Raw genomic sequence first — 120,020 nt, forward strand, 5'->3', positions numbered from 1 at the left:
TTCACCCCCCTAAATATATGGTCTTGGCGTATGCGGAGGGCCAATGGCTCTATGGCTATTGCAAAGAGAAGAGGAGATAGTGGGCATCCTTGCCTAGTCCCCCTGCCCCCTGCTCAAATCAAATAAAGCCGTACCCCCCCCCCCCCGTTAACTAATAAATTCGCCCTAGGATGTTTGTAGAATATAGATATCCATTTGGAGAAATCAGGCCCGCACCCAAATTTTGTTAGAACCGCATGTAAGTATTTCCATTCTACCGAGTCAAAGGCCTTTGCCGTGTCAAGAGATGCCAACGCCCATAGCTTATTCAGCTGCCTCCCTACTTGTGTAACCGCCTGAACCCTTCGAATATTCCCAGATGTGGACCTCCCCAGAATGAAGCCAGATTGGTCCTCATGTATGATTGATGTTATAATATGGTTAAGTCTGTTCGCTAAAATTTTTGTTAAGATCTTCTAGTCTAGATTGAGCAGGGAGATAGGTCTGTAAGATCCACACTCCAGAGCATCCTTTTCCAGCTTCAGCAAAATAATAATGGTAGCTTCATATAAGGAAGTAGGCAATTCCCCCATTTCAAAGGCTGCCTTATACATCTGGAGCAACTCAGGACCAATGATATCCAGATATCGGGAGTACACTTCCAACGGGATCCCGTCCGGCCCTGGAGCCTTCCCTCTATTAAGATCCTTCACTGCCGTCTGTAATTCCTCCATGTCTATATCCCCATCCAGATAATCCCTATGTTCCCCCGATATCTGCGGAAATTCTATCCCCTCCAGATATTCCTTCAGTGACTCCTCCGAGTAATCACATTGGGATGTATATAAATCCGTATAGAATCTACGGAATCGATCTCCAATCCGCTCAGCATCATGGATAGGTTGACGCCCTTCATCTAAAATTTCCAGAATAGCTGGAGAGGATTTATTAGAATGTACTATGTGTGACAATAACCTACCAGACTTATTACCTAATTCAAAGGCATTTTGTTTAAGGAAGAATAACTTCCTGTCCCCCTTCTCCTTTAGATGTATCTGATACAGCCTGCCCGCCTGCTGCCATTGCAATCTGTTCTCCTCGGTCAGCTCCTCTATAAATGTCTGTTCCCTGTCCTTCCAGTTTCCCGCCAATCTATCTTCCTCCATCCTGGATGTTTTTTTAATAAAGGAGATAGTGGACCGTAAACAGCCCCTCAAGTATGCCTTAAATGTATCCCACTTCAATAAGGCAAGAGTCTCTTCGCCGTGAATTTCAAAAAATTGGGATAACTGATCAGGAATTCGGTCATTCGTCCCTATCAGCGACAACCAGAATGGATGGACCCTCCAATTGAGTTTGCTAGCCTGTCTATCATATAAACGAAACGTCACTTGTAATGGTGCATGGTCCGATACATTAGGAGGGGCATATTCAACCTCCGTCACCCTAGGTCCCAGTGAAGCTGATCCAAACACATAGTCTATTCTAGAAAATGCCCCCCTTGCAGGAGTAAAACATGAAAATTCACGAGATTGAGGATGTCTCAGTCTCCACATCTCCACCCACCCCATCTCGTCTGTCATGCGTTGCAGATTGGAGGTTGAGGTCAATTCCTCAGCCCCTCCCCTAGGTACAAATTTATCAAGGGACGGATTCAACAGGAGATTAAAATCTCCCATGCATATTACCTTAGCGTCAGGGTAGCTGGAAACAAAGTGAACTGCTGACTATTATGGACAAATTTGCTGGGGGTGCATTATATATCCCTATTATCACAAATGGGACACAGTTAAAGGGAATGTGTTGCCAGCAAAACATGTTTGTTTTTTTTAGTTAAACAATTAGTGTGTAGGTGATTAAACATTGTTCTAATTTTTTTTACGAGTCAGGAAATATTATAAATTGGATTCAATTTATATTTCCCAGCACTGGTCACTAGATGGAGCAATTCCCAAAATTGCAGCATTGCATGTGGTAAAGCAACCACATTGCTTTATGCTGCAAAATTGGGGAAAAATCCCTCGCTCTAGTGAGCTCTCAGAATCCCCCCTCCTTTATCTTGGCTAGTGCCGGGAGAAACGAGGGGTTTGAACGGTCTAACCTCCTACACTGTGTGTCGCCATTTTTTGAGCTAACACACAGTGTAGAAGGTTAACATACACTAGTAAACACACACTGAAACACGAACATACATAGAAATCACTTACCTGCTCCAGTCGTCGCCGCCGCTCCCTCCGGTCCGTCCGCTCCCGCTGCTCCATGTGCACAAGTCCGGAAGCCGCGACCGGAAGTAGTAATCTTACTGCCCGGCCGCGACTTCCGGTCCACAGGAAAATGGCGCCGGACGGCGCGCATTTCAAATCGGACTGTGTGGGAGCGGCGCATGCGCCGTTCCCACACACGGCGTACACCATAGTGGATGGAATGGGCCCTGTTCGCAGTCCCTATGGGACTGGAGCTGCCGTATTCCATGTCTGTATGTGTCGTTAATCGACACATACAGAAATGGAAAAAAAAATGGCAGCCCCCATAGGGAAGAAAAAGTGAAAAAAATAGAAAAAAAGTAACACACAAACACACAAATAAATATAAACGTTTTTAATAAAACCCTAACATAAAACTGATATAAAAAAAAAAAAGTTGGTGACACTGTTCCTTTAATATATGCATGTGTAAATAAGTATCTCCCCTCTGCATCTCGCACCGTCTGCGTGTCGTTCCACCTTACCGATGAACTAAAATTGAGACCCCGCGAGAATACATTGTGTGCCACGAGTGTTCTGCCCATTGAACCCATGGTTTTTTAAGACGATGTGCTGTATCAGCCACTATATGCGTCTCCTGGAGGCATAGAATATGCGGCCCATATTCTCTCACATGTTGAAACACCGCTATTCTCTTACAGGGATTGCCCATGCCTCTAATATTCCAGGACATAACTTTCAATTCAGCCATGTACGCCTACCTGCACATGTCTGACCAGGATTCTCCCCCTTATCCCCGGTGTATAATGGAATCTGTATGTCTTTAGCATATAGCTCGTATATCGCCGAATAAATCTAGCAAGCATTATAACTTTCATCCAACAAAACATAACTTCCCCCTTTGGGGACTTCCATGAGATGGTTCCCCACCCACGGGTAAACTTATCAGCAACCTTTAAAGGCTTAACTGTAACTGTTATTACATGGCTAACTTTTTCGGGGTATCTGTGCATACAATAAAGATGTTACTTTTAAACTACACAGAAATACAGCAACTATATTAGCCCAAGTTTCCCCCGCTATTCCCCATCAGACCTCTTCATACTTCATCTGGAAACACCGGACAGTCCATAGGATAAAAGGATAAATCGGCCGCCCCCTCTCATGGCTTCAGGAATTCAAATCAGAGTGTCTTGGCTCAGTTACCAATCTGCCAGTCCGTTCACCAAGAAGAAAAGCCGTACTGCATTCCTGGACCTCCGGTATCTCGGCCAGCCTGACGAGTTGCACGTGGCTATTTCCAATCCAGACGGTCGCCTGGTCTCATGGATAGCCATTCCTCCGCTTCTCTCAGATCTCCAAAGAAAACCGCCTTTCCTCCATCAGTAATACGTAGGCGAGCTGGATAAGCCATGGAATATGATATATTCAGATCCCGCATCTTCCGCTTCACTGCAATAAATGTGGCAAGCTTTTTTTGTAACTCCACCGAAAAATCTGGAAACATCACTTTGGAGTTCTCGTACTGAATATTAGGATGTAAACGAGCCATCTGCAGCATCTGATCCCGATCCTTCCAGTTGAGTAAACGAGCTAATAAGGGTCTTGGTTGCATGCCTGGCTGCGGCGGTCGTGCCGGTACTCTGTGTGCGCGTTCCACCGCAAATGCTGCTGAGAATTGCGCCTCAGGAAAGGTATTACGGAACCATCTCTCAATAAAGGTGCCAGGTGTCGCTCCCTCTACACGTTCCGGTAGGCCGATAATGCGGACATTATTCCTGCGGGAGCGGTTTTCCAGATCATCACATTTCTGCTGCCACATCTCCACTTTAGCCTCCACCGCCGACAATCCTGCAGGAATGCGTATATTAGTATCTTCAATGGCAGAGATCCTTTGCTCTGTGTCTTTCACCCGCTCCCTTAACTTCTGCACATCATGGCGTACCAGCCCCAGATCCACCCTCACTTCCTCTATCTTCCCTGTCAGCGATGTCGTGGATACAGTCATGGTCTGCAGAAGTTGTTCATATACCTGCTGCAGAGTCATCTCCGCCGCAGGCTCCGTCTCCTCATGTTGCACCATGCTAGTGCTCTGACCTCGTGGTAGCCAGGATCTCTGTGCCTGGGACGCTGCGGCGCCATTTTGAGAACTGTCCCAGGCAAAGTCCTTCAGTTTCTCCGCTGCCGATGTACCTTTTGCGGGACCCATCGGTGCCTCCTCGTGAGCCTGTCAAGAGGTCTGTCGGTCTCAGGATTCTGTCAGGATCACAGGTATAACGGGTTACCGGCCGGAGCTCTCTCAGTGCGACCGCTCATGTTGCTTGCTGGCCACGCCCCCACAATGAACATTTTTATTGCTGAACTTCAAGACAATTAGAATAGACCCAGAGGTGACAGAGTGAATATACGTTTGAAAGCAAACTTTTTGTATCTTGTGAGCCACGGTCAACCTCGACTGATGGTCAGGGGCCACATTTGACTCAAGAAAACATGAAGTTTAAATTTGCAGATAAATATTTCATTGTATACTTATCACTAAGCACTTTGGCAAGCCCAAGGAGCTTCATTCATTCATCTCTCGTCAAACAAAGACGTGACGTAAGCGGTACTGCATATTTTCTACAACATTTTAGAATGTCCAAATTTTTATGCAGGGTTAGGATATTTCTGCAATATTATCAATGTGGATGTTGGATTATAGGCAGTTTATATGATCAGGACTATGGTGAGCGACATTGCGCAAGTCATAAACTACATGTTGGAACCATTGTTTTTTGGGGTCTTCCTACTGAGTCAGCACTCCAGTGACTATACATACATTCAGAAATTCTTTGGTATAACACAAAAAATGATTCATTCACAAAACAAAGTAAAATTCCATTAAGCTTTAATTTAGTTAAGCCAAAAAACAAAAAGACAGGAACACAGATTTTGATTTATACAAAAAAACAAGTAAAAGTCTAGCAGGCAATATATCAAAGCCCAAACAAATACTGCCCAATTATAGCAGCTTACGAAATATTATTGCATAGATATTTGACAGGGGGGGGGGGGGCCATGACCGCAAATGCTCGAAATACTGTATCTGTTCTGATATTTTCCCGCGTATTGGTCACACTGTGGCCCAGGTTGTAGTCAAGTATTACCTTAACATTTAACTTCATCTTCAAAATTATTATTTTTTTTTACAGAATACGTAAGGGGCATATTATGAACCCAAGTGTTGTTTCCTCTCAATACAGCCTACTAGTTGGCATAGTAGCCCTAGTATACAGCAAAGCGCTGGAGAAGACTAGGCACTGATCCTACACTATTACAATAAAGAACAATTTGGTAGCCAAGGTTTAAAAGAGGAGAAAGTATTTGAAACCTTCATGGCTAGTTTCTGATCTAAGCAGCATTTACACCTCTTCATAAAGCGAAGGCAGCACACGCAATTTCAGATTGCTTTTACACAAACATTTACAGTAAAAGTTGGCATGTACATCTCATCTATCACAGTGGTGTCGGCAAATTGTTAGGCTAAATCAAAATTTATGGGAACACTAATTCATAAAAAACTTAGACCACAGGGAAGCTACAAGATAGACAATATTAGTAGGAACATTAAACTCCTCGTCCAACATAACCCCTACAAACTGTACAGAACGCTCTGCTACCACATGTCCGAGATAATAGACCTCAGGTAAATCAAGCAGGTACGCAGGGGTCATACGGAAGGACCTATAGTATGTTTTAAGTTGTAATATTATGATTGGTGAATGGTCTGAGCCATAGGTCATGTTTTTAATATCGAACAGGGAGCAACAAAATGTATCAGACTTAGTTTTGGTATGAAAACAAGGTAATAGTGCAAATTTTGCTTATTGACAAACTGCTTCGAAGGCCTGCCTTACTAAAATAATTGCTCAGGCAACGTAGACATAGGTAGTGGTCAGATTAACGACATAATGACAAGAAAAGTGACAACCCAAGTCATATTCCTAATTTATAACTTTTTCAAAAGCCTGAGAAAAAAGGTGTTTATAATCTAGGAATTCCTTCAAGACATACTAGTCCACTCACTCACATTTATCAGAATTGTCCGACTATAGTCTGGAGAACAGACCGGTTCATACATTATCACTTCAGCTCATGTAAATCCAATCATTTCCTTTGCTGTATGGGGAAAAAAATAAAAAATAAATCCTCAATCCCAGTTGATGACTATGGGTTCAAAATTCCAGAGGTCCGGATGGCCCATGTGCATGAGGTTGCTGAAAGGGGAAGTGCTCCATTGGAAGGCTGGAACCTGGTCCCATGTCGGACCATTAACAGCCACAATTGTATAATGCTTGGCTAATTCATAGCTTGTGACCTGTTAAAGGAGAATAGAGAATGTTCACTGAACTCAAATCACAGACTAATATTTTAAATAAACATAGGATTAAATTCTAGAAATATACTGTTAGAACTTCACCCACCTTCATATCAGTGCCACCATGCTGTCTCTGACGCATGGCTCCAAATGGGTATGTTCCATTGGCTGGGTTAAGATCAGATCGAGCAGAGATCGCATTCTCTCCATTTTGCTTTGGATCACAACTTTCACAACGTGAAAGGGGATCATGAAGAAAATCATTATACCTGAAAAATTCAGAGAAAACCATGTTCTCATAGAAGTGCTACAGAGGGCACATCATAATAGCAGTCAGATTCTAAGATACCATATATGTTATGTGCACTTCTCACCTCATAAGCTTGACCATAGATTGTAGGTCCTGCACAAACGTATTATTCCGGCGAAATATTTGAGCACGAGGCGTTTTTGAATAACTGAACCAATCTCCATATTTTTTCATAAGGTCCACTTGCCCACTTGCATTAAAAATCTCTTCAAAGTACCTAGAAGAAGGGGGGACACATGAACAAGTGTGCCTCGACCCCTCAGACCTACTTTAGGTCTCCATTCCCACAGTGATGGAAACGTCAGACATATTTGCACTCTGTACCAACCATATCTTGCAAGCACTTACGGGATGTTGTAGCTTGCCCAATATCCAGTTTGATAAAGATCATCAGATTTATCTCCAGAAATCACAATACCCCTAGAAGTAATGGATGAAAAATGGATCAATGCTGACTAGCTGCACATTGCTAACTTCTACAAAAAAAAATAATAATTCTGCTTGAATTTGATTTTAGGTAACTATCTCCTGAACAGATATTAAATTTAAAAAGATAGAGCAAAACAACTCCATCCCATACTGCTCCCCTTAAAAGGGGTTGTACAGATTTAAAAAAACAACTGCCTTCTTCCAAAAACAGCCGGACCAAGGACACTTGTCCTTGGTTGTGTCTTGTATAACCGCTCCGCTGAAGTGAGTGGAGCAGAGCTGCAATACCACACACAACCTGTGGACAGATGTGGCATTGTTGGAAGAAAGCAGCCATGTGTTTCTAATCGACTGCCGAGGGGTTAGGACTGTCTGAAGGAATGGGCCGAAGCATGCCTGGACTTTTGCATCCAGAGCAGTTGGGATGACTTACCGCACAAGACGACAAAGCGGCTATCATACTCAATTTCTTAAACTTATTTAGAGGGCAAAGAAGCCGCTTATACATATAGAAGACTTGTTTATTAATCACCTTCAAGATGGCAATAACAGGACTAAATCATAGGAAGTATGTATGGAACTTACGGCAGCTGTTCTAGGACCGTGAGAAGTCCACTGGGTATCTCTGTGCTTCCAACAATGAATTTATTGTAATCCACAACCATCCACTGATTATTGTACCTAAGGGGAGATCATAGAACCGTACAAGAAATGAGACTGATGACCCCGGTCTCAAAGAAAATAGAGTTACTGGCGGTTCAGTGTCTGGGACCGCATCATACCGTAACTTCAGCTTGATCAGTATCCAATTTATCAAGAAAATAAAATGTACAGTACTCTGGTCCCTAACAGAAATTGAATTCCATAGCCTCATGCTTTGTCTGGCACACTAGTGAAATAGATGAGGTTATTATACACATTCACTACTTACGTTCCACTATTAAACTTTGTGAAGACGTCGGCCCATTCTTTCCCTCCTGTGGCCAATCTATTTGCTACAATGTTTCTTAGCCACTCCAGGACAGAATTTTGTGGCTGGATGTATTTCCAGAGATCAGGATTGCTGTTCCCAATGGTGGTCTCCAAAGAAACCTGCAAAATGCCAAATTATTTTCCACATTTCAAGACTATGGAGTTCACAATGAAAGTAGATTTAAAAAAAAACAAATACTATTTAGTTATAACACATGATGACAAAATACAAGGAGCGCTGTGTTAGGCATCAAAATAATAAACTGGTTCTCTTTTAGTGACAATCGCAAACTAAAGCTTCAAAAATCAAAAGAGACACACGTCGGCTAGCGTTTGTTGCACAGCAAGACACGTCATCGGAAAGACTAGATGGGAGAGAATGCATGAGGGTCTATGGTGCAGAGAAGAGCTAAAGTCTCCAGCAAGGTTCAGAAGGACGCACGCACCCACACGCGTAACTAGTGCCAGCAACGTCAAGCAGAATTTACATGGTTAAAACAGCTACATTTTAACAGTAAGTAAATGACAAAGTTGTTTTAGATCAGGTATACTGTTAGATTAACATCAGCTGTTTGAAAACGTATTGTCCATTTACCTGGAAGAGATTTCATAATGTTGCTACATAAATTCACATTCTACAAATTGGCATGGTGTACTCACTAGCCCACTGCTAAGTATGTAGAAGTCATCACCAGAGAAGATGGTCCCTGGGTAAGATGAAAAGGTCTGAACCGAGCCTGGCACCACCGAGCCTCCTGCAGCGAAAAAGAGAAGTCATGGAAAAATGGGCTTTAAATAAGGCACTTTTAGGCAAAACGCCACTTTTTCACGCCATTGTTGAAAGATTTTTGTTAGCAAAAAAAAACATGGGGCAGATGTTTGGTGGAATAATGGCGGTTTGGTGGAGAAGGAAATATTGAACATAGTAAAAACCATCTCATTTTTGTGGCGTTTTTTTAAAAATAAAAAAATATCTATCTATAATGTTCGCTCAAAGGTTGGTTTGTTTTTTCCCCGTTTCAAAGAGCACATGCGTCAATGTGTATTGCGGTTTTCTTATGCCATTTCTTTGTGGCATTTTTTCATAATCATCTGTTGCAAAGAAAAATCTTTAAATCACTTGATTTGCAATGTGAAAAACCAAGTGGCAGAACATACGGTTTTGCAAAAAACAAAATAAAAATAAAAAAGTGTGAGAATGAAGCCTCAAACAGAATTCAAATCCTAGAGAAAAACATGGCAGATACCGCACCAGTTCGGGTATATTCCCTTTGTGGCAGATATTTCTGGAACTGTCCCATTCATCTCAACGAAGCTTGGAAAACTCCATGCAAAAGCTGCAGAAAATACCCCTCCCTTCAGATGCATGGAATGGATTTTCTCATTCTCTGACATTAATTAATGCAACATAATCTGCGGACAGTAGACTGCATTTACGGGCCGTGCTCCCATTATAAAGCATTGCAGCATGGTCCGTAAAAAGCAAAAGATAAGACATGTCCTAACTTTTGCGGTAGGTTTCTACGGCACAGACACCTTCCTGTAAATATGCGGGACGGTGGCCTCCGACAATAGAAGTGAATGGGTCCTTAATTGCAGACGATTTTTAAACTCGTGTGCATGGGGCCTTACTAACGAACAGCCAAGCATATTCATCATACAGTAAAATTGGTTGAAAATTTCCCCGCTCACCATTGGGGTTAGCACGAAAAGGAAGTGTGTACTTCTTGGTGATGCGTAACATGGATTGGTAAGTGTTCCAGGTAACATGAGACACCAGGAGATCCTTATTGCCAGGAAGAAGCTTGATGAGAGCAGAGCAGGACCCAGAGCCCAGCTCTTTAGCACCATCTGACTTATTCAGAGCAGCTTCCAGATCTTCTAAGTCACCACCAAGCTGGAAGAGCCTGTGACAAAAGTAAAATGGACAAAAAAACAGAGCTGGCTAAGCCGACATCATACAGAATTTAACAAAACATTTCATAGTCTCTCAAGTAGACAACATAACATATATGTGGGCTCAAGCGTATGCAAGAGGGGGTCAGCCTCCCTTTAGTACCTCCAGATGAAGACCTGCTTCCAATCCCCAACAGTATTTTAGCATGGTATATTGTATTATTTAAATTCCATATTTTGTTCACTGTATTATAGTATTTATGTACATTTTAGCAGATATTGTTTTGTGAAAGATTTATCAACAATGTATCAGTGCATTAGGCCCTGTTCACATCTGCATCGCGGGTTTCAGTTCTGCTCCGTCAGAGGAGCAGAACAAGGGAAAACTGGAGGCGCCGGTTCTGTTGCATCACCGATACCACCAGCATATTAATGGCTTAACCGGAAAAAGCGCAGCATGCTGCCTATGGTTTACCGAATTTTCGGCCAGATCTGCAACGGCGCCTCCAATGCAGATGTGAACGAGACCTTAGTCGTGCGATTTCTATGAGGGCACAGGCGGTGTCCAGCAAGTACATGCATATTTGTTTGTACAGTCATCTATTCCCATGAACCCCCCACTAACCAAAATTCAGCGTACATCCTGTATGTGAGATTTAATAGCATTCCCAAAACAAGAAAGGTTAACGTTCTACTTCATGTTATTTTGTATTGGGCCGATTCCAAAAATCACAATCTTAAAACTTACAGGAATCCAAAAGGACTAAGCGTGAACTTTTTCTGGGGAAAGGAGATGCGTCCACTATAGCTGTCTTCCAGACCCTTCAGTTGTAGCAGTACAAGACGAACCTGCAAACGGTCAAACATGTTTATTAAACCAAAACGTATGTACCAAAATACAAAGATGTTACATTATCTTAAGGCGCGTGTACACGAAGGGTGTGTGTCGTGTGGCCGGGAATTGTGCGATCACAAACTGCCAGAGTGGCAATGCAAGTACATGTGCAGAACATGGCATTTGTGTGTTCCACCTGTACTTGCCGTGCGGCCAAAAAAATAGTCAATTCGTGGGTTAAACCGCGTGCGGTTGTTGGCTACAGATGACAATTATAATTATGGAAGAGATGCCTACTACTAGATCTATCAGAATTGGATGTCAGACTCTGGTGCAGGTTGGTTTGAGGACACATTTGCATGTATCATTGTGTAGTTTGTACACTTTGTAATTTACCACAATATCCAGGTGTTACATTGTAGTGACTGGGATCAAGAAAAAGCCAGTTTCCTACTTGCATTAAAAACTAAGCTTTTTTTAAATTGGTTTTGCTGCAGCTTTTACCTATTGATTCTGCATTGCAGGAGAACCACAGAATTAAAAAAATTATATATATATATATATATTTTTTTTTTTAACCATGTGGTACCGCAACAAGTTCTGCCAACATTTCCCTGGAACAGTCTATTTGCATTGAATTAAAATGCTGTATTATACTACAACTCGTGAATATAGCGTAAAGCTGGGCATATACATGACATAGTTTGTAATCACTCACATCTGTCCTGTCCCCAGGGGGGCTCATAAGATAACTTTGCCACCCCCGGACTACATCCCTTATCTTACCTGGTGCCAGTAATCCTGATCTTGGTCTGTCTCCATCTGTTCCTGCATCCAGGCTAGATTAGCCTCTAGATAGTTCCTCAGCCTTTCACAGTATGGAGTTTGGTATTTATATGGGCCACAATAACCAACCATTGTGTTCATCCAATGCATGTAGATAAGCTGCAAAGCCATTTAAAAAAAAAAAAAAAAAAAAAAAAAAAAAAATGTAATTTACAGTCTTGTGTGTGAATCCAGCCTAATATCCATCTCTCAAAATCCCTGGATGCCTCTCCCAGAATTCAACAGACTCAGGTCATTAGTATTCCTCTCATATCATACAAGCTATGGCAGTGCTGCAGGAATCCCCCTGGGAGGGGAGGATCAGATGTGATCTCTGGTTTATCTGTCGTACTAATACTGCTGACACGGCATGTTACAAATGCCACGCATCATCACAGTACAAGTGCCCTCATCTGCTCACACTCAGAGTGGAGGAGGGGTGTATGTAATGTACGGATGCACCAGCGTTGAAGGTTTCAGAGTGTGTGTATATATACACACACACACACACACACACACACACACTTTGGCAATATGACAAGTTTTGAGTGGTCAAAGATTTGTTGATGTTGATCTTCAAGCACATACAAAATCTGCAATGTGGTTTTGTAGAGAGATGGATTAAAAAAAAACAAAAAAAAAAACACATGTATCTTCATTGTTCTTACAAGAGTTCTCAATTTGTAGTAATAGAAAATATAAACTCAAAAACAAACGTGCGCATTGTTCCAGACCTGCATCATTTCTTGCCTTTGCGGCTGTTTCAGGAGAGCACAACAACCTTGTTCTTTCTGTCAGGTTAGAAAGATGTCCATAGGCAGAGGCTTGGTTTCATAGGCCGCACTTCACTGTCTGGTGCTGGCACTACCGTATATTAGTATAAGGCCTTATGGAGTGTCTCCCTACCATAGAGCCATGGGCACTCTGTGTGCCAGCACAATGTATTACTGAGCTCCCCCTAGAAGCCATGCTTCTAGTGGAGAACCCTTCTGTAATAGCGTCCGCACGTTACAATTTATTTTCTATCGGATTAATACAGAACTGTGGCAAGTTCCAGCGCATGCAGTAGAAGCGTTACTCCTAGGGAAGAATACGCTGGCGCATGGAGGCACCACATGGCAGCACACAGAGGGGCTGCGGTTCTGAAATACAAAGCCAGACGCTTACAGCGTGCGTAAAGCCAACGTATTAGGATATCAGACTTATCCCAGAAATAGCAGTCTGTACAGCTGAAGGCCTTACACACATACAGACATTGTTATCATAGTGCACCATTGTCCTACTCCAGGACTGTGCACAGCCACAACATTTACCCGCTGCGTCACCGCTGCTTCAGCCACCCCCGCCGCATAGGCCTGGATGCTATCATTATACTCTGCATTGGTCTGTAGCTCAAGAATTGCCCACCTAGGGAGAAAGAAAAGCAAATCATCTTAGTAGTGTAGCATTGTGGTGATGTAGCAGAGCTGAACAGGCTGCATTTCTCTTATTGCACTGTGGTAACGCCCTATGCAAAGATACAGTAACTTGCAGTCCTATGCAAAACGACACATCTGGAGACTTTTAGATATTATAGTAAGTTATACTTCCCTTTCAGAACACAAAAATTCTCACTTCCTTAAATCTCCATTTTCTAGGCAAACACGACCTACTTCTCCGGGTTTATCTTCCTCAAAGCTGTGAATGCAGAGCCCACCCAGTGCCCCCACCCCCTATTAGCCGGGCAATAACAAGATTTATGATGGAGTATCTGAAACAAATGACGACCTAGAACTGACGCCACCTAGTGCCGTGAGGTGGAAGTGTGCAGTGCCCACCTGCATTCTGTCTGAGACTTGTGCCTGCAGGTCTACTGGGAAACCCCTAGTGCCACATTACCAGGGACCACACACACGATGCCAATCTACTAAGGCTGTCGGAGTTCTCTTCTGCAGCCGACATTGTTAGGCAGACCAGGTGACTACTCGAATGCCCACTCACCCGTTCTCCAGGATGGTGTCTTTGAGCACTGCCCATGCCACCGCCTCAGCCCTCCTTTCCGGCACAGTGCTGAGGGTACCGGTGGTCGCATCTAGGATGACGGACACCTCGGAACTCTGCGCCCACCCCACAGAGGGAGCCAAGACTGCGAGCAGCAGCAGACACCAGGCGGCCATCTCTGTGCGCACGTGACGGAACTCCAGAGTCATGTGAAGTAGTCTCTCAGCTGACACCTGCGGGGAGGAGCCCCACGTTAACCTCTTGATGACCGTGACTATTTTCATATATCTAGATGCGGGTGCAGGGATTGTGGCTTTGCTATTACCATACTATAAAGCTTGGCGGCTTCAACAAGATCTATTAAACTGATTATCGGCTGTAAATTCTGCTCTACCTGTAATGGTACTGGCGCTAAGCCACGCCCCTTTCATCCCGTACGCGCTATGGGTGGGGCTTGATCGAGTCAAGAATGGGTTCGGTCAGCTGATCAGGCAGTTCAGGCTGCAGCGTAAACAGGGGTCAGTTACCGCAGCTGTGCAGTCCTGAGACATGAGCTCCGGGGTGACACATTGATCCGGAATCGTACAGGTAACGTGCTGCCTGCCTCGTCACAAGCGTCTTCTTTTCTATGGGTGTATTCACACAGGCAGGAGTGGATTAAAATAAGAGGAGTTGTAGTATTTGTCCTTCATCCTTTCTCTCTTTTTATGATCCATTGGCTTCAAAAACTTCATAAAGAAAAATCTGAGATAAACCTGAACGTGTGAATACACCCTAAGAAGACTTGGGTATTACAGGTGCACAGGGCCGCCATCAGGAATTTCAGGGCCCCCTACAGCTAAATTTTTTGGGCCCCCCTACCGTGGCACCGCCTGTTAACGGTACTCCGTCCAGCACTATATCATGGTACCCAGGGCGGCCATCAGGGGGGGTATTAGGGGTACTGATGTGAGAGGCCCGGCCAAACCTAATTGAAAGGGGGGCCCGGCAAACTGCCGCGACTTGCCTTTGGTAGAAAAAAAAACAGGCCCCTGCAATGGGGCCCGTTTTTTTCACCAAAAGAATGTTGTGAGCTGCGGGCCCCCCTTTCAATTAGGTTTGGCCGGGCCTCTCACATCAGCACCCATAATACCCCCCCTGATGGCGGCCCTGGGTAGCATGGGGGTCGTCATGGGGCCGTCAAACACCGCCGCCCGTGCGACCGATCGCGCGCACCCGCAAACTCCTGCGCATGGGCACCCGCGACCGCCTGGAACCGCGCACCGAATTTTGAGGCAGATATTGACCTGCCCACACTATCTTGCCGCGTTTTTTGCCCACGGCGATTGATGACAGCAGACAAAAAACGCAGGGAAAAATGCATTTTCTGCCTCCCATTGATTTCGATGGGAGGTCAGAGGCAGAACCGCGGCAAGAAAGGACGTGCTGCTTTTTCTTTTTTCCGCGACTGGCTCCCATTGATTTCAGATTAAATCAATGGGAGGCGGTTTTGGAAGTTTTTTGGTGCTGATTCTGACGCAGTGTCCGAGTCAATATCAAGGCCCAAAAACTCTGTGAACTGGGCCTTATTGTTAGGGCTTATTCAGACGAACGTGTAATACGTCCGTGCAACGCGCGTGATTTTCACACGGACCTATGTTACTCTATGGGGCCATGCAGACTGTCAGTGATTTTCACGCAGCGTGTGTCCGTGTGTCCGCTGCGTAAAACTCACGACATGTCCTATATTTGTGCATTGTTCGCGCATCACGCACCCATTGAAGTCAATGGGTGGGTGAAAATCCCGCCCAGCACTTCCGCAGCAGTATAAACTATGAATGAAAACAGAAAAGCACCACGTGCTACAAACAGAGTGTCATAATGATGGCGCGAAAATCACGCAGCCGCGCATCATACGCAGCTGACACACGGAGCTATTATGGAACTTTTGCATGCGCAAAACGCCACGTTTTTTGCGCGTGCAAAAAGCACATGCTCGTGTGAATCCGGCCTTAGGGTAGGAACACACTAGGCATGAACACTGCAGATTTTATGCAACACATTTTATTGTGGAAAATCCGCAGCGTATCACAGTCGCAGCAGAGTGGATGAGATATGAACAAATCTCATCCACACTCTGCAAAAAAAATTGACCTGCAGTGTGGCTTTTGGCTTTTTAAGCCGCAGCGTGTCAATGTATTCTGTGGAATCGCTGCTCCTCTGTTGTGGAAATGCTGCGGTTCTGCCGCAAAAATCACACATGAGAAAAAATAAAAAGGCACTTTTTTAAATTTATAAAAAAGTTTAGACTTGCCCCGGCCGTAGTCCTGGTGACGCGATCCTCTAGTCTTAGCGCAGCTCAGCCTTCTGTCATGACGTTTCATACCATGTGACTGCTGCAGTGGTCACATGGTCTACAGCGTCATCCCAGGAGGCGGATCTACGTTCAGAAGAGAGAGATGCGTCACCAGGACTACGGCCGGGGGAAGTCTAAACTTTTTTTTCCCTGCAGGATTCCCGCAGCGGACACGCCTCACGAAACCTGCACCACTACTTGGTGCGGTTTTGCTTGCAGAATTCCCTGCGGCTCCCGCGATAAGCTGTGGAGTTTTTCTCAGCATATCCGCCTAGTGTGTCCCTTATGATGTCGCTCCTGGAGCTGCTGCCGGTCTCTAAATAGGCAGTTGGTCCAGTAGAATTTGGAATTATTTTTTTTTGTGAACCAGCTTAAAAAAATACAAAACTTTTGTGTTAGGGCCTGTTCACATCACTGTTCGCTTCCGCTCCGGGGTTCCATCTGAGGTTTCCGTCGGGTGAACCCCGCAACGGAAAGTGAAAGTGACAGCACAGCTTCCGTCACAATTAGCGCAGTCGACTGCACTATTGATTCCGTCCGAAAACCAGCCGGAATGGTGACGAACGGAAACCATTAGCGATGTTTCCGTCACCATTGAGATCAATGGTGACTGAAACGGAAGCTGTGCTGTCACTTTCACTTTCCGTTGCGGTGTTCACCCGACAGAAACCTCAGATGGAACCCCGGAGCGGAAGCGAACGGTGATGTGAACAGGCCCTAACACAAAAGTTTTGTATTTTTTTAAGCTGGTTCACAAAAAAAAATAATTCCAAATTCTACTGGACCAACTGCCTATTTAGAGACCGGCAGCAGCTCCAGGAGCTGCGCTAAGAATAGAAGATCGCGTCACCAGGACTACGGCCGGGGTAAGTATAAACTTTTTTATCAATTTAAAAAAGTGCCTTTTTTTTTTCTCTTTTGTGATTTTTGCGGCAGAACCGCAACATTTCCGCACCAGACGAGTGGCGATTCTGCAGCATAAATTGACATGCTGCGGCCTAAAAAGCCACACTGCAGGTCAATTTTTTTTGCAGCGTGTGGATGAGATTTGTTCAAATCTCATCCACTCGGCTGTGACTGTGATACGCTGCGGATTTTCCACAATAAAATGTGTTGCATAAAATCCGCAGTGTTCATGCCTAGTGTGTTCCTACCCTAAGGCCGGATTTACACGAGCGTGTGATTTTTGCGTGCGCAAAAAACGTGGCGTTTTGCGCATGCAAAAGGTCCATAACAGCTCCGTGTGGCAGCAGCGTATGATGCGTGGCTGCGTGATTTTCGCGCAGCCGCCATCATTATGACACTCTGTTTGTATGCTTGTAGCACGTGGTGCTTTTCTGTTTTCATTCATAGTTTATACGGCTGCGGGAGTGCTTCCATGTGCTGGGCGTGACTTTCACGCACCCATTGACTTCAATGGGTGCGTGATACGCGAACAATGCACAAATATTGGACATGTCGTGAGTTTTACGCAGCGGACACACGGACACACGCTGCGTGAAAATCACTGACAGTCTGCACGGCCCCATAGACTAACATAGGTCCGTGCGAGGCGCGTGAAAATCACGGGCATTGCACGGACGTATTACACGTTCGTCTGAATAAGCCCTAACAATAAGGCCCAGTTCACAGAGTTTTTGGGCCTTGATATTGACTCGGACACTGCGTCAGAATCAGCACCAAAAAACTTCCAAAACCGCCTCCCATTGATTTAATCTGAAATCAATGGGAGCCAGTCGCGGAAAAAAGAAAAAGCAGCACGTCCTTTCTTGCCGCGGTTCCGCCTCTGACCTCCCATCGAAATCAATGGGAGGCAGAAAATGCATTTTTCGCTGCGTTTTTTGTCTGCTGTCCTCAATCGCCGAGGGCAAAAAACGCAGCAAAAAACGCGGCAAGATAGTGTGGGCAGGTCAAAATCTGCCTCAAAATTCTTTAAGGAATTTTGAGGCAGATTTTTTTGGCCTGCAAAAATACTCTGTGTGAACAGGGCCATACATAAACAGCACTTTCAGACACTTTACTCACTGTGTCAGAAGAGCTGCTCCCTCTCCAGTCCTCGTCAGGCGATGTCTTCGGTCCAGATGTCGTCCTTCACCTCCAGGCTCCAGAAAATTGCGGGGATCGAAGAACTCCTGCCGTCGCGCAAGAACTGGACTCCTCCCCCTCTCCTTACGCAGCTACGCTCTGGAGGAGGAGAAGAAGGAGGAGGCGGAGTCGGACGAGGAGGCGCTGGACGAGGAGGCCGAGGAGGAGGACGAGGAGGCGGAGGAGGAGGACGAGGAGTCGGAGGCGGGCCAGCAGGTAATTAGACTGTGCGCCGCTGTTCTTGCCAGTTGATTGGTCGCTGTACTTTTGGTGCGTGCGCACCGCATCCCTCTCGGCGGCGGGCACGAGCGGGTTGCTTTCCAGCCTTCCCCAGGTCGTTCGCGCGTGAGCGCGCGTTTGCGGTAACGAGCGCGCCGGCGCGCGCTTGCGGTCGTTCGCGCGCGCGGTGTTTCGCGGCAGTGTTAGATGAGAGGGGGGCCCGCAGCTCACAGCGGTGTTTGATGAGAGGGGGGCCCGCAGCTCACGACATTGCTTTGGTGAAAAGAACAGGCCCCATTGCAGGGGCCTGTTTTTTTCTAACAAAGGCAAGTCGCGGCAGTTGCCGGGCCCCCCTTTCAATTAAGTTTGGCCGGGCCCCCTACAGTAGTACCCCTAATACCCCCCTGATGGCGGCCCTGCAGGTGCACAGTGATCCTATTTCCCGGTACCTCGCACAACAAGAAGACTATTTCCCCCTAAAATGCAAACCCTGTGGCCCTCTAGATCCTTGCGTTGTCTTCTACTTTAGATTGTTTTAAAAAGTTTTTTTATGTAGCTATAAAAGTTGTGAAAACTAATATATGGCCACCATAGCAGCGCCCTGATAGGCCGTCTGCCTAGTAATATGGCGACATATCCCCCCGCTACCAAAGCACTGCAGCTGGGCGACAAAAACTGTGGGTGTTCTAATGGGGCAACTATTGCGCTGGGACTATGGAAGGCGCTAATTGTTGCCGTGGTGTTTTTTTACTTCAGGACAGGCACAAAATATTGTGAAGAAAATTAAAGGTACAAGTATTGAACAATTGTAGATTTATCTTGACTTTTACTCCTTGTATTAGGCTGAGTTCACACATGGATTTTTTTAACGCAATTTTTGATGCAGTTTTTTTTTTTATAACAAAAGCCAGGAGTGGATGGGGAAAAGAAACAAAAATGTTTACTCTACCCTTCTAAAATATATATTAGTATTTTATTTTCGGAATCCACTCCTGGCCTTGGCTTTAAAAACTGTGCCAAAAACTGCGTTCTAACTGCATGTGTGAATCCAGCCTCACTCTTCGAGGCTCTGAAGTAATGGTGGTCGTAGTGTTTGTCACCCAATTTTCATAGAAATGGATAACTAGGAAGTGGTTAGATAGAAATCTTAACTACTTGTCAGAAGAGGGCAACTCCAGTTAGGTTGTATGTAGAGTAAGATGCTGGTCAGAGTGCTTATGTACCGTTTGTGGATTAGGTCTAAGGGTATGTTCACACCGCAAACGTAAAATGAGCTGTTTTCAAGGTAAAACAGCCTCAGATTTTCAGCCGTTTTTTATGCATCAAGCGGTTTTTACGGCTGTTTTTGGAGCTGTTTTTCTATTTAAAAAAAAATGAAAAACGGCTCAAGAAGTGACATGCACTTCTTTTTTACGGGGGGGTTTTTTTACGTGCTGTTTTTACAAACGGCCGCGTAAAAAAACACCCCGTGGGAACGAAATGCCCTTTTTCTGATTGAAATCAATGGCCAGATGTTTGGAGGTGTTCGGCCCCCGTATTTTCAGCCGTTTTTCGGGGCGTTTATGTTCACACACAAATTCAAAAACGTCTCAAAATACGGAACGGTTTTCAAGGGAAAACTGCTCCTGATTTTCAGACATCTTTTTATGCCACTCGAGATTTTCACTGCATTTTTTTCTTCGGCCGTTTTTGGAGCTGTTTTCAATAGTCTGTGAAAAACATCTCCAAAAACGTCCCAAGGAGTGACCTGCACTTCTTTTTTGCGGCCGTTTTTTTACGCGGCCGTTTTTTCAAAATGTCTGCGTAAAAAACGGCCTGTCAGAACAGAACGCCGTTTTTCCCATTGCAATCAATGGGCAGATGTTTGGAGGCGTTCTGCTTCCGATTTTTCGGCCGTTTACGACCCGAAAATAGGCTGTGTGAACATACCCTAAGGCCATGTTCAGACGTGGCAGAATTTTTCCGCTGCAAATGTTGGTGCAGATTTGGGGCAATTACGCAACGAATCTGCAGCAACATTTTCATATTTGACAAGTAATTCAGACGTTGCAGATATCACAGCGGACTTGCCACAGATTTCAGTTTTTGCATTGCAAAGGCTAAAATCCGCAGTGAAATTCCGCTTCTTCTCCGCAACGTCATGAGTATTCTGCGGAGGGAAAATTCTGCACCGCAGCCTGATTTCCGCAGTTATTTTCTGCAACGTCTGAACTAAGTTTCCTAAAAATGTATAGAAACAAATGTAAAAAATGTCCGCTGCAGAATTCCACAGCAATTCCGCCACGTGTGAATGTGCCCTAAGGCTGGGTTCACACAACCTATTTTCAGGTGTAATAGAGGCGTTTTACGCCTCGAATTACGTCTGAAAAAACGGCTCAAATACGTCGGCAAACATCTGCCCATTACTTTCAATGGGCTTTACGATGTTCTGTGCCGACGACCTGTCATTTTATGCGTCGCTGTCAAAAGATGACGCGTAAAATCACAGCCTCGTCAAAAGAAGTGCAGGACACTTCTTGGGCCGTTTTTGGAGCCGTTTTCAGACTCTATTGAAAACCGCTCCAAAAACGGCCGTAAAAAACGCTGTGAAAACGGCGCGAAAAACGTGAGTTGCTCAAAAAACGTCTGAAAATCAGGAGCTGTTTTCCTTTGAAAACCGTTCCATATTTTCAGACGTTTTTGGCTCAGAGTGTGAACATAGCCTCAGAGTCATCACTTGGTGAAACCTTCTTATAAGATGCATGCTTCCTGGTTTTGATAATTGTAATTTAATTTTTTTTAAAAATATATTTTTTATTTTTTAGTGTTCCATTTATTAGGAGCCCCCAAGCATCTGACAGTCGTAAGTCTATGTCTATTTGTATAATTCATACGATCCAGTAGCACATTGCGCCCCTCGTTCACAAATGCATCTGTACAATATGTTGAGCTCTCTGTTTTGGGGGGTTGCGTTGAATGTGCGTGGCATATCACCTACATGTGCGGCAATGGTTGTTATACATGGAAAGGCCTCCCGCACACGACCGAGCTTTTGTGTCCACCATTTATCCACATTTTTGCAGATCCATTTATTTCTATGGCCTCATTCACACGACCGTGGTTTTCATGGATCCATCCTGGGGCTGCAAATCCTGGCCGCAAAAACTCAGGACAAGTCATTTTACGGTCTAGATTTGCGACCTCAATTTTTTTTATTTTTTTTGTGAATCCTAATGACACATGGATGCACAACAAAAGTTTTTTTGCGGTCAAAAGGACCGCAAATGATCTGTAGTTTTGCGGCCCCCAAAACCACTATGGTCATGTGCGTTAGGCCAAAGTAAAAAAAAGAAAGGTAACCAAAGTATTTAATAATAGTTTTCTGAACTATGAAGAGGTTTTCCTGTCCTATGTAAATAAGGCCTAATTATTCTATAATAAAATGTCAGCCTATTTAGGTTTCCATCTGGGCTCTAGGTTTTTTACGGCAAGTCTGCGTAGCTCTTCTTGGCATCAGAAATGCCGGGTTCCCACGTAGTGTAAACGCTGCAGAATGTCCGCAACAGAATTCTGCCTTGAAAATCCGCAGCATTTACAGTTGCAGCAAACGTTAATAAATTTACCTGTGGGCCGGAATTTAACCCCTTCAGGACACAGCCTGTTTTGATGATTTTTTTCAACTCTGACGTGTCGCTTTATGTGGTAATAACTTCGGAATTCTTTTACCTATCCAAGCCATTCTGAGATTGTTTTCTTGTGACATATTGTACTTTATGTTAGTGAAAAACTTTGGTCATTATTAGCATTTTTCTAAATGTAAATGTATCTACTTGTAAAACAGATCGTAATACCACACAAAATAGTTACTAGTTAACATCCCCATATGTCTACTTTATGTTTGCATCGTTTTTTTTCACGTCCTTTTATTTTTCTAGGACGTTACAAGGCTTAGAACTTTAGCAGCAATTTCCCACATTTTCAAGAAAATTTCAAAAGCCTATTTTTTCAGGGACCAGTTCAGTTCTGAAGGGGCTTTGAGGGTCTTATATATTAGAAAGTCCCCATAAATCACCCCATTTTGAAAACTTCACCCCTCAAAGTATTCAAAACCACATTCAGAAAGTATTTTAACCCTTTAGGTGTTTCACAGGAGTGAAATTTACTAATTTATTTTTTTTTTGCTGAAATTCATTTGTAATAGTTTTTTTTTTTTCTGTACCACAGAAGGTTTTACCCGAGAAATGCAACTCAATATTTATTGCCCAGATTCTGCAGTTTTTAGAAATATCCCACATGTGGCCCTAGTGCGGTAATGGACTGAAGCACCGGCCTAAGACGCAAAGGAGCACCTAGTGGATTTTGGGGCCTCCTTTTTTTAGGAATATATTTTAGGCACCATGTCAGGTTTGAAGAGGTCTTGTGGTGCCAAAACAGTGGAAACCCCCCAAAAGTGACCCCATTTTGGAAATTACACCCCTCAAGGCATTTTTCTAGGGGTATAGTTAGCATTTTGACCCCACAGTTTTCTTGCAGAACTTAATGGAATTAGTCTGTGAAGATGAAAATCACCTTTTTTTTAATTATTATTTTCTGCGAAAACATTTTTACAAGGAATAAAGAAGAAATAACACCCCAGCATTTGTAAAGCAATTTCTCCCGATTACAGCAATACCCCATATGTGGTCATAAACTGATGTTTGTACCCACGACAGGGCTCAGAAGGGAAGGAGAGTCATTTGGATTTTGGAGCGCAGATTTTGCTGGATTGGTTTTCAGTGCCATGTCGCATTTGCAACGCCCTGCAGGGACGTAAACAGTGGAAACACCCTAAAAGTGACCCCATTTTGGAAACTATACCACTCAAGGAATTATTTTTAGGGGTATAGTTAGCATTTTGACCACAAAGGTTTTTTGTAGAATTTAGTGGAATTAGGCCATGAAAATATCAACATTTTTGTCCACTAAAATGTTGATTTTTTTCAATTTTCCCAAGGGATAAAAGAGGAAGAGCGCCCCAACATTTGTAAAGCAATTTCTCCCGATTACGGCAATACCCCATATGTGGTCATACATGTTTTTTTTTTTTTATTAGAAATTAATTAACACTTTCAGGACTGATCCTTTTTTGCTTTTTCATTTTCGTTTTTCACTCTCCACCTTCCAAGAGACATAACTTTTTTATTTTTCCATGAATAGAGCAGTGTGGGGGCTTATTGTTTGCGGGAAGAGTTGTAGTTTCTATTGACACCATTTAAAGTACCATAAAATACTGGGAAACTGAAAAAAAAAATATTTGCGGGTTGAAATTGGAAAAAACTGATTCCTCCTGTTTTTGGGGTTTGGTTTTTACGTCTTTCACCGTGCGGTAAAAACGACATTTTGTATTTTACAACTTTTACCAAGAAAAGACTATTTGTTAAAAAAAAAAAATTGTTTTGTATCATCACATTCTGAGGGGCATAACTTTTTTTATTTTTTTGGTCGATTTGAGTGGTGTGAGGGCTTAAGTTTGGCGGGACGAGCTGCAGCTTTTATTGGTATCATGTTATGGTACATACATCTTCTTGATCACTTTTTATAATATATATATTTTTTTTTTTAGAGCTAAGGTGACCAAAAAAACGATTTTTGGCGTTTTTAATTCTTTCTTACGGCGTTCACTGTGTGCAATAAATTACGTTTTACTTTATTCTGCTGGTCAGTACGATTACGGCGATACCATATTGTATATAGCTTTTTTTGTTTTGCAGCGTTTGAACAATAAAATGACGTTTCTATAAAATAAATTTTCTGGTACTATTTTGATCACTTTTTATTCTACATCTTGGGAGGGGTGGTGACCAAAAAATATAGATTCTGGCATAGTTTTTCGTTTACTTTGCGGCGTTCACCGTGTGGGAAAAAAGAACATTATAGTTTCATAGTTTGGGTCGTTACGACCGCGGTGATACCAAATATGTGCACTTTTTTTTTTAACGTTTTCATTTTTTTCCTATAATAAATTACTTATTATTGGGGAAAAAAAACGTATTTTCTACATTTTTATTTTTTTTCTAAAACATTTTTATGAACTTTTTTTTTTTTTTTTTACTTTTTACACTTTCATTTTTTCTACCTGCAGCTTTGATCGCTGCTAGAATAGCAATGTATTCCAAACTGTCAGTGTGACGTCACAGCCACTCTGACAGTAAGGGTATGTTCACACGGCCTATTTACGGACGTAATTCAGGCGTTTTACGCCTGAAAAGACGGCTCTATTACGTCTGCAAACATCTGGCCATTGATTTCAATGGGTTTTACGATGTTCTGTTCAGACGAGGTGTATTTTTACGCTTCGCTGTCAAAAGACGGTGCGTAAAAAGACGCCCGCCTCAAAGAAGTGCATGTCACTTCTTGGGATGTAATTGGAGCCGTTTTTCATTGACTCCATTGAAAAACCGCTCCAATTACGTCCGTAATGGACGCCGCGAAAAACGTGTGCACTTGCAAAAACGTCTGAAATTCAGGAGCTGTTTTAGCCTGAAAAAAGCTCCGTAATTTCAGACGTAATTTTGTTAAGATGTGTGAACATACCCGAAGTCTACGAGGACCAGCCAGAGGCTGGTCCTCATAGGCTTCCATACATGGCAGACCCGGAGGCCGTTGCCTGGCCTCCGAGACGCCATCACAAGCATCAGCAACCCCCACAATTGCATGGGGGCTGCCGATGTGCTACAAACCCCCTAAATGCGGCGATCGCAATCGATCGCCGCATTTAAGGTGTTAATTGCCAAAATCAGTGGCGATGAGCCGACAGTGTGCATCGGAAACGACACAGTTGTTTCCGGTGCACACTGTCGCTGACCGTGTGCACCGGAAACAACTCAGTAACTATACGTCCTCGTGCGGGAAGTAACCTCCCGCGACGACGTATAGTTACTGACTTGTGCGGATAGGGGTTAATTCTGCAGCATGTCCATTTATGCTGTGTTTTCATTGCTTTTCTGTTGTGAGTTTTCCCCATTGTATTCAATGGGGATGAAAAACTCGCAACAAAAAGTGATTCCACCGCAAAAAACGCAATTCAAAATAAAATAAAAAATGCAAAATTATATATATATATATATATATATATATATATATATATATATATATATATATATATATTACCTAGAATTCCCTGCTTCTTCCTCCAGTCTAACCTCCTGGGATGTTTCATTGCATGTGACTGCTACAGCATGATGACGGTCGGGGTAAGTATAAACGGCGTCTCCTTTTTTTTTTTTCTTCTACGCTGCTTTTCACAGCGGAAGTTCCTGCGTTTTTTACACAGCGTATCCGACCCGTGGGAACCAGGCCTAAGGGGCAGATTCACTGAAAATCTGTTCAATACTGTACATCTGAAGAGCATGTGCATAGGTATTTCCAAGCCCTATTCAGACTAATGGGAGAGTTGGAGAAACTTCTGCCACGTGAATATGCCCTAATAGATCGATGGGGTCTGCCAGGATTGGCCTGGATCTGTTTGAAAACTGAACAGAAGCCATGACTCTAGGGCTGGGTGAATATGACCTAAATCAAAATCACGATTAATTGAACACGTGAGCTCTATTACGATTAAAGTACTATTATTTAGACCACGCCCCTTTCACATGCCACGTCCCCTATATGCATGCTATGCCATTGAATTAATATTTATCCCCGGAGCCTGCTGTATACTACTGTATATAATATACCCCCTGTCACTGCCCCCACCTAGTATATTGCCCCCATAGTGCTCCCCACATAGTATAATGCCCCCATAGCTGTCCTCCACACAGCATAATGCCCCCATAGCTGTCCTCTACACAGTATAATGCCTCATAACTTCCCTCCACACAGTATAATGCCCCCATAGCTGTCCTCTACACAGTATAATGCCCCATATCTGCCTCTACACAGTATAATGTCCCTATAACTGCCCCCACACAGTATAACGCCCACATAGCTGTGGAGGAGATCCCTCTGCTCCTCCGGTCTGTGTGGCTCGACGCAAGCAAGCGCGATGACGCCGCGTCCAGCGATACATAGTGAATGGTAGAGCAAGGACCTTCTGACCCCCTGCTCTGATATTGGATTCCATTATATACAGTTTAAACTAGGGAAAAGAACAAAATGTGCAAGATGACGTTGGTTAAGGGTATGTGCACACACACTAATTACGTCCGTAATTGACGGACGTATTTCGGCCGCAAGTCCCGGACCGAACACAGTGCAAGGAGCCGGGCTCCTAGCATCATACTTATGTACGACGCTAGGAATCCCTGCCTTGCTGCAGGACAACTGTCCCGTAGTATAATCATGTTTACAGTACGGGACAGTTGTCCTGCAGCGAGGCAGGGACTTCTAGCGTCGTACATAAGTATGATGCTAGGAGCCCGGCTCTCTGCACTGTGTTCGGTCCGGGACTTGCGGCCGAAATACGTCCGTCAATTACGGACGTAATTAGTGTGTGTGCACATACCCTAATTGTGCTGAATTTCGGTTTACTTTTTCTCCCAATTAATTGCCCAGCCCTAATGTAAACAGGGCCTTCATTTCACACCATTTTTAAGATCGAATAAATAAGGACATAGATTTAACAGAGGCACAAATCTCCCCCCTGTTCTACGATGTATCCGTGTGGGTCAGGGGTGGCAAACCTTTTTGACAGAGCACCAGTTCACGATCTGTAGATTTCTGCGTGTTTTTTCACAGTTTGGGTAGGAACACATTCGACTGATATGCTGCAAAAAATCCCAGGAGACCGCGGCAGCCTGTGATTGGCTGCGGCGACGGTCACATGGGATGAAGCGTCATCCCAGGAGGCCGGCACTCTGTTATCCAGGCCTGCCTCCTGGTATGATGTTTCATCCCGTATGACCACCGCTATAGCCTGTAGCGCCAAAATCGCTTTGAATCTGCCGCAACAACTGCAATTTGTTGCGAGATTTACCCGCAACAAATAAGCAGAGTTTACGCAAATACAATTGACATGCTGCGTAGTAAAATTCCGCACAGCATGAATTGACGTGCTGCGGCTTAAAAACCGTACCGCAGGTCAATTTATGAATGTATTTATTTGTTTTTGAGTTTTTTTGCCAGATTTTTTTCCGCTGTGTGCGGCTGAGCTTTGCTCAAATCTCACCCACACTGCTGCTACTGTATTACGCTGCAGATTTTCTGCGATTAAATCCATCACTGAAGATCCGCAAATTATTCGCATAGTGTGTTCCTACCCTTCAAATGTCTATAGGTTGTGGTACCAGCACCCGAACTTCAGTGTAGCTAAATCAGAGATAACCGGAAATAATCCCAAATTTTCAACAAGGTTTTATAAAGGCATACAACCCGCTGCTACTGTGGTCAAAGTAGGACCATGTCAACCCAGGTTACTCTGTTGGGGTGACCTCTGTTAAGGGTGCGCTGACGGGTGGCATGCTTGCATTGGATTTCCACTGCTGAAAACGTTACAATGTATGCCTATGGGAGAAATACTCCACAACACAAGAACTAGAGAAATTGGAGAATATATTTTTCCCATAGGCATACATTGTAGTTTTCTGCAATGTGAAAGTGAGCGCACCCTAAAAATGGTTTTTATTTTTTTACAATACAATTTTCCCAGACTTTCTTTCAAAACTGCAAAAAAAATAAAAACTGCATCAAAAATATGAATGTGAATCCACCCTAAATGACCAGCACAAAATCTCTCATAAGTGGACATAGGACACAATTGACATGTTGGCCATGCACTTCCAGATCCTTCTTCTGGATTGAAATGGTGTTTAGCAGAATAAATTCAGTTAAAGAGGCTCTGTCACCAGATTTTGCAGCCCCTATCTGCTATTGCAGCAGATCAGCGCTGCAATGTAGATTACAGTAACGTTTTTATTTTTTAAAAACAAGCATTTTTGGCCAAGTTATGACCATTTTTGTATTTATGCAAATGAGGCTTGCAAAAGTACAACTGGGCGTGTTTAAAGTAAAAGTCCAAGTGGGCGTGTATTATGTGCGTACATCGGGGCGTTTTTACTTCTTTTACTAGCTGGGCGTTAGGAATGGGAGTGTATGATGCTGACGAATCAGCATCATCCACTTCTGTTCGTTAACACCCAGCTTCTGGCAGTGCAGACACAGCGTGTTCTCGAGAGATCACGCTGTGACGTCACTCACTTCCTGCCCCAGGTCCTGCATCGTGTCGGCCACATCGGCACCAGAGGCTACAGTTGATTCTGCAGCTGCATCAGCGTTTGCAGGTAAGTAGCTACATCGACTTACCTGCAAACGCTGATGCTGCTGCAGAATCAACTGTAGCCTCTGGTGCCGATGTGTCCTCGCTCGTCTGACACGATGCAGGACCTGTGAGTGACGTCACAGCGTGATCTCTCGAGAACACGCTGTGTCTGCACTGCCAGAAGCTGGGCGTTGTGAAGAGAAGTGGATGATACTTCTCTTCAGAACGCCCAGATAGTAAAAGAAGTAAACACGCCCCGATGTACGCACATAATACACGCCCACTTGGACTTTTGCAAGCCTCATTTACATAAATACAAAAATGGTCATAACTTGGCCAAAAATGCTCGTTTTTTAAAAATAAAAACGTTACTGTAATCTACATTGCAGCGCCTATCTGCTGCAATAGCAGATAGGGGTTGCAAAATCTGGTGACAGAGCCTCTTTAAATGTTCTATTTACTACTCAATATTCTAAAGATAATGGTGTACTTGCTGTAGCCAGGTAGGAATTTCTAACTAGTTTTCTGACTGCATTTTCCATGTCCAATATTGATACTCTCAAATACAAGGTATTATCAGAAGGCATAGGGCATGAAATCCTTAGGAGGAGCTAGGTGGCACGACACAAAGTTTAAAAAAGTTCCATAAGGGGTCAGCCCTTTTTAATATACACCTTTACTAACTATTTATTTCTGCTGACGTGCCATAGCAGTTAATGACCCATTTCTTATGTGTGATCTAAAATACCTATCCGGATATGTCCTTCTTTGGATTACGAGGCGATATATAACCTACGATATAGTACGTTGGCGGTGTATAAACCTCCTTGGCCTGTTTTGTAACCGCCAAATTAATAGATTCAGTAACTTGGTTGTTCCATTTCTAATTGAAATAAATAGCAGGTAATGTTTTTTTTTTTATTGAAATGTCTTCTACTAGAGTAAGGCCCCAATCACACGAACGTGAATCTCGTCCGTGTGCTGGGCGTTGAAACAACGCACAGCACACAGACCCTTTGATTTCAATGGGGCCGTTCACACGTGCGTGAAACTCACTGCATGTCCTATATTGGTACGTTATCACGCACCTACGCGCCCATTGAAGTCAATGGGTGCGCGAAAATCACGCACCGCACACGGATGCACATGCGTGTGCCGTGCGTGATTAGCGCATCAATTCAGTCAAACTATAAAAAAAGATGTGCTTTGCGAGTGCGTGAATAACGCATGTCCCTCGCAAAGCACACTGATGCATAGGCAACACACACTGACCCGATTCACTTGCGGTTTTCACGCGCGTGAATCTGATACGCTCGTGTGAATGAGGCCTTAGGGTATGTTCACACGTTTAACAAAATACAGCTGAAAATATGGAGCTGTTTTCAAGGGAAATCCGCTCCTGATTTTCAGCCGTACTTTAATCAAACTAGCGTTTTTTACGGCTGTTATTGGAGCTGTTTTTCTATTGAGTTAATGATTAAACGGCTCCAAGAAACGGCATGATACGTGACATGCACTTCTTTTTACAAGGCGTTTTTTTACGCAGCAGTTTTTAAAAACGGCTGCATAAAAAACGCCCCGGGGGAACGGAACGCCGTTTTTCCCACTGAAATCAATGGGCAGATGTTTGCAGGCGTTCAGCCCCGTATTTTCAGCAGTTTTTCATGGCGTTTACGGCCTGAAAAACATCCGAAAATAGCCTGTGTGAACATACCCTAAATGTTGCTGCATTATGTAACGCAACTACTACATACCTCAACATGATCACACGCACACAGGTGACTGTCTTCAGCTCTGTTCTATAGGTCCATGTATGGGAAATCCTGCTGTAGTGTCGTATAGATCAAGTTAAACAGAGGTTTCAATGTGCATGGGCCTTTTGTCATTAAAACCCTCTTTGTTACCCACCTTTGCTGTTTAAAAGCACAATCCTGTGACAAAGTGTTGCCGTTCCAGGGTTTTGCAGGTAAAGAATTGCGTTGGCTATATTAGGCGTAGGTTGAGTGATCTTTTTATGTCTGGAATGTCCATTACGTATGCTCTCCTAGACACTTATACTAGAGTGGCTACTGCTATTCAGGAACCAGCCATTCGTATGAACACTTATTACTGGTTGATTGATTTAGAAACATCTTGGGTAACCGTGTCGCTTTGTTGGCAAAACTAACCTGGCTATTGACAACTGCAAAAACACAAAGTTCTGTGCCCTTGAAACTAAACACATTCACACTAGATCCTCAAAAAAGGCACAAAAGTGATTTATAGAATAGGGCCAAAACGACCCATAAATCTCCTGATTACTTAGAAACATAAATGATAGGAGACTGATCCGTATCTTATAAAAGTGTAAAACATGCTTTTAATGAAGGTGTAATTCTAGACTGACTATGCAGCACTGTAAGGGCTTATTCAGACGAACGTATAATAGGCCCGTGCAACGCGCGTGATTTTCACGTGCCTCGCACGGACCTATGTTAGTCTATGGGGCCGTGCAGACTGTCCGTGAGTTTCACGCAGCGTGTATCCGCTGCGTAAAACTCACGACATGTCCTATATTTGTGCGTTGTTCGCACATCACGCACCCATTGCAGTCAATGGGTGCGTGAAAATCACGCACAGCACACAGAAGCACTTCCGTGTGAAGCGCATGATTCGCGCAACAGCAGTAAAAACTGACTGAAACCCGAAAAGCACCAGGTGCTTTTCTGTTTACAAACATACAGAGTGTCATAATGATGGCGGCTGCGTAAAAATCACGCATCATACGCGGCTGACACACAGAGCTGTTAAGTACCTTTTGTGCGCGCAAGACGCCGCGCAAAACTCACATGCTCGTGTAAATCCGGCCTAAGGCTGTTATATAGGGGCAAGAAAAAGTAAGTGAACCCTTTAGAATTACCTGGATTTCCGCGTTAATTACAAATAATATGTGGCCTTATTGTTACCCAAGTCACAATTATATACAAACACAATCTGAATTAATAACACACAAACCTTTTGTACTGTTGCCGTCTTCAAAATTAATTTTGTTTCATTTTTCCACAAAACAATAATAAAATACATACAATGCAAAAATAAAGAAATTGTTCCTAGAATGACCTAGAATTTACAGAGTTAGGCGGGATTCACACGACCGGGTCGTTCCCGAGCCCGGGTGTCGGCCGGTAAAATCGGCCATTTTGCCCGGCCGGTTTGCATTAAGTTTTGCATCCGGGCCGGGCAGATCCGGACAGTGACATCAGCGGCAGCTCCTGAAGGGGAATCCCCATGTGTTCGGGGATTCCGCTTCAGGAGTTTCCCCTGATGTCACTGCCCAGATATGGACAGAGACACCAAGCGCTCTGTCCAGGAGCGGAATCCCCGAAAACACGGGGATTCCGCTCCTTCAAGGAGCTAAAATGGAGCTAGCACATAGCAGAGCGGGGAGATACCTCGCTCTGCTATAGTGGCGTCGCTACAGTAGTAGCAGCCGCAGCAGCTGCTGCTACTAGTGGCGCCATCGAAGGTGTCGCCGGGCCAGGGTGCTTTTCAAGCAGGGGAAGGGAGCCAGCGCAGCACTCCCTTCCACCTGCTGTACACCCCGGCCCTGCCACACAGTGTACAGCGATGCCATTCGTCAGAATGGCATCAACTCCTCCTCCTCACATGCACACATGTGAGGAGGCGGAAATAGAGCGCAAGCGCCGGGAAACCCGGCCATCACTCGGAACACATTCCGGTGATGGCCGTGTATTACCCGGCCCCATAGACTTCTATGGGAGCCGGGCGGCCGGGTGCCCGCGCGAAGATAGAGCATGTCCTATTTTTTGACGGCCGGATTTCCCGGCCGTCAAAAAATCGGTCGTGTGAATAGCCCCATTAGGGGTCTATTATTCCTAATGCAGCCGGGTGCCGGCCGATTTATGAACGACCGGCACCCGGCCGGAAAAACCTGTCGTGTGAATGAGGCCTTACATATCCCATACAGAGTAGTCAAATATTTGTCCATTAGACAATACTCCTATTTATACATTCCAGAGCCATACAAAGAGTCAAATCTTAACCGTTATAATGTTACTTCAAAGAAAGAAGTACAAAAGTACTACAACAAAAGAAACCAAGTGAACGTGTCTACCCAATTTACCCGACATGACTACCGTAAATGTAATATCCTGCGGTTATATGGATGTTGAGATTCCGCCTATACATCATATTACTGAAATCAGTCATATATTCCTCCTCTTTATACTTTAATCAGTCACATTAGATCATAAAAGAATATCCAACGAAGGTTGCAATACTCTCCCTTGAGTCACTGAAGCTCTATATTGGGTCCATTGTTCCCAGGAAGAACTAAGTTTAGACAGGGTTTGAGATCGCAGAGCATGAATACGTTCCATCACATAGCTGGTTTCCACTAAATTAATAAGCTCAGAAGTAGAAATGTTAACATTCGGTTTCCAAACCCTAGCGATAAGTAGCCGTGCTGCAAGAATAATATGACTGGTCACTACTCGGAAATTTTTTGAAATCCCTTCCATATTTAAAAAACATAGTGCCATTGCAGGCTCTGGAGGAATCACACAAGATGAGATCGTAGAAGCAAGGCTAAATACCGGAGACCAGAATGATCGAATACCTGGACAGTACCACCACATATGAATATAAGAACCCTTACACCCACATCCCCTCCAGCACACCTCCGAATATGCTGAGCTAGATTTAGCAATTTGCGATGGAGTCAAATACCGCCTCAACAATAATTTTTGAGAAGCTTCCCAGTGCTTAACTCCTTTAGATACCTTCCTAGTTCACACAAACTCCCTACCCCAATCCTCCAAAGAGAAAGTGGACTTCAAATCCCTCTCCCAATTTGTGCGATACGGAGGCTTGCTGAGGGAGATCCAGGAACCCAAGTCCCCATAAAAACCAGCGATACCCTTCAACTTACACTGAGAATCGAAGAGAAAAGTATTCGCAAATGAGGGAAACATAGGAGTGATGGTGTCAAGAGCGGTGAATAAATGTCGTATACGTAAATATTTATAAAAATTCTTATTTGGGATTGAGTATTGCCTAGAGAGGTCTGAGAATAGTTTTAAAGTTTGACCAGCGAATAGCATATGAATGTGAGAGAGCCCCCTAGATACCCAATTATCCAACTTAATATCTGGCAATTCCGATACCAAATAGTGCAAAGGCAACTTTTTTAACTTGATCAAGGCATTTATAGGAAGTTGAGTAACATAACTACGCCATATTCGTATGGAAGATTTAAAACTAGGGTACTGCGCGCGAGGACATACCAAACAATGACTGCAATGGACAATCAACCATATTTTGCTCAATTTGTATCCAGCGTTTGGTACCTCCGGATATGCTCCAGGATCTCAATTGATCCAACACAGAAGCCCAATAGTATTTTTAGAAAATCAGGCAGCCCCATAACCCCCATTCCTCCAAGGTCTAAACAAGGTATGCATCCTTACGCTCAGCTTTTACCCCGACCATATGAAAGTATTAATCAGACGTTGAAGGTTTTTCAAAAATAATCCAGGGAGGGGTATTCTAACCGTCCGGAATAAATAAAATAATGGGTAGAACCATCTTGATTATGGCAATTCTACCTGCCCACGAGATGCAAGCATGTGACTACAATTTTAAAGTCTGAGGGATGCTTTGCAGTAATGGGGTATAATTATGTTTGAAAAGGAGATGAGAGGAGTTATAAGATATATATATATACACAAATACGTGATTTTATGCGTGTTCCACGTAAAGGGAAACAACTGACCCAAAGTGGTCTGAACCGCTGGTGACACCCCCACACCCAACAGCTGGGGCTTCGCGCAATTTAATTTATAATAGGAATTAGTACCAAATGTGTTTAGTGTGAATTGTACTTCTGCAAGGGAAGTCAATCGGTCTTATAATGAAAGAATCACATCGTCTGCATAGAGACCAATTTTATGTTGGGACTGACCTATTTGGATACCATGAATTAATGGATTATTCCGTATAGACATCGCCAATGGTTCCATAACCAAGGCAAAAATCAAGGGTGACAATGGGCAACCTTGTCGGGTGCCATTTGTGATCGGGAATGGACTTGACAAAAATCCAAAGACCATAACCTTTGCAGATGGAGAAGAATACAATGCCATGATTGCCGTTTTTATAAAACCTGTGAATCCGAATTTATCTAAAACCGCATCCAAGTACCTCCAATTGACCCTATCGAATGCCTTCTCCGCAATCGGAGCGAGGAGCACGGAAGGCACTCAATGGGTCTTAGTCCAATGTACCAAATTCGTAAAACGTCTAGTACCATCCGGTGCCGGTCTACCCAGGACAAATCCCACCTGGTCAGGATGAATCCGATCCGGGAGCATGGTGACCAACCTATTAGATATTATCTTAGCGTATAACTTAATATCCGTATTTAGTAATGAAATCAGCCTAAAATTATCAGGATTATCAGGTGTTTTACCCTGTTAAGGAATGGTAATTACCGTTGCTACCAACGTTTCAGCAGGGCGCGAACACTCTTCCACTGCCTTATTTTATACCTCTACCAGAGTAGGGGCTAACATCTGCACATATTTTTTTTTTTTTTTTTTTATAACAAAATGCAGGGAACCCGTCCGGCCCAGGTGCCTTTCCTAATTTCAGTCCCGTTATGGCCCTAGTCACTTCTGCGACCGTGAAGGGATTTGTGAGAAGCTCCTGATTTTCCGCGGACGGGAAGGGAAGACCCAGCCCACTCAAGAACCAGTCAATTTCCAATGGACAAGGTTGATATATCGTAGCATCCTTCCTGAGATTATAGAGTTTATGGTAATAGTTACGAAATTGTTCACTGATATCAAGAGGATTTGTAATCCGATGACCCCCGTTCATCCAAAATAAACGCAGTTCTCGGTTTGTCAGATTTTTATATTTTTTTTAATTTTTTTTTAATCATTCTGGCCAGCAGAGCTCCAGGCTTATTTCCCTGAAGGTAGAAACCTAACTCAATTTTTAAAAAAAAAATTGACATATGTCGAAACATGAGAGCGGCCTGAAGTTGATCCCTAAGTGCTTTGAGCTGAACCGTGACTGACTGGGTGATTTGTTGTTTATTGAGTGATTCTAAGGCTGGATTCACACGAGCGTGGCGTTTTTGCGCACGTAAAAACACCTTACCAGCTCCGTGTGGCAGCAGCATATGATGCGCAGCTGCGTGATTTTCGCGCAGCCGCCATCATTATGACACTCCATTTGGATGTTTGTAAACAGAAAAGCACGTGGTGCTTTTCTGTTTTCATTCATCCTTTTGACAGCTGTTGCGCGAATCATGCGCATCCCACAGAAGTGCTTCCGTGCGGCATGTGTGGTTTTCATGCACCCATTGACTTCAATGGGTGCGTGATTCGCGCAAAACGCCTAAAGAACGGACATGTCGTGACTTTTTTTTTTCAGCGGACTCGCGCTGAGTAAAAATCACGCACATGTCCGCACGGCCCCATAGACTAATATAGGTCCATGCGACGCGCACGGACGTAATTACCATTCGTCTGAATAAAACCTAACTTTTGTATTTGAGACAGGATATCATTAATGGCTTTTTCTGTTTTTTTTTTTTTTTCAATCTAGAGACCGCCTGAATACCCATCCCCCGCATGTATGCTTTATGAGCATTCCATAGTAAAAAGCAATCCGTAGATGATGGGGAATTTACTTCAAAATAAGTTTTGTAAATGAGTCTTCATGAATTCTTTGGTATGTGGATGATCTAACACCAACTCATTAAGCATCCACTGTGAAAATGCTAAGAATTGGTCCAATAAGACCAAGGAAATAGGGGCATGGTCCGACCATGTAAAAGTGCCTATAGATGACATAGAAACATATCCCTGGCCCAACCTACTGACTAAAAACATATTGATCCTGGAGTATACCTTATGGGGAGCTGAGAAAAATGTGTAATCTCGTTCACTGCAATGTTGGAATCTCCATATGTCATACAGTTCCTCCACATGAGCCGTGTGGTGCATACCAGATCTGGGCCTATGTGCATTGGAAGAATCAATTGACTAGTGCATCACATCATTAACCCCCCCCCCCCCCATCACCAATCTGCCTTTTGCAATCTTGCGTATCTTAAGAAGAATTTAATGAAAACCTCTAAGTTGATGTGAATTTGGGAGATACAGATTTACCAAAGTGTAGGCCACATTATCAATATCACATACCAAAATGAGGAACCCCCCCAAGTGGTCCATCAGTGTCTGTCATGTGAAAGACAACCGAGTCTTTAAACCGACTCTGTCACGAGATTATAAGTGGTATATCTTCTACATAATATGATCGACGCTGTAATGTAGATTACAGCTGTGTTTTTTTTATTTAGAAAAACGATCATTTTTGACGGAGTTATGACCTATTTTAGCTTTATGCTAATGAGTTTCTTAATGGACAACTGGGCGTGTTTTTTTTACTTTTTGGCCAAGTGGGCGTTGTGGAGAGAAGTGTATGACGCTGACCAACCAGTGACCAATCGGCGTCATACACTTCTCTCCATTCATTTACACATCAGATAGCGATATAACTATATCGCTATGTGCAGCCACATAAACACACTAACGTTACTGCAGTGTCCTGATGTGTATTCAGAATTCTGACAATTCGCTAATACAATCCCAACACTACAGCACAGCAAGCGTAATCTTGTTTGAAATGACAGTTTACAACGTGATTACGCTTGCTGTGCTGTAGTGTCGGGATTGTATTAGCGAAGTGTCAGGATTGTGAATACACATCACGTCCTGGCTGGAGGTAATGTATATTCATTGTCAGGACACTGCAGTAACGTTATAGTGTGTTTATGTGGCTGCACATAGCGATATAGCTATATCGCTATCTGCAGTGTAAATGAATGGAGAGGAGTGTATGACGCTGATTGGTCAGCGTCATACACTCCTCTGTACAACGCCCACTTGGCCAAAAAGTAAAACACGCCCAGTTGTTCATTTAGAAACTCATTAGCATAAAGCTAATATAGGTCATAACTCTGTCAAAAATGATCGTTTTTCTAAATAAAAAAACACTGCTGTAATTTACATTACAGCGCCGTTCACATCATGTACAAGATAGGCCACTTATAATGCGGTGACAGAGCCTCTTTAATAGCTATGAGTACACCCCTTGGACATTATGAGAGATTTTCAAGATAGGTGGAGCCATAACAAGGGCCTAACAGTACTGATATTGATCCCTGACCGACAGTGGGAGAAGGAAAGAGGAGGAATGGAGAGGAAAAAAAACCACACACATAGAAATCGAGGAACTAGGTGAGCCTGGAGTGGCTATGAAAGTTCCGGTAGTACGGGAAGTACTACTTGTGGATTCAGGGGTCGCCAGCACCTGGGCACAAGGGTGCGGAAACAACATTGTGGTTGAGGCGAACTATAAAGTGTAACAGAGGCGGCAAGGGGTGGGAAGGGGCATAGTCGTTATCAGCAAGAAATGTAAACTAGAGATCAACGATATCATGGGCAATAATATAGCCGGCCAAACACATAGTGCCACCAATCGGCAAAGCAAAACGTGTCTGGCAGGCCGGACGTTAGAGTACTGGACAAATAATGGAAAGGAAGATCATACTCTGTACATTAGGCAAGGTATAAAGCATACACCGAGTACAAGTAACAGGTAGCAGAGGCATATTGGAGAAGGCTAACCGCACGAAAGTTAATATAGCGGGTCAGACATAGTGCTACCAAGTGGCAAAGCAAAACATGTCTGGCAGGCCGGACCATGAAACGTCAAGCTAATGAGAAGTTGGAAGCCCATAGTCTGTCCATTAGGAAAAGGGAAAGAACATCGTGTACAGAGAGTACGTGGCAGGTATGCGGCAGTAGCGGGAATGAACTAGAAATGAACAGTATCCTTGACGGTGAAACAGCGGGCCATACACTCAATGCTACCAAGTGGTAAAGTAAAACGCGTCTGGCAGGCCAGACAGAGCGCTCGTAAGTGTTTGAAAGGAAAAGGACAGTGGGAGTTACACATTACATTCACTGGAATACTATCGAAATGTCGACGTCAGTAGGCCCGAGGAACATAGCATAAAATCATACAGAAAAATGTAAATACAGAATAATACTTTCAAAACAAAGAAATATAACCAACATATGGAGAGAAACAATCCACATAAGGCAAATGCTCAGCCGAAGTCCAAAAAGGATATAAAGCCCGATATAGGGAACAGTCCCTATGTTGTGGAGACGGCATTAGACAGGATGCCAGAGGTTAGTGCGGGCAACATATACATATAAAATAATTCCAAGTCCAGTGGAAGAAGATCAATAAGACGATAACGGTAAAAGGAATAGCGAGCAGGGTAAAAGTACTCCTCCATCAGGCCGGAACATCACGGACTCCGAACACGGCGCCAGGTCTTCCGGATGGTTTGCAAGGAGGCACTTTATCCCAGATAGGGCGAAGGCGAGGCCCTTCACGATAGGACTGCGAATGTTGACTCGAACGATCCGCATCAGCAGGCAGGAGTTGCAGAGCGATCAAAGTTTGCTTGAGGTCGTCAGCAGAGCTGGATGAGTAAGATTTATTGTCCAGGGACAATTGGAGCTTAAAGGGATGTCCCCTGTGGTATCTGATCTGGCGTTGTTGAAGGACGGCCAGGAGAGGTTTCATGTTTCGTCGTTTTTGAATGGTAATAGGAGAAATGTTGGCAAATATTTGATACTCATGTCCCTGTAATAACGCGTTGGAAGCAGCCCCGGCCTTTTGAGTCAGGGTTTCTTTAGTGGCATAGTATGTAAGTTTCACCACAATGTCTCGTGGCTTACCATCCGATCTTTTAGGGCCAAGAGATCTGTGAACGCGGTCCATCTCTAACCTGTCAATAGGGAGATTTGGCGCCAGTTCTTGGAATAGCGCTGTAATGGAGGAGTTCATGTCCTCATAAGTTTCAGGCAGGCCTCTGATTCTAAGGTTTCCCCGTCGTGTACGATTTTCAAAGTCCTCTAAGCGTATCATAGCAGAATATCGATGCAAAAATAAAAACGTTTTAGCTCTTTGAATGCGACTATGGAAAAACGTAAAAAATAGGTTGGTCATTAAGGCCTAAAATAGGCTGGTCACTAAAGGGTTAAAAATAACTTATAATACGGTGTTGCTGTATGTAAATTGCCAGACTGGTCCCGAGAGGATTTAAGGTGTATCTGCCTCGGCTTCATCTGAGCATGTGCAGAATGGCAGGATGCTCTTCTCTGGTCATTTACATATAGCACACGCTGTATTATAACTTCTTTTTAGGCAAAACATTCAAATGGACCGTTTTGAGAGGAGCATTTTTAGGATGCTAAACGCCAGCAGTATAATATCTGTTACGTCCATGGCCGGGGATCGCCGTTCTAACTCACCCCCTGACGATCCCGGCCATGGACACCTCTCTGCTCGGCATCCTCCTTCCTCTGGCAGGCACCGGCACTGTCTTCCGGGTCCTCGTGCCGTTCCCCGCAGGGCGCGCGCGTGCACGGCCTTAAAGGGCCAGTACGCGTCCAGCTGCCAGTAATCAGTTATTAGCCCAAATGGCTGCTGGACTATAAAAATGTGCTCTGCCCACTGGTTCCTTGCCTGAGCGTCGTTGTATACCCTAGTCTGTCTTGCTAAAGGTCTCCCAGTGTTTTCCAGTTCCCAGTGTTGCCCGTTCCTGCTGCCTGTACCCTGTATCCCGTACTATCGTTACCTGCTGTGAAAGCCAAGTCGTGCCTTCCCGCTGCATCCGCGGCGTCACCTGCTGTGAAAGCCAAGTCGTGCCTTCCCGCTGCATCCGCGGCGTCACCTGCTGTGAAAGCCAAGTCGTGCCTTCCCGCTGCATCCGCGGCGTCGCCTGCTGTGAAAGCCAAGTCGTGATCCTGCCACTGTCTACTATTGCGTCAGGTACCCGTTTTGAACTATAGACATTGTTTTGTACCTAGTTGGCCAGCTGCTACCCCGCTACGCGGTACGGCCCAGTGGGTCCACACCCCGCGCCGTGACAGTACGCTCAGGCCATGGACCCCGCTGGCCAAGTCAAGAGTCTGTCATCCTCCCAAGCCATGCAGGCAGACCTGCAGGACCTGCAAACACGACAGGATCAACTCATTGTGGTAGTAGACTCCATGGCGCAGCATCTTGGTGCACTAGTTTCTTCCGTCATCGCTCCTAGTGAAACTCCTCCGATCAACCCTCCAGCTACACCTCCTGGCAGCTCCAGTTCGGACTCTCGGTTCTCGCTGCCATTGCCACCACGGTTTCATGGAGATGCAAGTTCGTGCAGGGGGTTCCTGAACCAATGCCAAATCCATTTCACTCTGCACGCCCAAGCATTTCCTTCGGACGGAGCCAGGATCGCCTTTATTGTATCCCTACTCGCCAGCAAGGCCCTGGCGTGGGCGAACCCAATCTGGGAACGACAGGGACCCGTGACCAGAGACTTCCTGGGGTTTGTACGGTTGTTCCGTTCCGTATTTGAGGAGCCTGGACGAGCCTCATCGGCTGCTACTGCTATTTTTAACCTGCGTCAGGAGAACGTCTCCGTGGGCGAATACACCATCCAGTTCCGGACTCTGGCAGGAGAATTGTCTTGGAATAATGAGGCCTTGGTAGCATCCTTCTGGCATGGCCTATCGCCTGAGATCAAAGACGAACTGGCTGCTCGAGATCTCCCAGCTGCCCTGGATGATCTGATTCAGCTGGCTAGCCGCGTGGACATAAGGCTCAGAGAGAGATCCCAAGAGATTCTTCAGGAGAGACGGCTTCCTAGACTGGCGCCCAACTTCCAGCAACCCCTCTTGCCCTGTTCTTCTGCTGCGTCCGAGGTTCCGATGCAGGTGGATCGGCTTAAACTGTCTGATCAGGAGAAACAGCGCAGGCGCACCTCTGGACTCTGTCTGTATTGCGGCCTCGCTGGCCATGTCGTGCGTCTGTGTCCCCAGAGGCCTAAGAAACCCCAATGTCTGGGATTGGTTGGAGAGACAACCCTGGGCGCTACTGCACTTGAAAGAGAATTCTCGTCCAAGCTGTTCATTCCTGTAACCATTGTCGCTTGCGGGAGACCTCATCCAGTCTCTGCTTACCTGGACTCTGGCTCCGCAGCCAATTTCATCTGTCAAGACCTTGTGGATCTCCTTCAGTTGCCCACTGTTTTGCTGGAGAGACCATTGATCGTTGCCTCGGTAGATGGACTGCCTTTGCCTGACCCAGTATTGTCTGTGACCAAGCCGTTGAGACTCCAGGTGGGAGCTCTTCATTCTGAGCTGATCTCTCTGTATGTCCTGTCCAAGGCCGTCAACCCCGTGCTGCTGGGCTTGCCTTGGCTCCGTCTTCACGCCCCAGTCCTGAATTGGAACTCTGGAGAGGTTCTTCAGTGGGGTCCCAAGTGTCTAGACCGCTGTCTGGGTCATGTCCTTCCATGCCAGCCTTCTTCGCCTCAGTCATTGTCTGGGCTACCTCCTTGTTACTCTCAGTTCGCTGATGTCTTCGACAAAAAGGAGGCAGAGATATTGCCACCACATCGAGAATACGACTGTCCTATCGACTTGGTTCCTGACTCTTCTCCTCCTCGCGGTCGCGTATACCCTCTTTCCTTGCCAGAGACCCAGTCTATGTCGGCCTACATTAAAGAGAATCTAGAGAGGGGCTTCATACGAAAGTCTTCATCCCCGGCCGGAGCCGGGTTTTTCTTTGTCAAAAAGAAGGATGGATCCCTTCGACCCTGTATTGAATACCGGGGTCTCAATCAGATCACGGTGAAGAACAGGTACCCCTTGCCGTTGATTTCTGAGCTCTTTGATCGTATACGGGGGGCGACATTTTTTTCCAAGCTTGACCTGCGGGGGGCCTAAAATCTAATCCGGATCAGTCAGGGAGACGAGTGGAAGACTGCCTTCAACACACGTGATGGACACTACGAATATTTGGTCATGCCCTTTGGCCTGTGTAACGCTCCCGCAGTATTTCAAGAATTTGTGAATGACATATTTCGTGACCTCCTCTATGTCTGTGTTGTGGTGTACCTCGATGATATCTTGATTTTTTTCCCCAGATCTTGTGACTCATCAGGGCCATGTCCGCCAGGTGTTGCTTAGATTAAGAGAGAATCATCTCTACGCCAAGTTGGAGAAGTGTGTGTTCCAAGAAAAGTCTCTTCCCTTCCTGGGCTACATTATCTCTGATCAGGGTCTCAAGATGGATCCTGAGAAGGTCAAGGCTGTCCTGGAGTGGCCACGTCCCCAAGGCTTAAGGGCCATACAACGCTTCCTGGCATTCGCCAACTTCTCTTCTCTGACAGCTCCCATCTCCACCCTTACTAAAAAGGGTATGAATGCCAAAGTATGGACTCCAGAGGCGGAGATCGCATTTGAAACCTTAAAGAAAGCCTTCACATCTGCCTCCATTCTGCACCATCCTGATGTGTCTCTGCAGTTTTCGTTAGAGGTGGACGCCTCCTCTATTGGTGCCAGGGCTCTATTGTACCAGAGGGGTTCGAAAGGCAAGACGGTGGTATGTGGTTTCTACTCCAAGCTGTTTTCTTCTGCAGAGCGCAACTACTCGATTGGGGACCGGGAGTTACTGGCCATCAAGATGGCTCTGCAGGAATGGAGACACCTACTAGAAGGCGCAGCTCATCCTATCCTGGTCTTCACGGTCCACAAGAACTTGACCTATCTACAGACTGCTCAACGACTGAATCCTCGTCAAGCCAGATGGTCATTGTTTTTTGCACGGTTCCAGTTCGAACTCCACTACCGACCTGCCGACAAGAATGTGAGGGCCGATGCCTTGTCTAGGTCTTTTGAAACAGAGGACACTGTGGAGCCCCCACAGAATATTATCGATCCCTCCTGCATCTACCCTGTCAACCCTCTGCAGGTTAGAGGCATTCCCCCAGGAAAAACTTTCGTACGGCTGGCAGACAGAGGAAGAATCCTTCGCTGGGGTCACTGTTCCAAGCTGGCAGGACATGCGGGTGCCCGTAAGACCCGAAACCTGATTGCCCGTCAGTTCTGGTGGCCCACGCTGCCCAAAGACGTCATATACTTTGTCTCCTCCTGTACGGTATGTGCAGCCAACAAGGGTCCCCACTCCAGACCAGCCGGTCTGCTCCAACCACTGCCGGTGCCCGAGGCCCCCTGGCGGCATATTGCTATGGATTTTGTTACGGATCTGCCCCCCTCTGCAGGATGCAGTGTGATCTGGGTGGTGGTGGATCGTTTTTCAAAGATGGCTCATTTTGTTCCCCTGACTGGCCTGCCTTCGGCCGCTCGACTGGCTGACCTCTTCATGCAACACATCTTCCGTCTGCATGGATTACCTCTGCATATTGTCTCGGATCGAGGGGTCCAGTTCACCTCTAAGTTCTGGAGAGCACTCTGTGGCCTACTCGGGGTAAAGTTGGACTTCTCCTCAGCTTATCACCCTCAGTCCAATGGGCACGTTGAGAGGATTAATCAAATTATGGAGAACTATCTACGTCACTTTGTTTCCAGAAGACATGATGACTGGGTGCAGCTGCTTCCGTGGGCGGAGTTCTCTTATAATAACCATACCAGTGAGTCCACCACTTCCAGTCCGTTCTTTATAGTCTATGGCCAACATCCTCGAATACCCCTGCCCGGCTCTATGTCTCAGGTGCCTGCAGCCGATTCTACCTTTAGGAACGTTCTGCAAATATGGCAGCAGACACGGTCTTCTATTCTGCTGGCGGTGGACCGCATGAAGAGAAAGGCAGACACTAGAAGACGAGAACCTCCCCAGTTTCTTCCAGGTACAAAGGTCTGGCTGTCTTCCAGGAATATCCGGCTGAGGGTGCCATCTTGCAAGTTTGCCCCCAGGTTCCTTGGACCCTTCGAGATTCTGCTGCAGATCAATCCTGTGTTGTACAAGCTTCGACTGCCTCCTACCCTCAAGATCCCTAATTCCTTCCACGTCTCCTTGCTAAAACCCGTGGTGCTAAACCGCTACTCCAGGACTCCTAGTTCCGCAGTGGCTCCTGGCAGTTCATCCGGAACTTTTGAAGTGAGGGAGATCCTGGCCACCAAGAAAGTAGGGGGCAGGACATTTTACTTCGTGGATTGGAGGGGATTTGGTCCAGAGGAGAGGTCTTGGGAGCCAGAGGAGAATATCAATGCCCCGGTCCTCGTGAAGAAATTTCTTTCCCGCTCTGGTCCCAAGAGGAGGGGGCGTAAGAGGGGGGATACTGTTACGTCCATGGCCGGGGATCGCCGTTCTAACTCACCCCCTGACGATCCCGGCCGTGGACGCCTCTCTGCTCGGCGTCCTCCTTCCTCTGGCAGGCGCCGGCACTGTCTTCCGGGTCCTCGCGCCGTTCCCCGCAGGGCGCGCGTGCACGGCCTTAAAGGGCCAGTACGCGTCCAGCTGCCAGTAATCAGTTATTAGCCCAAATGGCTGCTGGACTATAAAAATGTGCTCTGCCCACTGGTTCCTTGCCTGAGCGTTGTTGTATACCCTAGTCTGTCTTGCTAAAGGTCTCCCAGTGTTTTCCAGTTCCCAGTGTTGCCCGTTCCTGCTGCCTGTACCCTGTATCCCGTACTATCGTCACCTGCTGTGAAAGCCAAGTCGTGCCTTCCCGCTGCATCCGCGGCGTCACCTGCTGTGAAAGCCAAGTCGTGCCTTCCCGCTGCATCCGCGGCGTCACCTGCTGTGAAAGCCAAGTCGTGAATTCCTGCTGCATCCGCGGCATCACCTGCTGTGAAAGCCAAGTCGTGATCCTGCCACTGTCTACTATTGCGTCAGGTACACGTTTTGAACTATAGACATTTTGTACCTAGGTTGCCAGCTGCTACCCCGCTACGCGGTACGGCCCAGTGGGTCCACACCCCGCGCCGTGACCATATCATACTGGTGGTTTAGTGCCCTAAAATCTAGTGACCGGTTCCTTTTTTTTTTTTTTTAAGCCACTGAAAACTAGATATTCCCAGTATCTATCTCCTAAAGAGAGGGGTCAGTTACATAGAAGTAACCAAAAGGAAGAATATATGAAATTATAAATTCATACAATGTGTGTGGGTGTGGTGGGGGGGGTTGATCAACCCAAAACTCAGATAGTGAAGCAATTCTTCCTCATCACTTCTGCCTTTTATTTCTCTTCTTGTTTGTTTTGGTGGTAGATGACAAGCTGACCATTAACCTGTTGGACCACCCCATAGTGTTTTTTTACGGCGGCCACTAACTGGCTTTATTCCGATGCATAGGCCTTTTTACTGCGCTGCATCAGAATAAATAAACCGCAGGAAGCCGTTCAGTGTCCCTGCTCTCAGCTACCAGAGGTAGCTGAGGACTGGGGGCATCACTGCTCTAACAGGTGAGATCGATATCCGTAACTATCTCACCCGTTCAAACCATCAGATGTAGCGCTCCATAGCGAGCGCCGTATCGGAGTTGTTTTGGAGAGAGGGAGGGCGCTCCCTCTCATCCCACCGGCACCCGGCAATAGGATTGCCGGGTGCCGGTGTCTTCTATGGCAGCCGGGGGGCCTAATAAAAAGCCCCCCTGGTCTGCCTGTAGTTTAGGCCTGCTAGGTCATGCCAGAGTCATGGCCTAGCAGATGCCTGTCAATTTTACACGGACAGGTATACTACACTGCAATACAGAAGTATTACAGTGTATTCTAAATGCGATCGGACGATCGCATAGTGAAGTCCCCTAGTGAGACTTGTTAAAAATGAAAAACCCACCTTTTCCCCTTACAAACTTCTTTTCTTATTAAAAAACAAAATAAAGTAAAAAAGTTACACATATTTGGTATCTGAATTTTGAAGGTGTTCAGGCCGCACTAGGTTTCGTATGGGTGCATGCGTAGGGGCCCAACCCGTGTAGTATAAGAAAGGTACAATGCACACCAAAGTCGTTATCCAAAGATAGATTTTTAATATTCGTAATTATACCAGTTTAAGTGTGACGTTTCGGTCATCTCTGACCTTCATCAGGCACTGTAATATCCTGGGTCCTGCGTAATGGCGCTTAATGTATGGCGGCTTGCCGCATGTGGAGGTATTTGGTATCACCACGTCTGTAACGACCCCAAATATAAACTTATTACATCATTTAACCCGCACGGTGAACGTTGTTAAAAATAAAATAAAAAACCATGCAAAAATTGCTGTTTTCTTTGAATCCTGCTTTAAAAGAAAAATGTGATAAAAAGTGATCAAAAAGTCGCATCTACTCCAAAATGGTACCAATAAAAACTTCAAGTTGTCCCACAAAAAAGAAAAGCCCTCATACAACTGCATCGGCGAAAAAATAAAAACGTTATGGCTCTTCAAATATGGAGACACAAAAACAAAATTTTTTGCAAAAGTCTGTTTTTTTTTTTTACTGTGTAAAAGCAGTAAAACATAAAAAATATATATAAATTTTGGTATTGTTGCAATTCCAACAACCCGCTGATTTATAACACACGGTAAACGGCGTAAATTTGGGACGGAAAAAAGTGTGGCGAAATTGCGGTTTGGTTTTTTTTCTATTCCCCTCCCCCCCCCCCAAAAAAAAGTAAATAAAAGTTAATCAATATATCATATGTACCCCAAAATGGTGCTATTACAAATTACAACTTTCCCGCAGAAAACAAGACCTTATACAGCTATGTCGATGCAAAAATAACGTTTTGTAGCTCTTTGAATGAGACCATGGAAAAAGCATAGAAAATAGCTTGGTCATTAAGGTCTAAAATAGGCTGGTCACTAAGGGGTTAAACTTAGTATAAAAGTTGTTTTTCATGGTATTCAGAAATGACTTTGATATGGTTTTTAGTTTAGCACATTTACTACATTCAATGCACCGTTTGTTTTTATGTTTTGTTTCCAAATGAGCAGTGAAAATTGGTGTAAAATCCGTAAAGATTCAGCGTAAAAGTAGGCCTTAGGGTTGTTAAGTCTGGAAAATTGGCAATTAAACACAGTGGTTTATTATGTAACTGCTTGGAAATCTGCCTCTTATTTCTGCTTTGTCTGATTAAACAAATGACCCCAGTGATCAGCGCACTTCTGGCAAGTTCAGTGAGAGTCCACTGTCTAGAACTCCGGTCATGAGAATACTCCAGAGAAGTACCGAGCAGCACTCGATCTCTGTGATGCAACAAAGTGAAGACTTTATTTCACGCTCCAGAGTAAAAAATGTGCAAATGGGCCCCATAGAAATTAGTGGCTCAAATACCTGTAGTATGCACTCCTGTCAGTCATGGACAACTCTGACTATATATGAAATAATTATCAGGCCGTTTATATTTATGTATGCACTGTCCCATGCGTACGTGATTGCCATAGTCTCAATGTCTTTTTTTTTTCAGGCTGATGAAGGACCTGCGAGTCCAAAATGTTGCACAAGTATAGTTTTCTCTTTGTTGCATTACAGAAATCGGGTGCTGTTCAGTACTTCTTTTAATTATGAGTAAATAAATGTATGACCGCACTGTATATAAATAAAACTTTTTATATTGTAAAATCCTTGTATTCCTATACTGAATGTCCTGAAAAGTTTAAAAGGAATGTTTCGCCACCATAAATATAATTTTTTTTTATTTTTATTTTTTTAAATCTAACCTGCAGTTTGTGAACAAGGGAAGAAATTACTTGAACCTTAGGCCCCATGCATACGACCGTGTTTTTAATCAGTAATTACGGACCCATTAATTTCTATTGGCCACGGACACCTTTTGAGTATTTTTACTGATGGGTGTCCGTGCTGAAAAAATTATAGAACCTGTCCTATTCTTGTCAGTAATTACGGCAAAGACTCTCTTACAGAAGTCTATAGGAGCTTCCGTAAATATGGACGGCTACTGATGTGCATCCGAAAACCGTCCGTATTTACTGGAGCATTGCTAGGCAATATGTTGATGACTTCATTTGCAACCTCCCTCTTTTTGTACAGATCCGTATATATATGGATGGAATACGGGCAGTATTTACGGACACCCTTCTGTATATACAGATGAAATACGGATGCCTACTGATCTGTATTTACTGACAGTATTTCGGGATAGATGAAAATACTGTCATGTGCATGAGGCCTTAACCTCTTCACGCCCTGCTCCGCAATAGTACGTCCTGCAGAGGGGTTAGTTCCCGCATCCAGACGTACTATTGCGGAGTAGTTCCCGGCGCACACTGTCCTAACGGACAGTGTCCGGGAATCGGGAGGTCAGCTGTCCCCGACAGCTGACACTCCAGCCTTGCCGGTCAGCGGACCATCGCCGCTGATTTCGGCAATTAACCCCATAAATGCGGCAACGGATTGCCGTCGCATCATTTAAGTGGTTTGAAGCACAGTAAAGTGCTGCGTAATATGTTGGCGCTATATAAATAAAGATTATTATTATTATTAGACAATGACCTCCGGGTTGCCATGTACGGAAGCCTCGGAGGAGCCTTCCTGTCAGTGTGACTGTCACGTCACAATGACAGAGTACATTACACTACGTGTGTAGTGTAATGTACTCTAGCAGCGATCAAAGCTGCAAGTCTAAGTGTCCCCTAGTGGGACAAGTGAAAAAAGTAAAAAAAAAGATAATAAAAATGTTTTTAAAAAAAAAGTGTAAAAATAAAAGTTATAAGTGATATAAACAAACACTGCATTTTTTTCCTATAATAACTCTTTCATTGTAGGAAAAAAATTAACACGTTAAAAAAAGTACACATATCTGGTATCTCCGCGTTCGTAACGACCCCAACTATAAAACTATAATGTTATTTTTCCCGCACAATGAACACCCCAAAAAAAAACAATAAACTGCACCAGAATCGCTATTTTTTTGGTCACCACCCCTCCCAAAATAGAGAATAAGAAGTGATCAAAAAGTCGCATGTACCCGAAAATAATACCGATAAAAACTACAACCCGTCCCGCAAAAAACAAGCTCTTACACAGCTTTTTTGACTGAAAAATAAAAAAGTTATGGCTCTCAGAATATGGTGACACAGAAAATAAATTATTTTATAAAAAAAATGATTTTATTGCGCAAACGCTGCAAAACATAAAAAAACCTATATACATATGGTATCGCCGTAATCGTACCGACCCGCAGAATAAAATATAATGGTCATTTATAGTGCACGGTGAACGCCGCAAAAAATAAACTATAAAACATTGTCAGAATTGCTTGTTTTTGGTCACCCGGCTTGCAAAAAAATGTAATAAAAAGTGATCAAAAAAATCGCATGTACCCCAAAATGGTACCAATGAAAAGTACAGATTGTCTCGCAACAAATAAGCCCTCACACAGCTCCGGTGGTGAAAAAATAAAGACGTTCTGGCTCTCAGATTATGGCGATGCAAAATGTGCAGTGTTTTCTAAAAGCGGGTAACATCCGGCACCATTTGTCAGTGCGACACTGACCACACATCTATGAATTATTATTTATTTACCGCATTATTATACCCTCTTATTATGCCCTGATGTTCTCCGCACAGATTACATATGCCCCCACAGTATAAACTGAAATACCAGCGAAACCCAAAACAGAAAAACGACCAAGCAAAATCTGCGCTCCAAAAGCAAAATGGCGCTCCCTCCCTTCTGAGCCCTGCAGCGTGCCCAAACAGCAGTTTGTGCCCACATATATGGCATCGCCATACCTGGGAGAACCCGCTTAACGCTTTATGAGGTATTTGTCTTCAGGGGCACAAACTGGGCACGACATATTATGCACTAAAATGGCATATCAGTGGAAAATTGCAATATTCACACCATCCGCTGTGCATTAACCCCTTTGAGCACTATGACTTAATAGCACGTCATGGTGCGGGGGTGATGTATGGAGCGGGCTCATGTGCTGAGCCCGCTCCATACGCTGCGGGTGTCGGCTGTGTATTACAGCTGACACCCGGGACTAACGGACAGGAACAGCGATCGCGCTGTTACAGGAGTCTGTAAAAATAACAATATACTGCAATACATTAGTATTGCAGCATATTGTACCCGCGGATCCAATGATCGCTGGTACAAGTCCCCTAAGGGGACTAATAAAATGTGTAGAAGAATTAAAGTTATTAGTAGTGAGAGAGAAAAAAGTTTAAAGTTAAAAAAAAAAAAACCTTTTCCCATTTTTCTTCAAAAGTAATGTAAAAAAATAAACAGAATTGATATCGCTACGTCCGTAAAAGGCCGAACTATTACAACATAACATTATTTAACTCGCACGGTGAACACCGTGAAAAACGTAAATAATTTAAACTGCCAAAATCGCTGTAGTTTTCGTTTTTACCGCACGGCGAAAGCTGTAAAAACGAAAACCCCAAAAAATGGAATCAGATTTATTTTTTTTTTTCCTATATTCCTATACCTATTTTTTTTTTTTTTCAGTTTCTCAGTACTTTTTATGGCACTTTAAATGGTATCATTAGAAACTACAATTCCTCCCGCAAGAAATAAGCCCTCACACCACTCTACTGACGGAAAAAGAAAAAAGTTATGGCTCTTGGAAGGCGGGGAGTGAAAAACGAAAATAGGAAAGCAAAAAATGGATCAGTCCTGAAAGGGTTAATTCATTTCTAATGAAAAAAATGTATGACCACGTGGGGTATTTCCGTACCCGGGAGAAATTGCTTTACAAAAAATGGTTGTTTATTTCTCCTTTTATCCCTTGTGAAAATGAGAAAATGCAACATTTTAGTGGAAAAAATTTGTGATATTAATTTTCTCCGCCTAATTCTAATAAATTCTGCAAAAGACCCGTGGAGTCTAAATGCTCACTATACCCCTAGAAAAATTCCTTGAGGGGTGTTTCCAAAATGGGGTAACTTGGGGGGCTTCCACTGTTTTGGTCCCTCCAGGGCGTTGCAAACGTGACATGGCACTGAAAACCAATCCAGCAAAATCCGTGCTCCAAAATCCAAATGGCGCTACTTCCCTTCTGAGCGCTGCTATGGGTCCAATCAGCAGTTTATTACCACATATGGGGTATTGCCGTAATCGGGAGAAAATGCTTTACAAATGTTGTGGTTCTTTTTTCCTTTATTCCTTGTAAAAATTCAAAATTTCTATTGTTTTTCAGAAAAAAAGTTGATTTTCATTTTCACTGCCTAATTCCACTAAATTCTGCAAAAAACCTGTGTGGTCAAAATGCTAACTATACCCCTAGATAAATTCCTTGAGAGGTGTAGTTTCCAAAATGGGGTCACTTTTGGGGGGTTTCCCCTGTTTTGGTCTCTCCAGGGCGTTGCAAACGCGACATGGCACCGAAAACCAATCCAGCAAAATCCATGCTCCAAAATCCAAATGGCACTCCTTCCCTTCTGAGCCTTGCTGTGGGTCCAATCAGCAGTTTATTACCACATATGGGATATTGCTGTAATCAGGAGACATTGCTTTACAAATGTTGGGGTGATTTTCTTCATTATTCCTCGTAAATATTACAAATTTCTATGTTTTTTCAGAAAAAAAGTAGATTTTAATTTTTACAGACTAATTCTGATAAATTTTGCGAAAAACCTGTGCGGTCAAAATGCTAACTATACACCTAGATAAATTCCTTGAGGGGTGTAGTTTCCAAAATGGGGGGCACTTTTGGGGTGTTTCCACTGTTTTGGCACCACAAGACCTCTTCAAACCGGACATGGTGCCTAAAATATATTCTAAAAAAAGAGGCCCAAAATCCACTGGGTGCTCCTTTGCTTCTGAGGCCGGTGCTTCAGTCCATTATCACACTAGGACCACATGTGGGATATTTCTAAAAACTGCAGAATCTGGGCAATAAATATTTAGTTGCATTTGTCTGATAAAACCTTCTGTGTTACAAAAAAAAATGTATTAGAAATGAATTTCGGCAAAAAAAATAAAATTTCTAAATTTCACCTCTACTTTGCTTTAATTCCTGTGAAACTCCTAAAGGGTTAAAACACTTTGAAGGCTGATTCGAATACCTTGAGGGGTGCAGTTTTCAAAATGGGATGACTTCTGTGGATTTTCTAATATATAAGGCCCTCTAAGCCACCTCCGAACTGAACTGGTCCCTGAAAAAATAGCCTTTTGAAATTTTCTTTAAAATATGAGAAATTGCTGCTAAAGTTCTAAGCCTTGTAACGTCCTAGAAAAATAAAAGGACGTTCAAAAAACGATGCAAACATGAAGTAGACATATGAAGTAGACAAATTTAAACAATAGTTTAAATTTAGAAAAATTTGGTGTTTTTCAGAAATAAATACCAAAATTATTGACAACATTTTTTCACTAACATAAAGCACAACATGTCACGAGAAAACAATCTCAGAATCGCTTGGATAGGTAAAAGCATTCCAACGTTATTACCACATAAAGTAACACATGTCAGATTTGAAAAAATTGGCTGGGTCCTGAAGGCCAAAACAGGCTGGGTCCTGAAGGGGTTAAGCAGCGCTACCCAGTGCTGCTGCAAAGATGTTTGTTCCACCTGTGGTATTTATTTATAGCATTATTGCTTGTACCAATATACTATGCAATGTAACTTCCAATTGTTTTTATTTTATATCTTTTATCTATCTTAATAGTCAAATTATCAACTTTTTTTTTTAATGAATCATTTAAATATTACTTATTACGGACACCTAAAGATTCTATGGGCTTTGCCATGTGCATTAGACGTTAGGCAGGATTCACACACCGCGTTTTAATGCGTTTTTCACAACTTTTGTTCGTGTCCAGATGTTATATTAAAGTATAAAATGCACCACATATTGTGTTTTGGCTTGTGGCATATTTTTTTCTGGTATTTTTTCCTATAGGCTTCTCTGTAGGACTTCAAAAACCCCAGGAAAAAAAAGCATGTACAAAGTGACACAAAATAAAAAAAATCTGTACGTTGGAAGCCTTCGGCTGGGTTCCCACGGGTAGGATACGCTGCGTAAAAATCACGCAGTGTGTCCGACCTGGAAGTCCGTACACTCCGTCCGAAAAATCGCACTACGGTGTGGTGCCGTTTTCTCGAATGGAATATCCATTACGGAAGAAAGCCGTTCATACTTAACCCCTCCCTTCTCGGACGTCCGCTCCGGCCTACCTGGATGACGTGGCAGGCCTTGTGATGCTGGGTATGTATTTTTTTAATATATGTGTGTGTGTGTGTGTGTGTGTGTGTGTGTGTGTGTGTGTGTGTGTATATATATATATATATATATATAATTTAGTTCCCATTTTTGCGGCGTAATCGCTGCGAATACAGGGAAAAAGTCTCAACACTTGGCTTTCTGTTGCGGGTTTTGAATTCAATGGGGAAAACCCGCAAAGGAAAATCAACAAAAACGCAGCATAAATTGACATGCGGAATTAAATTCCGCACCGCAGGTCAATTTATTAACATTTACGCTGCGTTTTTTTTTCCCCCCGCATCGTGGGCATGAGATTTACTAGATCTCGTCCACTTTGCGGCTACTGTAAATGCTGTGGAATTTCCACACAGAACTCCGTTGCGGAAATTCCGCAGCGTTTATGCTACATTGGAACCTGGCCTAATGCAGGAGCTCAAGACATCCCAGAAGAACATCAAAAGAACTGCAGGTTTCTCTGGAATCCATCTTGTCTGAGTACAATTAGTCCAGCCTAGTTCCGCAAAACGCTGTACTGTTACTTGTGGGTGTCAGCTATAATATGCTGCGGGCACCCCGCTCTTAACGGCCGGGATTGGAGAGAACTCAGATCCTGGCCGTTTAACCCCTTAGAGGCCACAGTCAATGCGCAGCGCTGACGGGTTGTTATATCCTCCAGGTCTGCCATAGAAGCCTATTAGGCCCTGCCTATCAGTTTTTCTGACACTGATGCATATAATACATTGCAATACAGAAGTATTGCAATGTATTCTATGAGTGATCAGAAGTTTAGGTGTTCCAATCCAATAGTGCGACTAAAAAAAAAAAAAAAAAAGAGTAAAACTTGTAATTAACAGGTTGCCTTTTTTATTTTGTATTCATTATTATTGCACTCTTTTTATTTAAAATTTAGTTTTATTTTTGCAACCCTATTCTATAAAATAAACACAATTTATTTCGCTTGGTAAATGGCATAAAAAAAATAAAAAATAAAAATCTATGTGAAAACATTGTCTCCCAAAAGTAATCAAACTTTAATAAAAAGTGATTTAAAAAATCGTATGCACCCCAAAAATTAAACCAATGAAAACTAGATCTCGTCCAGTAAAACAAGACCTCGTGGAACTCCTTTGACAGAAGAAAACAAATGTTAGGGGTCATAGAATAGAATGCAGCGATACAAAAAAATATATATATTTTGAAAAATGGTCTTTATTGGGCAAAAGCAGAAAAACATGAAAAAAAACCTATAGACATTTGGTATCGCTGTAATCGTAGCGACTCTCAGAATAAAGCGATCGTGTAATTTGTACCGAACGTAGTACTCAAACGAAACCCAAAAATCAACGGCAGAATTCCTGTTTTATTCCTATCCCCACCCAGGTCGAGATGTTCCAAACAGCCTCTGGTTCTTGTGACCTTATTTGGAGTGGAGTGGTTCTGGTCCCAATTTGATTTTCATGGTGATCACCTATTGTGTTGTGAGTTTGTTGTAGTAACAAAGTTTCCCGTGGGTTCTGAGGAGAGCGAGCGAGAGAAGGTGTTACACAGAACAGACCTATATTTGGCTGAAAGCGATTAGCTCGAAACCAAACCTATAAAGACCATCTAGAAAGGGGGCACTGTGTTTATCTTCCCCCGGTAGTTACCAGTACGATCAGTGATTGTGAACCATGATAAAGTGTGGACACGTGACGGAGCTTTATCTTGTGGTTTCTTTTGTCCAGCTAGTCACAGTATTTGTTACACAATGTGTGAATGAAATGTGACTTCTTCCTAATGATGTGACTTTTACTTCCTCCTCTGCTTCACATGACTCTGCTCCAGGAAAGAGATGTCTGCATTCTGCGTGTTGCTACAGGAAGAAGGTCACATAGAAATCGCAGTGGGCAGCTGTGACCGTGGAGGGCTGAAATGTGCACGCAGAATGCAGAGGGGATTCTTAGGATATAGAAGTTTACATTTTATTTTTATAATATCTTGTTTTTATAAACCTCCTAGGATGCCCCTGACTACTTTACAATGGCTCATGACTACCACATCTTTAAGTCAAGAAGCCATTAACTTCCCACTGCACTGGGGCCTACCAATTATAGTGAGCCATGGGAACGATACCACAGAGGGAGCTGACGTGAGTATTAATATCTTTATCAGTAAAGCTTGTATGTTTATGTGGAATTTGCTTATGTTTAATATTCAAACTTTTTTTATGAATAGTAGGAATTCCTATTGTGCTCTAGAATGTAAACTATTGATCTTGTCTTTTACCTCTCGTCATTCTAGGGGTCATACAATTTACTTTAAGAAGTAACTGTGTGAAATCCTGTTTTAAAGACCTTCTTTTTTTTTTTTACTTTTTTTTTTTTTTAATCATTTGCTGGGTACCATAAATACGTTTTATTTTATTGTGGAGGTTTTTACGGTCACACAGTTGCCTTATAAAAGAATATTCTTTTAGTCTGGCACTGGCATCAGTCTAGAAATCCCAATCTGTCATGCAAACAAAAACTATTTTGCATTACCTGATAGTTCACCACTAGTAGTCGGTACTTTCGAAGGGCAGAAGCTGCGGGTAAGCCCTGGGGCCTACACCACTACAATGGTCTTAAACACAATGTTATATGGGCTGATCACACAGGTGCAAAATACTGATGAACAGCCACTCTCACGCCTGTCAACCATGAGGGGGTAGCTGCTTTGTACTACAACTGCACACAGATAAGGCTTCTGTAAGGTGCCAGTCGCACAGTTACGTGTAGTGCCCCATGCTGGAATACAGCAGATTCGTTATGCCCATACAATTAAAACAGACGGGCTACCCAGCAAATAAATATATAACATTGTGGCTTGTCTGCATCCTGCTGGGATCTGGTGTTTTTAACCTGTCCTTGTATCAGTAAGTATGGCCTCTATCCGTGATCTGTCATAAATTTGATCCCCTTTTTAGTGAGAGCTAGCTGAAGGGTATGCAAAGCAACAGGTATGGGCTTTACATATGTATGTTACATAGGACTGTGTGACACCAATTGGACATGATCGGCTAGTTTGTATAATACACAGGGGTAGGTGTGATTGTGTCACTCATGAGGTAATCTGTCATTTTCCATGATTTGGCATCTACGAGGTTGAGGATGCCAAATTTTCTGAATTTCACTTGACATTAAATAATCATTGTTACACATACCTGGTTAACTGTAGTTTTAATAAAAAAATGTGTTTTGCATTTATTTTTTTACATTTTTAGTGACTGTAGTATTGGTCTACAGTCCCAGCTAGTCTCTGTGTCTTGAACTGTGACATTTCGTAACTGCTAGTGACCCCTCCAGCCAGTTACTGGCCTCGGTGGTCATGTACCTTACTCCTTTACATTCTTTTTCTGCCGCAGTGATTGGCAGGAGCGGACATGTGTAAGTACGGAAAGTCTCGGCTCTAGCCAATGTAAACCGAGACTGGCAAGGTACCGTGGACTTGGGACACTAGAGTGGCAGGAGATTGAAAGGTTAATATTAGTTTTTTGGGTTAAATGACGCCGTTTGCAGGTGACTTTACAATTTTTATAAAGCCCAGGCATCCTGTTACTATGCACGATACACTAATAAGGGTATGTGCACACACACTAATTACGTCCGTAATTGACGGACGTATTTCGGCCGCAAGTACCGGACCGAACACAGTGCAGGGAGCCGGGCTCCTAGCGTCATACTTATGTACGACGCTAGGAGTCCCTGCCTCGCTGCCGGACAACTGTCCCGTACTGAAAACAGGATTACAGTACGGGACTGTTGTCCGGCAGCGAGGCAGGAACTCCTAGCATCGTACATAAGTATGACGCTAGGAGCCCGGCTCCCTGCACTGTGTTCGGTCCGGTACTTGCGGCCGAAATACGTCCGTCAATTACGGACGTAATTAGTGTGTGTGCACATACCACAATACTTAGATTAGGGACTGCACTGTTTATTTGGAGCGAGAGACTCCAGCTGGTAGGCAGCAAACTCACTGCATGTCCTATATTGGTGTGTTTTCACGCACCTACGCGCCCATTGAAGTCAATGGGTGCTTGACAACCATGCACAGCACACTGATGCACATCCGTGTGATTTGCGCGTCCATTCCATTTAAAAAAAAAAAAAAGTGCTATGCGAGTGCCTGAAAAGCATGCCACACGCAAAGCACAGATGCAATAACGCAACGCACACGGACCAGATTTACGTGCGTTTTTACACGCGGAAATCTGTTACGCTCGAGTGAATGTAGCCTAAGTCTGTAGATGTAATGGCACCCACTAGTATAGCTCTATTGGGGTACAATCCTTTCTAAATGGAAACGAAGGGCCCTTTGTGGGGTGCCAGTCTGACCTGGCTGACGTTGTAAAAGTAGGTTGTTGTGCAGCAACACCTTTTTAAGGTTTCTGTGGGGTTTTTTTGTTTTTTTTTTTATATTTCTGTTCCATGTGTTTGGTACTACTGTGGAATGAACCGTTGAGATTTAAAGGGTTTGTCCGCTTTGGAATATAGCTTGCTTTTTTTTTTTCGTTACGAGGATCCCCTGATAATGTGATAATAAAGTTAAAGACCTAGAAATAGTCAAAACCACACTTTTTTGCTAATAAAATGTATAATTTTTATTCATACAAAACATAAAAAATTCCACATATTAAAATCAAAGATTAACCACAGTGTGAAAAACTAGAGGCCAGACAACTACGGATATTGAATAATATATGACTATATACAAAATTGTATGTATGGAATGTCATGATTCAACCCAGAGCAATTCCAAAAATGGCAACGTAGCCAGTGTTCTGAATGGCTTGTAAAGTCCCAGGTCAAAGTTCACAAGTAAGAACATAGATACATATTGGTAACTCACTCTAACAAATGGCTATATAATAAATATGTATTACTGTGTACTGGCAGTTTACCCATAGGTGAATGATGTGCTGTCTGGTGTCACACCCGACGCACGTTTCGGCTGAAAGCCTCCGTCCGGGGGTAGTGCCAGAGAGTCAGGAAGAGGTATTTGTGTCAATTCGCCAATCAGATGCAATAGCGCTGACCAGACATAACTATCCCAGCTCGTGAATGGAACATCAATGATCCGGGCAATCCCGAGAAACCAGGAAGTGGAAAACAGATGCGCCGAGCGTCATGTATCTAGCGCACCACAGGGCTCAGTAGGAGACCCTTTGAAGTGCGCATGCATGAGCTACACTCAGACAGACAGTGGTAATCATCTTTGATTTTAATATGTGGATTTTTTTATGTTTTGCTGATAATTATACATTTTTTTTATTCATACAAAAGTGTGGTTTTGACTCTATTTCTAGGTCTTTATCTTCATTTCTCAGGAGTCACCACTGATGTTATCAGTTGTCATGGGCGTTTTTCATATGCCCGTCATATGTGCCATATGATATTTATTCAATTTGGATCAAGAGGGGTATTAGGTTGTCTTCCACATTGGTTCAGTAATGTGATCATAAAGTGTCTCACTTCTGGGACAGATAAAAGCTGCATACCTAAGGTCCACACCTGTTTTGTTAATTCCGGAAACACAAGACACCGCCGCCCGATGGACCCCATTGAATTATAATGGGGTGCACCATGTTTTGTTGTGGTGTCCGTCATTTTGATGGGAAGAATAGCGTTCCGTGCTGTGCTATTCTTACCATCAAATATGACCGAATCTGCGATGCAGATGTGAACAGAGCCTAATTTGTTCCTAGAACTGCTTTTCATGCATGGATAAAATTACATATTTACTTGAAATGGGGAGAAAATGTGAAGACCACCGCAAGGCTGACAAAACTGTAAGGGTATGTGCACACGGTAGAAGGCTTTTACGGCTGAAAAGACAGACTGTTTTCAGGAGAAAAAAGCTGCCTCGTTTCAGACGTAATTGCTCCTCCTCGCATTTTGTGAGGCTTCTCTGACAGCCGTAAATTTTGAGCTGTGCTTCATTGAGTTCAATGAAGAACGGCTCAAATTACGTCTGAAAGAAGTGTCCTGCACTTCTTTTGACGAGGCTGTATTTTTACGCGTCGTCGTTTGACAGCTGTCAAACGACGACGCGTAAATGACAGGTTGTCTGCACAGTACGTCGGCAAACCCATTCAAATGAATGGGCAGATGTTTGCCGACGTATTGTAGCCCTATTTTCAGGCGTAAAACGAGGCATAATACGCCTCGTTTACGTCTGAAAATAGGTCATGTGAACCCAGCCTTACCTGTATCGAGTGCTGCGGTTTCCACAGCGTGCCCTGATAGTTATGCGGTTGTTGACTGGTGATTAAGCGAATTCCCTTAGGGTATGTTCACACGGCCAAATTTCAGACGTATACGAGGCGTATTATGCCTCGTTTTACGTCTGAAAATAGGGCTGCAATACGTCGGCAAACATCTGCCCATTCATTTGAATGGGTTTGCCGACGTACTGTGCAGACGACCTGTTATTTACGAGTCGTCGTTTGACAGCTGTCAAACGACGACCCGTAAACTTACTGCCTCGGCAAAGAAGTGCAGGGCACTTCTTTGCCACGTAATTTGAGCCGTCGTTCATTGAAATCAATGAAGCACGGCTCAAGGTTTACGAGCGTCTCAGACGCCTCGTAAATTACGAGGAGGAGCTTTTACGTGTGAAACGAGGCAGCTGTTAACAGTCTGTCTTTTCACACGTAACTGCCTCTCAGCGTGTGAACATACCCTCACTTTTAATGAGAACCGAGTGTTCGTGTGTGTGTGTTTTTTTTGTATGATTAGTTAATCTGCAACACTAGGAGTCATCTGGGGATATCTTGTTAGCCTTTGGATTGTGTCCATTAACTTGTAACACAATACATAGCCATGTAACAATTCCACATTTTTTTTCCTGTTGTAGTGGGAAATCTGCTCAAACTGTTTCGTTTTTGTACCTGACTGCCTTAGGCCTCATGCACACAACTGACCGTAAATACTGCACGGACGTGCCGCGGACTGTCACCTGCATTTGTGGGTTGTGCTCACATTATAAAGTATAGGAGCACGGTCCGAAAATGTAAAATTGTTCTATTTTTTTTATTATTTTTTTTTACGGGTCATTTCTATGGTCGGGACGCACACCCGTAAATATACGGGAAGGTGTCTATGGCCGATAGAAACTAATGGGTCAGTATTTTATCAGTAAATTGTGGATAAAAAGTACGGTCATGTGCATGAGGCCTTACATTTGTAGGTTTATGGTTGTAAAGTATGTTGCAATCTTTTTATTTGAAAAAGTCAAATGGAAAAATAGGTTGATTTTGTTTTACATTTTTATTCTATTCAGTGCCAGGAAGTGGGAAAGTTAAATGTTTCTCTCCGCTGTAAGTTTATCAGGGAAACCTCAGATTGCAATGACACGGATGGATACATTCGTTACTTGGACGGGGCATTTTGCAGCTTTCCTCCTCAACTGTTTCCCTTGGCAATCTTCCTGTATGTAAGTATGTTGGCATAACAAGCCGTTATATGCTTGATCTAGCGAAACGATTGTTGGGCCACTTGTTTGTTCTATGCCCTAAAGTAGTTGGGCAGGTTATCAGAACTTTTAAAAACTTTGTTAAATAAGTAGTCCTGGTAAAGGATATATATATTTTTTTTTAAAGGGATTGTGTCCTGGAAACTGCCCCTTTTTAAAGACCGCTATTCTTGCTGTGGGAAGCTGCGACAAGCTCTTGCAGTCCAAACAGAAAGGGATTTCACTTTTTAAGAAGGGTGGAAAAAGCTTCATATGCTCATTTGCCAATATTCCCCCTAACTAGTAATTCAGATGTTTACTGGGTGAAATTAGGTGCATCTCTGGCTGTCCAGAAAGAACTGGCATACATTTGCGCCATAATTGAGGCCAGTTTCTATAGTAAATGATGTTAAAATATTTTGGGGCTGTGTGCGGCCTTGTCTCTTCTTCTAATCTCTGGCCACTGTTTAGAAAAGTGTCGGAAACCGCAGAAAAGTGGCAGTTTTTACCGCAAATTGCAACCTTTTTTTTTTGTGCTGGTTGCGACTTTTCTAGAAAATTGAATCCATTCTCCCCCATTATGTTCAATTAGGAAAAGTCTATGGATCATAATTTTTCACACCTGACCTTGCTTTCAACCTCTAGATTTTTTGATCTAAAAAAATCTGATCTAGTTATCTGCCATATGCCCACTGTGTCTGTGAGACCCATATTTCACACTGAATCTTTCAGTAGTATGTGGAAGAGCATTGTGGCAAATGTTACACCAAGTGCTGTAGAGTAGCATCCGATATCCTACACTGCAGCGCATCCTTGGGAATATAGAGGTTTTCTGACTCACATTTTATGACCATGCATGAGAGTCCAAGTGTCTAGACAACTTCCATGATGTGTGTGTGTGTGTGTGTGTGTGTTTTGTTTTTATTACAGCAACATCCATGGTCCCGTTAATATGGTTTTACTTCATTTCGTTTCTGCAACCAATCTGTCAAATGTGAACATATACCCTAAGGGTCAGTTCACACAGAGTTTTTTGACGCGGAAACCGCGTCGGAAAACGTGCCAAACGACCGAAAATGCCTCCCGTTGATTTCAATGAGCGGTGGAGGCGTTTTTTTCCCATAAGTGGACAAAACGGCTCGTGGGAAAATGGGACATGCCCTATCTTTGGGCGTTTTACGTCTCTGACCTCCCATTGACATCAATGGGAGGCAGAGAAAGCGTATTACGCTGCGTTTTTTGGCGTGCAGGCAGAGCAAAATCACCCTCAAAGTTCCAAACGGAATTTTGAGGCAGATTTTCTGCCAGCAAAAAAACTGTGTGAACCCAGCCTAAGTGTGTTTTCTGCTTACATTTTTCATGAGCGTGCGCACCGTTTTGATGCCAGAAGTGGATCCAAAAGGAAGGAAAGGTATAAAGAAAAGACTAATGCATCTACTTTCTGTTGTGTCCATTTCTGTTCTTGCCTCAAAATACTGAGCCAAAAACTGCATCAAAACTGTGTGTGTGATCCTGGTGACCTAGATGCTAAAGTGTAGGACCCCTTTATTATATGGAGAGTAAACATTTTTTCTTTTTATCTCAACAGGCCCTATGGCTCCTCTACCTCTTCATAATTCTTGCTGTGACTGCAGAGAAATTGTAAGTTATTGTATTTTTGATATTCTAATACTTCTATAGTAACCTTTTATGTATTACGGCTAACCTATTCCACAGCACTTTACAATCGGGAAAAGCAGTAAAGCTCCAAAATGACAAGTAATGAAAAGTCTGCGAACATTGCCCTGCCCATAAGCGCTTACAATCTAAACGAGGAGAGGTTAACATCTTTCAGTATCGGATCTACCAGGGCCAGGCACATGTGGTGCGTGGAGGGACCTGCTGCCTCAGTGTTCTCATAGTAGCGACCGCATCCGCAGCTAGTTATTATTGCACTTACTCCACAGCCATGCTGCTATTCCCCGCTGCCCAGCTCTGTGATAGCGTAAATTAGCTGTCAGGTTGTATTTTGACTCAGAAGGGGAACATTTTAAGTCTGGGCTCCAATACATTTTCTCTCCTTAGGATCCACTCCTGGTTGTAGCTAAAGAAAAAAACAACAACAAAAAAAACTGCCCTGTGTAAATCTGTCTTTTAGAGTGCTGTGAAAGATAAAGACAGAAGTACACTAATTTATTTTGCCACATATTTTTAAGTTCATAGTTCAGACTTATTGAACCTTTTGAGAAAGCATAAAATGTTTTGTTGGGAAGGGGGAAAGTATGGAGCAGGCTTATGGGCTGAGCCTACTCAATACCGAGCGGTTGTCGACCTGTATTTTACAGCCGACATCTCACTCCCAACAGCTGGGATCGGAGATAACCCTGATCCCAGCCTATTAACCACTTAGATCATGGCAATTGCGGCCTCTAAGACATTAGAAAGAGGTGTAGTGCCCATCAGCCAACCACATGACAAAATCGTGGGGTGCAGATGCTTGCCATGGCAGCCTGGGGACCTACTGAAGGCTCCCAGGTCTGCAATATTTGTTCTCCTATTAAGCCATGCCAGAATATTCAGACCACACCCCCTTTTTGCATGCCACGCCCCTATTTGCATTCTATGCCATTGCATTAATACATATATATATCCCCTGAGCCTGCTGTATACTACTGTATATAATATGCCCCATAGCTGCCCCCACATAGTATAATGTCCTTGAGCCGTGAGCAGCCGGCATTACATAGTGAATGGTAGAGCAGGGACCTAATCGCACCCTGCTCTACTATTGGATTCAAATGTATTTGTAAACGGAGTACGCAGTTACAGTTGTAACCGCGAAAAAAACAAACCAAAAGAAAACTAAATGCTCAAGAAATTCTGTTCTTTGATCACCAAGTCTCCCTCAAAAAGTGAAATAAAAAGTGGTAAAAAATGGTACTATTGTGGATAATTCAATGTCAAATATTTGCTCCAGATTCATTCATATTTATTCTCTAAAGAAAAGGGTTCACAGAAGAAGTGTCCTAATGATGTCACTTTGCATGTGATGGCAAATGCTCTCTTCCATACAAGGGGGTGTTTATATACAGCTTTTAGACTGAACTTTTAGGGCCTGTTCACACGAACGTGAATAACGTCCGTGTGCTGCACATGGAAATAACATGCAGCACACGGACCCATTGATTTCAGTGGGGCCGTTCACACATGCAGGAGTTTTCACGCAGCGAGAGTCCGTTCCGCGAAAATCACAGCATGTCCTACATTGGTGTGTTTTTACACACCTACGCGCCCATTTAAGTCAATGGGTGCGTCAAAACCACGCACCGCACACGGATCCGTGTGCAGTGCGTGATTTGCACATTCACTCGATTTTAAAAATAAAAAAAATGTGCTTTGCGAGTGTGCGTGAATAACGCATGCCACTCGGAACGCACAAGGATGCATAACGCAACACACACGGACCCGATTCACGCGCGTTTTTCACACGCGTGAATCTGATACGCTCGTGTGAATGTAGCCTTACTACATCCACTATAATATTTTCTCTTGCGTTTGCACGAAACAAAGTAAGATTACATTCACAATTTTTGTTGGCATTGCAATATTTTCTATCAATTCGTTATCCAGGATTATTTTATGTTCAGTCCTTCTCTTCTGTATAGGAGGGTGTGGACGGCATGGTCTGGAGTCCTCGACTTTTTTCCTTAGTCGGAATAAGGGCTCATTCAGACCAGACTAGCGTGTATCTCGTCCCTGTGACGGCTGTTAAAACAGCCGTCACATGGACTTATGGGGCCGTTCACACGACCGTGAAAAAAATAGGACATGTCCTATTTTCCTGCGTGAGTCACGCATCCCTCCATAGATGTGAAAAATTGCATCCCTCTGTTCTCCCTGCAACTCCGCCTCCTGTGATGACGTTTCATCCCGTGTGACTGCTGCAGCCAATCACAAGCTGCAGAGAGCAAATGGGCTGCAGGGTCATCGCAGGAGGTTTGGCTGCACTGAACTGAATTGCTATGGCAATGCCTGGGGGGGTAATTTTATTTATTTTTATATATTTTTTTCCCCCAGCACTGTTTTCCACAGCGGAAATTTTGTCTGAAAACCTTCACCACAATTTGGTGCAATTTTTCATCTGGAATTCGCTGCGGTCTCTAGGATGGATATACTGTGTACTTTTACGCAGCGTAACTGCCCTGTTTGAACATACCCCTAAAGGGATATGCCATAAATGCCTGATAGGTGCAAGTCCAACCTCTAGGAGCTGCATCAATCTCCATAACGTTGGTCCCCCGATTCCTGCACCTCTGGGACCATCACCTATCAGACAATTCTGGTATATCCTATGGATATGCCAAAGATGCATGATGAGAATACCCCTTTCAAACATGCTTTACATGCGTACAGATATTACCAAGAATAAGCATTTCTCTCGTTAGATGGCGTATGGATGGTAACAACAAATTTTTTTCCAACCAAGTAAGGGTCTGTTCACATCACCGTTCGCTTTCCGTTCCAGGGTTCAGTTGGAGGTTTCCGTCGTGGAACCCCGCAATGGAAAGTCAAAGGGAAAACTTAGCTTCCGTCTGCATCACCATTGATATCAATGGTGACGGAAACATTGCTAATGGTTTCTGGTTGTCACCGTTCCGGCAGGTTTCCGTTTTTTTTTTCGACGGAATCATTAGCGCAGTCGACGGAACCCCGGAACGGAAAGCGAACGCTGATGTGAACCGGCCCTAACGTGTTTTATAATATAATATGTCTATAATCTAAGTTGAAAGAATTATGATGATAAACCAGACTAAAAAAATAGTGGCTACTATTTGTCAAGTTGCAGGTGTATGATATTTTACTCTAGTCAGCCATTGCCATGTTAAATTTATTAGCGTTTACACCATTTTTTTTTATATATTGTTTAAAATGATCGTATAAATGAGCATGTGGACACATGTTGACAAATTGCATTTTAATTATTTATGGAGTTTGTCCATCACCATTTTCTCCTTTTTGTTTGTTTGTTTTAGCTTTTGTCCGAATCTGTCTGCAATTTCTCGAACACTCAGGCTATCCCATAATGTAGCTGTATCCTTTTATAAATATTTGTTAAATGGATATAGAAGTGCAATTAGCTTAGTATTTACCATTACGTTCTATTGATACTAAAGGTTTTATTTGTTGTATTTTTTTGTTGTCTTTTGGGAAATGTATAAAACCACCCACCCGCAATTTTCACTATTAGGGTGTGTTCACACGGCAGCGTCCGTAACGGCTGAAATTACGGGGATGTTTTCAGGAGAAAACATCCCCGTAATTTCAGCCGTAACGGCATGTGCAGGCGCTTGAACGCCACGTCCATTACGGACGTAATGGGCGCTGCTTTTCATTGGAGTCAATGAATAACGGCTCCAATTACGCCCCAAGAAGTGACCGGTCACTTCTTTGACGCGGGCGTCCATTTACGCGCCGTCATTTGACAGCGGCGCGTAAATATACGCCTCGTGTGAACATACAAACGTCAGCCCATTGCTTTCAATGGGCAGATGTTTGTCAACGCTATCGAGGCGCATTTTTCGGACGTAATTCGGGGCAAAAACGCCCGGATTACGTCCGTAATTAGTGTGTGTGAACATACCCTTACTCGTCATTACCATTTACATAAGAGTATTATGCAATTTTTTTGTGTGCCAAACATGTTTTTAGATCTGTCCTAAATTGTGCTGAACGTAAAGTCGTTGTCTTTAGGTCCCTGAAGCAGGCGTCTAGTTTGCTCTTGAATGGCATGTATTGTATAGAACTCCCCTTAGGAGTTTCAGAACAACTATTTAAAGGGGTTTTCCTACTACCATAGATTGCTAGATTAGTGCTACTATACAATCTAATACAAATTAGTGCACATTTTTGTAAAAATCCTTACGTTTCTGCATCTTCAATATCCATGTGTACCCTCTACTTCCTGGTACCGGTATTGAAAATGGGGGCTGGCGGCGCGTATACCCTGATGTGATCCAGTGCAGCGCTGTCATCACTGAGCGCTGAGGTCCTGTGAACTGTTATTTTGCATGCTCTGCTTAATATTATTTTCTCCATTGAGGTCAGTAGAGCCCATAGAAGTCTATGGATGCAGCGGAGCATGTGCAGCAACCTGAAAAGTGTATCTCGGAGAGTGAGTAGGGCTGCTGTATGAGCATGTGCCAAGCAACGGAAAGCACTGCCTAGACAAAAGAACAGGGTAGAACTGTAGACTTGACGATGTTAGGGACATCGGCAGCAGAACAAACTTTTACTTGACAGGCCACTACCTGGTGTAAAGATGTGAGACAAAGGTAAATTGATAACTTGGCAAGGGTGCAACATCTTTAAAGTGTACCTGAAAAGGAACACCTATAATAAAAAAAATGTTTTTTTTATCTTTAAACCTAATAAAAAAAAAAATTTCATATATTATATTTACCTTATTGCAAGCGTTAGCCTGCTATGCTGTAGTCTTCTTCCCTGTCTTTCTGATCCTCTGTCTCGTTGTTAGTTGGAATCCGTAGCCAGCGACATCAGACGCTGGCTACGGATTCTATGTAGAACAGAGGCTGAGGCACCACATTGAGGTGCGCGATCCCAAGCCTCCTCACTCTATGCCCCATTCACAGCACTACTTCCGACATCACTGTTCATATATGGATAGTGATGTCCGGAGCAGCGCTGAAGTCCCGGGCAGAGCGCTAGTAGAGGCTCTGCTCCAGTACACTGGCTTTGTGGAAGCCTCTAACATCACTGTCCATATATAGACAGTGATATCAGGGGCAACGCCAGTACCAGGGTCCTAACATCACTGTCCATCTATGGACAGTGAAGTCTGGGTTTTCCCCCATTGCCAGAGTCCCGAAACAGAGCCCCTTGAAGCACTCTGCCTGGGACTCCTTCTCTCCTCCTGGCATCAATGTCCATATGGACAATGATGCCAGGAGGAGAGAAGGAGTCCCAGGCAGAGCGCTTGAAGCGGCTCGGTTTCGGGACTCCGGTAGTGTGGAAGCCTCTAACATCACTGTTCATACATAGACCGTAATGTCAGGGGTAACCCCAGCGCCGGAGTCCCGGGCTCTTTCTGGGACTGGTGCTAACATAACTGTCCTTTTATATGGACAATGATGTCGGGAGCTCCCAGAGGTATACGTTTAACGTATACCTGTGACGGCTGCCATACAGTGGCATCCGTCACCCATAGCCTCTCATTTTAAAAAAACGTATACTGCGTGGTATACATTTTTTTTGATAGGATCCCTCAGGATGGAGTAGCGTAGTCTACTATGCTATTCCATCTTTCTTTTTTAATTCATTTTTATTTTATTTGTGTTTTTTTACAGGTTCGATTGTTGGACTACTTCGGATTCGAGGATTTCTTCGATGATAGCCTTTTTTTTTTTTTTTTTCCCCTAATAAAATGGTTAACGAAGGTTGAGTGGAGTGTTTTTTATTTCAATAAAATATTTTTTTTCTATGTGTCTGTTTTGTTTTTTTTTAGACTTTATTACCACTGCCTTAGCAATGGCCGCTGTCTGACAGCGTCCATTACCAAGGTGGGGCTTGGTGTTAACCGGCAAAAATGCTAACACTAACCCTCCGTTATTACCCCGGTACCTACCGTCACCAGGGGTACCTGGAAGAGTCTGGTATAATCCAGTACCCGACGGTCTGAAGTGATGGTCGGGCACTGGGGCGGCGGCAGGCTGGTATCATTAGGCTGGGAAGGTCCAAACACTGTGGCCCTTCCCATTCTGGTAATGCTAGCCTGCTGCGGTGTTGTATCTGGCCGGCTATAAAAAATGGGGGGGGGGGGGGAAACCCCGCGTCGTTTCTTTTCAGTTATTTTATTTTTCACAACAAACGATGTGGGGCCCCCCCACCCAATTTTTTATAACTAGCCAGATAGAACCTAGCAGCAGCAGGCTAGCATTACCAGGGTGGGAAAGCCTACAGTTTTTGGGCTTTCCCAGCCTAATAATACCAGCCTTCGGCCTCCCCAGTACTCGTCCATCACTACAGATGGTCGTGTACTGGATCACACCTGGCTCTTCCCGGTCCCCCTGGTGGTGGTAGGTACCAGGGTAATAATGGAGGTGTTAACGTTGGCCTTCCCACCGGCTAACATTAAGCCCCCCTTAGTAATGGACACTGTCAATCAGACAGCAGCCATTACTAATGCAGTAGTAATAAAGATTTTAAAAAAAGACACACAGAAAAAATATTTTGTTGCAACAACTCCCCCCCCCCCCCCACACACACACAACCCTCCTTAACCATTTTATTAAAAAACGCTTTCATCTAGGTAGTCGTCGAATCTGAAGTAGTCCAACGACCGCGCCAGTAAAAAAAATCAAGCACAAAAAAACCTAACACAAACGTTTAACACCCTAGCAACGCCCCTGGTGTGTGTGTGTGTGTGTGTGTGTGTGTGTGTGTGTGTGTGTGTGTGTGTGTGTGTGTACTAGTCCTTCTCAATAAATTATAATATAATCAAAAAGTTAATTTATTTCAGTAATTCAATTCAAAAAGTGAAATTCATATATTATATAGATTTATTACACAGTGATCTATTTCCAGCATTTTTTTTCTTTTAACCCCTTCCCGACACTTGTCGTAAGTATGCGTCATGGAAAACCATTGCTTCCTTCAAAATGTTGTATACTTATGACAAATGCATGGCACTGGCTCAGAAGCGGAGTCTGTGCCATCATCCCTGGATGTCAGCTATATCTTACAGCTGATATCCTGCTGTAATGGCGGGGACCAAAGTTAGCTTCTATCCCCGCTATTAACCCCTTAAATGCAGCCGTCAAAAACTATTGCTGCATTTAAGGTGTTTGCAGCTCATCGACACCCCAGCAATGAAATCGCCGGGGTGTTGGTGGCTGCAATGGCAACCGGAGGCCTAATACTGGCCTCCAGGCGTGCCTAGCACGAAAAACTTTCAGCCCCCGCCCGGAGGCAGGCCCTGAAAGGCTTCCATAGCCGCCAGCAAGATAGCGCCGCCCCAGGAGATGAGCCGGCGTCATCCGCGGTGGATGTCAGCTGTATGTTACAGTTGGCATCCACCGGTAACGGTAGGAACCGGAGCTAGCTCGCTGCATCTTTGTGGTTGTTAGCAGATTGGTAGCTGTGCCCTTCAATCGCACAGCTGCTGGCTGCTATTATGGCAACAGGAGACCTAACCATGGCCTCCTGTCTGCTATTATGGAAGCCGATTAGGCCCCGCCCATAGGCGAAGCCTAATCGGCTTGCTGTCGGTGAATGACTGACAGATCTAATACATTGCACTACATAGTATAATTAGACAAAAAGGTCTCACAGGACACAAATGTCAGGGTGGAAACGAAAATAGTCTCAACCACCCACTTCATTTATCAGAGATAAAGACTCCAAAGAATGATATATATATAAACAAGAGAAAAAGGAGTCCAGAAATATCAAATGTCAAATATTGAGAAAATAGAAAATCTTTATTGGTATTTAAACATGAGAATCTAAAACGGGTCAATTACTGGATCAAAAAATGGATGTATATTTGGTCAAAACTATGTACAAACAGTATATGACGTAAGGAAACACTTATAGGCTATGTTCACACGGGGTATTTTGCCGAGTTTTTGGACGCGGAAACCGCGTCGCAAAACTCGGCCGAAACGGCCCGAGAACGCCTCCCATTGATTTCAATGGGAGGCGTCGGCGTCTTTTTCCCGCGAGCAGTAAAACTGCCTCGCGGGAAAAAGAAGCGACATGCCCTATCTTCGGGCGCTTCCGCCTCTGACCTCCCATTGACTTCAATGGGAGGCAGGAGAAAGCGTACTTCTCGCTGTTTTATGCCTGCGGCGCTCAATGGCCGCGGGCGAAAAACGGCGCGATAATCGCCGCGAAAATCGGCGTGCAGGGAGATATTCCTGCCCCAAAATACTCTGTGTGAACATAGCCTTATATTGTATCCTAACTCGGGGATATATGCCATATAGGTAGGTGCATATGAAAACAAAAGAAAGAGGTAAAAAGCTTTAAATGAAGGCTTACACCTAATGGACGTAACCAGTGTAATGACAAAGTATAGAACCTGGCAGAACCACAGTAATGTGCTTACCCTTATTCATTGGTGTAGTTGTATGACCCAGCAGATAAAGTGACGCCCTAGGGGCTGAGATGAAATGTTTTAAAAGACCGCATGAAGTACGCTTCACCTGAATACGCAACGGCTAATCCGCATCAATATACTGCACATTTTAGGCAAAGGCGCAACGGAATCTGCAACGCAGATTATGTGTGGCATTGATGCGGACAGTGTCTGCAGAAATACGCCACGTCTGGCCATGCCCCAAAGGTGCGGAGTGTGGACCAAAAGTGGGTTAAGACAGGACACTGGCCTGTGCAGAAAGGATTGCTTCACAGCGCAACAAATATCTATGGATTATTTTATTGTTTACCCCATTATTATACCACCTGACTTTGCCCCTTGTGTACTCTGCCCAGCTTACATACGCCCTCACATTATAAACTGAAATGCCAGTAAAACTCCAAACAAAACTACCAAGCAAAATCTACGCTTCAAAAGCCAAATGGCGCTCCCTCCCTTCTGAACCCTACAGCGTGCCCAAACAGCAGTTTACTTCCACATATATGGCATCGCCATACCCGGGAGAACCCTTTTAACAATTTTTGGGGTGTGTCTCTCCAGTAGCATAAGCTGGGCACATATTTGCCACTGAATTGGCATATCTGGGGAAAACTGGAAATTTTGACTTTGCACCATCCGCAGCGCATCCATTTATGGACTAGACTTGTGGGGTGAAATGCTCACTACACCCCTTAATAAATGCCTTGAGGGGTTTAGTTTCTAAAATGGGTTCACTTCTCAGGGGTTTCTTTTATTACTTCACATCAGAGCCTCTGCAATTGTGAACCAATATGTTATATGTCGCCAAATTAGGCCTCAATTTCGCATGGTACTCTTTCACTCCTGAGCCCAGTCGAATGTCCAGGCAAAAGATTAGTGCCCCATGTATGGTGATTCTAAAACCAGGAAACACAGCATAATAGAGAGCGGTCTTGATATGGTGGCACAAGCTGGGCACCACATATTGGCAGATCTATGGAAAAAATCCCATTTTCACTCTACAACATCGAGTGCACACTTATGTAAAACACCTGTGGAGTTAACATGCTCACTACACCACTAGGTGAATACCATGAGGGGTGTAGTTTCCAAAATGGGGTCACTTCTAGGGGTTTCCACTGTTTTGGTCCCACAGGGGTTTTGCAAATGCTACATAGCGCCCAGAAACCAATCAAGCAAAATCTGTACTCCGGAAGCCAAATGGCGCTCCTTGCCTTCTGAGCCCTGCCGTGTGCCCAAAAATAAGTGTGACCACATTGCCGTACTCGGGAGAAATTGCATTACCACATAAAGTGAAACATGTCAGATTTAAAAAATGAAGCTGTCTGGAAGGTAAAATGTGGCCAAAGAGGGAAGGGGTTAATATTGAAGATTATGGCTAACCGTTAATGAAAACCCAAAATTTAGCGTCTCCGAAAATAAGAATATTCTATTAGCCCAATTTCAAAAATGATTTTTAATACCGAAATGTTGTCCTACTGAAAAATATGTACAGTGTATGCACTCATATGGGGCTCCTTTTGCATGAATTACTGCATCAATGCGGCGTGGCATGGAGGCGATCAGCCTGTGGCGCTGCTGAGGTGTTATGGAAGCCCAGGTTGCTTTGATAGCGGCCTTCAGCTCGTCTGCATTGTTTGGTCTGGGGTCTCATCTTCCTCTTGACAATACCCCATAGATTCTCTATGGGGTTTAGGTCAGGCGAGTTTGCTGGCCAATCAAGCACAGTGATACTGTGGTTATTAAACCAGGTATTGGTACTTTTGGCAGTGTGGGCAGGTGCCAAGTTCTGCTGAAAAATGAAATCCGCATCTCCATAAAGATTGTCAGCAGAGGGAAGCCTGAAGTTCCTTTAACCCCTTCCCGCTGCAGCCATTTTTCAGATTTTCATTTTCATTTTTTCCTCCCCACCTTCCAAAAGCCATTTTACCGTCGATTATAGTCCTAATAAGGGCTTGATTTTTGCGAGACAAGTTGTAGTTTTTCATAGCACCACTTATTGTGGCATATAATGTACTAGGAAACGGGGAAAAAAATTATTTGTGGGGTAGAAATTGAAAAAAACAGTGATTCTTCCATTGTTTTTTGCGCTTAGTTTTTACGGAATTCACTGTGCAATTAAAACAACATTTTCACTTTATTCTGTGGGTAAATACGATTACAGCGATACAAAATATGTATGGCTTTTTTTTCTATATTTTACTACTTTTACAAGTAAAAACCTAAGTGTAAAAAATAAAATGTTATTTTGTGTCGCCAAATTCTGAGACCCATAACTTTATTTTTCCGTCGATTTTAAGTGGTATGAGGGCTTATTTTTTGCGGTATAAGCTGTCGTTTTTAATGATACCATTTTGGGGTACATGCGACGTTTTGATCACTTTTTTTTTTTTTTTTTTATATTATTTCCTTTTCTGTGGGAGATGAGGTGACCAAAAAATAGAGATTCTGGCGTTTTACTTTTTTTTTTCTTATATGGTGTTCACCGTGCGGGTTAAATAATGATATATTGTAATAGTTCAGACTTTTACGGATGCGGCGATACCAATTATGTTTATTTTTTTTTTTTTTACTATGCTCTAGGGGGAAAATGGGAATAGGGGGGTTTTTGGAACTTTTGAATTTTTTTTTTTTTTACATAAACGACTTTATTTGCAACTTTTTTTTTTTAATTTATTTTTTATTAGTCCACCTAGGGGGACTTAAACCAGCGATCGTTAGATCCCTTGCACTATATACTGCAATACTAATGTATTGCAGTATATCGTGATTCTGACAGGCAACTATTAAGCCCTGCTAAAAGCAGCGCTTAATTGGAGCACAAAGATGGCAGACCTGGGGTCCTTCATTAGGCCCCCAGGCAGCCATAGCAACCATCGCCACCCCGCAATTGCATTGTGGGGGGTGTGATGAGCTGTTAGAGTGGGTCGTCCCCCCCCCCCCCTTCTTTCTAACTATTTAAATGCTGTGGTCGCTATTGACCGCAGCATTTAACGAGTTAAACGTGCAGGATCGCGCTCGAGCGCGATCCCGCTTGTTACTCTGAAGTGACGGCTGTAACCTACAGCCGACACCCGCATCGTATGGAGCGGGTTCACTCCGTGAGCCCGTTCCGTACTTCCCCTACCCGACATTGGTGTATGGATACGTCAAATGTCGGGAAGGGGTTCAAATTTCCTGGTAGACAGCTGTGTTGACTCTGGACTCTTGCATGATGCCGCGTTGGTGCAAGCGATCTAATGATCGCTGGTTCAAGTCCCCTAGGGGGACGAGTAAACACTGAGGCCCCATTCACACGACCAGGTTTCCTGGCCGTTCAAAATACGTCCGTCACACGGCCGCAGTAGGAATAATAGACCCCAAATGGGGCTATTCACACGGCCGATTTAAAAAAAAAATATATATTTTTTTATCTATGGGGGGTGCCATGTAAAAGGGTCCTGTGTGGCACTACCTATAGGGGGGCTGTGTGGCACTACCTACAGGGGGGCTGTGTGGCATTATCTACAGAGGGTAGTGTGTGGCATTCTCTACAGAGGGAAGTGTGTGGCAAAAAATTTGCGAATGAAATTCGTCCGTTTTTAAAACGGACAAGGAAAAAAACCGATTCAAACCGGGTCAAAAACAGGAACATGGTCCGTAACGGATGCAAAATGGCCGAGAAAAAACGGACCAAAACTGACGTTTTTTATCGGCCGATACTCCGACCCTGTCGTGTGAATAGAGCCCTAAATAACTTTTTTTTAATAAATAAAACAAAACATTTTTTTTTTAAAAAGCCCCCGATTTTCCTGTTTTCCCCTTAAGCACAATAATAAAATAAAAAAAATGAATATAACTGGTATCGATGCGTCCGTAAAAGTCTGAACTATTACAATATATCATTATTTAGTCCGTACGGTGAACAGCGAAAAAAGAATACCGCCAAAATCGTTGTTTTTTGGTGATTTCATCTCCCACAAAAAATGGAATAAAAAGTCTCATGTACACTAGTAGAAACTACATCTCGCCACGCAAAAAATAAGCCCTAACACCGTTCAATCGACTGAAAAGTAAAAAAGTTATGCCTGTCAGAATGTGGTGACAAAACTCATTTTTGTTTTTAACTATCCTTTTACAAGGAAAAAACTATGGAAAAAAGTAATCAATTTGGTATCGCTGTAAGGGTATGTTCATACGCATTGTTTTCAGACGTAATTCGGGCGTTTTACGCCTCGAATTACGCGTGCAAAAACGCCTACAAACATCTGCCCATTGCTTTCGATGGGAATTACGATGTTCTGTTCCCACGAGCCTTTATTTTACGCGTCGCTGTCCAAATACGGCGCATAAAATGACGGCTCAACAAAAGCAGTGCAGGACACTTCTTGGGACGTTTTTGGAGGTGTTTTTCATTGACTCCATTGGAAAACGGCCGTGAAAAATGTGAGTTGTTGAAAACGCCTGAAAATCAGGAGCTGTTTTCGCCTGAAAACTGCTCTGTATTTTCAGACGTTTTTGCTCACTGCGTGTGAACATACCCTAATGGTCTTGACCTTCAGAATTACGTTAATGCACCGTTTTTACTGCACTGTGAACAATGTAAAAACAAAACCACCCAAAAGATTGAGGAATCTCTGTTTTATTTCCTATTTTACCACACAAATATTTTTATTCCAGTTTCCCACTTTTTAAATGGTGCTGTGAAAATCTACAACTTGTTTCACAAAAAAAAAAAAAACAAGCTCTCATACGGAAATATTGGTGGAAAAATAAAAAAGCTATGGCTTTGGAATGTGGGGAGGAAAAAACTAAAATGAAAATCCGAAAAAGTGTGTGTGTGTGTGTGTGTGTACACGTACACGTACACGATGCTAATATATAGCATCATGCTATATACTAGCATGATGCAGGCAGGGATCCAGTGATTGCAGCACTTGTCTGTCTCTAGCCTTGCAGAAGATGTCCGTATAGATACTATATGCTGGGGAGAGATTGCAGCAGGAGATTCTGTGACCTGATTAGCTGAGCTCGTGCACGAGTTAAAAGCAGAGCATCCTGGGATATAAGGGCACAAGCTCTGGCTTCAATTACCTTAGGTGATGTCACGATCAGGAAGTGCCCGCTCATTTCATGAAGCAGCAAGAGAAGATTTCACATTTAGGCCCTGTTCACACAGTTTTTTGACGCGGAAACCGCGCCGCAAAACTCCTCAAAAACCGCCCGAAAATGCCTCCCATTGATTTCAATGGGAGTTGGACGAGTTTTTTTACCGCGAGTAAAAAAAACGCGTCTCGGTAAAAAGAAGCGTCATGACCCATCTTGAGGCGGTTTCCGCCTCCAAAACCCCATTTCAATCAGTCAAAAAGAGGAAAAACGCCTCGACGAGTGTTTTGACGAGTTTTTGTCAAACCACTGTGCAAAAACCGTCTGGAGCAGTTTTTGCAGGAGGAATTTTCCTCCTGCAAAAAAAACTCAGTGTGAACACAGCCTTACTGTCTGTAAATTATTAAGGGTTCTGTCGTTTTGACGGGATGAATAGCGCAGTCGACTACGGTATTGATTCCGTCAAAACGACGGAATCCTTGCACAACTGAGAGAAATGGAAACCTTTGGCACCGGATCTGTACGAGGAGTCAACCATAAGCTAGCATTCACAAGTAGCTGAATATTTAAGAGCAGCAATATGATTTATTTTTTTTTTTTGAAGACCTATATTTTGCAGGAGGAATATCTGCCTCAAAATTCAGTTTGGAACTTTGAGGCAGATTTTCCTCTCCCTGCACGCCGATTTTCGCGGCGATTCTCACGCCGTTTTACGCCCCTCGGCCATTGAGCGCCGCAGGCATAAAACACCGTGAAATACGCTTTCTCTGCCTCCCATTGAAGTCAATGGGAAGTCAGAGGCGTAAACGCCCGAAGATAGGGCATGTCGCTTCTTTTTTTAAAACTGCCTCGCGGGAAAAAGACGCAGACACCTCCCATTGAAATGAATGGGAGGCGTTTTTGCCGAGTTTTGCGACGCGGTCTCCGCGTCAAAAAACTCTGCAAAATACTCAGTTTGAACATAGCCTAAGGGTATGTGCACACACACTAATTACGTCCGTAATTGACGGACGTATTTCGGCCGCAATTAGTGGACCGAACACAGTGCAGGGAGCCGGGCTCCTAACATCATAGTTATGTACGACGCTAGGAGTCCCTGCCTCTCCGTGGAACTACTGTCCCGTACTGAAAACATGATTACAGTACGGGACAGTTGTCCTGCAGAGAGGCAGGGACTCCTAGCATCGTATATAACTATAATGCTAGGAGCCCGGCTCCCTGCACTGTGTTCGGTCCGGGACTTGCGGCCGAAATACGTCCGTCAATTACGGACGTAATTAGTGTGTGTGCACATACCCTAACTGTGTCGAAGAGCATTTACCCCTTAAATCATTCCATGCTCCCTTGTTGCTGCTTAACGAGGCACATATGCCGTGTGGGAGCCAGAGAAAGCTGGGTGACACCTAGTTTGTTAATGGCACATGTATTGGTCGCCCACCTTTCCCAGAAATGAATATAACAAGGAAATTGGCTAAGCAGCATTTTTAACTACTTTACACTGACTACCTAAAGGTTTTCCCATTTTAGACATTTATGGTATATCCACAGGATATGCCATAAATGTCTGATAGATGTGGGTTCCAGCTCTGGGGCCCACACCTATATCGAGAACAGGCTTCCGGACCCGGACGGATGGTTGTTACGGAAACAGCTGAGTAGTGCTTCCTCAGCTGTTTCCGTAATTCCCATTTAACAGAATGGAGAGAGGCACACGCGATCCTCTCTCCACTAGTCCGCACTTGTTTAAGGTGGTAAACACAGGCGAATATTTTCCCGTGTAAAACCACCAGGCTATTTGATCTGTGGCTGAGACGCCGCTAGCTTCATCAGAAACCTTCTCCCACCACTGTTTATAATGGAGGCATACTTCTTTTTTTTTTTTTTCTCTCATTTTTTATTCGGCTTACTGACCGTTCAAAGCCGCTGCATCCATTGTATTTTCCTTGGGCTTAACCCAAATAAAAATGACCGACATCGATTTTGCTTAAGTTGAGAAAACAACTTTTCCTTAACAATTGACCTCCATGGTGTCACATTCCTGGCCTTTGGGAATGGTGCCCCTGATGTGTTCAGTGCTGTGGCTGCTTTCTCTGACTCCAGGACTGCTGGGTTAGCCATAGGTGCACTTTTCGGTATGTTTATGTAACTATATGTAATCCTATGAGTAAATGGTGTAAAACCAGGCATTCCACTGTGATTCCAAATCATACATGTGCCGCTTTTTCCTTCTATATATTTATCAGTGTGGTGTAACTTGCATGCGTAGTTTCATGACATTCCCTATCTGTTCCAGGTGCTGGTGTGTTTGTCACCACTGTGGTGGCTGGAGGCATTGCATTGGTGAAACCCTTTACAGCTGCTTCTCGTCCCTTTTTGAGAGACATTGTGTTTTATATCTCTGCCGTTTTCCTCACGTTTTTTGTGCTCTATCGAGGTTATGTCAGCTTTCCGGAAGTTTTTGGTAGGTTTTTTTTGTTCTTTTTCTATTGATTTTGAGTTAAATTTTAGCCTGCATTATATCATAACTATCAGAAGGCATTTTCCTTTTTGTATGTCAATCAATCATCGTAATCGGTGCATCTGCCAACTGCTGTCAGCTACTGTTTAACTGTTCTTAACTTTGCAGATATCCATGTTTTTTCACTATTGTCATTCATATTTTGTTTTTTGGCCTTGAATGTTTAAACAGTGTACTTGCTGCTCTACTTGGCTTACGTACTTGTGGTTGTCCTCTCCACCTGTATCTATCAGAGAATGCGTCGTCAGCTATTGTTGGCCCCCAGCTTAGATGAACCAGGTATGGACTCTTAAAGGCAACTTTATTTCATTCAAATTCGATTCACGAAGTAAGTTTTGTCAATCATTTAAGATTAGATGTAAGTTCAATAATATTCCCAAACACTTAGGCCCCATGCACACGAACGTGTTTTTGCGGCCGCAATTCCCCCGAAAATCCACGGGAGAATTGCGGCCCCATTCTTTTCTATGGGGCCATGCACACGACCGTAGTTTTTACGCTCTGTGCATGGCCCGGGAACCCGCACCGCAGAAAGAACGGGCATGTCCTATTACGGACATCTTCTGCGGTCCGGGCTCATTGAAAACAATGACGGCGGCCATGTGCATGTCGTACGATTTGCGGGCGGCCCGCGGCTGACAGTCCGCAGCCGCCCGACCCGAAAATCACGGCCGTGCACACGGCTACGGTCGTGTGCATGAGGCCTTAACCTTGCAAATTGGTCTAAATGATGCGCTAGGGATATTTGTTCTATTATGTACTTGCTTAACTTTGTGCATAGACTAGTAATGACCTAGGTATTTGCTCAAGTTAGGTCAGCCATACACTTTAGATAGCTGTCCAACAGCTAGTCCTCCCGCCACATTCTGAGAGCCATAATTTTTTTTTCTTTTTTAACCGATTTTTGAGCCATGTGAGGGCTTATTTTTTGCGGGACTAGCTGTAGTTTTTATCAGTACCATTTTCTTTGGTACGTAGAACTTTTTGATCACTTATTAAACATTTTTGGAGAGCTTTTTTTACGGCGTTCACCGTGCGCATTAAATAATGCTTCGTTGTAAGGTCAGACTTACCAATATTGACTTTTTTTATTTTTACACACATTACTTTAGGGGGAAGTTAAAAGAGGGTTTTTGAACCTTTAATATTCATTATTTTTATTTTTTTACACACTTTGTTAGCCCCCCTAGGGGACTTTAACCAGCGATCGTTAGATCGCTTGTACAATAAACTGCAATACTAACTTATTGCAGTATATCGTCATTTTTACAGGCTTCTGGGGCTTAGCAGAGACAGAGTGATGGCAGCCCTCGGGGCCTTCATTAGGCCCCTCGGCAGCCATAACAACCGTGGTCACCCCCCGATCTCACTGCAGGGGGCGGGGATGATGAGCTGTCGGAGGGGGCCACCCCCCTCTTTTCAACGCCTCAGATGCTGCGGTTGCGATGCCAGGAACAGTGCGATCGCTGCTCCCGGCTGTTAGTCCCGGGTGTCCACTGTAAAATGCAGCTGACACCTGCAGCATATGGAGCGTGTGAGTGCGCTCCAAACCTCACCCCCTGCACCCAGATGTAATAGCACATCTGGCTGCGCGAAGGAGTGTTATCTAGGATTCATGGCTCAAGAACGCTGAGGCCAGCAACTGGCTGCAGTGGCACGTGACCAATAAATGGTATAGGACCGCTTCTGGGATCGGATCAGCGGAAATGGGAACTCGGCACTGGAGCTGGGGGCACTCTATGGGTTAGCATATGTTCCTTTACTATGTAATTCCATCCCATGCCCTGCTGCCAATTTTGTTAAATCCCAGATAACCCTTTCAATGCTGAGCAAATTTTCACTTTGTATATTAGTGTTGACATTTTACATTTCCTAACCAATTAGGATCATTTTCGTCGGACAACCCATTTAAAAGCACAGTAGGTTAAGCTGTACATTACACACATAAGATGGCTGTTTCTGCCAACTTTACCACTCCACTAGATCGAATGTGGGTGTTTTTGTTTTTTTTCCCAAGAGGGAGAGGGAAATAAGACCCTGCCATCTCCTGAAGGAACAAAGGATCCGGTATGTTGAAATTCACCATCCGCGATGACTCTTTCTCTCCCCCTCCCCTCCCCTCGACAGTTGACCGGCCCCCATCATGTGTTTCGTCCACTTTAAATAGGCCATTGATAAAGCCAAAACTATTACACTACAATGTTCTGAACAAATTACAAGTTAATGTTTATGGTAGCCTGTGTTTTGCCTATGGGAGGTTGCAGGGAATTTAAATTGACGGCGGCTTTCCCTATACTATTATGTCTGGTATGTTGATGTGCATGCTAATTATTTGTCAGCGAAGAGCAGTTTCCCTGGAGGTGGAGGACCAGAGTAGTGGACTTCTTTTAGATTATTTTTTTCTCATAGTTGTCTTATACCCTCCCTCACCCAACCACCCTATTCTGGTCTGGGATATAAATAGAAACAATTAAACAGTCATACTATATAGATACTTAGATTGTAAAGATACCTAGCTAACGCCCCAAAGCTTTGGGTATTTTTTTAATTGTGTACAACTATAATGTATCTTCTTAATCACTATAGTGGATTCTAATTGTAATAACCATTCCTTGATTGTAGGGAATTTTTCCGATATCCAAAATCGGACTATTAAAAGTTCAGCAATGAATAGGGTTTTAACCAGCCCCTTTTTTTTTTTCTCCCTTTTTGATAACTTCGCTTCTGAATCCTCTCCGAGTAACACGTCGGGGGGTGAAATCAATTTTAAACTGAAATAATTTAGAAACTATCACAAATACTTTACTCCAATAATCGGCGATCTTGGGGCAATTCCAAAGCAAATGTAAGAAGTCTGCACGGTCTTTTTTTATTTTATTTACATTTTGGGCAAATAGTTTCGATCTTTATAAATTCTCTTAAGTAGCTGTGGAGCTGTGAATATAGCCTATGTACAATATTAAATTATTTGGTGATTTAAGATTTATAGCTACTATCCAAATATTATACATTTTAGCCCAATAATGTTCGTTCAAATGGCCTAATTCTTTAGCCCACTGTTTTTCGCTGTTACATTTTTAGTTCATTTTGTTTATATTGTAACACACATACATATATATATATATATATATATATGAGAGAGTGAAGAATCACTAAAATAAAAACTTGGGTTTATTCATCCAACATCCACTACAACGTTTCACCCTTTTTTTGAGTGCTGCTTCACTATATATTATATATATGCTAAGATCTCTTTCTTGGGGTTTATTGCTGTTATAAATTTTAAATACACCCTGAACTGGAGAGACTCGAAAGGATTCCTTATCAGAAGAGTTATTAAATGCATTGTTTTAGTTTGTATATATGCAAATGTTTCCTTTTTTTCCCCAATCCAGATCTTCTTTCCAAGTCTTCCCAGCCTATTATTTCCCCCTGTTCGAAAACTTCCCCTACGGTTCTGATTCCTTTTTCCCCCAGGGGGTTATACCCCGACAATGTGTATACTTTGGGGAGATTACTATTGAACCAAAGTGGAGTGAATACAAACACACCCGACCAGTTAGAGATCTTTCCCAACAGTTTCCAGCTTAATTAAGTTAAAATGGCGCCCATTGAAATAAAGTTGTGTTTTTTTGTTTTTTTTTACAAACTATTTGAAAAACATCTTGTGTTAAAACGTAACGGTTATGTAGAATAATCAGCAGCTGTTAAAATTCAAGTGATTGTTCTACTGATCTATGGAGGCTCTAGCATTTAAAGAGGACCTGTCCGTTCTCCTGACCTGTCTGTTTGGCTAGAATTGTATTATTCTTAAAAAATATATATACTAGATCGCCTTTTCTTGGAACTCTGCATTCTGCTGTTACTTTGTTAGGCCAGGGCTCCACAGTGATTTTTATATGTGGGTTCCTGGGAAAACATTTAACAATATATAAAAAAAAAAAGTAACACTGGCTCACTTTGTGAGCGGTAAGGTAAATGGTGATTCAGGTTGGGTCAGAGATTAAAGGGAACCTGTCACCAGCAATACCTGGTGAAAGTGGGTGAAAAATCTTTTTTATATAACCCTTTAATTATCTTCTAAGTGGCTCTGTACCTTTTTTTTTTAGTATTTTTTTTTTTTTGTTGTTGTCCTGTGCCGTATGCTAATGAGCATAAGAGTCATATCTTCATTCCTCAAACCTTTCAAACTGTACCCCGCCTTCTTACTTTTGGTTGACTGCTCCTCACCTCCCACAGCACACACTAAATCCAGCACTTACGGATCGATGTTCTGGTGCGTGCGCACCAGGGGACACCATAGCGGCGCATGCACAGTAACTATATTTGAGGTTCGGACGAAGCAGGGAAGGGTATCGGACCACACGTGACGGGCGCGATCTCCGATGAAATTTTGGCATAAGAAGAGGAACTAGGAGTTTAGGAGAGGGGGACAATGGCAATGAACTTTTGACAGCAGCGGCCAGCGAAGGGTGATCAGACTTCAATAGGTGAAATGCTGATGACCGGTTCCCTTTAAGGCTGGAGTTCTGTTATGAAGGTTTTGGTAATGAATTTATTTATTAATGAGTTTTAAACTATTTTATCTAGTAAAGATGGCAGCGGCCAATTATCTGCCACCGTCGTGTGTATCCACGTGACTTATTTATTCAAGGTTTGTAAAGGGGAATTTATGATGCCGTTTCTAATCCTATCCTAGATTAACAATGCAGAGAAAAGATGCTGCAGAAACTTCATGGGAAATGCAAGCATTTAATAAAACAGACATGTTCGAGCTGACAGATCATCTTTGAGACACATTTAAAGCCCCATGGCATGAGTTTAAAGAAATCATTTTCTAGAACTGTTTTCTAAAAATACAAGTTCAATGTGTTGTCTTTAAAGTTCTAAAAATGACTATGTTGCTTCCTCTTTTGCTTAGAGCTTCTAACAGACACAGAAGAAAACTCCATCCCCACCCCTCATGGCTCAGAGTATGGTATGTTCTTACAAAGATTCTGTTACTAATGCTGGCTATACACAAATCTAAACGCCTTATTCACACATTGCAGATTTGGTCAGTATTTTGCATCAGTAATTTGAAGCCAAAATCAGGAGTGGATGCAAAGAGAAGTATAAATCTTTCCACTATATTTCCCCTGTGCTAGGGATCCAATCCTGGTTTTGGCTTCAAAATACTGACCAAATCTGTACGATGAACAATCCTAGATCAGATGAACGTTCAATCCCAACTTTGTGTGGTTTCAAGTCACCAAATACATTGATGGCATCACATATACACACATAATTGACACTTAAAAGGAATCGGAACAGGAAATAAGAACCTGGCAGTAGTTAAGCCTTAGGCTTTTGACCTGTAATGTCATTCGATCATATTTGTTGAATGGATTTGACAAGTTTAGTGTACAATGCTCGGCTACCTCCCGCAGTTCAATAGAGAATGAATGGAGCGACAGTGCGCTTGCCTGGCCACCGTTCCATTCATACAAGGGACTGGGAACCCCCGTTCTCTGGATCGGTGGGGGCACAGTGGTGGGACCCCCAGCAATCAAACACTTATCACCTATCCTGTGGGTAGATGATATGATGTTTTGGTGGGATAACTCCTTTAGGCCCCTTCCTGACATCCGCTGTGTGTGTGTGTGTGTGTGTGTGTGTGTGTGTGTATATATATATATATATATATATATACACACGCGGTGCTGTCAGGAAGGGCTTCCCGTAAACCGCAGTACTATTAAGTCGCGGTGATCATGTTACAGCTGACACCCTGCTGTAACGGCCAGGACTGGAGCTAGTCTCCGATCCGGTCGATTAACCCCTCAGATGTTGCGCTCAATAGAGATCGCAGCATCTGAGGGGTTTTTAGTCACCGGCACCCCAGCGATGCGATAGCTTGGATGCCGATGGTTGGTATGGCAACTGGAGGCCTAACATTGGCCTCAGTGTCTGCCTTGTATGGAAGCCTATGAGGACCCGCCTGCATAACTGACAGCTCTAATACACACTACGTATGTAGTGCAGTGCATTAGAATAGCGATCAATGTTACAGGCCTTCAGGTCCCCTAGTGGGACCAAAAAAAAAAAAAGTTAATAAAAATGTTGTAAAAAAAATAAGTTTCAAGTTAGAGGCTCTGTCACCACATTATGTAAGAGATAGGGCACTTAATGTGATAGGCGCTGTAATGTAGATAACAGTAGTGGTTTTTATTTCGAAAAACGATAAATTTTGATGGAGTTATGACCTATTTGAGATTTATGCTAATGACTTTCTTAATAGACAACTGGGCGTGTTTTTACTTTTTGACCAAGTGTGCGTTGTAGAGAGAAGTGTATGACACTGACCAATCCGCGTCATACACTTCTCTCCATTCATGTACTCACACACTGCGTGATCTCGCGCGATCACGATGTGCTGTCACTTACTCACACATTAACGATACTGAAGTGTCTTGAGAGTGAATAGAAATCACTACCAGCCAGGACGTGATGTCTATTCACAATTCCGATACTTCGGTAATGTTTGTGTGGGACTTACAGCACAGCACATCGAGATCACGCTGTGCTGTCATTTACAGCGTGGTCTCGCGAGATCACGCTGTGCTGTAATTAAGTCCCACACAAACGTTACCGAAGTATCGGGATTGTGAATAAGCATCACGTCCTGGCTGGAAGCTATGTCTATTCACTCTCAAGACACTTCAGTAACGTTAATGTGTGAGTAAGTGACAGCACATCGTGATCTCGCGAGATCGCGCTGTGTGTGAGTACATGAATGGAGAGACGTGTATGACGCTGATTATACTTATGTGGTGACAGAGCCTCTTTAAACCCAAAACTGCCTTTTTTTCCCATAAGTCTTTGAAAAAGAAAAAATATAAATAACTATACATAATTAGTATTGCCACGTCCGTAACCACCCAAACTATAAAACTATTACGTAATTTATCCCACACAATCAACGCCGTAAAAAAAGAAAAACCACGCCAGAATTGCTGTTTTTATATCCCATCACCTCCCCAAAAAAGGAATAAAAAGTGATCACTTACCCCAAATAGTACCAATAAAGGTGACAGCCTGTCTCACAAAAAAAATAAATCCCTGACACTGCTTTGTCCACGCAAAAATAAAAAAGTTATGGGTCATAGAATATGGCGACACAGAAAACAAATGATTTTATTTTAAAAATGTAAAAAAATTATTTTATTGTGCCAAATCTGCAATACATGAAAAAAAATGATATAAATTGGCATTGCTGTAATCGTATCAACACGCAGAATAAAGTTAACTTGTAACTAATGGTGAATGGCGACAAAAAATAAAAAACAATTCCAGAATTTCTTGTTTTTGGTAATTTCCTCTTCCAAAAAATTAAATAAGTGATCAAAAAGTCACATGTACCAATAAATTCTACAGCTTGTCTCGCTAAAAACAAGCCCTCTCACTGCTCCATCAACCAAAAAATAAAAAAGTTATAGCACTAGGAATGCGGTGATGAAAAAACATTGTGATGTGCAGGCCAGAGGGGAACATTCTAGAAAGGGAAGGGACATAGCACATCTGCTGGAAGCGAGGGCACCCATATTATACCAGCACAACACTTTACCAGCAAAATTTCCCAAACTACAAAGGAGTATGTGGGATATTTCTAAATGCTGCAGAATCTGGGTAGTAAATTTGTAGTTGCATTTCTCTGGTAAAGCCTTCTGTGTTACAGAAAAAAAAATAGATTAAAAATGAATTTCTGCACAAAAAATTAAATTTGTAAATTTCACCTCTAATGTGCTTTCATTCCTGTGAAATACTTAAAGGGTTAAGAAACTTTCTAAATGCTTTTTTGAATACTATGAGGGGTGCAGTTTTTAAAATGGGGTGATTTTATGGGGGTTTGTATTGTATAGGCCCCTCAAAGCCACTTCAGAACTGAACTGGTCCCTGAAAAAATTAGCCTTTTGAAATTTTCTTGAAAATGTGTGAGAAATTTCTGCTAAAGTTCTAAGCCTTGTAACATCCTAGAAAAATAAAAAGATGTTCAAAAAACGATGCAAATCTAAAGTAGACATATGGGAAATGTTAAATGGCAACTATTTTGTGTGGTATTACTATCTGTCTTACAAGCAGATTCATTGAAATTTTATAAAAATGCAAATTTTTCAACATTTTTAACTACATTTTGGTGTTTTTCACAATTAAATACTGAATGTATTTACCAAATTTTACCACCAACATAAAGTCCAATGTGTCACGAGAAAAAAATCTTAGAATCGCTTCAATAGGTAAGAGCATTCCAAAGTCATTGCAAATAGAAGTGGGAACGTCAGCTCACCTTCCCCGGGTGCACGAAATAAACCGCAATCTCCACGCCACAGGCACCGTTTTCAAGAGGAAAAAGATCAGCACTCCTTGTGGAATATAAAAGTATTCTTCTTTATTGAAATGGCCAGCGGGTAAAAACAGACGAAGTGGACAAGTGTTTTTACCCGCTGGCCATTTCAATAAAGAAGAATACTTTTATATTCCATAAGGAGTGCTGATCTTTTTCCTCTTGGCTATTCCAAAGTTATTACCACATAAAGTGACACATGTCAGATTTGAAAAATGAGGCTCTGTCAGGAAGGTCAAAAGTGGCCAAAGATGGAAGGGGTTAATGGCTACAAACTCAAAGTCCACTTTATTTTTACTTGATCTAATTAAAGCATAACACAGAAATGTAAGATACCCAGGGAAACTGGATGACTGATCCAAATGATATGGTGAAGCAAAATGTGATTGCTGAGGACCCGCAGAGAAGATAGATGATTCCAACCCATCTAACATGACTAATGAAAATAGCCAGCAGGCTCCATTCTGAGCTATAGCATGTCTGTAAGGTGGACACCACCATTCGCTCTGAGATTCCCCTATATACACACACTGGAATACGCCTCCGCTATCACATGATGGGTATAACATGTCCATTTTTTTTAAGGGTATTTACCAGGGGCAAGAATATATATTAGAAATTCTGTAAAGCAGACCCTGTTTATTAGCGGTGAAAAAAAAAATGAAATCTGCAGGATTTTATAAAAGCGTGAGCGTATTTGTGCATTGTAATAGTAGACGGTTGGGTAATTACTCTGTTTCTGTGTATAGAAGTCTTACAAACGGCATATTCTTCCAAAAACATTATGGCAGATGGTAATGGGAGAGAGTGGGAAGCAGGTTGTTGTGCAGAGATATACGATTTTATGCCCTTTCTATTTTTCACTTCGGTTGAAATAATGGCATACAAATCCAATAAAAATAAAAAATGTAATTCTTGTTGAGGAGGTTTGCAAGCTCTATACTTATTCATTGTAGTTCATCTTACAAAAGGGCTGGTTTTTTTTTTTTCTTATAACCTACAGTAAAGAATAAACTTGCTGGATTATAATATGTATTCTATTGGAAAACTTGACACTAGAAATAAAATTATTACTAAATGAAATTGTGTACAGTTGACACTGTAAAGCGTCATTGACTAATAAGATATCTTTTTCATGTGTATGGATTACCCAGGAGATGAGTATCGGCCATTATTGCCGCTGCAGCACACTACGTGGCAGATATTCTGGGAAGGGATCAATCCAGTGGACTCCAGGAAGTGGAGACAGAAACGCTGGCATTGGAAAATTGTAAAAGTTTTCAAGGTAAAGGATAACTAGTGTGAAATGGTGTAAGTAGCATAATGCACCTAAAATAGCCGGTTCTGGTCGTCCTCTACTCAAGGAAAGGACAGACCATTAAAATGCTACAAGTGTTGTTATATAATGGTAATGAGCATCCGGCTCTGGGATGAAGGGTTTTCGTGTTCTGAAGTCTCATGATGTCCCTTAAAAAAAAGGTTGGTAAGGACCAGTTCCATGCAAGACCATTTTTCCATGGACCGGTGGGGGGGGGGGGGTGTTTCGGGGTTTAGGGTCAATTTACATGTTGCGTAAATACTGTGGGTTTTCCGCAACGGAATTTGTTGCAGAAATTCCGCAGGATAATACAGTAGCAGCAAAGTGGATGAGCGAGAACAAATCTCATCCACATGCTGCTATACAATTGACATGCTGCCGAATTTTATTCCGCCGCATGTCTATTGTATTTGTGTAAACGCTGCTTATTTGTTGCACCCACAAATAGCAGTTGTTGCAGTTATTGCAGCGGAATCACAATGAGAAAAAAAAAATCTTATACTTGCGCAGAAGTCTGTTTCTTCCTCCAGGACGGCCTCCTGGGATGACTATAATCCCATGTGACCGCTGCAGCCAATCACATGCTGTAGTAGCGGTCACATGGGATGAAATGTCATCCCAGGAGGCTGTCCTGGATGACGTCAGAGGGCTGGCTTCCTGGGATGACTCTTCATCCCATGTGACCGTTGCTGCAGCAGTCTCCTGGGATAAAACGTAATCCCAGGAGGCAGGCCTGCTAGCAGGCCGGCTGAATGCTCAGCAGTTTTCCGCAGCGGGCATTTCGGGTGAAAAAATGGCACCACAATTTTGGTGCGGTTTTTTTTGCAAGGAATTCCCTGCGGATACCACGGCCCGGTATTTGTCCGTGGCCCGGTGGTTGGGGATCACTGCCTGAGATCACACACACATAGTATTTTGGTCTGTATTTTCATCCATATTTATAAGACAAAACAGTGGGTCTGAAACATGAGGTACAAATGTCTCCATGATTGCTTTTTCTGTGTACGTTTCACTCCTGATTTTGGCTTATAAATACTGCCATGTGAAATCTGGTTCATGGTAGGGCTCACAGGCGCTTCTCATATATTTCTAATCTACAGGGTGGGCCATTTATATGGATACACCTAAATTAGTATATGGGAGGGGGGAAACTTTTCAAGCTGGGTGTTGACCATGGCGGCCATTTTGAAGTTGGCCATTTTGTATCCAACTTTAGTTTTTTCAATGGGAAGAGGGTCATGTGACACATCAAACTTATCGAGAATTTCACAAGAAAAACAATGGTGTTCTTGGTTTTAACGTTACTTTTATTCTTTCATGAGTTATTTACAAGTTTCTGACCACTTATAAAATGTGTTCAAAGTGCTGCCATTGTGTTGGATTGTCAATGCAACCCTCTTCTCCCACTCTTCACACACTGATAGCAACACCGCAGAAAAAATGCTAGCACAGGCTTCCAGTATCCGTAGTTTCAGTTGCTGCACAGCTCGTATCTTCACAGCATAGACAATTGCCTTCAGATGATCCCAAAGACAAAAGTCTAAAGGGGTCAGATCGGGAGGCATTTCTTCTGCGGTGTTGCTATCAGTGTGTGAAGAGTGGGAGAAGAGGCTTGCATTGACAATCCAACACAATGGGCAGCACTTTGAACACATTTTATAAGTGGTCAGAAACTTGTAAATAACTCATGAAAGAATAAAGTAACGTTAAAACCAAGCACACCATTGTTTTTCTTGTGAAATTCTCGATAAGTTTGATGTGTCACATGACCCTCTTCCCATTGAAAAAACTAAAGTTGAATACAAAATGGCCGACTTCAAAATGGCCGCCATGGTCAACACCCAGCTTGAAAAGTTTCCCCCCTCCCATATACTAATGTGCCACAAACAGGAAGTTAATATCACCAACCATTCCCATTTTATTTAGGTGTATCCATATAAATTGCCCACCCTGTACAACAACGGGGGTGTTCAGTTCCCTGTTTCCGGCAAAGAATTGAAGTCCATGGTAGGTATGGTGCACTTTTTCTGTATCGCCCATAAAATTAAATTGTGTGACCGTGCACACATCCAGATAAAAATCATCATGCCAAATTCAATCATGTCTACTTGGTATTTTGTATTATGTACAAGCTGAAGATGGTATAAAGAGTGAGAATAGGCTAGTTACAAAAAAAAAAAAAAACGACTTCTCAATTAAGGCCTTGTACACACATTGCAGATTTGATGCTGATTTTGGCTTAAAGAATACATGCACAACCAGGAACAGAACCTCAACAGATAAAATATATAAAGGAAGGCCATAAAGATTCTCTTATGCTGTATCTAAAAATCTGCATCAAATCTGCACTGTGTGAACAAGGCCTTAGGATGTGGCCTATTTTAGGCTTTCAGTACGCTACGTTCGTTTGAAATAGCGATGCAAAAGAAAAAAAAACAAACTACATAACTTTTCTTTTTATATATGAGGCTTTTTTTATATATTTTTGTAGGATGAGTTTTGTATCTTTTAAAGGCACCATTTTGGGTTACATATAACTTATTGGTCACGTTTTTTTTAAACGTTTTGGGGCAAGAATTTTTTGGCCTCGGTCTTTACGTTGTTTACGGTCTGGTATAAATGACATATATTTAACATTCAAAGACGTAAAAAAAAAATTGCCTTTTAGATTCCTATAGAGGTTCTGCTTCTACTCTGTGTGCCAATTGTGGATCCAGATAAAGAAGATTGCAACTGGCAGAGACCTCTGAACTGCGTACATGTAATTACCAGTCCAGTTCTCTGTTTATTCTGTCTACATTCAGGAACTTGTGAGTACCAACCTGTCAATCTCCCTTCTGTTCATCGTACCTGGTGCAATAAAATGACGTTTCCATTCAATGCCCGATTTTAATAGGTTTATTTTCTTCCCTTTTAGATGCACGCTATGTTATTCAGGGAGTGCTGCCAGTGTGGGCCCTTGTGCTGCTGATTGGAATCCCTTTGTCACTTATACTTCTCTTTACCACCAAGAATGGAGAACCCCCAAAATATCACTGCGTAAGAGTTGACATAATGTGGGATTATCTGTTTTGACACCTTTTTGTATGTTATATAAACTGTTTCTTTTGCCTGTTCCATACAGATTTTTTCCTTTGTGGGATTTATTACAAGTGCACTCTGGATCAGTGCGGTAGCAACTGAAATCGTTAACCTGTTGCGCACCTTCGGCGTAATATTCCGTCTGAGTAACACCGTTTTAGGTCTAACTTTGCTTGCCTGGGGAAATAGTATTGGAGGTGAGTGTTTAAAGTGTAAAAATGAATCTATATTGAAAGTTGCTTAACTCTGTAAATACATCTGGAACTGATCCGAAGTCTCAGCTTGTATTATAGTACAGAGCTGCATTCGCAATTCTGTAGGCTTCAGAGCTGGAATCTCAAAGCATTATTTGCTTGCTTTGGTGATTTGCATTGTGTTGAATGTCCTCTTTTATACCAAGCACTGTACAGTAAAAATGATTTAGAAAAATGAACTCTCCTGCTGCATTGTAGGTGGTGAGCTGTTAAAGAGCATTGCTACCTAAAAAAAAAAAAAATTAACATAAATGGCCATATATTAGTAAATCAGAAGTCTGTGACCAAGGTTTAACCCCTTCCCATCCTGTGGCATACCATGACTGCGCAGGAGGGAAGTAGTTCCCGCCTAGCACCATAAAAGTATGGTGCGGTGATCAGCAGCACCTTGCTGCAATGGTTGTTTTTTTTTTAAAAGCAATGGAAACCTTTTGACATGGAAAAATTTATTTTATGTTTACTCGTTACCTGGAGTTAAAAAAAAAAAAAAACGAAAAAAAAAAAGTTGCACTAAGTTTCACTGCTGCAATCTTCATTCCTTCCTGCATTTTCAGACCCCCCTGATATTCAGTTTGCAAGCTGCTCTAGTTTCCGACTTTTCTCATGTGGACATGTCTCTCCCAGTAATACCCAGTTGGTTGTGAGGTCTGTGTGTCCAGGATGCTTTTTCCTTCACTAGCTCTCATGTAGCAGCCCTGCTTTCTCTCTACACTAGCCTTGTGATTTCCCTCTCTGCTCTTCTCCCTTTCTACACTCTGATACTGACAGCCTGTATGATCTTCCCTCCCTGAACACACTTGAAAGCTTCCCCCACCTCTCCGCTCTCTGATCTACCATGTACAACCTCCTCCCCATCCCTGCTTTTATCTTCAACACTGAGAGAAGGGAGGGGAGAGAAGATTAAGTTAGCCCACTAGGAGAAGTGGGCTGATTGATTTGAGTTTGTTCACATTTGCTTCCAGGTTTTCCGTGGTTCTGTTCCGTCATAGGAACAGAAGAATAGAGCCGCCGGACCCGTCGCATGCCTGAGACCAACGGAACCTATTGACATTAATGGGTTCTGTTGTTTTTGTCGTTTGCTGCACTATTTTTTTTTGTCTGGCGAAAAAACGGAATCTGCTTTGGACGGTCTAAACCGATCCCCATGACGCAGATGCACTCCCACAGCGAGGAGGACCTTGAATGGATTGGTGGTCGAGCATGAGCCTGCCGCTTCATTCACGGTCTATGAAAATTATGGAAACAGTCGAGTGCTGTTTCAGTCTTTCCAATAGACTTTGAATGGAGTGCGCATACTCTATGTCCTCCTCACTGCAGTCGTGCAGTGAGGAGGATCTGGGGGTTCGGGTTCCCCAGTCTCCCGATCGGTAGGGGCCCCCATCAATTAGAAAATTAGGATAGGTGATAATTTAATGATTTTGGAAATAAAAATATAATACAATTTTGTTTTATTTTTTACTTGCAAAATACTTTTAGTAGGGGAACTAGATGTACCCCAAAATCAGTGACCTAAAAACAAATTATTTTCTAAAAAAATGCTTTTATTGTGGAAACGTAGTAAAACATTATTTTTTTTAATGTCTGAAAATCTTATCGCTGTAATCCTATAGATTGGCAGAATAAAGCTATCATATTTTTTTATCCTGCACAGTGAATGCCATCCCCAAAAACAATGGCAGAACTACTGTTAAGTAATTCAATAAAAATACACCTCGTCATGCAAAAAAATAGCCCTCATACGGCTACGTGGATGGAAAAATAAAAAAGTTATGGCTTTCAGAATGCGGAGCTGAAAAAAAACTGCTGCGTCCTTAAGGCCCATACTAGTCCGCCTCCTTATGGGGGTTAATAAATCGTACAAAAACAAAAATCAATCCCCCCTCTGGTATCTAATTGCTCCAGCTATAACGTGTTGACACCGTGTGACTGCTGCAGCCAATCACTGGTGACCTTAGTGGTGGTGTTACAACACCGCCGGAGTCGCTGGAGCAGGGAGATCAGAGACCGACGGGGGACCTGGGAAGCGTTGACACAGAAGCAAAAGGAGATTGGTAACTTCTGATTTACTTCTATATGACCGTTTGTGTTTATTTTTTGAGGTGGAAATGCTCTTTAACCGCTTAGCTCTTCCTGCTCCATCCATGACGTGTCGACAGAATGTGACCGCTGTAGCCAATCACTGGCTGTAGTGGTGACGTGTATTCACCGCTGGGGCCAGTGATTGGCTCCAGCGTTCACATGTCGTGTCAACACGTCATGGATGGAGAAAATTGGAAACTGTCAAACAGCCAGTCTCTGTATTACGGTCTACAGCAGAACTGTAAAAGCAGCTCTAAACTATAATATAAGCTGTAACTCGGGTTCTGTATAAAATAAGCAATGTATGTACAAAGCTACTCAACTTTTTATATAATATATATATTATATAAAATAGTATGAATAGTGGTTCCTTGAACATTTATATACTTTCCAGAAAATATAGGATATTACTTAAGCGATTCCCTAATGTTATCAGAAGTCCTACCATTGGCTATGAGATTGATCTAAACTTTGATTTATATTGTGTCGATTTTACTCAGATTAATGCACATAAATGTAACCCTATTTAAAGAGGCTCTGTCACTAGGTCATATAAATTTAAACTAGTTGACCGACCGAAATAGCGCGTTCTCCCTGATTCCATCACTATTTGTTTTTGTGTTTTTCTCCTGCCCCCCCCCCCCCTGTTCCAGAGATATGGCCCACAGTTGTCTTTGCTCCCTATATGCTAATTTGCTGTAGTTAGCCAATAGGGTGGAGCTAGCTTCCCTGCCTCCGATGCTCACCAATCAGCACAAGACAGCTTGTGGGTAGATCACGCCCTGTTGGCCAACAGCAAATTGGCATAGAAAGAGCCTACACAACAGTGGACCATATCTGTTAACCAGTTGAACTTATATGACCTAGTCACAGTTCCTCTTTAAAGAATGATCACAAAGCAATACTTAAGCACTAGCTTATAGTAAATCGACATGTTTTGTGAGATTGAAAAGTAACTATACTGTACAAAAACACAATTTTTATGACGGCAAACCTAAATGTGACATTAGTGACTAAAGGAAAACCCAATGACAGGCACTTGTATTCTTTTTGTTACTCCTACAGATTTTGTATCGAACCTCACACTGGCTCGTCAAGGCTATCCTCGCATGGCATTCTCTGCCTGCTTTGGAGGGATCATCTTTAGTATCCTTTACATGATTTTCTGCACAAAACCTTTCACATTTTCTTGAGCTGGGACCCGCAATCCTATGGATATGCCATAAATGTCAATATCCTGGCACATTTAAACAACTTTTTATTTAGTTCAGCATCTCCCCTTTATCCTATGAAGCCTTTAGACACCTGACAGAGCCGCTTTAATATTTAGTGATGTCAGAAATCTAGATAAACCATCCCATTCACTTTCACTTTTTCATGAATTGTAGTAGATTGTAATTCCTCGTAGACTGTAAGCTCCTGTGAGCAGGCTCACACGCTTTTCTGTGAATTGTTAATTCATTTTGTCACTATGTAATATCTGATATTGTCTGTACATGTTCCCTCTGAATTGTAAGTGCTGTGGAATATGTTGGCGCTTTATAAAGATTATAATTAAAATAAAATTCTGATATCGCTGACCATTAAAGCAAGTGGTTGTCACTGAAAGTACTTTTTGCTATTTCATTCACACTGATCATGCATAAAAAAAAAAATTTATCAACGGGGCAATTTTTTTCCTTCAAACCCAGCATATGTTTGAAGTCTTTTCCTGATCTGGCGTCAGATGTGCTCATTGGAGTTGGTCTGGGTTGTCTCTTACAGATGGGTCCATCCAAGCCAGAGTTACAGGTTAGTTGGTTAAATTAGTCATGTGGAATTTCACTTACATATTTAACAATGGGTATTTGCCCTTCTAAATGTGCCCATACACATTAAATGTAAGTCAGCTGAACCCACCAACTTGTCTGGGACTGGCCGACTAATGCGTCCCAATCTACCCCTACAGAAGATGTAGGGGGAAAGAAGAATTGGGTATGTTGAATTCCCAAATCCTTTTCTCCCGCAGGAGAAGTGTCTGGCAGGGGCTTATTGCCCTCTTCCCAATGAAAACGCATGCACACTCAGCCGGGTTCATGTGTTTTGGGGAGTTGGGAGGAATAGCATTTTGGCCGATGGCCATACACTTACAATAGCCATCTTCAGGGTCCCTGTGATATGTAGTCGGAGTGTTTGTTTTATGTCAAAGCCTAATATTTTGTTCATTTCTTCTCCAGCTTGAAGCACAAGATCTGTTGGTGTGGATCCTCGCTGGAGGTCTCGGAATCAGTCTGATTTTTTCCCTAATAGCAGTACCCATACAGTGCTTTCACCTAAGAAGAGGCTATGGGATTGCCCTACTCCTCCTCTATGTTCTCTTTCTAGTTGTTGCACTTTTAACTGAATTTGGAGTCATCAAACTAAAATCTTGACACTGAGAAAAAAGACTCATGGAAAAACTTGCAAACTAGAATACAAATTGGCCCCCTTCTTTCACCTCTACCCCAGATGACCTTAACCCTTAATGGCTGCATTATTGTCTCAGGATGTTTTGTGTTTTATTTTATTTTTTATGGCACACAATCAAGATGGTTTTTTACTATTTGTTGCTATTTAAAAGGGAAAAAAAATGTTTGAGGGTTTTTCTTTTAATTAATTTTTTATAAAAACAAAGAAATGCGATCTTGGACGGGGTGGTATTTTTTTTAAAATTCATATTGTGATGGCATTAAAATGCTGCACTCACACGGAGCTAGCGCTTCGACTATGTTTATCTACTTTGTGAGGCTCTGACTATATTTTATATATGTACCTGTATTTTAAATAAAGCTGCTCCTTGTATACATGTTATTTAGCGTTTATAGTGTTATTCGCCTCACTTGGTTCCTGCGGTGAGTCCCTACGGGCGGCCACGTCTCAAGCATCCACAAGCGGCGGCTGCTGTCTTCCGCCAAAGCCCTGCTGGATGTTGCCGTGGCTCACCTCTGTTGGCAGTGTCAGGTTGCTAAAAAACTTGAAGATGTCTTCAGGCCCTTGTGGCCTACTTAAAGGAAACTCTGGATTCTGCACCTGTTCGGGACTCCTGACTTGGGCATCGGTCTTGTTCCTGGATTACACTCTTGTCTCGTCTCTTGGATTTCTCACCTGGTTCTTGTGGTTCCACTCCTGGTTGACTCCTGGTCTGTTTTCGGACTACTACTCTGTCTCATTCTCTGGTTTGCTACATCATGACTGCTATTCGGTTGACGACCACTGGCTACATTTCTGACTAAGGCAAATGGTGCGCTGCAGTGGAGAACTTGTATTAATTGGTGACTCATCTGGAAATCCAACTGGCAAAGTTCTTACATTAAGGGGGGATTTACACGAGCGTGTGCCTTTTGCGCACGCAAAAAACGAGGTGTGCAAAAGGCACTTAACAGCTCCGTGTGTCATCACATAGGATGTGCGGCTGTGTGATTTTCGCGCAGCCGCCATCATTATGACACTGTTTGGATGTTTGTAAACAGAAAAGCACGTGGTGCTTTTCTGTTTCCAAACATACTTTTGACTGCTGTTGCGCGAATAACGCGCGTCCCACGGAAGTGCTTCCGTGTGGTGCGCGTGATTTTCACGCACCCATTGACTTCAATGGGTGCGTGATGTGCGAAATATGCCCAAAGAACGGACATGTCGTGACTTTTTCGCAGCGGACTCACGCTGCGCAAAAATCACTGACCGTAGACGCGTGTGAAAAACACGCGCGTTGCACGGACGTATTACATGTTCGTGTAAATCCGCCCTAAGGGTGAAGAACAGGGAGATTCTTTAGACTCTGAAGTCTATCCAGCACCAAACTGATTGTGGCTTAGATGATCCACTTCTCTGCTTTACATGGTTATTATTGATCTAATAAACAAATGCATTATTATAGAGAATGCAAACATAGAGCCATGGGTGACCTGTATATAAAAAGGATTTTATAGGTTAAATGCTCAAATATGTGTTATACTAGACGCATGAAAAAATATATAATATATTCTGCTCAACCTGTATAAGGCACGGTTGTCTTCTGCAATACTATGAATTGCATCAGTTCTCTATTCCCTCCCCATCTCTAATATCTGTACATACAGTATGTAGCCTTAGGCCTCATGTACACGGCCGTGCCTGTAATCACAGCCTGCCAGTTTTTTTTACGGTCATGTGCATGGGTCCTTATAGTGGAAAACACAAAAATAAAGCTGGTCATACAGATTTAGGACGGCCATTTTCTGAACGACTTGTTGTTCACAGTTGGGCTGGGAATGTTGATGCTTTGGAAGTTCAAATGACTAATCTCTGATCAAGCTCTGCTTTTATCTGTGGCCTGGTCTGGGCTTCTATTGATGGTTATCTCTTTTTCATGCACCAAAGGGACAAGACCTTTATTGTGAACTCAAATCAATTGTAGTAGATTTTGTACTAGGAAAGCCTCCTTAAGGCCTTATTCACACGAGCATGTGCATTTTGCGCGCGCAAAAAAACGCTGCGTTTTTTGTGCGTTGCAGTTTCGTGTGTCATAAGTGTTTGCTGCGTGGCTGCGTGATTTTCACGCATATGCCATCCTTATGACACACGGTTTTGATGTTTAGAAAAATAAATGAAGGAAGTGGTTTTATTTTTTCCTTCATTTCTTTATCTACTGTTGTGCGAATCACGTGCGACACACGGAAGTGCTTCCGTGTGCTGCGCGTGATTTTCATGCACCCATTGACTTCAATGGGTGCGTGATGCGCGAAAAAGTATAAGTACATGTCGTGAGTTTTACACAGCGGACACACACTGCGTGAAAATCACGGAATGTCTGAACGGCCCCATTGACTAACATAGGTCCGTGCGACACTCGTGATTTTCACTCGCGTATTACGGACGTTAAACACATTCGTGTGAATAAGGCCTAAGGGTCAATTTCTTCCTGGACTGTATTATTTTAAGTGGCATGAAAAAAACTATTTGACTTGATTGTTTCCAGTAACTGAACATGAAGGCTATGTTCACACGGGAAAATTTCAGCATTATTTCAGAGCGTAGTACGCCACGAAATACACTTGCAATACGCCTAGAAACTGCTCCCATTGAGTCCAATAGGAAATACGCTTTGTAGTTCAGACGAGTCGTATTTTTAGGCCTCTGATTTCAAATACGCTGCATATAAAGAAGTGGCTTGCCACTACTTGAGGTGTTTTACGAGCTAGTTTTCCATTGACACTACATAAACACATAAGCCTCAAAATGTGCTTCCAAATAAACTTGCAGCGATCAAATACACTTTGAAAAATTGGCTTCAGAGGCTGTTTTCATTTTCTCAATTTCTCATCCATCAGTGTGGTTTATGGATTTGTTTCCCGTTTTAGAAACCTATGGCAACTGCGCTCTATATGAAGCCTTAGGCCGGTTTTCCCACGTAGCATAAATGCTTCAGAGTTTCCGCACCGGAACTCTGTGCAAAATTTCCACAGCGTTTACAGTAGCAGCAAAGTGGATGAGATTAAGAAAATGTCATGCCCACGCTGCAAATAACGCAGCGTAAATGTTAATAAATTGACCTGCGATGCAGCGTGTTAATTTGTTTCAGAAAGCCATGTGTCGTGATTCTTTGCTGTGGGATCGCCGCAAAAATCGCAACTCAGGGAAAATATTTATTCATACTAAGGCCTAATTTACACGGGCGTATTTCACGTCCGTGATACGCGCGTGAAAATCACGCACGTCGCACGGACCTATGTAAGTCAATGGGGCCATTCAGACATTCCATGTTTTTCACGCAGCGTGTATCCGCTGCGTGAAACTCACGACATGTCCTATAATTGAGCGTTTTTTTGCGAATCACACACCCATTGAAGTCAATGGGTGCGTGAAAATCGCCGACATCGCACGGACGCACATCCATGTGCTGTGCGTGATTCACGCAACAGTTGCTAAAGAAATGATGAGAAAAAGAAAACCACATCCTTCATTTCACTTTGCATACGTCAAAACCACTTGACATAAGGATGCCATGCGCGCAAAAATAATGCAGACACGCACCAAACACTGACACACGGAACTGCAACGCACACAAAAACGCTGTTTTTTACGCACGCAAAACGCACACGTTCATGTAAATAAGGCCTTAGGGTATGTGCACACACAAAATCAAAAACGTCTGAAAATACAGAGCTGTTGTCAAGGGAAAACAGCTCCTGATTTTCAGCCGTTTTTTAAGCCACTCACGATTTTTTGAAATGCACTTTTTCACGGGCGTCTTTCTAGGTGCCATTTTTGGAAAACGAGGCATAAAAAAAACGCCCGTTGGAATGTATTTCCTATTGAAATCAATGGCCAGATATCTGTAGGCGTTCTGCTTCCATTTTTCTAGGTCTGAACGCCCCGAAATACGCCTGAAAACACTGCGTGCACATACCCTTAGGCTCGGTTCACACAACCTATTTTCAGACGTAAACGAGGCGTATTATGCCTCGTTTTACGTCTGAAAATAAGGCTACAATACGTCGGCAAACATCTGCCCATTCATTTGAATGGGTTTGCCGACGTACTGTGCCGACGACCTGTAATTTACGCGTCGTCGTTTGACAGCTGTCAAACGATGACGCGTAAAAATACAGCCTCGGCAAAAGAAGTGCAGGTCACTTCTTTGGACGTTTTTGGAGCCGTTTTCACATAGACCCCAATGAAAACAGCTCCAAAAACGTACGTAAAAAACGCTGCGAAAAACGCCCCTAAAAACGTGAGTTGCTCAAAAAACGTCTGAAAATCAGGGGCTGTTTTCCCTTGAAAACAGCTCCGTGTTTTCAGACGTTTTTGGTTACTACGTGTGCACATACCCTCACTCAGAACTCTGCTTCTTCCTGCAGTACAGCCTCCTGGGATGACTTTGCATACGATGCGACCGCTGCAGCCAATCACAGGCTACAAGGTCACATGGCCTGCAACGTCATCTTGGGAGGCCGGACTATGTGCAGAAAAGAGGGAGGGGGTAAGTATGGACTTCTTATTTTTTTTTAACCCAGCGCTGCATTCCGCAGCGGAAATTCAGTTCGGGCGGAAGGTGCTGCGGTTCCGGTTTTACGCAGCGTATCTGACAAGTGGGAACCCGGCCTTAATAGTTCTTTGCAATTAAGTCATGGCTGGAGGGAAAAGGGGAAAAAATTATAAATATATATTTTAACTTTAGATTTTGTGTACTTGGTGTATCGGTCACCATAATATGCTGCAGAGCTGGTCTATTAGACCCAATAGCACACTACCACACCGCAACGTGTTAACCTAGCCTTAGTGTGTGGCGTCCTATGAAAGGATATATAGAAACATCACCAAATCTTGGCAACTTGTATAGTATTCACTAATCTAATAATATTCATGAATCCAAATGGACATTTGCACATGAGCAATATACACAACAAAAACGTTGCCACTTCTTTAGGCAGAAACCAGACCTATTTCTCCTGAATCTATTTTGACCTGCTAAAATTTGTCAGACACCATTTTAAATAATGAAATATGTCCTCTTAGAACTTGGGAACACATGCTCCTGGTTTCGTGAAGAAGTCCAAGATGGAGCACCATTGTGTAATGGGATTTAGTCCAAGTCTGGGTGCCGGCGTCGGTAGACCTGACTCTAAGGTCTGGATAGGTAAAGCAATACAAAGGAAAAAGCACTCCGCACTCAAGGTAAAGTGAGGACAGTGGATTATTCACACAAGCTACGTTTCACCTCCTCCGAGCCATTATCAAGCTTGATAAAAATGTTTGCAGACCGTTATTTACAGTCGGAGGAGGAGTTTAGGAGAGGGGATAACGGCAATGGACGTTATACAGCAGCGGCCAGCGAGGGGTGAGGAGAGTTCAATAGGTGAAATGCTGGTGACCGGTTCCCTTTAAATACAGTAAGCAAAAGGGTCCATTGATTTCCTCCAGATCTAGGTTAATAGGCATCAAGAGCTTCTGATTCACAGGGGAAGATGGCGCATTTCTAAATGACAATGCAACCAGGATAGATCTTGACTTTCCCTCACCTCATTCCTTCCTCGATGGGTGGGTACAGGTAGAATATTGGTCACCGAGACTTAAAATCCTGTTTACCTGCGCTACTTATTTTATGTATACATTGCTCTGTATAAAGGTTGTCCACGAACGGGCAACTGATGACCTGTCCACATGATAGGTCATTAGTATATGCCTCCGGATGTTACGAAGGGCATGCAGTAGTTGGAAGCAGATGGCTCCGACTACTGCATAGCGGCCGTGATGCAGAACCGCAGCTCTGCTCCAATTTACTTGAGTAGGAGCAGAGCTGCAGCTGGGCCGCTATTCTGTGACCGGAGCCATCTGCTTCCAGCATGGACATCCGGTGCCCAGAGGCAGTTAGATTAGCCGATCGGTGTCGGATGTCATATACGGAATCTGAATTTTCCATGTGAAAAGACAAGTGGAAATTGACCTGCAATACGGAATCGGAATCTGCAGCATGTCAATCTATGTTGCAAAAAACACTGCAGAATTTCCGCATGGAAAATCTAGACCTAAATTCTGCAGCAAATATGCAATGTGTGCAGGGGAGCGCAGGGCATGCTCCCACAGTCCGCATACACTGCAGATTTTCAACAACCGAAAATGTGCAGTGGAATCTCAAAAGAACCCAGGCAAATCGGTCACAGAAATCTGCAGGTAAGGGTATGTTCGCACGGCAACGCCAAATACGTCTGAAATTACGGAGCTGTTTTCCGGCGAAAACCGCTCCTGAATTCCAGACGTTTTGACAAGTGCACGCGTTTTTCGCGGGGCGTCTTTTACAAACGTAATTGGAGCTGGTTTTCATTGGAGTCCATGAAAAACGGCTCCAATTACGTCCCAAGAAGTGACATGCACTTCTTTGAGGCGGGCGTCTTTTTACGCACCGTCTTTTGAAAGCGGCGCGTAAAAAAAAAGCCCGTCTGCACAGAACTTCGTAAAACCCATTGAATTCAATAGGCAGATGCCTGAATTACGTCCGGAAATAGGGTGTGTGAACATACCCTTATAGTGCACTGTTGCTGTGGAAATCACTGTGGTTTTACCTGCGGATATAGTGTGAAGCATTGATTATAGCAAACTTTATGTGCACCTGTGGATTGACAGTGGTTTTTACTGCATTTCTGCTGTACGTAATGCAGAAAAACTCAACTTGCGTACTTTAGTGCAGAATTTATGCTCCCAATTGAGGCCAAACACGCTACATCTCCGATCAGAATACGCAGTATAAATTGACATGCTGCAGATTTGAAAGTCACACCGCAGCGCATTTTCTTTTCTGCAGTGTGTGGTTGAGATCTGCAAAATGTCATTAACTTTGCTGCTACTGTAAATGCTGGGAAATTTCCACACTTTATATTCCAGTGTTTACGCTGTGTTGGAGCCTAGCATAAGGGTATGTTTACACGGCCTATTTTCAGACGTAATTTGGGCGTGTTACGCCTCGAATTACGCCTGAATAGACGGCTCCATTACGCCTACAAACATCTGCCCGTTGCTTGCAATGGGTCTTACGATGTTCTGTGCAGACGAGCTGTCATTTTACGCGTCGCTGTCAAAAGACGGCGCGTAAAAAGACGCCAGCCTCAAAGAAGTGCAGGACACTTCTTAGGATGTTTTTGGAGCCGTTTTTCATTGACTCCGTTGAAAAACAGCTCCAATTACGTCCGTAATGGACGCCGCGAAAAACGCGAGTACATGCAAAAACTTCTGAAATTCAGGAGCTGTTTTCGCCTGAAAACAGCTCCTGAATTTCAGACGTAATTTGTTAAGCCGTGTGAACATACCCTAAGGCTGCCTTCACACACACACAGCGGTTTTAGGGACATCCTTAGGATATGTGCACACGACTACGCCAATTACGTCTGAAATTACAGAGCTGTTTTCAGGAGAAAACAGCTCCTGAATTTCAGATGTAATTGCATGTACTCACGTTTTTCGCGGCGTCTTTTACGGACGTAATTGGAGCTGTTCTTCATTGGAGTCAATGAAAAACGGCTCCAATTACGTCCCAAAAAGTGTCCTGCACTTCTTTGACGCGGCCGTAATTTTACGCGCCGTCTTTTGACAGCGACGCGTAAAATTACAGCTCGTCTGCACAGAACATCGAAAAAACCATTGCAAGCAATGGGCAGATGTTTGCCGACGTATTGGAGCCGTCTTTTCAGGCGTAATTAGAGGCGTAAAATGCTTCCATTACGCCTGAAAAATGGTCGTGTGCACATACCTTTTAGGCTATGTTCACACGGAGTATTTTGCAGGAGGAATATCTGCCTCAAAATTCCGTTTGGAACTTTGAGGCAGACTTTCCTCTCCCTGCACGCCGATTTTCGCGGCGACTTTCGCGCCGTTTTTCGCCCGTGGCCATTGAGTGCCGCGGGCATAAAACACCGTGAAATACGCTTTCTCTGCCTCCCATTGAAGTCAATGGGAGGTCAGAGGCGTAAACGCCCGAAGATAGGGCATGTCGCTTCTTTTTCCCGCGAGGCAGTATTACTGCTCGCGGGAAAAAGACGCCGACGCCTCCCATTGAAATCAATGGGAGGCGTTTTCGGGCCGTTTTTGCTGAGTTTTGCAACGCGGTTTCCGCGTCAAAAAACTCGGCAAAATACTCAGTGTGAACATAGCCTTACTGTCGTGGAAGTCAATGGCTCAAAATATATTAGACTGAAATTTAGACGAGTGTTCCAACAGACACTCACGCCAGGCACTTTATCCAGCATCCTGATCAGGAGATTTCATACCGATATCAGTTCTTTGTGAGATTTCTTTTTTCCTGGCTGTTTTTTGCTGCAAAAATTGCTGAGGCCAGATGTTAGCTGGAAGACATAAGGGAAATATAAAACACGCTACAAACTGTAGCTTTTTTTTTTTTTTTTATTAACAAAAACAAAGGGTTAACACAGTTATGCCCTAACAATTGTGTGTCAGGGATGTAGATAGAGGAAAGGGGTCCACATAGCAGGGATCAAATTACCCCCCATCCTATATGGTGTTGCTTGGTTATGCCAATTAGAACTTCTGGACCCAGTGCATGATTGCCCTTAATATCTCCTTTCCATGATCATTGTGCCAATTCCCTCTCCATTGTTTGCCAAATTTTCAGTGCCTATGGAGAAGGGAGTCCTTATAGGTTCTCAAATGTGATGAGGCCAACATTGACTGGGCCCTCGCGCTCCACAGCCGTATGGCATCTGCATAGGCTAAGGGTTTGTTCACACATGCACGTCCGTTACGGCTGAAATTACGGAGCTGTTTTCAGGCGAAAACAGCTCCTGAATTTCAGACGTAATGGCATGTGCAGGCGTTTTTCGCAGCATCAATTACGGACGTAATTGGAGCTGTTTTTCTATGGAGTCAATGGAAAACGGCTCCAATTACGTCCCAAAAAGTGACATGCACTTCTTTGACGCGGGCATCTTTTTTACGCGCCGTCTTTTGACAGCGGCGCGTAAAAAAATGACCGTCTGCACACTACAGCGTAAAAAAACCCATTCAAATGAACGGGCAGATGTTTGCCGACGCTTTCAACCAGTATTTTCGGCTGTAATTCCAGGCGTAAAACGCCTGAATTACGTCCGTAAATAGTGCATGTGAACATACCCTTACTCTATGGTACGAACACCGCTGCTCCACGTGCTAATGTACTGGCATATAGACATATTCTTATACATCATGGTTTAGAAATGAAAGTGTTTTTTTCACGAAGGACGTTTATTACCTATCCGCAGGACAGATGAGAAATGTAGGATCCCACCAGTCTCTAGAACGGAGGTCCAGACTCCCGTTCTTTCTCACTGCACGATCGCTGTAAGGGTATGGGCACACGACCTCTTTTCAGGCGTAATGGAGGCGTTTTATGCCTCGAATTACGCCTGAAAAGACGGCTCCAATACGTCGGCAAACATCTGCCCATTGCTTGCAATGGGTCTTACAATGTTCTGTGCAGACGAGCTGTCATTTTACGCGTCGCTGTCAAAAGACGGCGCGTAAAATTACGGCCGCATCAAAGATGTGCAGGACACTTATTGGGACGTAATTGGAGCCGTTTTTCATTTACTCCAATGAAGAACAGCTCCAATTACGTCCGTAAAAGACGCCACGAAAAACGTGAGTACGAGCAATTACGTCTGAAATTCAGGAGCTGATTTCAGACGTATTTGGCGTTGCCGTGTGCACATACCCTAAGGCTTTTGAATGTAGTGACGCTCCATTCAATGTCGATGAGGCAGACGGAGACCGCACATCGATTTTGAATGGAGCGGCAGCGCACATGCTTTCTAGAGATTGATGGGGGTCCCAATAGAAGGGCCCACAGTGATTAAACATCTATTACCTATACTGTGGAGGGGTGAAGTATGGAGTAGGCTCACGGGCTGATGTATTACAACTGACACCCAGCACTTTGATCCTGGCCGTTTAACTACTTAAAAGCCAGTCAGTAGCGACCGCAACATCTAAGCCGTTAGAAAAAGGGGGTGGACCCTCCTGACAGCCCACCCCCTCCCCGTGATGCAATTGCCTGGTGCCGATGGTTGTCATGGCAGCCCGGGGCCTAATGAAGGCCCCCCACGTCTGCCTTTCTTCTAGTCCTCTGGCAGGGCTTAACAAGAGCCGGTAAAAATGACAATATACTGCAATACGTAGATCGCTGGTTCAAAATCCCCTAGGTGGACTAATAAAAAACGCAAAAAATTGTTTAGTAGTGTATATTTTAATATATACGTTTCACCACCACAAAAAGATCCAAATAACCACTAAGACCTCATACAATATTTTAAAACACTGTGTTAGAGAGTAGCATAATAATAATAATAATAAATAAATGCAGAATCGCCTTTTTTCAGCGTTTACTCTGTAATATAAATGAAATCGTTACCAGGGGCGGACATACCGCATGTGCAGCCGGTGCAGCTGCACAAGGGCCCCGCGTGGGAAGGGGGCCCGTTCAGTGGCGTAACTACCACAGTAGCAGCCGTAGCAGCTGCTACGGGGCCCGCGGCATGGGGGGGCCCGTGTCGCCCTGACAGGCACATTACATTTTATGTACCAGGCCTGGCGGCACGGGCCCCCTCATGCCTAGTAGCATCACAACACTAGGCATGAGGGGAGGGAGGGGGCGGGGGCCCGGTGATAGCCGCCACACTGCACTACCAATCGGGAGGGAGGGGGCGGGTGCCCGGGCCCGGTGATAGCCGCTACACTGCACTGCCAATCTGGCACAGATGAATAGGACAGGACGGCGATGCTGGTGGTAGGAGGAGCGCTCAGGCAGGGGAGAGGACAGGGGGCGGTGCGACGTAAGACTTCGGGCGGCTGGACAGTACAGTCAGGACTGCCGGAGAACTCATAGGATGAGCGGAGGACAGACACAGGACGAGTGGAGGACGTGCAGACTGCAGAGGACAGGTAGATGAAGTTAAAAAGTTCATGTCAGAAGGGAGAAGTTTTTATGTAGAAAAATCTGCCTCATAATTCCTTCCGGAATTTTGAGGCATATTTTGACCTGCCGGTAGAACACTTCCCGCGTTTTTCATTGCGTTTTTTTGTGGCGTTTTTCGGCCATCGGGCCGTGGGCAGGGAAACGCAGCAAAAAACGCATTTTCTGCCTGCCATTGTTGTCAATGGGAAGTCAGAGACAGAAACGCCCGAAGAAAGGGCATTGCGCTTCTTTTTCCCGCATGCGGTTTTTACTGCTCGCAGGAAAAATTTCATGGATTTCAATGGGAGGCACTTTCTGACGTTTTTCGCGAAAAAAACCTCAGTGTGAACTCCCCCTAACACAGGGGCGTAACTACTGCTATAGCAGCCGTAGCGGCTGCTACGGGGCCGCGGCATGAGGGGGCCCGCGTCACCTGCCGGCACGGGCCCCCACCTTGGCCGGAATCTCCGCTAGCTGCCGCTATGGCTGCTACAGCGCGATGCCACGGAACACTACGGCAGAGCAGGGAGTATCTCCCCGCTCTGCCATTAAACATAAGACATGTATCCCCTATCCACAGGATAGGGGATACGTGTGTGATCGCTGGCATTGATAGGGAGAACGGGGGACCGAAAGTCCCCTGAAGTTCTCCATCACAAACCTCGGACTTCCGGGGTCTGTGTCGGCAGCTCCGTAGAAATGAATGGAGCGCCGGTCACACTTGAGCTGCGCAGACACCGGAAGTCAGAGGTGAGTGATGGAGAACTTCGGGGGACTTTCGGTCCCCCGCTCTCCCTATCAATGCCAGCGATCACACATGTATCCCCTATCCTGTGGATAGGGGATACATGTCTTTTGTCTTTTCACACTGTAGGTCGCATTTTTTTGAGTGATTGGGGGTGTATGGCGTTCCCTACAGGGGGGGGGCTGTATAGCGTTCCCTACAGGGGGGGCTGTATAGCGTTCCCTACAGGGGGGGCTGTATGGCGTTCCCTACAGGGGGGTCTGTATGGCGTTCCCTAAAGGGGGGTCTGTATGGCGTTCCCTACAGGGGGGGGCTGTATGACTTTCCCTACAGACCCCCCCTGTAGGGAACGCCATACAGAACCCCTGTAGATAACGCCATACAGACCCCACTGTAGATAACGCCATAAAGTCCCCCCTGTAGATAACACCATACAGCCCCCTGTAGATAACGCCATACAGCCCCCCTGTAGATAGCGCCATACAGTCCCCCCTGTAGATAGCGCCATACAGTCCCCCCTGTAGATAGCGCCATACAGTCCCCCCTGTAGATAGCGCCATACAGTCCCCCCTGTAGATAGCGCCATACAGTCCCCCCTGTAGATAGCGCCATACAGACCCCCCTGTAGATAGCGCCATACAGACCCCTCTGTAGATAGCGCCATACAGTCCCCCCTGTAGATAACGCCATACAGCCCCCTCTGTTGATAGCGCCATACAGTCCCCCCTGTAGATAACGCCATACAGCCCCCTCTGTAGATATCTTGAGATTCAGTCCTGCTTGATAGGTAACAGTGCAGTAAGCTAAGCATGATAAGATCATCTAAATTATTGCATCTCAGTTGCATGAGTGCTTTGTGTTATATTCAATGATTCAATTTAACCTAAGTCTCTAAATGTGGGCAAAGAAAATAAAAAAACTATACTCACCTCCTCCCTCGCCTCCGTTCACCCGCCGCAGCCCCCATCCTCCTGTCTCGGTCTGTGTTACAAGTGTACAAGGCTGCACTGGTGACGCGCTGCCGATGGCACGTGACCGCTGCTGCCAATAACTCCTCATTGGTGTGCTGCTGAGGACAGTAGTTCCACAGCAAATCGCTGTTGAGGGCATTGATTGGCTGCAGCGGTCATGTGCCATCGACCGCGCGTCACCACAGCAGCTTTGTAAACACAGAAAGGGATAGGGGCTGCGGAGGGGGAACGGAGGCGCCGGAGGAGGTGAGTATAGGTTTTTCATTTTCTTTGCCCACATTTAGGGACTTAGTTTAGATAAGAATTTAACCCGGAAAAAAATGTGTTACTTGTGTTCTAAACTGGTAATAAAATGTACAATATAAATCTTCCTTCATAATTTTTATTAGTAAGGTTTATTTTTATATGCATATATATGTTTAGGTAACTTTGTCGGTATTGGGGGGGGGGGGGGGGCGGGGGGGCCCTGGCACATTATCTGCACAGGGGCCTTTTGCAGTCTGTGTCCGCCACTGATCGTTACTTATGTATGTACCCCAAAACGGTGCCTTAAAAAAGTACACCACATTCCTCAAAAACCAAGGCATCAAACACCTACATGCAAAAAAATTAAAAACGTAAGACTCTAATGTAAAGTGTGGTAAAAAAAATAGGTAAAATTGCACGTTTAGCTCCACGCCTCCGTCGCTGTAACGTCACCCAATCAGAAGACACCACGCTCTGCTTTAATAAACAGACCCTTATACGTTACGTCTATAGTTCCACAAAGGGGAAAAGTTTCCACATTTTGTCCTCTTTCAGAGCGCCATATTGTAGACTGTAACAAAGCTATTCCCTGACAATTCACGTCTCCAAAATGTCCGCGTTGTGGATATTTCGGTGCTGATAGTGCAGACACTATTGCAGCTATATAACTTCTCCATCTAGTGCTTAAAACAGCGCCTAGAAGACAAGACGATAGGCTAAGGATTGTTACCCAATTGTAAGTAGCCAATAGTAGGAGAGAATGGCATGTGGGCGGGATTAGGGCAGTTAATGTGATTTGCGTCGTACAAACGAGGAAGTCTGGCGAATTCCAGGTGATGGGGGTGTACGGGAACTCTCATGTATGTGCTGGGAGTCCGGGAGGGATTTCTATGGGATAATGACATAAACCGCTATGAATTAGCGATAACTAGAACAGGTGTATTACTCTGCCGGCCACAGGATGGCGCTACGTAACTGGTGACATGTAGCTGGGCTGTTATGTACTGCTGGGGTAGTTCGACTTTGATAGGAAACTCTTAGAAATTGAGAGACTGGGGACTTGACAACCTGTGGCTCTCTGGGTGTTCCGGCTTGCTGGGACTTGTAGTTGGCGTAGATATGATGGGGCTGTATTCCCAGAGCAAATAGAAAGCCACAGATTACCAGGGCATGTTTTAAAGGGATATTACCCTGGCATTCTACCTTGGCATCATGACTGGGACTTAATGATTTTCTATTATTCTAGATTGGTGATATTCAAGACGATGATCCTGCTGCGAGTGCATGGCGTTGGGTGATTGACACTTCAATGGCAGTGACGAAGCTTCAATGGCTGCAGTTGGGGCTCAGGGCGGCACTGGTGGTGCTGTCTGGGTCACTACTCGTGGCCCTCTTCCCTCTTGGGGGGCTGGAGGGGCAGTATAAAGCTGCTCTGCAGGTTCTGCTGCAGTGTAATCTATGGGGAGGGAATGAGCGGCTGCACACGTACGCTGGACAGACTACAGGACTGGCTGTTGCTTCAACTGCAATCAAACTCCTGGTTTTTAAACCGAAATCATCTTCAGGTAAAATTTAAAAAAACAATTCATCCACAAAAATATAGAACATAAAAAATGCATGTCATTTATTTCTTAAAGGGATACATATCCTAGATCACACCTGTGAGATTTGATCCTTTATCAATTTCCAAAACTAGTGTTCCAACCCCATTCAGTACTGCTCCGAGATGATCATTCCTGGAAATCTGTGACCCGGCTCTCTAAGTGCACAGCCGTTGAAGTCCATGGAGCTTAGATTACAATGTTCTACCAGAGATTTCTAGTAAATAAAATCTGAGAGTAAGGACAAATGGTTTGGCACGATGTATAGAACTGCAGCTCCTTCATTCTGGAGAACAATGTTGGTCTAAAGCTGGTCATACATTTAAAGGGTTATTATCATCTCAGACATTGCGCCAAACTAGGACAGGGGCTAGGTCTCTCTCTATCGATCTATCTATATATATATATATATATATTACATCCTGTGGATATGCCATAAGTGTCTTGACATAAGAATACCCCTATAAGATAGCTGTTGGCCAGACACCATTCTTCCTCCCAACTCCACCATAAATATGTACAATTGGCCGAGTATTCATGTTTTGTTTATGGTGAGAAGGGGATATATTATGTCCTGTGGGGACAGGATCGGGCATGTTGAAATCAAAAAATGCCTGATCCTTCTTTCCCCCGATATTTACGATCTTGGGACCCCCCCATACACATTAGATAGTCATCCGATCCCACCATAATGTGTATGGCCAGCTAAGGCTAACAAATTCCAGCAGTTCAATCTTTTAACAAATTTCTGTCATGTTTCGCTGAATTTCTATTTTAAAAAGATTGTCTCCTAAAGACCACCTATGTCCAAATAATTTTTTGGGAGCAGATTATCTTCGTCATAAAGAGTGTGTATACCTGTGAGCACTATTTACTCTATATACCATATGTATTAAACTGTATGACAGATAATAGTGACATGTCAGAAGTTTTGATCGGCGGGGATCCGAGCACTGAGACCCCCACTGATCGCTAATACAAAGCAGAAGAAGCGCCCGGGTGATCTCTGACCCGCTTAGATTCTGACCGGATTTTTTCGAAAGGCAGATGTAAAGGTGTACGGGCCCATAGACTTTCTATTGAGTCCATACACCATTAAATCGGCTTTCTGTGAAAAGCTGATAAGAAACCAGACGGCTGAGCGCTCACACAAGGGCTTCTGCAGCTTCGTTTTAGCAATTGGTGGGGGTCTCCGTGCTCGGACCCCCACTGATCAAAACTTCTGACATGTCACTACGACATGTCAGAAGTTTGGTTACCCTTTTTAAGGTAAGAAAAGTAATATATTTTAATATTTCAGATGTCCAGTTTGAAGCCAAAGCTGCTTTGAACCAAGCACTTGAAATGAAGCGGCAAGGCAAAAGGGACAAAGTGCATAAACTTCTTCTCCACGCCCTAAAAATGGATCCGGACCACGTGGATGCCCTTAATGAGCTTGGCATTTTTCTAGAGGAGGGGAAGGATATCATACAGGCAGACTATCTCTACTCGAAAGCATTAATGATCTCCCCACACAACGAGAAAGCTTTAATAAATCGAGACCGGACATTGCCCTTGGTTGAAGAAATCGATCAGAGGTATTTTAGCATCATTGACAGCAAGGTTAAAAGAGTGATGTCCATTCCAAAGGGTAACTCTGCTCTTCGCAGGATCATGGAAGAGTCCTACTACCACCACATTTACCACACAGTTGCTATTGAAGGAAACACCCTTTCATTGTCTGAAATTCGCCATATTATTGAGACCCGCTATGCTGTGCCTGGTAAAAGCCTCGAAGAGCAAAACGAAGTCATTGGTATGCATGCCGCAATGAAATATATCAACACCACGTTAGTATCTCGACTAGGATCTGTGGCGACCAACGATATACTGGAAATACACCGGAGAGTACTGGGTTATGTGGACCCTGTTGAAGCTGGAAGATTTCGTACAAACCAAGTGTTTGTGGGCCACCATATTCCACCCCATCCCAGAGATGTAGACAAGCACGTGCAAGAACTTGTCCAGTGGATTAATTCAGATGACGCAATGAACCTGCACCCTGTGGAATTTGCAGCACTCGCACACTATAAACTGGTCTATATCCACCCATTCGTTGATGGCAATGGAAGGACTTCACGTTTGCTGATGAATGTGATCTTGATGCAGGCAGGTTACCCGCCAATTACAATCCGGAAAGAACAGAGGTCGGAATATTATCATGTTTTAGAACTTGCAAATGAAGGGGATGTGAGGCCATTTATTAGATTTATTGCCAAATGCACGGAGACCACCCTAGACCTATTGTTAATAGCCACAGCAGAGCATCCTGTGGGTCTTCCGGAGCCCAATCCGGACAACTTTGAGTGCAAACAAACTATTCCAGTCAAGACTTGAACTCCAAATAGACCTTTCTGCCCTCCGATGCCTTATTTACACCTCCTAGGATGTTGCTCGTTGCCAGCAACATCTCATTAATTTATTTGATGCTTTTTGCTGCTTGTTAGATTTGACACAAGATTTCATGTTCTGCAGGAAAATTTTGCAGTTTCGATTAAGGCCCCATGCACACGACTGTGCCTGTAATCACGGTGCGTGATTACAGGCACAGCCGGCTGCAGACAGTCATCCGCAGAACCAACCGTGCTCCCATTATAAAGTATGTCCTATTTTTTTTTATGGAAGGTTTCTACGGCACGGACACTTTCCCGTAAGTATACAGGAAGGTGTCAGTCGGCCATAGAAATGAATGGGTCTGTAATTACAAATGAAATCTAGGGTCGTGTGCATGGGGCCTAAGACTACATTCATACTTCCGTATTAACAGTCCATGTGAAAACCATATCTCTTGCCAAAAGGTGTAAACGCAGCCTAAGGTTTGATTCACACGGGATGGAAATACTGCAGATTTTTCCTGAGGTAAAATCCATAGCGGATTCCAGTCCCAGCGATATGGATAAGATTTTAACATTTTACGCACAGAAATTAGAGCAGATGTTCAATATAGAAGGGGTGAATCCACATGTAACACGTACAGAGTTTGCTGTGGAAATGCTGCGCAGCATTTCCGTCCTGTGTGAATCCAGCATAAAGTTGAACATACACTAGAAATTTCAATAGTTTTCTGAAGTCGTGGTTTGTCGGTGAAGGTTGTCATTCTGGACAATATTAGAACTTAAAATGGCGACCGATTTCTGTTGGCCTGTGACTTGGGCTGACTTAGGCTTGGCTTCTATTAATAGGATGCACGTTGTTTGGTATGGCCAAGAACTGCACCCGACAACAAAAAAAATCCAACACACAAGAATAAAGAGTTTTACAAATGAATCTAGCTGCAGTAAATATTATAAAATAAACCATGTTCCTCATCTATTCAGCCCTCCACGGCTCCAGCGACACCCACCGCTCTTTATTTACTTTTCCTGCAGTGATGACGTGCCACACATTCCCTTGAATATTGCAGCCAGTCACTGACCTCCGCGGTGTTACGGGCACGATGCCGCTGAGACCAGTGATTAGCTGCGGCGGTCACGTGGATGTGGGGCACGCCATCACTGCATGACAAGAAAAACAAAGGCGGACAGGGACCACTGAAGCGGCAGGAGATTTAACAGGTAAAGTTTTTTTTTTTTTTTATAACATTTACTGCTGTTCGATTAATTTGTAAAACTCTCGGAGATCCCCTTTTCCATAGTATCTGCCTCCGGTTGGCGTGTATAACGCTTGTTTGTGAACGGTGTTCACGGTAAATAGTGTATGGCCGGTTCTTACTCTTGTTCTACATTATTCCAGTTTAAGGCTATTTCCTTGCCCACATTAGGCCCGACTGTGGGTCTACTTACCCAAACTAACATCATCATAGACATACCCCGTATTACGCACCAATGATACAGGCCTAATGGCTGTATTCACATGCATTGTTTCTGTTACATATTTTTATTTTATGATCTTACAGCCACCATCGCTCTTCAACTATCAATTTCCTGTGAACACATCGATCCATTTGGTTATTATGGGCAACTGCCTTTTGAACATTGTTAGAATTCTAGGAAACACTATAAAACACAAATCTACAATTTAACACAGACATGGCCGTAATACTGTGGAGTTTAGGAGCCAGTTGAATTTAGTGTAGTGGCCAGGCAATTAATCGTCCCTAGACAACAATAAAAAAAACGAAACAATACAGAAAGTCACCAGTGGCACATTTAACCACGTGGTATTTTAGGCCCCATGCACACGGCCGTGCCCGTAATCATGGCCCGCTGCTGACAGCTGCCCACATTTTCGGGCCATGCTCCCATACAAAGTATGGGAGCACGGCCCATAAAACACGACGGAACGGATATGCTCCATAATTCCTGGCACAGTTCTACGGCACGGATACTCATATGTAGCGATACGGAAAGGTGTCCGCAATTAGAGAGTTTTTATGGTCGTGTGCATGGGGCCTCAGGCTGTTACACAATACCTGGCTTATGGATACTTACCTAAAGGATACTTACGCCGGGTTCCCACTGGATGGATACGCGGTGTAAAAAAAAACACGCAGCGTATCCCGTCCGAAAACCGCACCACATTTTTCAGACTGAAATTCCGCTACGGAAAGCAGCGGTAAAAAACACTCATACTTACGTAGGTCGTCCTTTTGGCAACACGTCCTTCCATCGCAGTCCAGTCTGCCCTCCCTGGATGACGCTGCAGCGTTCGCATAGGATGCAACGTCATCCCAGGAGGCCGGACTGCAGGAAGGAGGTGAGCGTTATGGGTAAGTATGTTTTGTGTTTGTTTTTTTTCCCGCAGTTGCGAATTTTGCTGTGTAATCTGTGCGAATACCCCGCAAAAGTCGCAATACTGGGCTTTCTGTTTCCGGTCTTAGGTATGTGCACACACACTAATTACGTCCGTAATTGACGGACGTATTTCGGCCGCAAGTCCCGGACCGAACACAGTGCAGGGAGCCGGGCTCCTAGCATCATAGTTATGTACGACGCTAGGAGTCCCTGCCTCTCCGTGGAACTACTGTCCCGTACTGAAAACATGATTACAGTACGGGACAGTTGTCCTGCAGAGAGGCAGGGACTCCTAGCATCGTACATAACTATGATGCTAGGAGCCCGGCTCCCTGCACTGAGTTTGGTCCGGGACTTCCGGCCGAAATACATCCGTCCATTACGGACGTTAATGTGCTCGTGTGAACCCAGCCTTACTCTTAAAGAGGCTCTGTCACCAGATTCTCAAATCCCTATCTCCTATTGCATGTGATCGGCGCTGCAATGTAGATAACAGTAACGTTTTGTTTTTTTTTGAAAAACGTTCATTTTTTGCCAAGTTATGAGCTATTTATATATATATATATATATATATATATACATACATACATACATACACACACACAAATGAGCTTTGAAATGGACAACTGGGCGTGTATTGTGTTTTTAACTGGGCGTGTTTACTTGGTTTACTAGCTGGGCGTTGTGGAGAGAAGTGTATGATGCTGACGAATCAGTGACCAATCAGCATCATGCACTCCTCTCCATTCATTTACACAGCACATAGTGTTCTTACTAGAACGATGTGCAGCCACATACACAAGTGTCCTGATAATGAATACACATGACCTCCAGCCTGGACGTCATGTGTATTCAGAATCCTGACACTTCTGAATCTTTTCTGTGAGATTCCAGCAAGCCGCGCGTAATCTCGCGAGATTACGAGGTAAAAGAGATTTTGTTTCCCTTGCTGGAATCCCACAGAAAAGATTCAGAAGAGTCAGGATTCTGAATACACATGACGTCCAGGCTGGAGGTCATGTGTATTCATTATCAGGACACTTGTGTATGTGGCTGCACATCGTTCTAGTAAGAACGTGTAAATGAATGGAGAGAAGTGTATGACACTGATTGGTAAGCATCATACACTTCTATTCACAACGCCCAGTTAGTAAAACAAGTAAACACGCCCAGTTAGTAAAACAAGTAAACACACCCAGTTAGTAAAACAAGTAAACACGCCCAGTTGGACATACGAATAAAAACACGCCCAGTTGTCAATTTCAAAGCTCATTTGCATAAATATAAAATAGCTCATAACTTGGCCAAAAATGAACGTTTTAAAAAAAAATAACGTTACTGTTCTCTACATTGCAGCGCCGATCACATGCAATAGGAGATAGGGGTTTGAGAATCTGGTGACAGAGCCTCTTTAAGCTTTATTCAGACGAGCGTGTCAACTCAACCGTGAGAAAAAAAATAAAAATTGACCGTGCGGGATCAGTTTTCATGGATCGCTCATAGACTTGAGTCTATTGAGAGATCTGTGAAAACGGACAATAGGATATGTTTAGAAATACATGCAGCCGTGTGACGGCCATTAAAAAAGAATTAGTACTCATGCACAATTTTATTATTACTCCGTACAACCTCCTATCTGTACAGTGCTGTTTACGTGCCCATAGAACCCTACTGTACCTCTGCCTTTTCGTATAAATCTGTCAACAAACAAACATGGCGTGCTCCATTGATTGCCATATTATGAAGGTATTCTCTCTTAGAAGCATTGCTTGTATGGGAGAATACATTCTATATATAGGGGTGTACAGAGCAGCACGGACTCCTTACAGGTAAACCTTTTAAGCGAATCTGCTTTTACAGTGAATCCCAAAGCACCAGTGCACTCTCCATGGATGGGGGAGCTGTTTGAGCAGTTATGTTGGTATAGTCAAAAATGGAATGTGAAAAATAACACTTTTACACAACACTCATTGGGTTATACCCCTTGTTCAATTAATACGAAAAGACAAGGCCCCTATAGTGGAATCATAAATGGCGGTCTTCCTGTTCCTTGGGACAAGTCGTGTTATACCATTAACATTGTGTGTAATGACATAAGACTGGCGGCTGTATAACCGGAGTTGTTAAGATATTTATATGTAGTTTTAAACTTATATATTTGTTAAAGAAAGCAGTTTGCACTTTACACGTTCATAATTGTGTATAATAAATTATTTTGGTATTGGAGTCTTTTGTTGTTTTTTTTTAACTTTTCCATGTATGAAAACAGTCAAAATGAAGGAAGTGGAAACAACTTTTTATCGCATTGTATCCTAAAGTTTATTTTAAAAGTTATTTGCATATTTATAAAAAAAAAAGCTCATGAGGCTACACTAGACAAGTGGGCGTCCACACCAGCTATTCTCCTGAGGTGGAGCCTCCTCACAGCCTCTGACGCTGTCCAATCAGAATGAAGCTGCTTCACACAGTGTGAGAGACTGAGGCTGGAGGGAAGGGGAATCATTTCAAATAGCCATATTTCCGGCTGTGCACCACCTAGAACAGTGCTTCTGGTTGTATATGAAAGATGAGATTCTCATCTTTCATATAACACCAGGATCGCAGTTCTACCTGTGAAACAACCAGCGGTATCACCAGTTGAAACCAGTCGGGAATGGACGCTGTATACTATATGATCACGCTGTGTTGCTGGGCAGAGGAGATATGTATGATGCGGATTGGTCAGCGTCATACAGAAAACTTACACCTCCCATTTGGCAAGTATAGCCAAAATTAGCATATTTAGAAATTTGCTCACAACTTTGCAAGAACTAAATGTTTTTGAATTTTTTGTTACACTGTAGTTATCAGCATCATAACGCCTATTAGATTAGCTAGGAGATATGGAATTAATAAACTAGTGACAGATCCTCTAAGGTGTGTTGCCTGGCATTACAGCTGTGGTGCTTAGCCATATTCAATGTCAGGCCTCTTTCACACGCGCATATTTTTTATCAGTATTAAGTCCGTATTTTCCGATGTGTATTACAAAGCCAAAGTAACTCTATAGGCCTATTCACATTGGTGTATAAAATATGCACATATTTAAAAACACCCATTCATGTCTATAGAGAGTTCAAAATAAGGAAGCAACTGTATGTTATCCATGTGTCATGAGTATTGCATCTGTATTTTAAAGAGGATGTCATTCAGTTTCTTCCCTAGAAGACAGCTCATAAGTATTATGGATTTGTAATATTGATGAAACATGATCCGTGTCGTGCAGTTACAATTATGCCTCCGTGAAACAGGCCTTATAGCATGCATGCTCCCAATATACATGGATGTGCAAACCCACACCTGACAAACACAATAATGGGGTCTTACTTGACTTTAGGTGAGGTCAGCTGCATACCATACCCATTTTGTAATTTCCATAAATATCAGCTATTGCACATGTGAATTGACTAAATCCCATCTGTATGTTAGGCTAAATTCACACTTGCGTTGTATAAGCCGTTACTCTGATCAGTTTTTAGACCAGAATAAGCATAAGGAACGGATCAGTTAAAAATCCCATTGAAATTTAAAATACATGAACATTACAATAAGTATAACAGAATTCTATGGCCACATCAGAACATTTTAGGTAACTAGTTTAATAAACCAGAAATGGAAATAGCAAAACACAAGATCTGCATGGTATACAAATAACCAAACAAAAATGCAGCTGCCGCCTAGTACTCTACCAATAGGGAGGCATCAGAGACATTGCTTTGTGGCCATTGGAGCACTGAGGATTTTTAAGAATAGACCATTGCAATTGTATTTTTACAAAGCTTTTGCATTTTCTTGCATCTGACATAACAAAACCCAACAGAACACAACATCGATTTAAAAATAAATTGCATTTTTGGTTCCATCTATGGCATTACATTTGTAGAAAAATTAGCACAAGGAGGTGAACCATGCCACAAATTCTCTTTGAAAAAAAATATATAGATTACGTTTTCAAACCCCCTCCTGTTCACATCACAGATAAAAAGAATTATTATTAGACAGATTAGTGGGAAACGTGTGAAATGCGTTATGTTGTTTTCTATGCCTGGAAGAACATTGCTGCAGATTTCATCACTAAGGAAACGTAATATTTCTAAGCTGAACACCCAGAATTTACCAAACCAAAGTAAAACAACAGGTGCCTAACATAAGAGTAATACTCATACTGGATATAGGAGCTAGTCTACATGTTCTGCTTACCA

General features: G+C 43.4%; 3 protein-coding genes across 8 annotated transcripts; 2 read left to right on the forward strand and 1 right to left on the reverse strand.

The window, feature by feature from the left end:
- Window positions 1-5,053: 5,053 nt before the first annotated feature.
- Window positions 5,054-14,011, reverse strand: PLBD2 (phospholipase B domain containing 2). Of its 2 annotated transcripts, XM_075830268.1 has the most exons (12): window positions 13,788-14,011; window positions 13,121-13,214; window positions 11,769-11,927; window positions 10,896-10,996; window positions 9,944-10,158; window positions 8,912-9,006; window positions 8,211-8,371; window positions 7,865-7,960; window positions 7,199-7,270; window positions 6,915-7,067; window positions 6,647-6,809; window positions 5,054-6,540 (listed from the first exon to the last, which is right to left on the reverse strand). In XM_075830268.1, the coding sequence occupies exons 1-12, from the start codon at window positions 13,994-13,996 to the stop codon at window positions 6,373-6,375; spliced, it is 1,686 nt and encodes a 561-aa protein (XP_075686383.1). In that variant the 5' UTR covers window positions 13,997-14,011; the 3' UTR covers window positions 5,054-6,372. The 2 variants fall into 2 exon arrangements, with proteins under 2 accessions (XP_075686383.1, XP_075686392.1); XM_075830277.1 differs by lacking the exon at window positions 13,121-13,214 and having other exon boundaries at window positions 13,788-13,916.
- Window positions 13,669-96,841, forward strand: SLC8B1 (solute carrier family 8 member B1). Of its 3 annotated transcripts, none has more exons than XM_075830247.1 (17): window positions 13,669-13,763; window positions 21,231-21,268; window positions 55,688-55,817; window positions 60,989-61,141; window positions 62,748-62,800; window positions 66,172-66,228; window positions 78,405-78,511; window positions 78,673-78,840; window positions 79,069-79,176; window positions 83,819-83,875; window positions 88,435-88,565; window positions 91,267-91,408; window positions 91,516-91,637; window positions 91,723-91,876; window positions 95,078-95,158; window positions 95,739-95,803; window positions 96,229-96,841. In XM_075830247.1, the coding sequence occupies exons 3-17, from the start codon at window positions 55,689-55,691 to the stop codon at window positions 96,421-96,423; spliced, it is 1,722 nt and encodes a 573-aa protein (XP_075686362.1). In that variant the 5' UTR covers window positions 13,669-13,763; window positions 21,231-21,268; window position 55,688; the 3' UTR covers window positions 96,424-96,841. The 3 variants fall into 3 exon arrangements, with proteins under 3 accessions (XP_075686362.1, XP_075686354.1, XP_075686371.1); XM_075830239.1 differs by lacking the exon at window positions 13,669-13,763 and adding an exon at window positions 14,227-14,375; XM_075830256.1 differs by lacking the exons at window positions 13,669-13,763; window positions 78,673-78,840; window positions 79,069-79,176 and adding an exon at window positions 14,228-14,375.
- Window positions 96,842-110,073: 13,232 nt separating this feature from the next.
- FICD (FIC domain protein adenylyltransferase) lies at window positions 110,074-115,923 on the forward strand. 3 transcript variants are annotated; one of them, XM_075853589.1, is made up of 3 exons: window positions 110,074-110,142; window positions 110,653-110,971; window positions 112,308-115,923. In XM_075853589.1, the coding sequence occupies exons 2-3, from the start codon at window positions 110,716-110,718 to the stop codon at window positions 113,381-113,383; spliced, it is 1,332 nt and encodes a 443-aa protein (XP_075709704.1). In that variant the 5' UTR covers window positions 110,074-110,142; window positions 110,653-110,715; the 3' UTR covers window positions 113,384-115,923. The 3 variants fall into 3 exon arrangements, with proteins under 3 accessions (XP_075709704.1, XP_075709695.1, XP_075709684.1); XM_075853580.1 differs by lacking the exon at window positions 110,074-110,142 and adding an exon at window positions 110,193-110,239; XM_075853569.1 differs by lacking the exon at window positions 110,074-110,142 and adding an exon at window positions 110,219-110,266.
- Window positions 115,924-120,020: the final 4,097 nt, after the last annotated feature.

This window comes from Rhinoderma darwinii, chromosome 1 (assembly GCF_050947455.1).
Source record: "Rhinoderma darwinii isolate aRhiDar2 chromosome 1, aRhiDar2.hap1, whole genome shotgun sequence".
NCBI lineage: Eukaryota > Metazoa > Chordata > Amphibia > Anura > Rhinodermatidae > Rhinoderma > Rhinoderma darwinii.

Coding starts and splice junctions, on each gene's coding strand:
- PLBD2 (XM_075830268.1), bottom strand. CDS start 13,996: ATGACTCTGGAGTTCCGTCACGTGCGCACAGAGATGGCCGCCTGGTGT. Junction 13,215..13,787: donor GACACCATCCTGGAGAACGG/GTGAGTGGGCAT, acceptor CTTTCTCCCTAG/GTGGGCAATTCTTGAGCTAC. Junction 10,997..11,768: donor ATCAGGATTACTGGCACCAG/GTAAGATAAGGG, acceptor GACCGTTTGCAG/GTTCGTCTTGTACTGCTACA.
- SLC8B1 (XM_075830247.1), top strand. CDS start 55,689: ATGCCCCTGACTACTTTACAATGGCTCATGACTACCACATCTTTAAGT. Junction 78,841..79,068: donor CAGCTTTCCGGAAGTTTTTG/GTAGGTTTTTTT, acceptor ATGTTTAAACAG/TGTACTTGCTGCTCTACTTG. Junction 91,877..95,077: donor CTGGGGAAATAGTATTGGAG/GTGAGTGTTTAA, acceptor TTACTCCTACAG/ATTTTGTATCGAACCTCACA.
- FICD (XM_075853569.1), top strand. CDS start 110,243: ATGGGGGTGTACGGGAACTCTCAT. Junction 110,267..110,652: donor GGGTGTACGGGAACTCTCAT/GTATGTGCTGGG, acceptor CTATTATTCTAG/ATTGGTGATATTCAAGACGA. Junction 110,972..112,307: donor TAAACCGAAATCATCTTCAG/GTAAAATTTAAA, acceptor TTAATATTTCAG/ATGTCCAGTTTGAAGCCAAA.